The sequence below is a fragment of the Trifolium pratense genome, linkage group LG4 (genome assembly GCF_020283565.1).
Source record: "Trifolium pratense cultivar HEN17-A07 linkage group LG4, ARS_RC_1.1, whole genome shotgun sequence".
In the NCBI taxonomy this organism is placed as follows: domain Eukaryota; kingdom Viridiplantae; phylum Streptophyta; class Magnoliopsida; order Fabales; family Fabaceae; genus Trifolium; species Trifolium pratense.
The window spans coordinates 53342834-53487012 of record NC_060062.1 but is presented as its reverse complement, the minus strand read 5'-3'; the positions used below and the strand labels follow the sequence as shown (position 1 = coordinate 53487012).

At 31.8% G+C, this 144179-nt stretch overlaps 14 protein-coding genes across 15 annotated transcripts; 6 read left to right on the top strand and 8 right to left on the bottom strand.

Moving 5' to 3' along the window:
• Nucleotides 1-10491: 10491 nt before the first annotated feature.
• Nucleotides 10492-11209, bottom strand: LOC123922905. Its single transcript, XM_045975565.1, has 4 exons — nt 11006-11209; nt 10785-10886; nt 10636-10686; nt 10492-10518 (listed from the first exon to the last, which is right to left on the bottom strand). Exons 1-4 carry the CDS (start codon nt 11207-11209, stop codon nt 10492-10494), a joined length of 384 nt encoding a protein of 127 aa, XP_045831521.1.
• A 594-nt stretch (nt 11210-11803) lies between these two features.
• On the top strand, nt 11804-20963 carry LOC123922904. Its single transcript, XM_045975564.1, has 8 exons — nt 11804-11989; nt 12326-12412; nt 12526-12717; nt 12832-12996; nt 13141-13194; nt 13324-13470; nt 13759-14133; nt 20826-20963. The coding sequence occupies exons 1-8, from the start codon at nt 11804-11806 to the stop codon at nt 20961-20963; spliced, it is 1344 nt and encodes a 447-aa protein (XP_045831520.1).
• A 40-nt stretch (nt 20964-21003) lies between these two features.
• Nucleotides 21004-21531, top strand: LOC123922902 (protein FAR1-RELATED SEQUENCE 5-like). Its single transcript, XM_045975563.1, has one exon. It carries the CDS (start codon nt 21004-21006, stop codon nt 21529-21531), a length of 528 nt encoding a protein of 175 aa, XP_045831519.1.
• Nucleotides 21532-22886: 1355 nt separating this feature from the next.
• Nucleotides 22887-28440, top strand: LOC123924461 (heme-binding protein 2-like). Its single transcript, XM_045977360.1, has 2 exons — nt 22887-23223; nt 27399-28440. Exons 1-2 carry the CDS (start codon nt 23009-23011, stop codon nt 27817-27819), a joined length of 636 nt encoding a protein of 211 aa, XP_045833316.1. The 5' UTR covers nt 22887-23008; the 3' UTR covers nt 27820-28440.
• Nucleotides 28441-32205: 3765 nt separating this feature from the next.
• LOC123924460 (alpha-glucan water dikinase, chloroplastic) lies at nt 32206-48139 on the bottom strand. 2 transcript variants are annotated; one of them, XM_045977359.1, is made up of 34 exons: nt 47831-48139; nt 47439-47716; nt 46407-46448; nt 46197-46306; nt 45999-46077; nt 45797-45888; nt 45535-45688; nt 44503-44757; nt 44033-44392; nt 43823-43933; nt 43604-43702; nt 43375-43512; nt 43204-43292; nt 42772-42906; nt 42381-42543; nt 42191-42280; nt 41919-42104; nt 41430-41492; nt 41275-41337; nt 41115-41174; nt 40434-40586; nt 39761-39844; nt 39033-39209; nt 38851-38957; nt 38496-38709; nt 37146-37249; nt 36830-36968; nt 36538-36663; nt 35964-36074; nt 35257-35355; nt 34513-34686; nt 34300-34392; nt 33712-33827; nt 32206-32617 (listed from the first exon to the last, which is right to left on the bottom strand). In XM_045977359.1, the coding sequence occupies exons 2-34, from the start codon at nt 47688-47690 to the stop codon at nt 32413-32415; spliced, it is 4443 nt and encodes a 1480-aa protein (XP_045833315.1). In that variant the 5' UTR covers nt 47691-47716; nt 47831-48139; the 3' UTR covers nt 32206-32412. The 2 variants fall into 2 exon arrangements, with proteins under 2 accessions (XP_045833315.1, XP_045833314.1); XM_045977358.1 differs by having other exon boundaries at nt 46407-46460; nt 47831-47987.
• Nucleotides 48140-61805: 13666 nt separating this feature from the next.
• Nucleotides 61806-63950, top strand: LOC123924459 (H/ACA ribonucleoprotein complex subunit 3-like protein). The gene is made up of 4 exons (XM_045977356.1): nt 61806-61963; nt 62040-62137; nt 63095-63137; nt 63682-63950. Exons 2-4 carry the CDS (start codon nt 62084-62086, stop codon nt 63777-63779), a joined length of 195 nt encoding a protein of 64 aa, XP_045833312.1. The 5' UTR covers nt 61806-61963; nt 62040-62083; the 3' UTR covers nt 63780-63950.
• An 8986-nt stretch (nt 63951-72936) lies between these two features.
• LOC123924458 (40S ribosomal protein S10-3-like) lies at nt 72937-73859 on the bottom strand. The gene is made up of 4 exons (XM_045977355.1): nt 73807-73859; nt 73671-73719; nt 73314-73587; nt 72937-73221 (listed from the first exon to the last, which is right to left on the bottom strand). Exons 1-4 carry the CDS (start codon nt 73807-73809, stop codon nt 72966-72968), a joined length of 582 nt encoding a protein of 193 aa, XP_045833311.1. The 5' UTR covers nt 73810-73859; the 3' UTR covers nt 72937-72965.
• A 3598-nt stretch (nt 73860-77457) lies between these two features.
• Nucleotides 77458-81370, top strand: LOC123924457 (high affinity nitrate transporter 2.5). Its single transcript, XM_045977354.1, has 3 exons — nt 77458-78141; nt 78490-79135; nt 80875-81370. Exons 1-3 carry the CDS (start codon nt 77631-77633, stop codon nt 81251-81253), a joined length of 1536 nt encoding a protein of 511 aa, XP_045833310.1. The 5' UTR covers nt 77458-77630; the 3' UTR covers nt 81254-81370.
• A 5267-nt stretch (nt 81371-86637) lies between these two features.
• Nucleotides 86638-93098, bottom strand: LOC123922901. The gene is made up of 4 exons (XM_045975562.1): nt 93084-93098; nt 89892-90020; nt 87639-87642; nt 86638-86732 (listed from the first exon to the last, which is right to left on the bottom strand). The coding sequence occupies exons 1-4, from the start codon at nt 93096-93098 to the stop codon at nt 86638-86640; spliced, it is 243 nt and encodes an 80-aa protein (XP_045831518.1).
• On the bottom strand, nt 93038-95985 carry LOC123922900 (protein trichome birefringence-like 2). Its single transcript, XM_045975561.1, has 5 exons — nt 95183-95985; nt 94629-94821; nt 94337-94527; nt 93770-93928; nt 93038-93570 (listed from the first exon to the last, which is right to left on the bottom strand). Exons 1-5 carry the CDS (start codon nt 95983-95985, stop codon nt 93228-93230), a joined length of 1689 nt encoding a protein of 562 aa, XP_045831517.1. The 3' UTR covers nt 93038-93227.
• A 6042-nt stretch (nt 95986-102027) lies between these two features.
• LOC123922899 lies at nt 102028-103737 on the top strand. Its single transcript, XM_045975560.1, has one exon. It carries the CDS (start codon nt 102028-102030, stop codon nt 103735-103737), a length of 1710 nt encoding a protein of 569 aa, XP_045831516.1.
• Nucleotides 103738-110453: 6716 nt separating this feature from the next.
• LOC123924455 (F-box/kelch-repeat protein At1g23390-like) lies at nt 110454-111964 on the bottom strand. Its single transcript, XM_045977353.1, has one exon. The coding sequence runs from the start codon at nt 111668-111670 to the stop codon at nt 110525-110527; it is 1146 nt and encodes a 381-aa protein (XP_045833309.1). The 5' UTR covers nt 111671-111964; the 3' UTR covers nt 110454-110524.
• A 16611-nt stretch (nt 111965-128575) lies between these two features.
• LOC123924454 lies at nt 128576-133263 on the bottom strand. The gene is made up of 8 exons (XM_045977352.1): nt 132367-133263; nt 131879-131912; nt 131575-131748; nt 130986-131075; nt 130556-130621; nt 130242-130333; nt 130101-130148; nt 128576-129172 (listed from the first exon to the last, which is right to left on the bottom strand). Exons 1-8 carry the CDS (start codon nt 132723-132725, stop codon nt 129055-129057), a joined length of 981 nt encoding a protein of 326 aa, XP_045833308.1. The 5' UTR covers nt 132726-133263; the 3' UTR covers nt 128576-129054.
• A 296-nt stretch (nt 133264-133559) lies between these two features.
• LOC123924453 (CRS2-associated factor 2, chloroplastic) lies at nt 133560-139304 on the bottom strand. Its single transcript, XM_045977351.1, has 6 exons — nt 138583-139304; nt 138331-138458; nt 135949-136174; nt 135195-135322; nt 134866-135007; nt 133560-134125 (listed from the first exon to the last, which is right to left on the bottom strand). The coding sequence occupies exons 1-6, from the start codon at nt 139229-139231 to the stop codon at nt 133731-133733; spliced, it is 1668 nt and encodes a 555-aa protein (XP_045833307.1). The 5' UTR covers nt 139232-139304; the 3' UTR covers nt 133560-133730.
• Between the last annotated feature and the right edge of the window lie 4875 nt (nt 139305-144179).

Here is a 144179-nt window from a genome sequence, read left to right as displayed (position 1 = left end):
ATTTGCAAATGTATCTTTTACATAAATGTAATCACTAATCATGTCCCACAATAAATCAAAGTATGCATCAAATCTTTCAACTTAAATTTTCAACATTTTTTTAAGCAAATATTTTCTTTTTACAAGATTCAAATATTATAATATTATTATATATCCCGTAAAATATATGATTTTTTATTATTTAAGAACATCTGGTATTTTCTTTAAAAAAAACAACGGATAAATTTATATTATTTTTTATAATATTTATTATTATTATTATTATTGCATCCAACGAAGATTTTAATATTTCAATATTATTTATATTTCCATTTTTTTAATATCATTAGTTTGTAATGTTTAATATTTATTTACCTTTCAACCATTAATAGATATAATTATATATTATTTTATGTAAAAAAAACTTATAATTTTTAGTGTGTGTATATATATATATATATATTGACTTCAGAAGTAAGTCTTCATTGACTTACTCCGCTTAATAACTCGACATCGGCATTATATTTCTTCAATCCAACCATTGAATTCAAATATCTCATTGAGTAGGTCAACTTCACAAATTTTTTTAAAAATTCAAAACTGTTTGATACTTTTTTTTGACAACTTTACGATAAACTTTAAAAAAAAAACTGTTGAATTTCAATGGTCTGAATACATAACTACATATTTTGAATTTTTATAAAAATTTGTGGAGTTGATCTACTCAATAAGATCTTTGAATTCAACGGTTTGATTGGAGAAATATAATGGCGATATCGAGTTATTAAGCGGAGTAAGTCAATGAAGACTTACTCCTATAGTCAATGGATCCCTTGTCTATATCTATATATATAAATCCTAGATAGTTGTGGAATTGCCTATTTAAACCCTAATCCACAAACCAATGAAAACCTTTTATTTAGCCACATCATCCACTTACATCAATTTAATGTGGGGTACAATTTGTAATTATTATTATTATTATTATTATTATTATTATTATTATTATTATTATTATTATTATTATTGTTATTATTATTATTATTATTATTATTATTATTATTATCATTGTTGTTGTTGTTGTTTTGAGTTATTATTCATTTTAAATTTTTTTGTTCATTTTATTATTTTGTGTATTTTATTTTATTTTTTTTTTCAAAAAAGTTAATGTTTTTGCTAATAATATTTTGTCCAATCTTTGTAAATACAAGGAGTTGGTCGATTGTCAAGACTACTTTCTAATGTTAGTAAAAAAAATAGATAAAATAAAATTTATTAATGGTTGTTATGCCCTGTATGATTTTTTTCATATTCGATATTTGAGTATGAGTTAAGTTGGTTTATCTTTGCTCCAATAAGTTTCAAATTAATATAAATGTCAAATTCGATAATACAGTAGTTTTTTTGGTAAGAGATAATACAGTAGTTTTTATATGTTATCACACTTATAAAGTGTTCAACCTCCATTTTTCTAAGCAAGGTAAAATTTAAATCAAACTTGTGTCACATAAAAAAGATGCCATATCAAAAAGATGCAAAATTCACGCAAAAAGATAAACATATATACTTTCCATGTCTTTTATTCCTGATATTCAATCTAATCGGTGCGAAACGGTGGATTAATCGGTATGGTACCGTAAATTCATCATTTATACCGATGTTGGTGTTAGACAGGATTTCGTGCACTAAAACTTTTACGCAGTTTCATGCGGTTTTGGATCTCAGCCGTCCGATCATAAATGAATGATTTAGATTATAAACAATTGATTTTAGTAATATATAATTTGAACTGTCAGATTTTAATCTAACGGCCGAGATCGAAAACCGCGTGAAACTGCGTACAAAATGCACTGCAGCAAATCCAGATCCATACCAGAGTCATGAATCTAATCACTACTAGTCCACATCCGTGCGATGCACGGGTATTATACAGTATTTTATATTATAATGTTGAAAAATCATTCGTATAAATTGAAACAATAAGTATTATGAAATTATAATAATAATATCAACAACAACAAAATAATAATAATAATAATAATAATAATAATGTAAATATAAGATAGATATTAAAGATGTGTTTATACATTTCGAATGAATCCTATTGCATCTACCAAAATAAGTTGGTAATCCATAAATTGTCATGTCACTATGAAAACGGTTTGTGGTCATACTCATACATTGTGTTTAGATTAGTGGTTGCACAACTATCTAGGAATTTTATATATATATATATATATATATATATATATATATATATATACATCTAAAAAACTTATTTATACATCACATTTGAAGTTACTTTGATATCTTTTTCATTAACATTGATTAGCAATATCTTTAATTCAAATAAAATTTATTAATGGTTGTTATGCCCTGTATGATTTTTTTCATATTCGATATTTGAGTATGAGTTAAGTTGGTTTATCTTTGCTCCAATAAGTTTCAAATAAATATAAATGTCAAATTCGATAATACAGTAGTTTTTTTGGTAAGAGATAATGAAGTAGTTTATCCAACTCAGAATCCTCCAATGAGATTTATAATATAAACAAAAACTTATGTTTCAACATCGATTGTTTTCCATGGTCAATGATATATTGTCATATATAAATAAGTTTTTTAAATGTATAAACATTTATATATATAATTCCTAGATAGTTGTTCAACCACTAATCTAACCAGAGTGTATGAGTATGACCACAAACTGTTTTCATAGTGACATGACAATTTATGGATTACCAACTTATTTTGGTAGATGCAACAGGATCCATTGTAATCTTTTTGAAATGTATAAACGCATCTTTAATATCTATCTTTAATATCTATCTTATATTTACATCACTTTATTATTATTATTATTATTATTATTATTATTATTATTATTATTATTATTATTATTTTGTTGTTGTTGATGTTATTATTATAATTTTCTTAATACATATTGTTTCAATTTATACGAATGATTTTTCAACATTATAATATAAAATACCGCATAACACCCATGCATCGCACGGGTGTGGGACTAGTATATATATATATATATTGCCTATTTAAACCCTAATCCACAAACCAATGAAAACCTTTTATTTAGCCACATCATCCACTTACATCAATTTAATGTGGGGTACAATTTGTAATTATTATTATTATTATTATTATTATTATTATTATTATTATTATTATTATTATTATTGTTATTATTATTATTATTATTATTATTATTATTATTATTATTATTATTATTATTATTATCATTGTTGTTGTTGTTGTTTTGAGTTATTATTCATTTTAAATTTTTTTGTTCATTTTATTATTTTGTGTATTTTATTTTATTTTTTTTTCAAAAAAGTTAATGTTTTTGCTAATAATATTTTGTCCAATCTTTGTAAATACAAGGAGTTGGTCGATTGTCAAGACTACTTTCTAATGTTAGTAAAAAAAATAGATAAAATAAAATTTATTAATGGTTGTTATGCCCTGTATGATTTTTTTCATATTCGATATTTGAGTATGAGTTAAGTTGGTTTATCTTTGCTCCAATAAGTTTCAAATTAATATAAATGTCAAATTCGATAATACAGTAGTTTTTTTGGTAAGAGATAATACAGTAGTTTTTATATGTTATCACACTTATAAAGTGTTCAACCTCCATTTTTCTAAGCAAGGTAAAATTTAAATCAAACTTGTGTCACATAAAAAAGATGCCATATCAAAAAGATGCAAAATTCACGCAAAAAGATAAACATATATACTTTCCATGTCTTTTATTCCTGATATTCAATCTAATCGGTGCGAAACGGTGGATTAATCGGTATGGTACCGTAAATTCATCATTTATACCGATGTTGGTGTTAGACAGGATTTCGTGCACTAAAACTTTTACGCAGTTTCATGCGGTTTTGGATCTCAGCCGTCCGATCATAAATGAATGATTTAGATTATAAACAATTGATTTTAGTAATATATAATTTGAACTGTCAGATTTTAATCTAACGGCCGAGATCGAAAACCGCGTGAAACTGCGTACAAAATGCACTGCAGCAAATCCAGATCCATACCAGAGTCATGAATCTAATCACTACTAGTCCACATCCGTGCGATGCACGGGTATTATACAGTATTTTATATTATAATGTTGAAAAATCATTCGTATAAATTGAAACAATAAGTATTATGAAATTATAATAATAATATCAACAACAACAAAATAATAATAATAATAATAATAATAATAATAATAATGTAAATATAAGATAGATATTAAAGATGTGTTTATACATTTCGAATGAATCCTATTGCATCTACCAAAATAAGTTGGTAATCCATAAATTGTCATGTCACTATGAAAACGGTTTGTGGTCATACTCATACATTGTGTTTAGATTAGTGGTTGCACAACTATCTAGGAATTATATATATATATATATATATATATATATATATATATATATATATATATATATATATATATATATATATATATATATATATATATATATATATATATATATATATATATATACATCTAAAAAACTTATTTATACATCACATTTGAAGTTACTTTGATATCTTTTTCATTAACATTGATTAGCAATATCTTTAATTCAAATAAAATTTATTAATGGTTGTTATGCCCTGTATGATTTTTTTCATATTCGATATTTGAGTATGAGTTAAGTTGGTTTATCTTTGCTCCAATAAGTTTCAAATTAATATAAATGTCAAATTCGATAATACAGTAGTTTTTTTGGTAAGAGATAATGAAGTAGTTTATCCAACTCAGAATCCTCCAATGAGATTTATAATATAAACAAAAACTTATGTTTCAACATTGATTGTTTTCCATGGTCAATGATATATTGTCATATATAAATAAGTTTTTTAAATGTATAAACATTTATATATATAATTCCTAGATAGTTGTTCAACCACTAATCTAACCAGAGTGTATGAGTATGACCACAAACTGTTTTCATAGTGACATGACAATTTATGGATTACCAACTTATTTTGGTAGATGCAACAGGATCCATTGTAATCTTTTTGAAATGTATAAACGCATCTTTAATATCTATCTTTAATATCTATCTTATATTTACATCACTTTATTATTATTATTATTATTATTATTATTATTATTATTATTATGTTGTTGTTGATGTTATTATTATAATTTTCTTAATACATATTGTTTCAATTTATACGAATGATTTTTCAACATTATAATATAAAATACCGCATAACACCCATGCATCGCACGGGTGTGGGACTAGTATATATATATATATATATATATATATATATATATATATATATATATATATATATATATATATATATATATAAGCAATACTGTTAATTTTTAGTGTTTCATAATATTTTAGTGGGTTAAATACAACTAAATTAAATTTTTTGTATACATAAAAAAATTATGTTTTCATCTCTTTAAACTGTTTATGCATGCAGATAGAGTCATGGTGTTAAGTTGATGTGTATTTATGATAATTTTACAAATATGTATAGAGTATTATAAAAAGTTTGTCCAAAAATAAAGAGCACAATATTTGATTTTTAGGTCAAATGATTTTTTAGACAAAAGGAAAAGTATATTAAGTAAAAATAAAAAATACAGAGACCGGAGGACATTAAACCTGGCCTGGCAAAAACCTAAACGGGAATACAACGTGATCAAACAAACAAGGTAGAACAACCCTAATCAATCTAACAATACAAACAAATAAGATTTTTATGCAATATTATATAAGTTTTTCAAGGTAGTTTATGAGAAAATAGCTTATAAAAATACAATTTTTGTTGGTGAAAACTTATCAAAATAACATAAATTTTATTTATTTGAATAAGTTATTTTCATAAACTAAAAAATAAGCTAAATTCAATCGGGCCCATAATAACAAATAGGTTCAATTAACATGATGATTATTTGTCTTGTTGGTAAGTTATATGTGTTGTTAACGTATAGTCTTATATGTGTTGTTAACGTATAGTCTGGGTTCTAATTCTAATCCATCATGGGCCAAATTTTATTTTACTATTTTTTTGAAAAAAAAAATTGTCTACAAAAGTATGATCGTTTGGTCTAGTGGTGAGGAGTTTGAGTTGTACATTTGAGGTCATAGTTCGCTTTTCAGCTCAATTGTAAGCAAAAAAAAAAGTAGTACCTGTTACAAAAAAATAGGTTTGTTTGTATTAACTTATTTTTTAGCTTATAAAAAATGACTTATGCAAATAAATAATTGTTAAATCTCAACTAACTGAACTAACAATACTTAAAAATTCATCATGGACCAAATTTTATTTTGCTTTTTATTTTTGAGCTTATAAAAAACATTTTATACAAATAATAAACTTTTATATTAGTTTATTAGTTGCTCCAAAAAAATATTAATTTATAACTTCTACCTAGCGAAAATTGTATTTTCATAAGCTATTGTTTTCATAAATTCTTTGACAAACTTATGAATAATACATAAGAGCTTATTTATTTGTCTAAGCTTAAAACTAAGTCAATTCAACTACGCATAAATTTTATCCTTATTAAATCATATTTAACCCTACTAACCTACTAATTTCAAAAATCATAACTCTCAACTAATTAGATTAGCTATGGCTCAAGAAACCTAGTTCATATGAAATAAGTCTCAACTAATTTTCTCAATTGTGACCATGGGAATCAATCCATCTCATTCAGTTTGTTCAACTTGACCTAATTAGAATAATAAACACTTAAGAAGTTGAATTTCAACAATCTAACGGTTCAATATCATATTGTTAGACTAATAACTAATGCTCAAGAAACCTTAAATTATGAAAGGATTGCTAAGTCACATCCACCTAGCCAGATTGAAAGGGACTAAGGAGATCATGTATTCTCAATCTGACTATTCAACTTGACCAAATTGGAATGAGAAACACTTAAGAATTCAAATTTTGACAATCAACAAATAGTTAAACCTCAACTAGTTAGATTAACTATGACTTAAGAAACCTAGTTTATATGAAATTATTGTTAAGTCTCAACTAATAATGTCGATTGTGACTCAAGAAATAAAAATTTATAGATCAAACACTTCAACTTGAAACATAGTTCATATGTAAACCTAGCTAATTATACTTACTTTCATTAATGAATTCAAATTTTCCCAATCAAGTCGTTCAATATCACCTAATTGGACTAACAATAACTTATGAATTTAAATTTCGACATTCAAGCATGTCTAGAACAATATTTACAAAACTTTAGTATTTTCCAAAATGAGATGAATAAAATATGAATTTTCTAGATCAAAATATCAAGATAATAGTAACGAATGTTCTGACCTAAAAATCATATTTTGAGATCCTTATTTTTTGACAAACTTTTTATAACGCTCTATACATATTTGCAAAATCATCATAAATACACATCAACTTAACAACATGACTAAAATTACATGCGAAAAATTAAATTTAGTAATTTTGCAGAGGCAAAAAGCTTATTTAACCCTATCAAATATTACCAATCACTAAAAAATAACAGAATTACAATAAAATATTTAAACATATTAAAAATTATAAGTTTTTTTTACAAGAAAATAATTGTATTTAATAATTATATGTATTAATTGTTAAACAGTAAATAAATATTAAACTTTATACACTACTAATATTAAAAAAATTGAAAGGAAATAATAATAAAAAAAAGTTATTAAAATCATACGTTTTTTTTAAAGAAAAAATATCAAATGTTGTTAAAAATACTAAAATCATATTATTTTATAGGATATTAAATAATATTTTTTTAAAGGAATATTAAATAATATTAAAATATTTGAATCTTGTTAAAAAAAATTAAAATCTAGATCGAAAGATTTGATGCATGCTTTGATTTATTGTGGGACATGATTAGTGATTACATTTATGTGAAGGATGCATTTGCAAATATTAAAAAATAGGATTTAATATAGAAAGCATAATAAAGAAACAAAATCTGCATTAAATATTTGTCACTTGTTAACCACTTCAGCGAGGGAAATGATAAAGTGCACGACATAATTTGTCGTCTAAATTGCACGACAAAGTGTTTTCTACTATTTTATTTGTCTATTTTATTTGATTTGAATTAAAATTATTCTTTCTAGTTTAGTTCTGCTACAAATTAATCCTAGCTCATGATTTATTTTGCTAATGCTTTTGAAATATGATACGTGTACTTCTCACAGTTAAAGAGTTGGCTATTTAATCTTTATTACATTAAGAAAACTTTGCTTTGGACAGCTAATGACAGTGACGGTGAGATGTTTAGATTAGCCTTATTTATTTTTACTATTTAGTTTCTTCCTTTTTTTTTTAATCAGATAAACTAGCATGATGTTTGTGCATGTCGTGCAAGGTCGTGCAATGAGCGTGTCGTGCCGTATAGCACCGCTCCCTCAGCGATGTACCGGTACACATCCACATAATATGTGTACCGAAGAATTCACTTAAAAAAGATGCATATATTAGGAATATGCAAGTTGCAGTTAAAGCTAAAAACATTTGGATTGATCAGCCAGATCCAATATATAGATCGGAGAAACAATGTTATGGTATAAGAGGATTTTATGGTAAAGAATGGGGGGATTATATGTTCTATGGGGGACCTGGCAGCAACAGTTGTTCTTAAGTAGAGCTGTCAAAAATAAACCGGATTGATAGAACTATTCAATGCTATATCGAATAATAAATACTATAAAGGTTGAAAAAAATTGGAAACATAAATACTTTTTGTTATTTTATGATTGGAGTAATTTAGTCTTATGCTCCATTTAAATTTTTATTTCTTTGTTGTGTTTAACAATTTTAGAATAATTTTTGGTGCAAACAATGCCGCTCCTTAAGCAAAATAAAAAAAAAAAAATGACGCTCCTATGTTACATTAACATTTCATGCATTTGGAGATTAATAAAGTTTCTGTTTCCGTGAGCTTAACTCAGTTGTCAGAAAAATTACACTATATGTCGCTCCTTTAAGGTGGATTTTCTATCTACCATGTTATTTGAAAAAAAAAAAAGTTTCTCTTTGCCATTTCAAAAAAAAAAAATAGTTTACATTTTTTTTCTTAGAACTTCACCATTTCTTCCTATGATGGTCACAATTGTTCCCATAGCTATGACAACAACTTTGAGTGTATAGTTAAAACTCCATATTATTTCTTTTTTAAAAAAAAATAAAACTCCATATTATTTCTAGAATGTAATATTGGATAACTGTAGAATTTATAACACTATAATTTTTTTTCATAAACTAAGACAAGTAAACTTTTTATTTTCAAAACAAGGTACAAAACAAAAATGTACAAATGAAATCCTCAAAAGGAAAATCTACACTACATTTTTTATATATATTCTACAATTTTCTATAGAATCTTTACTTTTCATACTTGCAAATCGTAAGTACAGAATAAAAACGATTACTAAACAATTACCAAATAATAATCAAATTAATGGTTTATAGGTTGAATACCGTTAATTTTTATGGATCTTAATAACATATCAAATGATTTTCAAAAAATTTCAAAATTTTTTTAGATGTATCTATGTGATATAAACTTTCAATCCAATGGTGAATTTTGTAAAATTCGTATTCGTTATAATATAAATTCCTACTTATGCACCATACACAACTTGAAGGACTTCTTCATGTTAGACTTACCTAAATTATATATTTGGTCTCTTAACTTATATTATGATTTCATTTTGATCCCTTAAATATTTTTTGTTTCAATATGGTCCACTAACTATTATTTCGTCTGTCATACTAGTCTTTTCCGTCAAATTTAAGCAAAACTTTGTTATCTTTGCCTACATGGCATTAGTTTGGGTGATTAGGATTTGGATTTCTCTAAATCTCATATTATTCCTCATTCTTCTCCAAATTAGGTTTCTAAGGTTCATCTTTAGTCCTCTTAATTGATCATCTTCTTCTTCCTCTTAACTCTAACGTTCATCTTCTTCCTCTCAATTCTCCAAATTAGATACACAACACAACCTTCCATTGTAGCCAGCCACCATTTTCCATTGTATTCTCTCCCCTTTCTAGCCGCACTTGGGCCGTAGCTAGCAGATCCATCTCATCAAACATAACCACACTGTGTAATATATAGGTTATTGGTGCTGATTTTTTTTTTTCGCGTTTTAACAATATTTGACATTAATCCATCGATCTTCTTAGAAATAACTATGATTTTGTTTGGGGTTTGATATATACATATATTAGATCCAAAACCTTGATATGTGATTTTGCGTTTGTGGTTTTCATTTTTGAAACCATTAAAGAGTTGTGGTTGTTTATTGTGCTTGTTATTATTATCAACCTTGTAGTTGGTACTGTTATTAAACTTAGGATGAATGATTTTTTAACCCATACAAAATTAGCGAATTTTTATATGTTAATTATATTTAATCTTTATGAGTTCTAGAAGAATTTAACATTAGAGCATTCTCGAAGGATTGCTTAAATACTCTATTTTGTTTATAAAGATAAATTGTGATATAGTTCCTGCGAAGATAAAAGAAAATCTTAATAAACATCCTTAAAGGATTGGTGAAAGAATGATACTTTGAAGATCATTTATAGGAACATTTTAACATGTGTGATACTAGTTATAAAATATACAACAAGGTTTGAAGAATGCTCATAAGCTGATTTACTTCTGCTACACTTGTCCTGCAAAACAAGAAACAATCATCCGCAAACAGAAGGTGAGACACCTCTGGGGCGCCACGACAAATTCTCGCTCCATGAACATCACCCCTCCTATCTACCTGGTGAATAAGAGAAGTCAAGCCCTCTGCTACCAGAATAAACAGATAAGGAGAAAAGGGTCTCCTTGTCGCAACCCACGACCCGGTATAATCGGTCAAACTCTGTCATAATTCATGAGTACCGAGTAATTGGCAGAGCTTACACACATCATTATCCAACGTATCCAAACGTCACCAAATCTCATTCTAGCCAGAACTCCATGGAGAAAACATCAGTCCACCTTATCATAAGCTTTGTTAATATCAATATTTAGTGCTAACTCACCTCTGCGCCCTGTAGTTTTTCTTTTCAAAGCATGAATCACTTCGATGGCAATAAGAGCATTATCAAGAATCGATCTACCTTCCACAAATGCTGACTGCTCCTGTGAAACACACTTATCGAGACAAATCTTCAACCTATTAGCAAGCACTTTAGATATCATCTTATAGAGGACGTTACAGAGAGATATAGGACGCAGGTCTTTCATAGACATCGGATTGTCACATTTAGGAATGAGACAAATTATATTTAATCTTGATGAGTTCTAGAAGAATTTAACATTAAAGCATTCTTAAAGGATTGCTTAAATACTCTATTTTGTTTATAAAGATAAATTGTGATATAGTTCCTGAAAAATTAGCGAAGATAAAAGGAAATCTTAATAAACATCCTTAAAGGATTGGTGAAAGAATGATACTCATTTTGAAGATCATTTATAGGAACATTTTAACCCGGGCGATACTAGTTAAAAAATATACAACAAGGTTTGACCAAAATATATTTTGCAGTAACATATTTGCTTAATTAATAAATGTATTTGACCAAAATGTATTTAACATATATTTCCTTAATTCTATATGTATTTTATTGGTAAGGCTTAATTGTATATGTATATATTAAGAATAACAATTAACAATAGTAGTGGTATAGTCATATTTATATTAGTGTGTGTAGTTTATTGGAAAAAAAGAAGTTTGTTTAGTTAAGGTAAGAATACAACACGATTGTGGACAAACACTCACAAAATCAAATTAACATGGACTTTTGCTTTCTAACCATTCTAGTTCTTGTTTCTTTGGTTTATCCAATAAACTCTTTAGAAACAAGCAAGCATCAATTGGTCAATCAAACATTTCAACAAGAGAAAGAATTTTACAAGATGAAGAAAATGATTGCAACCCATTTGCAACAAATCAATAAACCTGCTGTTAAAACAATTCAGGTAACTTATTGAATTTTTCAAAACATCATCAATATTTTGAATGACAGTATTTTATGATTAATATAATTTGAGTTTAATTAATCTAATTTCTTCATTATAAATTTTTGGTTTCGATAAAAAAAAATTAGTTTTTAAAATAAATGAATCTCAAGAGATATTTTGAGAAAACTAAATATAAAATTACCACCTAATTTTCACCCAAAAATAAAAATACCACCTAATTAAAGGTTGAGGATTTGAAATTCCTTTTATTATACTTTTATTATATCTTATAAATATGAATTATTTAGACTTGGAGCCTAACTTTTATTCTTGTGTTTTGTTCATTTTTTGCAGAGTCCCGATGGTGATATCATAGATTGTGTTTTGACTCATAAACAACTTGCTTTTGATCATCCTTTATTGAAAGGACAAAAACCATTGGTATTTTATTTGTTGTTAGTTCAACTAAGGAAAATTCAGAAATAATTTTGTAGGCTACGCTATTATATTTAAATTTTATAATTGAGAATTTTTATACATTTTTCTATATATAGGATCCTCCAAAAAGATCAAGAGGGCATAACCAAACGGATAATTTGGCTAACAACTTTCAATTGTGGAGCTTATCCGGAGAATCTTGTCCTGATGGAACAATTCCAGTTAGACGAGTAACGGAACAAGATTTATTAAGAGTTAGCTCTATTGATGAATTTGGAAAAAAAATAGTCAATGAATATAAACACCAAGTATGAATATCATTTTAAAGTGATCAATGAATTTCTTCATAGTTCATGTTAAAATTGTTGTTCGAATCCTTTTTTCTTTAATTGGTTCTTTGTTATTATTTATTTATTGTGCAGCATGCAGTTGCAGTAGTGGATGGGGGAGAATTCTATGGAGCAAAGGCCACCATAAACTTGTGGAACCCCCATATAGAAAGTCCAAATGAATTTAGTTTGGCTCAAATATGGATTGTCTCTGGTACATATGGAAAAGATATCAACACCATTGAAGCTGGATGGCAGGTTTTAATTTGTTTTTTTTTCGAAAAAATAATAATAACATTAAATAAGATAGATTACTCGAGTTTTGTTGTTTATATTAATGATTGGAGAGAGTTAATTTTGTATTTTAGTCGATCAAACTAAGTTCAAGTAATTTTTCTACAGATCTACCCGAAGGTCTACGGTGACTACCGCACTAGGTTTTTTATTTACTGGACAGTAAGTAAATTGATTAAAGCAAAAAGATGGAAATGTAACCAGGGTTATTTATTTGTAGTTCAAAGTTTATGATATTCACATTGCATAAATACTATATGGAATAGAAAATGATGACAATAATAATTTCAGGCTGATGCATATAAACATACTGGGTGCTACAATGTAAAATGTCCAGGCTTTGTTCAAATTAACAAAAATTTTGTAATTGGAGGTACACTTTCTCCAAATTCTAGATATAATGGAAAGCAAGTCAATATTAAATTATCAATAGTGAAGGTAACTAACTCCCTTCATTTCTTTCAAAAATATTTTTATAATTATTTCATTTTTTATTTTCCTTTTTTATTTTCCCAATTCTAATTATAAGAAAAAATTCACTCTTTATATAATCAAAGTTTAATGTATTCAGATTATAATATAGACTAGATACATCAAATTTTTAATTTATTTAAAAAGTAAATAGTTTTTTAATAATTAGAACCACAGGGAGTATATCACTATATTCACTACACCATTTATCATTTTTTTTTTTTTTTAATTTTCTCTTTCTATATTTTTTTAAAGTGTCAACAAACTGGAAATTGGTGGCTTGAACTTGGAAAAGGAAATTATCTTGGATATTGGCCATCTTCTATATTCACACACTTGAAGGATTCTGCAACTGAGATTCATTGGGGCGGAGAAATAGCGAATTCGAAGTACCCTAAGGCTACTTCCACTCAAATGGGTAGTGGACACTTTCCTAATGAAGGTTTTAAAAAAGCTGCATATTTTAGAAATCTTAAAGTTGTAGATGTTGATGAAAACGAGGCTCCAATGCCACAAATCACGTATTTACTAGAGAATACAGATTGTTATACTATAATGTCAAAAAATAGTCCTAAGTGGGGAGATTACTTTTATTATGGTGGACCCGGCAGGAATGGGAAGTGTCGTTTGGTGTGAAGAAAAGAAAGCGAGAGGAAAAAAAATTACACAAATTAATAAATGAAATTAGACTAAAGTTAGTCTAAGTTCATTTATTGGTTTGCGTAATTTTTTTTTAAAAAAATAATTTATTGGGGTGATTTATTCTTATGTTGAAATTAAAGTTTATATTTAAGTACCAAAAAAATTAAAGTTTATATTTGTTCAATTTTTTATTGCAAGTAATCAGTTAATGGTGTTGAGTCTTTGCAACTCTTTATATAGTAGATGGGTAGAGTGTCTTCACATTGATGTTGTGCTCGAACCATTCTATAATAATATTTTTTGTTTATCGAGAAAAAAATATCACCATGCCATTTCGATCGACTCTTTGTACCATAAAAAAGAATACAAGGTAAGTGGCGCGTTCAACAGCAGCTGTTTTTTTTTATACGAATAGGCAAGGTTTTTAACGGTTGTCATAAACCAAAAAATTGCTCTATTAGGTAACGGTTTTGCACCTTTCTGTAAAAGGTTCTCTTATATTGCAAAAGGCGACGACTTAATATTGATTCCTTTAAAATATTCTTTAAAATTGAAATATGCAAACAGTTTTTTAAAACTATTCCCTAAAAAGTATTTTTTTTTTCAAAATTGAAATACTGTATATCTTAAAAAATATTTCAAGCAAACCTATTTTATTATGATCATAGGGATAGGAATAACAAATTTAAATTGTTCCTAGATGGTTATTCGAAACAAAACTTAAATTGGTTATTCAAACCGTATATTCTAAAGAATATTAAATTGGTTATTCTTATCCCTATCCATAATAACGTATTTGTTTAGGGAACAATTTTAAAATTATTGCATATTTCAATTTTAAATAATACTTTTTAGAGAATACGTTTATAGAAAGGTACAAAACTGTTGCCTATTTTAAATAAAAATTGAAAAGAAAAAAATTTGTTGCTTAGACAACTCTTTTTAAAGCTTAAGACAACATTAAAAAGCGTTTCCTATTCAAATAACAAAAAAAAAATCAAAAGTTGTTGTTCAACGCAAACAAAAGTAAGGCATTTTAAATTTTTATTTTTATTTTTAAAGAAAGGATAGTTTGGAATTTTTTTTTGTTTTTGTCAAGGGCAATTAAAAATCACATTTAGACTTATACTTGCAAAGTACTCAACACATTGAAAATATCATGATATCTGAAATAATCCATACCCATTAATTTTTTGCCAAAGAGATAAATTTAACTAGTGAGACCAAATCATCTGAATACATATGAAGTCTGTTCTGGACTGGGCCAAAAGCTGGCCCAATTACCCTTCTGCCCGACATTTGGGGCACAACCCATCAAGGGGAGACATCCCCGACACGTCAGCCAATGACGTGTCCTCCACGACATAATGGATAGGCATCACGTTAAACATGTGTTCATCTATCCACGCACGTTTGACCCGTTCAGCCACGCCTTCGTCAAGGAGTTTATCCATTACCCGTGAATAGTGGAACGGTTCCAACCAAGATAGAGGCGAATAACCGCCTCCCCTACGATACAGGGACTATCTTGGCAGTTGAGCCTATTGGGCCGGTTATTCCAGCCCAATAGACCAACATTTGGCCCAGCGCCGGGGCAACTATATAAGCTCTCCTATACTGGAGAGCCAGGTATTCTATTCTATTCACTCTCTCTCTTACTTGTATCTCTCTCATTCTCTTGCTGACTTAAGCATCGGAGTGCCTGCAGGTACAAACCCCCTCCGGTGGACGAACTGCTCAACGGACCAGCCATCTTCATTCTGATCAACAGGTTAGATCAAAGTCCAAATCCATTTTAACCTTAAAACCGCAAATTAATAACTTTTATTGCTCGCAGGCAAGAAATGCCAGGTTATAATGAGATTGTCTGCCTATGACTAATTGATGTGTTGTTTTTTTTTTAACAAGCCAAAATGAGATAGATATATTAAAAAAATAAGAATCTTCTCAGCACAAGACGTGTCATGGGAGACTAAGAAAGGTTATAAGAAACTCAAAATACAAAATCCATAAAGAAAATACACAAGGCTCAAACACAGCATAGGACTAGCTAGACCACCAGCTACGACAGTTTAAAGCTAAAGAACTACTTGTCGCTTTCAACCACCTATAGGTAAACATCTTGATCTTGTCCAACATGTGATGTAAAGAATTTGTTGAGCCTCTGAACAATCTGTGTTTTCTTTCGATCCACACAACCCACACGCAAGCAAGCCATATGAGTTGCATAAAGGAACGTCGTGCTCGAAGACCACCTGCTAAAATAGTAAACTGAACGAAATGATCCGAGAGAGTCTGAGCAGTCACCAAAAAAGAGTCGATCCAAGAACTAACAAGAGACCAAATGGGACCAAAAGTGTTGTAGGAGAGGAACAAATACTGAGCCAATTCGACTGCTCCATAGCCAGAAACACAATAATGAGCTGCTGGTGATAAATTGATGTACTTGTTGTATCTTCGAATAAATAAACTCGTCATTTGTATCTTGCTCCTACTCTTGAACTTAAAGGATGAGGCTTTGAGAGCGTTTGACTTATCCTTGTACTACTCGTTGTGTTTTTCTTTCTATACTCTTTTCTCATGCTTATCCGGGCTAAGTATAACATGATCAAGTGGTTCATGTGGTGCACCATGCATAAGTCTCGGATAACATTATAACGAATACGAATTTTACAAAATCCACCGTTTGATTGAAAGATTATATCATATAGATCATTCGTAGAATTTTTTTGAAAAATTGAAAATTATTTGATATGTTATTGTGACCTATCAAAATTAACGGTATTTAATGAAACTCATAAACCGTTAATTTTGATGGATCTCAATAAAATATCAAATGATTTTCAATTTTTCTAAAAATTTCTATGGATGATATTTATATATGATATAATCTTTCAATCCAACGGTCGATTTTGTAAAATTTGTATTCGTTATAATGTTATTCGAGACTTGTGCATGATGCACCACATGAACACTTGTTCATGATAGAAAAAGCCGCTTTTCCAAAGCAATGAGTTGTTGATGTTCCTCAAGTTTTCCAAAGAGGGTAGTGATGTTTAGAGTGGTAAGATCATTAGATTCCTTTATGGCCGTGACCTTAGGTTGTCATTCCCTACAGAGACACCTCAAAATTTTGTTAGAAGATACTCCCACTTTTTCATGTCTCAAATTATAAGCAAAAATAAATCAACTTTTATCATTTTCAAGATAGACTTTTACTTAACTTACTATCTCTCTCTTCTTTTCCCCATAATCAATAACCAATAAAACTCTTTTTATATCTTTCGATGAAACTTATTTCAACAAAAACACAAAAAGTCATCCTTGAAATTATCATATTTTACTTTTCTTAATAAGTGTGAAAATATTTTTTTTTCTTATATTTTACTTGTTCGGTAAATACTTGTGATTTGTGGGGATGAAGCAATTGTAATATTGATTTAGGGTTTGAATAGGGAAAGATATTAGGTTCCTCAATCTCATCTTGTTTAGTTGAAAGAGAATGTTGGCCCATTAGGTGGTTCCTCAATTGTAATATAAATGTTGGCATGTTTGTGCGTGATAGGCTTTGAGGTGGTTCCTAGTTTTTTGGTTTTTCTGCTCTTTAGCAGCTGTATAGTTCCCTGCTTTGCAGTTGTGTTTTGTTGCCTCCCTTGCATCTCTTGTGCTTGGGTGTGCTGTGCATCATATGTTGCCCGGGTGCGGATACGGTACCAGTATTCGGTACGGGTATCGGTACGAGGTACGTCATTTTTTTAAAAATTAAGGTACGGGTACGTCTCTATAATTTCTTTTAAATATAATTATATATATTAAATAATAGAATTGTATCGTTAAAAAAAATAATTAAACATAAAAAAAATCACACCACACTTTAAAAGTAATTTAAATTGTTCGAAATATCAAAATATGAAATTAAAAAGCAATTAGCTCAAAAAGAGTTAATGATTTCCCTCTCCATCATCACTAAAAAGAGCGACCTCAAGTTAGGTTCACCGCGAGAAAGACTAGCAATTTCAAGAATATCAATTATATATTAAATAAATTTCATTCATCTATACGAATATCCCATATTTTTGTTGCACTTTCATTATAAGTATTACTATTTCTCTTTCTCGAGAGAAGACGAAGATTGCTATGAATAAAAACTAGATAGTTGATACTTTGTTATTGTTTTTTAGTAGTAGTTACTACTTTTATATTATAAACAAATAAAAAACTTAAATCTTCCTATAAAAAAAATACTAATAAAAGAAAAAAAGGGGAAGAAATTTTTTATTTTTTTTTTATTGGTGTACCACGCACGTACCACAGGTGTACCACACGCGTACCCATTGCAAAAAACAAAAAAAAACTAGTTACGGCGTCAGTGCGTACTGGGGGAATACCATACGCGTACCCGGTACCGGTACTCTGTCCAAAATGGAGTACCCATGCAACATAGAAAAAAGAATGTTGGCCCATAGGTAAAATTATTGATGTCGCACCTAATAATCAGTCTCCACATCGGTCTCTATAGTCTCTTAGCGACCGAATTAGTTTTTGACTTTGAGCTCAAAATTTTGGTCTCTAATTCGGTCTCTAATAGCGACCGAAATAACAGTCGCTAATAATCGGTATCTAATTCGGTCTCTATAATTTCGTAGAGACCAATTTAGCGACCTATTTATTTTTAGCTTTGAATTTCGAAATTTCGGTCTCTATAGCGACCAACTTATTTCGGTCGCTAAATCAGTCTCTAAAAGCGAGTTTTCTAGTAGTGATCAGTATGATTAAGGATGATCAGAAGTTGTATTTAGTCGATGAAACGCATTAACCAATCCTATTTTGGCTCTTTTACAGCTATGTAATAAAGGAGTTCAGTTATGCTCCATTACACTATCCTCCATTACCTTTCCAGTACCTTTCTCAGATCATGACACGTGGATAAAAACTAATCAATGGTCCAGATTTAAAATGTAATGAAAAGGAAAAAATATAAAAATAATAAAAACGCGTAAACTGTGTAAACTTCCTTTTCCACTGTTCATCTTCTTCTTCACAACTCGCCGCCGTCAAATCTCTTTCCGTCCCAACGCCGTCGCCGTCCCATCTCATTATCAGTACCAACACACTTGCTCACTTGATTGAAATTGAGGATTGTTTGTTGTAATCAATTTTAGGATGTAATTTTAGGGATGGGTGGCTAGATTGTAATCAATTTTGAGTTTCTATGTTTGAAGAAATTATAATTTTTTGTAACTTTGTTCCCTCACAGTTTTGCGCTTGTCTTCTAAGTGTATATTGTTGTTGTTCATTGATATGTAGCTATAAGTGTATTATCGGTGAAAGAATTAGTTAAGGGGCTTTTGTGTATGTTGGAGAAGGCTTTCGTTTTGTTGTTGGCTGTTTGTTTGCTTGTATTTGTTTTTTTTTTTTGGCGTTATGAGTGAGTGGTGGTGCTGATTGGTGTGATGAAGGTTACAGTACCGGTACGGCGGAGTTGCAGTGACAGAGAGAGTAGAGCTGTAGCAGGAAGAAGAGAGAAAGTTGTTTCTTTTATTTTATTTTTATTATTATTATTAAACAAATAATCTGGACCATTAGATTCTTTTTTGCCACATGGCAAACATCTATAAAGGTACTGGAAAGGTAATGGAGGATATAGTAATGGAGCATATCTGAACTCGTAATAAAGTGCCTTCTTGACTTCTTGTATTGTGCTGTAATTTAGAAATAAGCTCAATGTTATATTGTTAATGTTATATGGTAAATGCCCTATGCAGTTAAAATCCATCTTAGTAATTACGATCAAATAATTTTTAAGATTAAGACAACTTTCATGACAGCATATATAATTGTTGATGCTAATAGAGAACTCCCTAAAAGAATAAAATTGGTTAATTTAATTCACATTATGAGTTGTTAGAGTGCTAAAGTTTTCAATTCATTATCATTAAGAATAAAAATAGTAAAGACTCATCTTCTATATTCTATTGTTATTATAGTAGTAATGGATTTTGTTGCCGAAGCTCGGTGTGGTTAAGTGGTTTTGAGATTTAATGGAGCATTGATTTTTTTTAAGTAAGTTCGGTGCATTCGTGTAGCTTCAACATGATGATTCATCTTGGATATGATTGTGTTGATATTTTGAAACCGAAGACATGAGTTTGATGGATACATAGCTATGAGTGGGAGTCTAGAGAAAGTGCATTGTTCATTTTGGTTAAGTGGATTTTCTTTTCTAGTGTATTCTTTGTTATTTTGTATTTTGGTGCAAGTCTTTTGTTCTTCTTTAGGTGTGTCTTTAGATTTATTGTAGTGGCCATATGTTGTTAAACATTGGCCTTGCATTTCATATTTTTGTTGATGTTATGTATTGAAATAATTTGTATGGTTTTTTGTCCAACTTTGACCACGTGATTGGGAGGGCGCTTTACAACCCTTCATAGAAGGTGTGTAGAGTTGTCTCACTATGATGCTGGGTTTGGACGTATTTAATAAAATTTATACTTATCGAAAAAAAAACGTATGTATATATTTGTTTTTTTGTGTAAGGTGATTTTAATTTATTAACTATGTAGATATTACAATTTAAGTATATAGTGATGTCTTGTTTAAAAAAAAAAGTATATAGTGATAATTAAAAAATGCTTAGTACTATTTAGATATTAATTTTTTTTTCTTTGTGTACTTTGTAGATGGACAACTCTGATAAATTTTCAGATGTTAATTTTGATGAGAATGGAGATATAGAACATTCTGCTTCTGAAGAAGAAAGTGAAAGTATAGAGTCTATAGACCACAATGTATCTCATGATAGCATTGAGAAATTTTGATTCCGTTGTAATAGATGGTAGGTTTGTTAGGATTAATACCATGACGGTGGACGATATCGAGGGTCTTGATTTTAGTAGGGAAAAAGACGCTTATGGTTTCTATGTAAAGTATGCAAAATGCAATGGTTTCGTTGTTAGGAAAGATGTTGTGGTAAGAAATGTTAGTGGAATGATTATAACGCGGAGGTTTTTGTGCAACAGGGCGGGAGAAAGAGGCCAAAAACACTTGACTAGGGTTGACTGGAAAAGAGATCATAGAGTTGTCACCCGGATTAATTGTGAAGCCCACCTTCGTATACATTATAATGAAGAGAGATTGAGATGGGTAGTGACTTCTTTTGAAGTGTCCCATAACCATGAACTAATCTCATCTACACATATTCATTTATTTCTTGCCTACCGTGGAATGACTGATGCTGACAAAGCTCAGATTGACAGCCTACATTCAACCGGTATGCAAACATGTCATAGAATGGGTCACATGGTGGCAAACAAGGGTGGATATGAAGTTGTTGGTTTTATAAAAAAATATTTGTATAACTATTTTGGGAAAAAAAACAATCGTTGATATTAAAGATAGTGATGTCGTTGCTTCTTTAAGCTATCTATGTGGGAAAGCGGGCAGTGGCGTCCCTGAGTTTTCGGGGGCTCTGTGCGAAATATGAAAGTGGGCCTTTAATAAAAAAAAAACGTAACTTTTTTTTTAAAAAAAATCATCATCGATTTAAATTGCAAATAACATAAAATTATAATCATTCTTGTAATAACATAAAAAAGATCCATAGTCTAACAATAACAACATTGGTATGCTACTATAGTTTCAGCATTAGTGGAAATTAAAAGAAAATCAGTAGCAAAATTAACACTATTAGTAATTATACTGCATAACTACAGTACGGCTATTGGTAATTAACTAATTATATGGGAACACTATTGGTATCATTACTAGAATAGCAAAATTAACTTTGGGAGAAAAAGAATGATGGGAATTGGGAATTGAGAAACACAATTAAAATAGCAAAATTGTGATTTTACATTGCAAATTTTAGAAACCCTAACTTGTAAAATTTAGTTTTTACCTTTGAGAATAGAAGGAAGGAGGTTAAGTGGTTAACCGACGCCTGGTGATGGTGGCAGGAGGCAGGTCGACGCCGGCCTGGTGGTGAATTAATGGAGGCAGATCGTAGGTTCTGAAAGTGAAAGAACTTGCGAACGCAGAACGCAGAAAGAAGGCAAAAACACATAACGCAAAAAGCTGGCTTCTTCTATTGCTGCTTTTTTTTTTTTGTTAGGAAAACATTGTTGGGTTGGGCCTTTACAACAGTTTCTAACATACATAATTAATTTTTACACCCCCTAACTTACTAATACTACTACCCTATAAAATTTTTTTTGAGGCCCTCGATTTTAAGAGACCTTGTGCCACGGCCCATGTCGCACATGGGCCTAGGCCGCCCCTGAAAGCGGGTTTGGATCATATGTTATATGCAAAATATACCATCGGTAGTGATGAAAAATTGAAGTGTTTGTTTTGGACAGATGGACGGAGTCGAAATGACTTTTTGTGATTTGGCGATGTTATTGCGTTTGACGCCACATATAAGAAAAACAAATACAATTTTCCCTTGGTAATATTTTTTGGCTGCAACAACCATTCACAAACGATTATTCGGATGTGTTATATAAACACAAAAAGGTCGGACAAAAATATGACATCGTATTTTCTCCACTCACAACACAAATATTGAGCCGTGCAATAAATATTAAGAAAAAAAACAAAAAAATATAGTTTTGTCGTATTTTTATTAAAAAATTGTGTTTAAATAACATTTTCCATTATTTATTATTACTTTTTGTCCAAGTGTTATACTTATATTATTGAAGATATGGAAAATGAGAAAAGCATTCACTTGAAACCAGGAACCCACTAACTATTGTCTGTGCATGCTACATATAAAGAGTGCTGTACAGAGTGCAAATTAGCTCAACTGAAATTTAGAAGGATCATAATAATCAAGAAAACATTAAGGCAAATTAAGGTGAAAATGGAAACAACATTCATGTGCTTTCTTTATTATTTATTCATAGCAATTTTTCACTTCTTTGGCAATTCAGTGTATGCTATTGAATCACCAAAGTATATAGTGTTACAAACAGAATTAGATTTTGAGATCAGACTCTTCAATGAATCATCATGGATCTCTGCTACATCTTCCGGAACTAATTCCTTCGAGCAATCCACCAAAACAGGATTTCACAGGTTTTATTTTATATATATTTCTCATTTTGGTTGATAATATATGAATATAAGATCAAATTAAATGTGTTATTAGATAGTTCTCATTTTTCAAACACCACTGCATAGCAATTACATGGCATCTTTATTATGGTCTGACTGCATATATATGTTGCTATAGTCTTAAGTTGATAATAAATGGTAAAAAAAATATAAATAAAATTGAATAGTGGTAAAAGAAAAATACTATATATCCAGCAATTTTATTTTTATTTTTCTTTACAATCTCTCAAGTTATTCTAAAACTCAAAAATGAATTAACTTGCAAATAACTTTTTTTTATACTAGTACGAATTTGTGCAAGACTAGAATTTAAATTCTCTGCATTCAAAAATCATGTATTCACATATACGGTAGGTGGTAATGATATAATAGACCTCAAATAATATAGAGCAAATATATAGGTGAATGTAGGAAACTCATTTGACTTGTTCTTAGAGTATGCTCCTCTCAAGATTTCAGGTTCGATTTACTCTAGTGTTAATTTCGATAGGTTAGTCCATACAAAAACTCTGGCTTTAAATCCCTTACTTGAGATGGGTTAAGTCGGGAAAGGAAGTGCATATTTTCACTGAAGAGGAACGTAATTGACACTTTTAGATCGAGATATTGGACTCAAGTAATTACTGAACACTTATCGAATTTTATATATATATATAGGCTTAATTAGTTAAATGGTCCCTTAAAAACATTTTAGGTTTCATAATGGTCCCTTAAAGAAAAAAAGGTTCGGATTGGTCCCTTAAAGATATCTCTGTTAATCAAATTGGTCCCTTCCGTTAATTTTTAACCCCAAAATTATAAGGTGGACCAACATTGTAATGGTCCACCATAGACCTCATTAAGTTTTTAATTTTAACCGTTTGATATTTTTGTCTAAATAAAAACCATTGAATCTTATAGGTCTATTGTACTCAATGATGAAGCATCAACACCTAATTTTGTTTTCCTTTTCTTCATCTTTTTCATTCATTTGTTCTTGACGTTCTTCATTATCTTCATGATACAAATCCAAAAAAAAAAAAAAAAACCCAGAAAAAAGTTCATCCTCTCAAACCCATTCCTTTAGCTTTCAAGATCTAATTTTATTAAACTCTTATTAAAGAGATCGAAAATAATACAAAGGGCATATGATGCAGATTACTCTTAATTTGTATGTTTTTTAATTTTTTTTTTTTTGGATTGAGGTGTGTTTCTTGGATTTGTTTGGAGATCTGAATTTTTTTGATGAGATGTCCATGAAGAACATCAAGAACAAATAAGTGAAGATGATGAAGAAAAGGGAAAAAAATAGGTGTTGATGATTTATCATTAGATACATAGATCTACAAAATTCAATGGTTCTTATTTAGGCAAAAATATCCAATGGTTCTCATTAAGTCAAATAACTTTTGGTGTTAAAAAAGTTAACGGAAGGGACCAATTTGATTAACGTAAATGTCTTTAAGGGACCAATTCGAACCTTTTTTTCTTTAAGGGACCATTGTAAAACCTAAAATGTCTTTAAGAGACCATTTAACTAATTAAACCATATATATATATATATATAGGGGTTTTTTAACTTAGACCCTAGTTAGGTCTAAGTTAGCAAGGTGCACCTTTTCAATTGGACCAAAATACCATTCTTTTAATTTTTGAAAGAATAGAGCAACAGGGGCATTTCTGTAATTTTACATAAAAAAAAATAATGACACGCGCCCCCACCTTCTTAAAAATTAATAGACGTGGATCCAGTGTCGCGCGCGTACGGAAGGACCATGGTTACAGACCGTTGATTTCCATCAGACAGCCAAGATGTGATCTCATTAAGGCTGTCTGATTGATCAGACAGCCCAGATCATCCTACCATCCTGTCTGCGCCACACTAGATTATAAGCTGGAGAGAGAAAATTTTACTTTTGAAAAAGGCAGCCACGTGTCAGCATATGACTGGGTCTGCCTGATTTTTTCCATTTTATGCTTTAAACTCGATTATTTCGTCGTAAATTAATTTTTTATTTTTTAATTTTTATACCAAAATTCATAATTTTTTTTTCTCTACAAACAGAGACTTGGTTTGTTTGATTTGGACACCGAAAAAAAAAACGCAATTTTTCACTACTTTAAACTCGATTATTTCGTCGTAAATTATTTATTTTTTTTTTTTTTTATACCAAAATTCATAATTTTTTTTTCCTACAAATAGAGATTTGGTTCGTTCGATTTGGACACCGAAAAAAAAAACGCAATTTTTCACTACCTTAATCTCATTTTATTGTTTACTAAATACGTTACGTGTGTGTTCTAAACTCAACCAACCCACTGAAACCATTATACCAGGAAAATAGTAGATAATATTCTGGAACTTTTGGTATATTTTATGAAATTTTTGGAGACCTGAAACTATTTTTAGTTAATTAAATGAGATAAAACGATAATTAAAAACTAATGTTTGCTTCTGAAACCATTTATCTGGTACAATGGTTTCAGAGAGTTGTAATCTGAAACCATTTTGCTGGTAGAATGGTTTCAGTAAGTTGATTATTAGTTATTTGCTTCTGAAACCATTTAGCTTGTAGAATGGTTGCACATAGTTGTATTCTGAAACCATTTTACTGGTAGAATGGTTTCAGTGAGTAATTTATTAATTGTGTTTGCTTCTGAAACCATTTATCTGGTACAATGGTTTCAGAGAGTTGTAATCTGAAACCATTTTGCTGGTAGAATGGTTTCAGTAAGTAGATTATTAGTTATTTGCTTCTGAAACCATTTACCTTGTAGAATGGTTGCACATAGTTGTATTCTGAAACCATTTTACTGGTAGAATGGTTTCAGTGAGTAATTATTTAATTGTGTTTGCTTCTGAAACCATTTATCTGGTAGAATGGTTTCAGAGAGTTGTAAACTGAAACCATTTTGCTGGTAAAATGGTTTCAGTAAGTTGATTATTAGTTATTTGATGAGATTAAGGTAGTGAAAAATTGAGTTTTTTGTTTCTGTGTCCAAATCAAACGAACCAAGTCTCTATTTGAAGAGAAAAAAAAATTATGAATTTTGGTATAAAAAATAAAAAATAAAAAATTAATTTACGACGAAATAATCGAGTTTAAAGTAGTGAAAAATTGTGTTTTTTTTTCGGTGTCCAAATCAAACAAACCAAGTCTCTATTTGTAGAGAAAAAAAAATTATGAATTTTGGTATAAAAATTAAAAAATAAAAAATTAATTTACGACGAAATAATCGAGTTTAAAGTATAAAATGGAAAAAAATAGGCGAGCCACCAGGAAGTGACACGTGTCCTGGGGGTGGGAAAAGAAATGGGGGTGCGTGTGAAATAGAGGAAAATTACAGAAGTGCCCCTTTTGCTTTATTGTTTCAAAAATTAAAAAAATGGATATTTTTGTCCAACTCAAAAGGTGCACCTTGCTAATTTAGACCCAACTGGGTCTAAATTAGCAGCCCCCATATATATATATATATATATATATATATATATATATATATATATATATGTTTTCTCTCGCACTCTCTTCTCAATGTGTGGTTGACATTTCATTAGAGGGGAATCAAGTCACTTACACCATATTGTTAGTTTTTTATTCTATTTAATTGTATGGATACAAAACAAAGGTAATATTAAAATTTAAAACACCTTTTTTAAGTGAGTGCGTGTGTTATGTTGAGGTTTCACAGCTTACACCCAAGAGGACTCACATAAAACTGAAATCAATAACTTTCATGGTCATATGATTTTTTTGTTTTTACCAACAGTTTAATCTGGTGTAAGGTCAGTTCTTACATCAAGTGATTTCATGGTCATATGATTATACAGACACATTCATATAATTTTTTGATGATTTATGCAAAAATAAAATAAAAAATTAAAATTTTATGAGTGTGACTAAGAAAATGATACTTGGTCACATAACCATATAAAAATCATTCATAATTTAATTACAGCAGATAACTTATAGCATAAAAGTTTGTATGACTAAAAATAATTGTTTGACAGCATTTTTTTACTAGTGACATTTTAAAAAAAATTAAATTCAAATATTACTTTAAGTGATATTAATTTAATATACTACTTCTAAAATATTTTCATAAATATCTGCATAGCAAAAAAAATCTCTTATTAATAATCATACTTCGATCTGCAGGTTGTACCAATATATTCGTGGTGCAAATTTAAATTCTTCCAAACTAGCAATCACTGCTCCAATCTTAACAAGGATACCTTCAACAATATCTTCAGAGGTAAGCTATAGTGTAAGAATGTATGTATCACCTCACTTTCAAGGGAAACCTCCACAGTCAAATCCTGAGTTGAAGTTGCAACTTGAGAAATGGAAAACTCAATGCATAGCAGTTAGGAAATTCAATGGATATGCTAAGGATGATAACATTAATAAAGAATTTGAAGCTCTTGTTAGCAGCTTAAACAAACACTTGGATGGAACTTCAACAATGATGCAAGATACAAGCTCATATACTATTGCTCAATACAATGCTTCCTTTCGTAACACCGAACGCGTAAATGAAGTGTGGATAAATGTTTCAGGATTCAGAACTGATTGCTGAGGGTAGTCTATCTAGCTTCTCAGCATAACAGCATGTTGTTTCAGTGATATTATGCTTGAAGTGTGTCTTGTTTCAGTTTTTCATTATCAGTTCAATGTAAGATAATGCTCCTAGCTATTCGAGGGTGTACACTGCAGGGGTAAACTTTGTGTAAGGTTTAAAATTGCGGTTGCGGTCACGAATGCAGTTGTTGTGATTGCAGTCATTGCAGTTGCTGCAATGTAATGTGGTTGTTGCAGCGTGAAATCATTTAAAATGATTTCACAAACTATATAAAATGACACCACTATGTCGCTACACTATTTACCCATCATTGCATAGTCTTAATTTATTCCATAAGCACTAATTTGAATGTGCTTAAAATACACGGTCGAGAGATTGTTAAAGTCAGATTTTTCATTAGATTTGACACAAATTAGAATTTGAAGTTTATAAGTTTAATTACTATTTTGATCCCTTAACTAGTTTTCAGGTTTCATTTTGGTCCCTTAATTAATAAACGTTACGATTTGGTCCCTTAACTTTATCTTTGTTTGCCAAAATGGTCCTTCGATCAGTTTTTTTTTGCAAAAAATGTGTGTGTGAGAGAGAAAGAGAGAGGGGAATAGGAAAGGTATTGAGAGAGAAAGAGATTGAAATCTCTCTCTCTCATTCTGCAACACTAGAAACCAATTGTTGAAGAAGCAGATCTGAAGGCGAATCGAACTAAAAGAGAATCGAATAAAGTTCTTTGCTGCATTCAAGTTTGATTTCATTTTCATTTGCTGCATTAGGGTTGTTGGGAAATCGTTTCATAAAACACTTTTATAAACGCAGCGGATTTTTAAAATTAAAATTTCCCATCAACGGATTCTTGTGAATGAGCATGATCAGGTCTAGAATATTACCTTTGAAGAACAAATGTGTGGCCGCCTTTCTTGATCACAAGCACCGCACTTGCAGCACCTCCACTTAGTCCACACGAACAGGAACCTTCGATCTCACAGTGCTAGCTGTTCTTGGATGAAGGCTGAGGGAATTTTGTGCGGTTTAGGGTTTAGAGAAATTCGGAATTTCTCTAAATTCAGTTAGGGTTTGTCAAAACGTAACTATTGTACTTCATAAGGCTCTATTTATAGAGTTTCTTATGAGGTCTTTAGTTTACACGAAATTGGGCTTCTCAAGCCCAATAACCGTTTGTCACTAACTACACCCCCACAATAAGTCTTACTTATTTTTCCCTTTCTTAACTGTCCTTATGTGTGTGACCCTGTAGGTTCTTATGACGTTGGCAATAATATTAATCGTAATATTATAAACAGTGAGCGGTATCTAGCAACACATCACTGTTACCCAAGTCACAGGAATGTCACGTGATCTGACTAACCTTTCCGTGATAAATATCTTGTGCATAATTACCCTTTTGCCCTCATGTCTATATTGAACACAAGGCATAGTATGTCATCCTTGTCTAGTTCAATATTGGGCCCATAGACATATCTCCCGTTATGTAGGAGGGACAAATTCCATCTAGGTCACTCATGTCCCTCAGCATGATTCGTGGGATACCCATCAACCAACTTTATAATTATCCAGTTACGGATAACGTTTGAATGGCAACAAGGTATTACACTCCTGCATCTAGGGTACATAGTGGTTTCAGGTCGAAGGGTGGAATACACCTTTTATCACTATGAGAAAACTTATGACATTTCATAACACTCTATGTAGTATTCTCATGGTGGGTCAATCCGATATAAAGTTACCCTTAACATTTATATCTATGTGAAGACTTGATAACTCATTATCCATGATCAGTGAGATATGATCATCAGTCTACCAACATAATAGTCTTTATGCTTTAACGTTATCCCATTTCACAATAAAGCTTGACTATGGATATGTTTAAGAATAGTGTTCTTATATTCAATGGAATCTCACGATTAAGTCATACTTAACGTTCCATAAGTGAACTGACTATTCTAGGGACTTTATCATTTTAACATATATAAAATTAATAAAGAAAAGCCTTTTATTTGATAAGTAAATTATTCAATACATTTATTATGCAATTATAAATAATTGGCCTCTAGGGCTTACACCAACAAGGGTTTGCTTTCTTCAAGTCGTTTAATTAGTTAAGGCTGGATATTTATTTTGGATTTCGAATAGGGTTTGTTTTTCCTTGTTGGGTTTGGATTTGGATTTTTATTCTTCTTGGATTTCGTTTATGGTTTGTCTTCTTCTATTTAGTTTAAGGTTTTACTATTTGAAAGAACTTGTTAGTGTTTGCGGTTTTACTATTTGAAAGAACTTGTTAGTTTAAGGTTTTTCCCACCTCTCCATCAAATAAAGTATGATCTTTCAAATAGGCAAAAGATTCAGAAAACTTGTTAGTGTTTATTTGATGGAGAGGTGGGAAAAACTAGGCAAAAGATTCAGAAATATAATGATAGTATCTTGGTAAACATTAAAAGGAAATTTGATAGAGAGAGTCAACATTCACCAACAACTTGCTTGACTGGCATTAAACATTATTTGTATTGGTCCCTAATTATGTTGATTTCATTTTGGTCCCTTGTTTGTGTTAATCTGATTAGGCATGCAAGTGAAGATAATTTTGAAGTTAGGCACATTTCTTCCACCGGTGACAAGTTTAGTGTCAGGGAATGCTCATATGTAGTAAATGGATGTTGACAGGCTTACCTTTCTGTCATGCCATTGCTTGTATGAGAGACAGGGACATTGATCCATATCAGTACGTACCTGAGACCTGAGTACCATAGAAAGGAAACATATGAAGCTTGCTAGAATGTTGAACCAAAATGGACCTGAGTACGTCTCTAATTTTTTAGTTTTGATGATAACAATATATTGTGAGAATAATTTGATACTCTCTCTCTCTCACACACACAGGTACACTCTCTCTCTCATAACCAACAATTCATGTTCATTGATTTCTAAATTCAGATTAGATTGATCACCAACAACACAATTACATTGTCACCGTTAACACAATTACTTCAAACACATTTGAACCCAAATTGCTCAGCCACTGGACAAAAGCAGTGTAACTAACCCTAGATTTAAACCAAAACAAACAAATGCAAACACCATTGACATCTTCAACCATTTCCTTGTACTAGCTAAATCATTCTTCAACTTCAATTTTTTCTTCTTTTGCCTCTCAATTTTCAAATCTCTTTCATCAACAATATCATCATCAAACCACTTAAAAAAACTACACCCTTTATCATTGCAATTTCTATAGTTTCTACATCCCCAGAATTTTTTCCCAAAATTCAAGCTTGTAATGTCAGTTACTGTGTGAAGGACAAGTTCTTCACATAGACATTCTCTCTTTGCTTGTCTTCTCAAAACAGCACCCACAGATTCAAACGAATGAACATGTTCTTCAGCTGTGTTGTTACTCCTGCGTTGCACTGAACGACCTTGGCTCCTTGAATTCTGGGGAGCGCTCGACATGTTGATGATTCTGGACAGCAAACAAAAAGTTCAGAAGAACTGACATGGGGGATCCAGAGAGATGAAGACGAAATGGCTACTTGAACCCTAATTTTATTCCCAAATCACAAACATCTAATTTTATATAAGCATCAATCTGATTCCTGGCATGTAATACGTCCAGTGCCACATAGATTCCGTCAACACCACCTGTCAGGAACAACGTTTTATGCACACAAAAAAGCTGACGGAAGGACCCTTTTGAAAAACGGAGATAAAGTTAAGGGACCAAATTGCTGATGTGTCAGGTCACTTAAGTGACTCAACTGCCACATCGACTTCTTTTGCCACCTAATATTTAAAAAAAATATGAATGGAAGGAAAATCTTATTAATCATCACCATCTCTTCCTAATTAATCAACACCGTTCCCTCCTACGTCTCTTCATTTTCATCCAAAGCAGATCTGTTCTAGCATCAATTTGGGCAAAATCCTTGAAATTGAAAGACATACAACTTCTTGTGAAAATTGCACTTGTCACATTGCTCAAACCTGGATAATGTCTATTATTTATGTAATTTTAGTCTATCATCCATTTTTTATTTTTTATTGAAAAACCTCCATTGAACTATATTAAAATGTATGCTGCCATTTCCTTTACTTTGCAATCTAATGGTCTAAAAATTTGCAGAAAAGTGAATGGACATTTTTTTTCTAAAAACCATTAAAATTTGTACATAAATCTTTGGAAAGGAGATGCAATTTTGCAACTTGTTTTATGATTATGTATTGGTAGTTTGTGCAAGGATGAAGATAGACACGTTGACTTGGTAAAATTTGACCTTTTGCAATAGGCGGTAAAGATAGGGGCCAAAAATGCTATTTTGAAAATTATGGGGCCAAAATCGCAAATTTGTGAAACTTAGGGGGTTAAAAATGCAATTTAGCCAAAAATAAATGATTATGTATTTACATTATTCTATAGTTGCACATTATTCCTTATTTTCATGTATATATAGTTACATTAAAAGTACAAACCAAAGCTCTCAATTTCGCAAGAAGCTACTCGCGTTTTATTTGAAATGTCGTATACTATATGGTGATGAACGTAGTTGAGATGTGAGGCTTATCTGTTATGAGTCTAGAGACCTACACTTGTGGTCTGGTCTGGACAACATAGACTTTTCCATCCTTGATGACACCTTCAATGTCCTGAGGAGTGCCATACAACTCTTCAATTGCATGTCCTGCACGGGCAATGCTTGACATGATTGACTGGCGAAAACTGCCATCAATCATCAGTTTATCTGATGAGTAATCTAGCACCACTTTATCCTCTTCATCCATTGGCACACTGTTCACAAGGAAAACTCAGTTAACCAGTACAGATAGCATGATATAGAATTGCAAAACGCCTATTTCAAAGGGTTCACAGAACAAATTAATCTCTAAGTGTACACAATTTATCGACAAACTGAAACTTTATACATAAACTGACAACTGCTGGTGAGACTATGAGCTCTCATGAATAGAGTTTATTTATAATTGTTAAGTTTAATCCGAATGTATGTAGTACTATATTTCTTTTTTACTAATATGTAATAATATCTTATAATACCATTTTTGTTTTTTCAAATATCTTAAAAAACTAGCCGAAGAAGGGACAGTTCCCACTCCAACCTCCGAACCAACAATATCTAACACCAGGATCCTCGCATAGAAGAAAGACCGCTGGCCATGGAGTGTTTGTTGGAGGGTATTCAAAAGAACATTACTGTGAATCCAAAGGTTTAGTAGGAAGACTGTCATCTTGGTGCTGAAGCTTGCATCTCAGAACCAAGGCTGTTGTATTGGTCCCGGTGCTAGCTCGGCACCATGTTGGGGGTAACTATTCAGACATTTCCTAAGGGTCCGCAAAAAGGGGCCAGAACATAAGGTGGTAGACAATTTAGATTATACTAAGCCCAAAGCAAGGTCAGCTAGTGGTGCCTATCTACAGTACCAAACAGAAGGATTGGTCCCCTCTACAACACACTACCTAGGTAACAGTTCCCCCAGAGGGACCTCGTCCAAGACACGTCGGAAGGATTTGTCCCAACCCCGTCCTTTATAAGGAGAAGAAAACACCATCAATATATGGACATTTTGCTGGACAACACTGTTAAGCAAAGGACAAGTTATGCTGCGCACATTCATGTCAATTTGTTAGGAATGTGATGTCAGCGTGTTTGATATAATTTACCTCAATTTCATTTTTATTACTAGGGTATAGAGTTGCCAAAAGCCACTTCATTAAACATAAAGATGCCCATTGATGAATAGATGCCAAAGTAAAGAGTTACCCAAAGCCATTTCATTAATATAAATTAAACATGTGGTTACATTAGTTCATCAAATTCCATTAGTTCTACAAAAGATGCTCATCGAAGAATATATGTCAAATTTTACCTGTCATAAAGACCAGCACCAGCATAACCTTCAAGATCTTCACCATTGGAATCAGACCGGAAAATTATTGACCGTCTTATAAATAGCCCAATAGGTTTGCTAGGATAACCCAAGACCTAAAGAAGCCCAGAACCATCAGTAAAATAATGGAAAATTATAAGAGCTGATGCAGTACTGGTGAAGGTAATTCAATACATTCACTATGGTGTTATAGACTAACCATACTTGTTAGGATATCTGAAAATATTTCACCACATCATTAATCTATTTCTATCATAAAATATATTAGAGTATCTTCTATTATCCCTTAAAAATATTTTATGTATTTCTTTATTTTCATGATATGTTTTCCTTATTTGATAGGGACTAAGAAACTATTTTAAGTATAGATAAGGATGAATAACATCCAAAATAATTCCAAAATGTCATGTGCATTACTTTCAACAAAATGTTATTATTCTCAGTGTTGTTTTCGTCCCTCTTGTCCAGATAAACTGACTATGTAATTTCAAAAATAATCATTACAAGAATGATAACAAGCACGAAGCATAAACGACACTGGGAAAAAAAATGCTACAACAAAATCACCTGAGGAGAGTTCAAATCATGTTTTTTGCAGATAAAACTCAAAGCACGGCCAGGATAAGCTCCAACCAGTGTTTCACCTAGTCCCTTTACAACCTATATCAAAAGAGAATCACACAATGTCTCTTCTTATTGCCATAATCTCTTCAAATGGTGAATATGTTTCTTCAAATTTGTTGAAGCATAGGCAAAGAATCATGAAATTATTAATTATACCTCTGTATATATTTCTGAAGAGTCTCCAGAGGTTGGATTGGTTGTGTGGATGACAAAAGCATAGTCAGCATTAATCACTTCCTGTACAAGGACGGACATGGAAAGATAATCGTGGTCCAGTTTTACTTTTCTTGTGCTGAAGTACGCTCTTTCATTCCACTTTGAGCCCCACACCTTTTTGTCAGTCAAGAAAATCAATTACAGAGATCCATGAGCACTAAAAAAAGATTACCATAATACCACAAAGATTTTGATTTCACTAAAATTTGAAATAAGATGTCCCAGTGTAACAACTTTGGAAAATTTAAGAACATCAATGAGGAATGAGAAAAATCAGTGGAGAGTAGTAAATTGTACATAAAACTGCATGGCAAAGGAAAACCATTGCCACAAACTTCATTTAATTTTTTTTAACCCATTCCATGTGTCATATTAAGGATCAATACATTCTTGATTGTCACGAATCCAGGAAAGTTATGTAAACATTAGTTCAGGGAAATGAAGTCTGAAGAACGAGTGATTTCCATAACACGTTATTTATGCAAAGAATATTTAATATGAAAGAAAACTTGTAAAGATAAGCCTCCATTAACACCTCATTAATTTTTTTGAAATTTATGTTGACCATGTTGAAAAAGTAAGAGAAGTGGAATGTGGCCCAAATATACAAGAAAAGAAACTTTTTATTTGTGAGCATGATATATAAACAGGCATCAAAATATAGTATATGGAAAGAAGTCTCACTTTTTTTATAGCCTTCCATGCCTGTCCCCAGCGTTGTTCACCTTCATCACCCGGCCAAGGCATCCCAGAACCCTTCATTGTAGTTTTCAATTCCTCTACCTGAAATAATCAATTCATTGGTGTCATCTGTAAGACTATACACCATTTTAAATAGTAACCTAAAAACACTAGACTGCATATCAACCTTTGGCAATCCAGCATGAGGAGAAAATAAAAACAAAACAAAACTCATTTCCCTCCACACCTCTCCTTTATATATTCCCTTCCCTCCATTTCCCTCTTCTCATTTGCCGAGATCATCTATTCAAATCAAATTTTCAATATATTCATTTAGAGTAAGGCCATTTTCAATTTTTGTTGGTGATTACTTCCTGAGTTTCTTCGAACATCTCTCACTATGTACAGCTAGGAGTCACCATAATTTTTTTATAAGGATCTCCATAATTTTTTGTTTGTTAACATTTAGGAGGAGGCTGTCTTCCTGTTTTCTAGGTATGGATTAGTGTACAGCTGTTTTGATAATTCCCTATTTATACTATCATCTCATACTCAAGCAATCAAGGAAAATAAAATATTTTTCTGCAATTTCATATGCAACTACAATAATCAAAGATAGAACTATGAATGTCATGTCATGCCATTATTTTTATTTTTTTTTGGGTAAAGATGTCATGCCAATATTAAGCCTAAGATTAAAAAGAACATACCAACTTGGGTGGTGCATTCAACTCTAAAACTGTTTCACGAATCTCCTTGAGGGCACTGAAGTCTCCTTCAGTTAACTTCTTTTTCAAAATATTGACCTTCTCAGCCACAACCTGTTGGTTAATATGCTGTCCAATATTATTAAACTACAGGAGAGATTTATATAAAGCAAATGAAAAATAAAGAACTAGATGCCGCCCATACATCTAAATAATCTTTGAAATTCAATCCTAAGGCTAACAGACTTTAATGTTATCCTTTGCCAGAAGTAGGTTCTTGACCAGAACCTTATCTTAATACTCCCTGACTACAACACTCATAAAGCAACTTCCAGAAGGCAGGGAACCCCATTTTTCGAGATATATTACAAAAAGTTCACTCATCACAAACTCTGACTATTGGATTATTACCTAAGTTTGTATTGTATTCAAATCTATGCTCCAATGAAGAGTTACTAATACAATACAGCCAGAATCAGGAAGCTGATTTATTATGCAAGATAACCACAGAATACGAGCTGCAAAGCTTATTATGCAAGATAATAACATGTAGAAAATAAGAGATAATAAGCAGAACCTGATTTGACTTATCAGAGAGAACATGTTCAAAAACTCCAAATGGTATGGCAACCGAGGTAGGTATTCCTACCCAAGAAGGCACCTTTCCTTTCAAGTAAGAGATATTACGAGATTTAGCTCCAACCTGGGAAAACACAACCTTACAAAAGTTATACTTAAGGAAGACAGAACTAGAACAGTGACAGAGTCATAACATAACAAGTGTTTGGCCTAATAAAGGCTAGATGGACAGACGCAAGTCAATACAACTATAACTGCTTAAATTTAGCGACACATTTATAAAATCTAACCATTTCACCAGTGAATTCTTCAGATGAGATAGCATATCTACCACTGAACTGCTTTCTGACCAAAGATAAAGTTGGAACAGAACCATCTTCTTTCAGGTCGGTTGATTTGTCATCAATATCCTCACCCTCCTTGACCTCACTGTAAGAACCCCCACAATTAAGAAAAATGGTGCTAAAATGGTAACTAAAGTGCAATTTAGGTTGTTCACCGGGATGTAAAGTGAATGTTTTAATAAAAAGGCATTCAACCATCACAGAAAAGGATATGGGTACATAAAATATAAACTGATAGACCGAAGCTAATCATAAATGTTACCTGTAAACTACCTCAGCAGACGTAGGCTTTAAGCGCAGGAGCTTTCCTTTATTTGATTGGAGGTCAGCAAAGATATCGGGATCAAAACATGTCGCAAAACACACCTGGAAATCTTGAAACCTTAGTATTTCCAAACAGTACATAGTAAATCTGATTAGAAATAAATATCTAATCAATTATCATACAACTCAGCCTTTATTCCACTAGATGGGTTCAACTACATGAATCAGTCAACGCCAGAGTGTCCTAACCATATCATATCATTTACCATGCTAAGAAATAATTATATTACTATTTATCATGCTCGTAAAATTTTACATTGATAAAAAGATTCTTTGAACTCTAATGATAGACCACCAAGCATAGATTGTCTTTATGAACTTAATTAATAAAATATGACCTATATGGTAATTTGTTGAATGCTCAATATGATAATTATTTTATAATGTATTTGTTAGATTAATAATAATGCATTCAATAAAAGGGTAGTTGGATGATGCAGGTTTGTCAAGTATTACAAGTTACAACATTGTCAATTGGTCGAGTTTTAATTTAAACATTATATATATCACTTCACAGAATTTCACTGTAAGGGTATTGAATATAATGACAATCAAATTGCGAATCAGCCTAAATTGAAGCAAACATATTTTTAACACAACAGTAAATAATTTTGTTTAAAAGTTATAAGGTCTATGTGATTTGCAAAAGAACAATTACTGGACAGAACAGTATTGAACGATCTTTGAATGTACTGGAGAATTTTTGTCATGTGCGATATTTGGTGAACAATGGATACAGCACAAACAAAATAATGTGAAAATTACTACAATAACCTTTATGGTATATACAATATACATGTATAAAATATATAAATTATTTTATATAGTATATTATGTGAGAGAGAGAGAGGAGAGGAGAGGGGGAGAGAATATGTAATAATTAGGTAAGAATATTTTTTATCTTGGTGATAGTTTATCCATCGACAAAAATTTGTACCATGGTTTAGTAAGGTACAAAATTTTGAATTTTTGCTCATTCCTTCAGCCCTTTATTGTCCATTCCCATGGTCAAATTTCAAACCAAACACGAGACATATTTTTGTCATGTCCAGTACCTCATTTTATTGCAAATCAAACACACCCATAGTTTTTCATGAAGTGCATTAGTTTACAGTTTGCCCATATACTACAATATGTCATTATATTTGAGGAGTGAAAGTGAGATTGCCTTTTTTGAATAAACATCACTGATAAAACACAAAAATAAACATGAAAAACATAGGCCCATTATTCAACAGTAGTAGCTTTAAATATATGCAAAAAATACAAGTTATTCGAAGCAGGATACCTTGCTATTTCTTGCTCGCACAGATACATGAGAAAGGACATCTGGCATATCAGGTGTCAAGACAGCAACTGTACCATCTGGAATTTCCTCTTCTCCCTTCACGCTCTTGGCTATCAAAATTGTAGGTCGCTCATATGATTTGTTTTGAACAGCTAGCAACTCATCCACGACCTCAACATATCCAACAGTTTCAATTGGGCTAATAACCTGCCAACTGTTCCAGGCAACTAGAATTACGTCAGAAAGTCATCAATATCAAAACAACCAAAAAATGAACGACGTCATAGTTTAAGTGAGCTATATTATATTGAAGATGAAATCATGGACTCAAGTTGAAAAGCGTGATTAACCCCACCTTCCAAGATTAGCAGTCTTTCGGAGTACAGGATCTAGTCGATTTACAAGAGTAGACAAAGAAGCTGCAGATCCAGCACGGATAATTTCTTCAGTAAATATTTCCACCTGCAAGAGGAGATTTTCAGTTGAGAAACAAGAGCACAAAGACAGAAGAGTTAAATAAACTAAAAATACACATACAGCCCAATTTTCCACGCCAAGTAATGATCCAAGATATTCAGCCGATGGCTGAAGAATTTTCTGGTATGACTCTGCCTTATTTGTGAGTGCAAGGCGTGTTCTGTCAAGGACTGACTTTGCATACAATGCCCACTGAGTGTCTTTACCTTTACACATGCTTAAGGCAAGATTCCATCCCTTTAAAAGGAAAAAAATAAAATATTAGATTGTGGTTTTTATTTAGCTAGACAGATAGACCACAAACATCTACAGCAGCTTAGACATTACTTCCATTTAGCAATTGTATTTTAGTATTATCATGAGCCATTCACAATCAGTTTAGAGAGGTTTGATTTTGCTCAAACCAATTTCAAATTAATATGGAACAAGCATTAATAAAACTCTCACACCATTTGGTATTATTTTAAATAATTATAAACAGTGACTGACCAAGATAAAAAAAATTGCACATAATGAACAACTGAAAATAATACAGGTCATGGCTCTGTCCAGAATCAACCTGACAAGATATCATGGATTTAAATTTTATGGTAATAACAGGAATCCTACTTGTCCACCGTTAAGTAAACTCAGCTTGCATTTAAGACAAAACACTATTAAAGAAATGCACAACACAACTCTTTGCTGTTAGTGAAGTGAATCCTGTTTCAGATGAGAAACCAGACTGACTGTCTTGAAATAATGATATGACCGGTGAGTATAAAATAAAAATGAACATATCACTATACCTTCAAACAGTAGATGAGATCTTCATTGTCGTCTGATGAAAGTGCAAGGTTTTCAAGTACCAAGCAGATAAAGTACATTATTTTCTGCATAGTCCGCACATCAGAATATCAAGAGTCATGTCATTGCATATTTAAGTTCTATAAAAATACTCTTTTCCAAGAAAAAAGTTCTATAAAATTACTGATTTAAAAATTATATATATAGGGGAGGGATCAAATTACACCGGTGTAACATTTGAGTAATGTTACACCGCTCAATAACACTTCAATGAATACAAATTTTACAAAATCCACAGTTGGATTGAAAGTTTATATCATATAGATCATTCATGTTCAATTCTATAAAAATCTAAAATCATTTGATATGTTATTGAGATTGATCAAGCTTAACGGTATTCAATAAAAACACATAAAGCGTTAATCTTGATCGATCTCAATAACATATCAAACGATTTTAGATTTTTGTCAAATTGAACATGGATGATCTAAATGATATAAACTTTCAATCCAACGGTGGATTTTGTAAAATTTGTATTCGTTGAAGCGTTATTGAGCGGTGTAACATTACTCAAATGTTACACCGGTGTAATTTGATCCCTCCCCATATAATATATATACAACATAAAAAATAACAGTGAGCAACATTTATTAGACCCTCAAAACAAGGAATCACCTCAGGTCCAGCATTATTTAATTCCTCATATGCCCTTTCTACTGCTGTTCTAACCGTAGAATCAAGGGCAATATCCAAAAATAAAAGATCTTTCAGGCGACTTTGGGACTTATTGAGTAATGGTCGTAGATCCTGACGAGCCTCTAGCAAACCCTATTGAAAACAATCATGCATACATATCAATAGCGGAAGTGTAAGTTATATATACAAACTGTTATGATTTATCTAGAAACACCTCTGAATATCTTGGTTATATCTTATCAGAATGAGAATATATTTATTTTTTTACAAAGAATGAGGTGGAATGGATTGATAACTACAGTCTACATAGAAGATATTAAAGAGAAGCTAGATAACTACAGTCTACATAGAAGATATTAAAGAGAAGCTAGATAACTACAATCTATAGTCCTTCTGGGCATCAGTTGGAAGATGTGTTAACAAAGAGATTACCAACATAACATTTCAACCAACTTATTGCAAACTGTGAATGATAGATATTCATTCGCCAGTTTGAGGGGGAATGTTGTCGATAACCTATATTAGTAATAATTGTAGTCGGCCCATTAATTGAGCTCATTAGGTTTAGAGTAGTCTATTTAAACGAATTAATGCATGTACTCTCTTTACTACTTTGAAATATATCAGAAATATTTACTACAATATTAAAGCCGCATATACCTCAAGCAGAGGTTCAACATTCTTTTCTTCAACATGTTCCATGACAAACTGAGCTAATTCCTGATTGAGACAGATCAGAGAAATAATTGTTATAGTTCAGGAGGTACTATAACAGTTTCACAAAAAAAATAAAAAATCATTCAAAGTAAGATGACATTACAGTAAAACCAGATGGCAAACCAGGCACTGGATTTATCTGCACCCCAACCATGAAGCCCTGACCCTGAAGAATAATAGAGTATAAATTCATGGAATGGTCTCTACAAATATAAGAAAAACTGTCCTCGGCAAAAGAAGTCTTAACAATCTTGTTACCTCAGATTTGTAGCCTAAGCAGTTTGTAATAGCTGATTCAAGATCTGCACCTGAATGAACTGCCTGCATATTATATAATCAAACCAAAATCATCATATGACAAAACGTAATTGACAAGTAGGCCAAATATGTTAAGAGTACTGGTAGTCAACAAGGATTAATATGTTTTCTTACAAGACCACAAAAAAAAGGGAACGAAAGAATAAACAACTATTCAAATAATCTGTTGCAGTAGTGGGTGCCTACAGAATGCAAGATAGTAACCCAATGAAACTTGCCCATCCCCCTTGCAGCTTATCATTAACATATCTATTGTGATGATATTCCAATGTATATGTACCCAGTTTGGAAAAACACTAAGAAACATAACAAAAAATAAAAATATTGAATAGAAGCCAAGAACATTTTCAACAAATGCAAAATCACTAGCTGGAAAAGAAGAATAAGAAAGCAAAATAGAACTCAACTTAAGCCACAAATGAATCTAACCTTCAATGTCCTCATGTAGTGTCCCAGATCTCGCAAAAGACCTTCCTTCTGATCTCTACTAAAATTGGGTTCGTTACGGATGGCACGGTCATAACTCAGAAGACGTTCTTTTGTTATTCCATTGTCATTCAATGTTTTCCAATAAACAGAAATATCAAAGTCGCTACTTATATAATCAATTAGTGCCTGGGGAGATTTTTACCAAATTATCAGAGGTGATGAGGACAAGGAAACTATAAGTATTACCAAGAGATCAGCAACCAGCATATTACCTGACAGATTACAACATCATCAGGACTAGTATTATTGTGTAACTTTTGGTGCCATTCCTCCATCATTCCACCCTTGCAATGATTTTTACTCTACAAACCAAACAGAATTTTTATTTGTAATTTAAGATCAATGTAGAGAGGAGAGAAATATGCAGAACTCTAAGCAAAAGTAGATAAAAATCATATCTACCTGGATGACAAGGATTTCGTCTCGAATACGCTGTCCCACATCACCTTCACCTCCACGACCAACAGTAGAAAGGATCATCCTCACAACTTCCCTGTACTGTGGATAACTTGCATAAACATTCTGGAGCAACTCTGTAAGCCTATCCTGGGCTTTACTTATCTCACTGTTCCAATCAGTAACCGATGCTTATGATCAGAGATTAAGCAGACATAAAGATATATTATAACAAATGAATTAGCCTGTTAACAAAAGAAAGGCAATAAACTAGCTAAATCTGAAGCAGAAAAAATTGTTTGTAATCATAAATCATAATTTATATTTTCCAGAAGGCTTAAAAAAATTAATGTCTGGAGTGCATAAACAAGGGGATACTAAACATTTATAGGTTTACCGTGGCTTCACGTTGTAATTTTTGTTCCATATGAGCTGTCTCGTAGCCATAAATCTCATCCACACCAAAATACCCGCAAGACCCAATTGACCACCATTTTTGGCCTGATCTATCAAATCCGCTGCAATATTAAATCTGCAAAACACAGATGTATAAGTGACATGCAAAGATTCTACTGAACAAAGTAACATCCTAATAAATATTTTGGTGAATACATTGAACCAATATTGGCTACCTCAGATCCAAGAAATATTATATTGGTGAACTCACAGCATCCAGTCAAGGAATAAAAGATGCCAATATTGATGAACTCGTACATAGATTAAGTTCAACGATAAACAAGTTACCTATAAATAACAGTCTAAGACTGTAGTAACAAGACATGAAATTATTATTCAATTACTTTCTTCAACTTTTTGAGGGGTTACTTACCTATGCATAAAGGACTTTTGTGCCTCACTTTCCACTTCTGCTATTTTATCCAGCAAGGACTTAGCTGTACCTTTGCCATCACCAACATCCTTCAATGGAAAAATAGTATTGTAAATCGATCAATATATGTTGATTTAGAGGAACCACTGATACAATTCCACGAAGTGTAACCTTTTGTATCTGCTTCTTCCCACCAAATTCAATAGAAAAATCTGATCCGTTGTTCTTTAACCACTGTCCGTCTGATAGAATGACAAAAGTTAATCCTCCAAATGTTTCATCATTGACCTCTATATCTAAAGACTGGACCTGAAAATTGTATTGATATTATCCGATTTTAAACTCAGATCTCAAAGAGCTAAGAGATTAGAAAACAACTTCAGATTGTTATTGTAGAAACCTCAGAAGAAGGATCAGATGAAGAACCGGCTTTAAAAGGTGTTTCTACAGCCTTATCCATAATAACAGACCCAGGGGGTATAGAACCTGCCGGTGGTTCCTAAGATTGACATTACATTCCATGTAAATAAAAACCCAAATGAGATAGACATCCAACAGATACATCAATTTACACATTAAAAGTGTTCTGTCAATTCTAGAGTTAACAATATACACTCACCAACCACTCTCCAGGTGTTGTTCTAGATAAGGCCCAGTGAAGTGTAACAGGTATTTTGTAGTCTGTAGCCAGGTGAACCTTTATCTTACCACCATCTTTGGTAATGAGGACCTTAAAGAATGAAATAATTAAAATTAGGATCATAAACAAAAGCACACCTGCTTAAAAAGAGATGAAAAACACAACAGCAAGTTGATGAAAGTGTCTCACCAATAGATCATTATTAGCAAGCTTGTATATTTTTCTATTCAAAACACTACCCGTATCAAATTCCTCCCTTGCCTTGGCATATCTTTCAATTACTGTCAAAGTCTTTGGAGCATCTATAGATTGTTGGTATGCATCTACAATTTGTTGGTCTATGTTTTCAGCGGCATTTTTGTTGATAAGCTGCGTCAGATCTCTCTTTTTCCGTTGTATTCGTTCAGAGCGAAAGTATTTTTGGGTTTTCAATTGCTTGGAAACTTTGGTTTGTATCTCTCCTTTGGTAATCTTCTTTTGTATCTCATCCACAGAGGCACCCTTCTCAAGCTCAGCTTGCAACTCTTTTCTTGCTTCCTCAAATTCAATCTAAGTCAATTAAGGAAAGAGAGCAAAAAGGCCCGATAAGATAAAATAAACATTATAAAGTTGAAACTCTAAGTAATTAATGTTCAGCAGAAAGGATTTTATAAGGTTACAAGTTGTTGTTCTGGAGAATAATTAGGCTTCCCAGATTTTTCCCAGCGTATAAAAGCTTGAATCTGTACAAGTTCCTCAGGGATGGTCTTTGTTTTTGAAGCAGAAGGCTTATTTACTTCAGCAGCATTAGCTTTGTTAGGCTCCTTTACTTCACCCTCGCTAGCTTTATTAGTCAACCTTGCACGAATGTCTTGTATAGAAGTACCCCTAGATACTTCCTCCAGTAATTCACGTCGAGCCGCTTCATATTCCTCCTAAAAAAGGAAAACCTTATAAAAATAATGCATTGAAAGACAAAATGCATTAGTTCTGACTTAAAAATTGAAACGTATCTAGATAACACTTTGTAGAATTCTAAATCCCAAGTTCCAAAACTACATGATGATAGGACTCGATAAAAGACACGAGAATGACATAACTATCCTTCTGCCCACGTTTCCTTTTATAAAATCTGTCATAACTATCACATGAGAATGACAGTAATGTGATAAAAGACATTTCCCAGATTATGTTGCATTATCTACAGAACTACATGGACTACACAGTACTGATTGTGAACCCATAAAAAATAAGGACTATTATCACTATTATTAGTATTACTAATATTTCATGGAAACTAAACATAGAAACTAGAGAGTGGGGCTTAAAACCCATTATTTATAAAGGATCCTAGAATAATTTTAAATGAGGACCAGGACCATGAAAAAATAAAGACATGGACCAGGAAGGGGTTATGGCAATTTAACTAGAGCATATACATAATCATAACATTAATAGTAGATTGCAGAGACTAATCTTTTTAAGAGGTTGTTAAGATGTGTATAATCAAGGATGTGTACTCTGGATAGATCAAAGGAACAGATATGTTCTCTATAGACAAAGCATCAAAACAATGTAGCAATGAAATTGGAAAGTGAAACAAACCAAATAGGAAACCATGAAAATCATAAAAGTAATCAGCTGAAAGAAACTTTGTATGAAGCAAAACCTAGCAGCTAAATGCAAGACATGAACACTACTTGATTACTGACCTTCTCTTGCTCTGGGTTGTATGACTGCTTACCCTTTCGTTCCCACCTAATATATGCTTGAATTTGTACAAGGTCTTCAGGAACTGAAACTTGCTGAACTAGCTTATCTTTTACTGGTAACTTGATGTGAAAGTTGTCGCCATGGTTTTTATACCTTTACTTCGAAAAAGCAAACAAAGAAGCAAATAACTATATTCAATTTCACAATAACATTGAAGGTTAAATATAGGGTAAAAAAGAGACTGGATTATGATAACCACACCACTTATTCTGAGCTTCGTCAATTATAAGGAACTCGATGGCTTGTGCGGCAGGATCGTCAATTTCTATCCTAAGTAAGGATCCTGACCCAGACTAATAAGAGAAAAATAAAAGAACAATTAATCAAACAATAAGCAAATAAATATTTGAACCAGGCTAGTCAGTTTAAGAAACATTTTTTTTCATTTCTAGTTGGAACTTACTTTAACAAAAGGAGTTCTGAGAGCTCTATTCTTATAAACTTGAGTTCCATCTGGGTGACGAGAAGGAAGTACCCACTTCCTGGAAACAGTAAAAAAAGGTAGAAGATATCCTTCAAGGAACAAGATATATTGCAATACAAACACATTAAACACAAGAGGAATATCGAAATAACTTAAAAACTCTGATACTGAGCATACCCTTGACTTTGACATATAATTCCCCAATGTAAAACAAAAGGGCCACTAGTATTTGAAAGCTGAACATCTACTTGTGTTGCGGCTCCTGATCCTGAAGAACCAACACTGACCTACTCCGTCACATCAAAGCAACCATTAGCTAATGTATTCTTAAAATGCATATTTATTTTTTATACAAATATAATTTAATTCATCAGGTCAATTGAATACCTGCAATTCAATATTTCCATCGAGGTTGAACTTCTCCGAAAGCTGCTCCAGGCCCCAAAAAACAGACAAACAAAGATATTCATTGAATCATTGATTAAAATTCACACAATATGCCGCATTTAAAGTTATGAAGCTATTGAATAAAACATAGTCACAAATTAACATACATCAAAATAACTAGTAGATATACAAGCAACTAATGATGATTACTGTATATTTTAACAATGCCAATAGTAAATATGTGAATGAAAATGCTTAAAAAGCATTTACATTTTTACAATTCAATTAAAATACTAAAACACTCACCTTAGGACATTTTAACAAAGTTGCATTCAAGGTTACCAGAAGAGAACAAAAATAGTAATCACATTCAAAGACACCAAACGATGTGTTTGGATTCCACTAAAATGAAATACTCCCTCCGGTCACTATTACAAGCAAAAATGTACTTTTTAGGTTCATTGAATAACTGATGTATCTAGTCTATATATTAGATCAAATACGTCAGTTATTTAATGAATCAAGAAAAGTGAATTTTTGCTTATAATACGGACAAGAGAGAATAATAATAATAATAATAATAATAATAATAATAATAATAATAATAATAATAATAATAATAAATAATAATAATAATAATAATAATAATAATAATAATAATAATAATAATAATAATAATAAATCATTTTCATTCTTGAATATGTGAGGCTCTATCGTTATAATTTCTTAATTTATCAAAATTACAAATCCTCGAATGTGTCTTTTGTTAGTCAATTTAGTCTTCCAATGTGTAATTTCTCGGTTAGTTTGATCATCGGGTGTATCTTGTGTCAGTCTGTTTAGTCCATAAGATTACTAGCTAACGTTTATATAATAATAATTTCAATACATTCAAAGACTACAATTACAAGTCTCACACATTTAAGACTAAGTTCCTATTTATTTCATTACCATAAATAGTAACAACAACCGTATTCAAAGAAATAAAAACGATGCAACAACAATCAAAACGTTTCACTGCTAAGAGCATACCTGAGAACCTGCATTCGAAGTTAACACAGCGCGCGGAATAGCTTGATTCCTTCCCATAACAACTTTCCGTTTTCTAACAAACAACTTATTCCCGCGAAAATTTGTAGAAAGCAAAAGCTTCTTTTCTTTATCAACACTCTGCGATTGGAATAAAGTATTGGCAGTACCTCCACGAGAATTAAGCTTACTTTGATGCTCAGCAACCGATTGCGTTTGACAAAGCAAAGTTTGATGAAAGATGCTGTGACTCATCTTTGTCGATCCACTCACACTTTCTTCTGCAACAATTCAAAACTCAAAATAAGAATCATCAAAATTGCGATGCAAAATTGAAGAAATTAATGATTGATTATGTGAAGAAATTAGTTGAAAACAGTGAGAAATGAATGAACCTTTGATGAATCGGTGAAGTGTGAGTGCGAGATTGAATCTCGCGAGAATTGGAGTTGAAAATGGAAATGGAAATGGAAATATCTACGTTGCTTTGAAGTGTGTGAGAGTGTATGATAGCGGTTGATTTGGTAGTCATCATTTGTGGAAGGTAAAGGACACGTGGCGAGATGGAATTGGAGGAGGGTTTTGTAAAAGAGGTAGTCACGTGCGGAATCGCATGGAGACACGGATATTGAGACAAGGCCGTGGGGTCCGTGAGAGGAGATATATACTTTCTTTCTTTTTCCTTCACTGTCCATGCTATTACCATTTTATTTCTAATATCCTCTGCAACATTTTAAGCAAATTTCAAAATTTTAGGTTCATGGCCACTTCTAACATGAAAGAGAATATCTCCATAACGAATATAAATTTTATAGAATTTATTGTTGGATTGAAACTTTATATCATATAGATTATTCATATAAATTTTTTAAAAAATTGAACATTATTTGATGTGTTATTGAGACCGACCAAAATTAACGGTATTCAGTAAAAATTCATAAACCGTTAATCTTGATGAGTCTCAATAACATATCAAATGATGTTCAATTTTTCTAAAAATTATATGAATGATCTATATGATATAAAGTTTCAATCAAATGATGAATTTTATAAAATTTGTTTTCGTTATCGAGATATTGACAAGTGGTGCACCATGCATCATTTGTCTCGCTCTTTCATTTTAGCCAAAACCTTATATACTAACTATACGATGAATTTAGAAAGATGAAAGTATAATTCACTCAGCCACCACCACACTCTTAGGGTCCTTTTGGTTCTATAGAAACAAAGTGGAAGGAAAGAAAATTACGCAAACCAATGCATGAACTTGGACTAAAGTTAATCTATAAATTCATACATTAGCTTGCGTAATTTTATTTCCTCACACTTTCTTTTCATATCATGCATTGGTTTGCGTAATTTTCTTTCCTTCCACTTTCTTTCCATAGAACCAAACGGACCATTAGCGATCATAATTTCTCTTTTGCTTTTTTCTTGATTTGTCCATTAGAGATAGGTGATTTTTTTATCAATTATGATCCGAAATCAACCCTCTTGATTACTTTTTATTTCTTTTTCAATTTAATAAGTGATTTACACATAATTATAGATTTGATTTGAGTTTTTTCTTTGTGATTTATTCGTATGAAGTTGGTTTATTTCCTTCTTAGTGCGGAGTTGTTTATTATTCCGTCTTCGTACGGTGTTTGTCTCGTGTTTGTCTCGTTTTTATACGGTATTTGTTTTGTTTAAATTTGTAGATTTATTTCAATCCAAATTCAGTGCAGATTCAATGATTTTATAGTTGTCAATGTTGCGGATCTGGAGGCATGACTATTCCGGATACTTGAATTTTATTATATCAATTGTTGGTTTTGTTATATTTGTTGACATTGAGTCGTTTTATGTTATTAACTCGGATGTTGTGAGCTTATTCACAAATTCATCATTTTTAATTTTTAGCAAATTCGAATATATTTAATAATTTCGATTGATGTGCTTTGCCGATTTGAATGAATTAATTATGGGTATTGTTGGTTTTTGGTAAAGAAAAAATGACATTTTTGGACATAACTTATGAATGCCTAATCTTTTTTTTCCTTCTTAAATAAAATAAAAATATAAAAAAAAAAAAAAAAAAAAAAAAAAAAAAAAAAAGCCTAGTCCATTGACTATGTCGGCAATATGAAGTTATTTATTAACCCTTTTTCTTTTGTTCTCCACGTTTATCAGTTCACATAGTGCCATTTTTGTAATTTCAGTGATTCTACGGTCACTTTTGGTAAACTCAACAGATCGCTTTTCAAGATTCCGAGTATACGGTGGATCTAAGTTGCGCTTTGTAGATATTTCATGAAATATATTTCGGTTTGTGGCAGAGAGATATGATATTTATTTCAGCGGATTTTAGGGGGACACCATGATAACTCTCTCACTAACGTGTTTTGTGGTTTAGATTGAATGTGTACATGATATTATGGTTTACAGTCAGTATTATATTATTTTTTATTTATTTTTTTTGCAAAAAAATTCCCGATTTTTTTGGAAAAAAGTTTTCGGGAAAAAATTTTTGACTTTTATTTTTCGAAACAGGGTATGCTCAGATCAAAATTAACGGTTTATTAAATAACGTAAATCTTGATGGGTCTCAATAATATATCAAATGATTTTCAAAAAATTTTAAAAAAATTATGGATGATCTATACGATATAAACTTTCAATCCAACAGTAAATTTCATAAAATTCATATTCGGTAGATTACTTGTCCACGGTGAACCCCTTGTGCATTAGCCTTATTTCATTCATTTCTGTTTATGATTAACACATCTACGGTTTTCAATTAGGTTGGTGGTTGGGCATAGAAAAGAAAACAAATTGAGTTCGTGTTCTTTTTGTTTTCACTATTAATATGCATCTATTGAGTTGTCTAATGTCATTTGACGGTTAGTTCTTTTGATGTTTTTGAGAAGATAAATATAAATATTTTGGGCAAAGTCTAAATGCAAAAGTGGAGAAAGTTCTCTACGTGCACAAGTTAGTAATTATACTATAATAAATACGAATTTTACAAAATCTACCGTTGGATTAAAAATTTATATCATATAGATCATCCATAAAAATTTTGGAAAAAAAATTGAAAATCATTTGATATGTGATTGAGACTTATCAAGATTAACTGTTTATGCTTTTTTATTGCTTACAGTTAATATTAATGGGTCTAAATGACATATCAAATGATTTTCAATTTTTTTCAAATTTTTTATGGATAATCTATATGATATAAACTTTCAATCAAACTATGAATTTTATAAAATTCATATTCGTTATAATATAATTACTAACTTATGCACCGCGAAGTTCTCCACTTATTCATGTCAGACAAAACCAATACTTTGAACTTAAATTTAATGTCAATTTGATTCAGGAAAAAAAAAAAGTTAGTGTCTATTCTATTTTGGGCTAGATCATAATATTTTTTTGGTGGTGTGACTCAATCATCATCTATTCACCTTAAAAAAAATTTAGTATTCATCCTATGGTTCATAGAAAAAGGAAATTTGGTATTTCAGAGTTGGATCGCGATGTAAGTAAAGTCTGGTAAAAAATTATTCCTATCAATAATCGAATTCGGATTCTCTCGAACAATTCGTTCCAAAAAATCTATTAACCACTTAAATCAAATATCTTACTTTATCCACAATTCATTTAGTTCAAAAAATTATCAGAGAACATTTAGATGTTTTTAAATAGTAGTGTAAATTTTTTTAGCTACACATTTGGTCCCTACATTTATTTTAGGTTTCAATTTGGTCCCTTACGTTTAAAAAGTATCAATTTGGTCTCTTACATTTATTTTAGGTTTCAAGTTAGTCCTTTCCGTTAGTTTTGTCACTAACACCGTTTGAACAGTACACGTGTCAGCGTGTCCAAGTGCCACGTGTCAGTCCACATATGCAAATTGGTTGCCACATGTGACAAAATTGATGGAAAGGACTAACTTGAAACTTAAAATAAACGTAAGGGACCAAATTGATACTTTTTAAACGTAAAGGACCAAATTGAAACCTAAAATAAACGTAAGGGACCAAATGTATAGTTAAGCCTAGAACTAATATAAATGTATATATTGGACCTTTTTTTTTGTCAAGTAGCCTAATGCCTAAAATTTTTACCTTTAAGATTTTTTGTCAAGTGGGATGGCCGAGATTCGAACTCCGTCCCCCTACATATATAATGTATTGTCTCTGCTAACTGAGATAAGCTCACGGAACATCTTGGACATTTTCTTCTCTATGTTTCTTACCGTAATTATATTGGACATTTTCTTATTAATATAATATAACTTTATTTTTTTACTAAAAAACAAAAATATTTGTTGAGTATACCTTGAAATCTCAAGATCAGAAAAAATTGTTAGTGTGAACTTTGTCTTCTGCGCTAGGCGCAACGCGCAGGGTTGTTTCATTCTTTCAGAGTTCGCCTCTGCCTCTTGCGCTAGGCGCAGAGCGGCCTGCGCTAGGCATAGGGCGCACACAAGAGATTATTTTGTGGAAAAATTAGTTTTCCGAAGGATATCTGAAATGAAACATGAATTCTATTATATTTTAAAGCATATTTGTTTTTGTTATTTAGAATTGAAGATAAACGTCTTTGGAATCTCGTTGTAACAAAACTCATTGATATATTGGAATAAAGGGCTGAGTAGGTCATTGTTCGACCGAACTAGGTAAACAATTATCGCATATTTTCCTTTATTGTTTTTATTGTTTATTATTATTATTATTATTATTATTATTCTTGTTGTTGTTGTTGTTGTTGTTGTTGTCTGCTTGATATTAGTTGTTGTTCTTTTGCTCCACACAATACAAATCAAGTATTTTTCATTGGTGTGATTTTAATCGAGTTCACAACAATATTTATTCATTCAAATTGGTAGAGTACATCAATAAAAACCATATTTAAGTTTGCTAAAAATAAAAAATGATGAATCTGCGAACAAACTCACAACATCCGAGTTAATAACATCAAATGACATACGATTGATAGGATAAAATTCAAGTGTCCAGAATAGTTATGCTTTTGAATCTGCAACGTTGACGATGCTAAAATTATTGAATCTGCACTGAATTTGGATACAAGCAAATCTGCAAATCTGAACAAAACAAACACCATATTAAAAATTAAAACAAGGTCAACTCTAGGGGTGCTCGCGGTTCGGTTTGGATCGGTTTTGAGGCAAAAACTCATCCGATCCAAAAACAAACTTATTTGCGGTTCGGTTCGGTTTTGGATGACAAACAAAAAAATTCCAATCCGATCCAATTTTATGCGGTTTAATTTGGATTGATTTTTGGACATCCAAATTATAAAATGTAAATTTTTTTATTAAATATTAATATTATAAAAAATACTATAAAATAATAGTTTGACTTTTTTGACAAAATAAATATTTAGTTTGATGTAAGAAATAACATATAATATATTAAATTTGACTTTTTTTGTATCCTTAACTAGTGCCCCGGGGCACTAGTTAGCATGACCCAAAATATAAAACAACACAGAACAATTATTTTCTTTTGATTTGGACAAAACAGATCAAGTTAATGGGTGGAGAAATAATACAAAATGTGTGATGAAAATTAAATTTGAGGCTAAAAATAAAACCGTATGTAAGACATAAATTCGAGAAAGATTTATGTACCCAAAAAAAAAAAAAAAAATTCGAGAAAGATTTTGCAAACTTTTTTTGAGGTGAACAAGCTCATATGGGGTCAGTTGTTCCTCAAAAAAGTCCAAAAGATATCATAGGCATACATAGATTTTTCCACTTACACAGGGGCGTCTCCGAGTTTTAAGAGGCTCTGTGCAAAATATAAAAGTGGTCCCTTAATAAATAAAAAATAAAAAAATTATCGATTTAAATTACATATAATATAAAAAAAAACATTCTTGTAAACATATAAATTATCAATATTAAACCTTACATTAAATTAAACTAGAACTTTGACCCATGCGGTGCATGGGTCTAATTAGGTGTAATATGTTACAATAAAAAATAAAATACAAAAATTCTAAGAGCATTTTCAATAAGAGTAGTATAGGGAATTTCATGGACTAATTATTCTATATTTGTTTATGTGCTTATTTTATATTTTATATATTTTTTAAATAATTTTTGAACCCCATCGTTTTGTTTACTTATTAAAAAAAAATTGCTGATAACTAAAGGTTAAAAAATTGATGATAATTAAAGGTTAAAAAAAAAATTAAAGACGTAATCAAGAACATAAACTTAAGTAGACATCCATAAATAAATAAAAATTGTGATTAATTCCGCCGTTCAAATTTATTGAAAACAGGTTTAACATATTAGGATTCCTAAATTCTTTCATAATTGAAGCACATATTTTAGCGGTTGAAAGATTTTATTGTAAATAAGAGATGCATGTTCGATGACAAATCTGTATATTTTTAATATAAAGCTGCAATAAAAAGAAAGAGAGAATGATGGGAAAAAAATTTGGTTTAGGGTTAGCTTATGTTAGCAAGCTTATAATATAAGAGATTATCGGTTTTTAATTGTTTAAATTGTGCAATGAAAATTGATGGTGCTTAATTGTCGTATGAAATCTTTCCTATGAAAGTTGATAGAGCTTAACACTTTGTGGACATAATTTAAATCACAATTGGTCTGCTAGTACATATTATATCAATTGATCATCGGTTAATATTAAATCTGCAATATTAAAAACAAAATAATGAATGTGATTAGTGACATGACTATGGTTGTGTTTGGTTGTATTGCAAAAAAAAATTGATTTAGTAGAATTGAGTTTGATAATAACTTTCCAAATTACACGTGATAATAACTTTCCAAATCTCACATGATAATTATTCTCTAAATTTAAGACATAAAAATATTTTGTGATGAATAATATAGTCAACAATAATTTTGATATGATATACTTTTAAAATTGATGGTGCTTATCAATTATTGCACATAATTTTAATCACAATTGGTATACTTGCCATAATGGTTGGAAATATTGCTTTGCATTGAAGGGTTGCGGGTTCGAATCCTAGTCAAGACAAAATTGTATTATTTTTTAATAAAAATTGCAAGATAAAATGGAGGGAAAACAGGGAAAACAAATTAGGGTTTAGAGTTTGCTTGTGTATACAAGCTTATAATATAAAAGATGGAACAAGAAATACAAAATAATTATCTTTGAATATAACGTCAAAAAGGAACATCATAATCTAAGATTAAATTTTATGCAAAGATTAAAATGGACTAGAACTATATTTACGAGTATAGATAACTAATATATTGATACTCATGATATTTATGAACATTAACAATATATAACTATTATTTTAGGGCCTAAAAATTAATCTATTAATATAATCTGATATTTTATAGGTATAAATAATATATAAATAATATTATAGGACCTCAAAATTTTGAGTTGAGGCCCTCAAAATTTTGAGGCCCTATGCCGTCGCACACCTCGCACATGCATGCGAGCCTCCTCTTACTTACAATAAAGACATTTTTGGTCGACATAAGGAAAAACTAAGGACAAAGCAAGGTATCAAAGATATATGGAAAGAGATGGAAAGAGGATTTGATGCAGCTATTGCGTCGATGCACTAATTGCTTCTGACCATCTAATTAAAAATAATGATTAAAATTAAATTTTATAGAAAATTATCCAAATTAATTAACTAAATCAGAACCGTTTGATTTTTTTTTTGTGCGATTGAGATCGTCTACTTCGTGAAACAGTTACAACAGATGATTCAGAAAAAAATGGTTATTATTACGTGAAATTCAGTTATAAATTAACTATGTCTTGTATTATACATAGTGACAAGTATCATGTGACTGATAATCGAAATGGTAGAAGCCTCGCACAAAGCATGCCATTTACTTTGGCGTTTACGTAGATATAGATGATAATTTGACCCATACCCATAGGGTACCCGCAAAAATTACCCATAACGGGTATGTGTATGGGTACCTAGGTACCCATAGGGTATGGAGACAGGGGCAAAAGTTGTTACCCACGCGGTATGGGGATGAGTACAGATATTTTTTCAATCCACACCACGGGTATGAGGATGGGTACTATAGTACCCTACCCATACCCTACCCATTGCCATCCCTATACGTAGAGGATATCTCCCGACTCGATATCGATTGTTACAAAGGTGAGTGAAGTGTATGTTTACTATCATGAGCTTCACATGTTCTTTAACTGTACAGTAGCTCGTGACAATTGGTTTGCAGTTGGTCTTTCTTTGATTTTACATAACAACACGTACCACTACTATGGATCATATTTTCGCTTTGTGCAACAATAAGAATAGTGACGTACGGTTGGAAGAGTGACTATATTACTCTGGTGCATTTGGTACAATCGTAATGATAAAATTTGGAATGACAATGTCCAGATGCCGAGCCAAATCGGAAGACAAGTCCTTAATGCAGTACTTAGTTCATAAAGTACAACGCAACAATGTAATTATGGCTACAAAACCAGGTATGTTACGGTGGGAAAAACCAGCTCCAAAATGGGTAAAATGCAACGTTGATGTTGCTTTTGTTATTGGCTCCGGGAAGACCTCGCTGAGATTGTGTTTTCGTGATAGTAATGGTCAGTTCATGATTAGTATGACACAATACAACAATTTGTGATTTCAACTTTAGAGGGAGAAGCATGAGGTTTACTTTTAAGCTATGAAAAAAGCATAGAAGATTAAATTGAGTTTGTTATGAATATTATTAGTGGATGTCCTGGCCCATGTAATTGGCCCAATATTTTTACCTATATATAGATACTATGTATCACTATATTGTAACCCTAATCCTAATGGTGAATAACATACACTATTCTTTTCTATCTTCTTCATCTATACTATTGTTCTTATTTACATTAGTTTATAACACGTTATCAGCACGAGCTTACCAACTGAGGTACGCAATTCTTATTCTATTTTTATGAAATCACAAGTAGTTTTTATTTTTGATTATTATATGATTATGAATCGTTTGAACCTTGTATACTTATAAAGATCAAATAATAATAATTAAAATTAAATAAATAAGCATCATTTCTTTATGTATTTAATTGATTCAATGTTGTTTACGCTTCGTGATATCCGACATTTGTATGGTGAAGCATAACACTTTGATCATTAATATTACATAAAATGTTGATCAATTATTTATTTATTTATAATATGTATTTTGGATGTTTGATATTGTTTGAGTTTCGTGACCGACAATAGTATGGTGAAGCATCATTATGCTTCGTGACCGACACCTGTATGGTGAAACATCGACACTTTGATCATCCAAAAGAACATAAACATATTTAAGAATTCATAATCTTGGTTCCTGAAGAACCTAGAAAGTTAATACATGAATTCCCGAAGAATTCATAATCTTGGTTCCTAAAGAACCTATTCTTAGTTCCTGAAGAACTTATACATTTAATACATGAATTCCCGAAGAATTCATAATCTTAGTTCCCGAAGAACTTAGAAAACAATTAATTTTGTTCTTGAAGAACTTACGAAATATCACCATTTATCACCATGCATCCCTAATGGATTGCACATCAAAATACTTTTATGTGTTATATAGTTCCTGAAGAACTAATAAAATAACTTCTTTTTTCTCTTCAATGAATTCTAGATGAATTCAATATTCCTACATCCTTGAAGGATTGTAAATTGATAGTGATTTATTATATAGTTCCTGAAGAACTCAATGGATAAAATTGTAAAATTCAATTGCTAAGTAAATTTCACAGAAAGCATGTAGCATGAATCGCACCGTTTGTTTTTACGGCCTGCAGTAATATAACCTTAAAAACAAGGTCAATGGCCGTATTGATTTTTCCGTTAAAAATTCTAAATTAAGACAAATCTTCATATTTAATACTATTTCCAAATATAACATTGAATGCCTTTTATTTATAAATTATAAATTAAGACAAATCTTCATATTGATTTTTCATATGTCATTCATATGTTAATTTGGTCAATCAATCTCATTGAAAACAATTGAATGCCTTTTATTTCTTTCTTTTATTGTTTTCAATTTATTACATTATCTGTTAAGGAAGTATTATGATTGATTCATTTGAAATTAAATGATTTGTTTTGAAAATAAAATTAGTTGATTTGACAAATTTTCAAATATCAATTGAAATATCATATCGTTTAATTTCTTTTGTGATTTCTATTAGCCAAATTTTTGTAATTGTGATACTACCTATTACTTTTGAGATTTTTGCAAGATGAAATCAACTTGACCTTTTAAATCATGAATTAAGGTATTATTTATTTACATTATTTTTGACAATTGTGATGTTTCCTGTTACTTTCATATACTAAGTTTGAATGTTACTAAAATAAAAGATATGCATGACTTAATACTTTATTCATTTTATTTTATATGATAACTTTGTACTATGTGTTATTATGAATTAATTCTGCTACTACAATGCTTAAGGTATGAATTGTGTCTTATTAAGAAAATATTTTTCTTCCATAATAAATCAATTTAATTGATATTTTTTTTCTTTTGGAAATAAAATTATAATTCATACCTTAATCATATCTTTTTTCTTTTGGAAATAAATTTAATTATAATTTATACCCGGAATATTTTTTTTATATTCAATTCAAGAATTCAAGAATATTTGTTAGATATTAATATCATATCCTTGGTTTATGGGATTTGAATTTATTTTGTGAAATTTTTAAATATTTGGTGTTGATTGAATGTGAGAATTGAGAATCATATATAATTTTAAACTATATAATCTGACAATTTGAGCCTAAAATATTATATGAGAAACTCTCTTTTACTTTAAAAGTTGTAACACTAATGTTAATTATTTTGTTAAAGTGTTCTATTTGGAAATTTATTTTAGGCTCAATTTTGTTAGTTATTACACCAAATGTTATTTATATGAATATTTGTAAATATTTTGTAAATTTTATATTGTCTTGTTATTTGAATACTCACTTGCAAACTGTTACTGAAATTATTATTTTGAGGAACTATAAAGACAATTGAGTATTAAATTATCCTTACATTGATTTATTATAAGAGTTTTTTTTATTATTATATATTGGTTTGCCGTTGATTTGTGGCTATTTAAGATGACTTGTAAAGTCATCAAAATTTATTGACTCCATTTGTAAGGAAGAATTCGAGTGGCAACCTGAAGTTTGCTTGGAGCTCATTTATATAAATGTACCAATGATTGGTAAAGGCACTCACTCGCTAATATGATGAAACGTTTTTAAACGGACATAAATGACAATAGTAACAATTCAGCCCAATAATAAGGGAGATGTTGATTTGCAGACCAATTGATTGCATAAGTATAATCTTCTTGTCATTCATATATGAATATCAATATGGAAACAAGAAATGAAGAGATGTTGAATATCTCTATATATTACTAATTTACTACACATATTTTGGATAAATTAAGTGTAATGAAAAAGTTATAAACCAGAAGTTTATAATGCACTTTTATATATAATAGTGCAATTGAAGTACAAATTATTGTAAACCAGAAGTTTACAAATTATATTAAATTTATTGTTGGCAATACCGGTTGGGTCATCCCGGATTTATTATGATGCGGAAAAAAAAACTATAAATATATATTGAAGGGCCCGAAGTTCCTTCATTATAATAATTTTTATTGGTTACTAATTCCCAAAAGAAATTGATAATTTGAGAATCTGGACCATTTAGACATTTTGTGACTTGAATTGATGCATCAACTAAATTGGTCACATGCATATTTACTCACAACCAGAAGTTTGTGAGATTATTTTCTCAAATAGTTTTGCTAAGATCTCATTTTCTAAATTCTTAGAAAATATGTGATAAGTATCGTATGTCAATTGAAATTACTATGAAACATCCGGTAGTATGTTCATACAAAAAAATGGACTTAAGATCCATTCTTTAGACGTCTAAAGTTAATTACATGACTGATACTTATGAGATCATAACTTCTAATTTATACTTTGGGAACATTCAAACATGTATATTGAGATACTAATTCGCATCAAGCCAACTAGTTATTATAAAGTTCTCCCCTAATTTACAATTTGAACTTTGTTTATAAACATGATTCCCATATAAGCATTTTTGGATGTGTTGTGTATGTGCAATTGCTCCAATAGAATGCATTTAAACGGTTCTTAAAGAATATTGGGAAAATGTATTTGATATGAATCTCCATCTATTATAAATCACCTTGAGCCAAAAAAAATTGGAGAATTATTTACAGCCATGTAGGCTGATTTTCAAGTGATGAATTAATTTTCCCAATATTAGGGGGAGAATAAGCAGCTAAAAAATATGAACCAGAAGTTCAAATGAATCACTTGAAATAAATTAATGTTATTATCTCACATTGATCCTCATAGTTTGAATCAAATGTTCAAAAGATAAATCATTTGCAAAATTTATGAAATCAACTATTAGCTGCTAATGCTCCGATCAAAATGGATGTCCCTGATGGACAGTCTTATATTGCAAATTAATTTTAACCACCCTGAAGCGTGGTAGATCAGTCGGTTCCAATGAAAAAAAAAATTCCTCAAATAAGAAAAGGAGCTAAAAAGAAAGATGACCCAAGTGAGGATATGAAACTGTCAAAAGAGTATTTGACATAATTGAGTTATAAGTTCCAGAAGAACTTCTCAGGTACCTGAAATTTATGATAATAAAGAGATCTTGACGAATTATGTCATGAATGAAAATTATGTCATGAATGGAATATGATGGAACCGAAAGGAAGTCAACGTTGACGATATTTTATATATAATATGGCGCTATTTGTGAAAGGAGTTAATGAGGATCATGAAATAAATTCTATTGAGAATTATAGACAATGATTGTCTAAATGAAAACGCAATTGCTATGTAATTAAAGTCACTTTGCAAATTGAAGATTTTTGGACCAGCAGTCCATACACCTGAAGATGTAAAACATGATGAGATACGAATTAATTTTCTTATGAATAGAAAATGTTGCAATACAAACATTAAAAGCTTGATTTTTTTATTCAAGCATATTGGTAAAAGTTTGCTATTGATTGTGAAGAGAAATATTCACCTGAACTGAAATCAAAATTCTTCTCTTACTTGATTAAGGTTGTTAACACATGGAAGATTCAATTTATTTGAAAAATGTGTTACGCTATGTTTATATGTCACTTGTTAGCGTGGATTATATAAAACTCCATGAAGAATTTAATTTCCACGAGACATACATTTCAAACTATCGAAGAGATGACTTAATGAAATGAATAAGTCACTTTGGAAATGAATTTGTTATATGATGACATAAACTCTCGAAGAGTTCTTGAAATCTATTGATTAAAGAAAAGTTTGAAATGAAATATATTTGATATTAACAAATATAATTTATTGTCACTTGATGTGAACAAAGATCATTTCATGTCCCAGGAAAATGATCACTTACTTGAATTGGTCTTGAAGGACCATATTTTAGTTCAATTGAGAACACTATTGCATTTTGCTAATTATGTATGTGATGATATCAATAAACTCAAAGATATTGGAGCAAAGTCAAGTATATAATTTGTATCTTAGAGATACAACAATATCATCCGATTATGTGGAAGTTTTAACACTACATTCAGAAAGTTCAGAGTGTGGTTTTGTTGAAGTTTGTGATTCTACACATACAAGAAATTTGAAGAAGATAATACTGCATCAACAGCTAATTCAGGGAAGATTATATTAAAGAAGAAGAATCAAGTCTTTCTACAAAGTCATCATCAAGTAAAGCTTCTGATCAACTATATTGAAGATTAATTGCTCTTATTCGTCTCATATATAATTGTCTTCATGAGGGGAGATATAATTGTGTTCTGCACTCTTTTTCCCTTAACCATGGTTTTGTCCCATTGGGTTTTCCTGGTAAGGTTTTTAATGAGGCAGTTCAAACACAAAGGATGTTGTACTCTTTTTCCTTCACTAGAATTTTTTTCCCACCGGGTTTTTTCTAGTAAAGGTTTTAATGAAGCATATCCTCGATGGACATCCAAGGGGGAGTGTTATGAATATTATTAGTGGATGTCCTGGCCCATGTAATTGGCCCAATATTTTTACCTATATATAGATACTATGTATCACTATATTGTAACCCTAATCCTAATGGTGAATAACATACACTATTCTTTTCTCTCTTCTTCATCTATACTATTGTTCTTATTTACATTAGTTTATAACAGAGTTCAATTTGAAAGTAAAAGCAAACACACTGTTTTTTAATGGCCGAGATTGATTTAACTATGAAAACAGATTTTTTAATCTAAGCCGTCCGAATGTCCGATCCAAATTTAACGGATGAGATTAAAAACTGCATATAACTGTGTGAATATGCAACTGTAGGAAATCCTGGTCCCTATTCTAGGGTTTAAGATTCTAGATTTCAAGACTCAAAAAGATCAGTCGAAGTTCAAAGAAGCATTATTTCCGTATTGCTGTTTGAAAGAAAGATAGCATTTTCACCGGTGAGTCACAGAACCTTTCAATTCATTTTGTTATTGTAGCCGAATTTTCCTAACATAATTATAATTTCCATTGCAGGGTTTTAGGGTTCATAATCTTATTTGAGTCATATTTCAGCAACAATGTATCTTCAGTTTTACATAAATGATAATGGTGATAAAGTTTACACTACCAAGGTAATGGATCTTCATTGAACTAAACATCATGTTATGTTTTTCTTCATTTAAAGATTAAGTTTTCATTTGTAATAGCCATATGCTAGTTCATGAGAGATTATGACATGTTCAAAGAGCTTATTTACACATGCTAATAAGCGAAAATGTGATTAAGGCCCTGTTTGGTTAAATAATTTATTTGCAGCTTAAACACTTATGCATTACCCATTTCTATAGCAAAAGATAAAATAAAGTTAATTTTTTTTTGTTTGTATAGCTATAAGATTGTTTTCATAAGCTATCTTGGAGAAATTATGAAAATAAGCTGAAAACAACTTATAAACATAAACATGTCATAAGCTGTTTTCATATGTTCTCCCAAACAACCTTACACAACTTATGTCAGTAGATAAACTGAAACTAGTCAATCCAAACAGGCCTTAGGTGTAGTTTTAAAGTTGGCTTATGTACTGATATGTTGCATTATATTTTAAATTGTTAATTTATTGTAATAACTTATGTAGCATCATACACTTTAAATTCAAGGCGTGTTTGATTTCTAGGACATATTTGGCATCTAACACCGGCACATGTAATTACATTCAATTACTTACATTTTATGAAATTATTACCAGTGTTTACCTGTTAGTGTTGTGTTCGGTGCCCATTTCTTTTTCCTATCTTCATAGATAAATCGCAACCATATTCATATTTAGTGTGGTTTCAGAGTCTGCATTTGTTTTTGTTCTTCCCATTTTGTTTTAGCTACTGCTTTATGATCACATTCTGTCCCAAGAAAATTGAAAAGAAAATGCTTTATCATTACTGTTTTGGAATTCCATTGTATATTTTTTTCTTGTATAGATAAGATATAGGGAAATAATTCATAGATATATCGATATATTAGTAGACAAAAAAGATTTAGAAGTTTAGGTGTCACTAATTATGTTACTGATGCTTATAATACTTTGTTTTCAGAAGGAATCACCACTGGGTTTGGCAACAGAGTCGGCTCACCCAGGTAAATTCAGGAAAATGAAGTGTTATGTATAAGTATAACCTTGTTTTCTGACTTTTCCAAACATACACTTAGTATATCTTGAAAAGGAATTGGGTTGTCCCATAACAAGTTGTGCTTTTGTCTAAGCAATTGTGAGTGAAGTTGCCCTGTTTCACTAACAGCTTACTGGTTTAGTTTTGAGTGCTCGTGTTAACTTGCATGCGAAAGGAACCAACTAATTGTACATAGAGCAAGAGAATAGGCTCTATCAATTGGAATTAAACACTTTAATGTATTTGACATAGTTCTAAATTGTGGTCGGCAACTACAATTGTAGCCACCTTGACTACATTTTTCATAATATAAAAGTTTGCAGCGTAACCACAAACACAATCGTAATTTCGAATTTGGTCTATTTGCACAATAGTTTTAAAATTCATCAAGTGATATCTATGGTTACAGATAGTTACTATTCAAATGCATCAAGTGTTTTTTTCTATTAGCACCTTTACTTCACTGATTTTGGGTCATTTATATGCCTACATTATTTTTGGTTTATATGCAGCACGCTTTTCACCTGACGATAAATTCTCAAGACAAAGGATTCTTCTGAAGAAGCGGTTCGGTCTTTTGCCAACTCAGAAGCCACCTAGGAAGTACTGAGATAATTCTACTTCATCTTTTGGAGATTGTTTCATTTGGTATTTATATTTATGCTTTCCTTCTTCCTTGCTTTATTTTTGTTCCTTGATGACATGTATGAAAATTATGTAATGGTGCAAATATTGGTAATGGGTTAAATGACTAGACACAAACACTTGGAATTGAATTTTACCATTACTTTGTTGTCATAGTTTAGTCAAGTCAAGTCAATTAGCCACTTAGCATAGGGAGGAATTTTTCACACCCGTAATATCACTCTGGAGTTTAGAGGTATATATTTGAAAATTTTTAACATTTACATCGTCTAGAAGTACACTTTCGAACAAAATATACACCCAGAAGTGCATTTTCGAAAATATGAGTTTTTAGAAATGTGGGGCGAAAAAAGTTGCTCCATTGGCACTTAGAATATATATACAGTATATTACAATGACTTCAGCCATTCAATTGCTGTTAAAATGATCAAAAGTAAGAATTCAAATTAAAATGTGTTATAATGTGTTTGCCTCATCACTTAGATAGAAGTCAACGAAAGTGGAATATTTTCATCATGAAGCTTGTTATGAACAAAACATGATTACTCCTTCCGGCCCTTAATATAAGAAAATGTTTACTTTTTTTTTTATCACAAAAAATGTTTAATTTTAAATTCATAGAATGATTGATATATTTCATATTTGATCTAGAAAATGGACTAGATACATCGATCATTCCATAAATTTAAAAAACAATTTTCTTTTATATTAAAAACTGAAGAGAGTACTGGTAAAGAATATGTTAGGAGTGCGTTATTTGGATATGATGTATGTCTAAATACATTGTGATATCATTTCTTTAATTCTTGAAAGTTTTAGTTGCTCTCAGTAAGTCACTACCCTTTTTTAATCTTTTTTTTTTTGACTCAAAATAGCAAGTCAATGCCTAGTGCTGATTTTCTTCTTCATCACACCTTTTATTCTAGTTGGTTTAACTGAGAATGCCACTTTCAATGGAGGCTAGCAATCATAAGTAGAATACACACAGTAAAATATAGCTTCTGGAAGATTTCAAAATGAATGATTTTTTTTAGAGGCAGAGTGATTTTATTTTTTACACAAATAGTATAGAAACAAACACATTTATACAATTATTAACCATTTGGACTTAACACCTCAAACAGGAAGATATCTTCCCCTGAATTGTTTAGACTTCCTCTGAATTATTTAGAATCCCCCCATCTCATTGGAAGGGACCTGGATCCCATGCAGTCAAAGCATGCTGCAGTCATGCAGTCACTGCAAGGGAGCCCTTAGATTTAATTTTGATCAAATAAATAATATATTTTAATAAATTTGGATGGCTAAGATTAATCTGCCGTCAAAAACTGACTGCAGGGAATCCATTTCCCATTGGGAAGATATCTTCTAACAGTGCATATTCTACTTGAAGATATCTTCCGGTATTGTAAAATTTTTCAAGTGTTAGTTTTACCGTGAATGTGAGTTATACGAATAGTCAAGATTGATTTAAGGTGTGAAAAATGGAAGTATGAAGGAGCAGTTCTGTTTATGATTAGCAACCTAGATTTTTATCATGTTCTACATTATATTAACCCTTTGTTTTCCAATGAAAAATGAATTTGATCTTTTTTTAATATAGAAAAAAGAATAACCCGTATCTTTATTAATTTTCAAATTTGTTGTATTCTTTTGGTGTTGTCTTCCTTGACGTCTCTCTGTTTCCTTCCATTTTGCCGTTTGATTCTCATAATAATACTCTCTTTAATCCAGCAGCCCATGATGATCTTCTATAATACAACCGTATTTAATTAGCTAATGTTGTTCTGTTATAATTTAAAAGGGAGGAAATGCTGAATAAGCAAGAAAACACTGAAATAATAAATTATAGCTAGTGACGTTCGTTAGAAAGTTACTTATGGATCGTTTCTCACAAACTTGATCAACCATTAACGAGTAATCCTAATGTGGGTGGATTTATTTTTTTTCTAAAATTTTTTTATTCTTACTAATTACTCATAAAACCTCATTATACTTTTTTTTTTTTTTTTAATAATAATCTCATTATACTCTTTATTACAAGCCAACTCAGCTCCTTATCTCAGTCACTAATCACTCATACTTGGTCTCTATCACATGTGATATTATTTTGGAAAAAACCATCCCTTCATTTCTCTTTGTCCTTGTCGATTCAAACTGGTGGTAAGGCAGGAGAATGCTGTTGAGAAAGATGGTCTAGATGATTTTCACAGCCACAGGAATCACACTGATGAAAAATTGCATGGGAAAGCCACTTCAGGTGCCTTTTTGGATACCATAAATTGGTCAATGCACAGTGAACTTGTTGCGGCTCTTTCTGATGAATCCAGTTACAGAGAAGAGGAAGAGATTGCAAACCAATCTCAAAATCAAAAGGAATTACAAAGTCTTGTACGGCTATGGTATATTGCACAGCTTGAGGCAATTACTTCCATTCTGGGGATGGAATTTAATTCATTGGTTATCAGTAGTAAAACCTTGCTCCATTTTGAATTAAGTTGTTACAAGATTGGGAGTGATGAGAAGCATCAGCTGACTTCTTCCGGACACAGTGGCAAAGCAGCTGAAATGTTATTTTTATTGACCTTTGGTGAAGAAGATCTGCATCATGGAAAACTTAATGCATATGAAGATTCACTTGGTGGCAGACTCAATAGCATCAACGTTGAGGATCTGAAGTTTTTTGAAAGAATGAAATTGGGTGATCCTGTTTCTATTCATTCTTTGGACGAGAGAGCCTCTGCAGACCACATTCGTTCAAATGTACCTTTACTTGGCTGGATGGAGAAAACTGCTTCTGATGTTATCAATAGTATGTTTTTTTCCCGGTGAAGTATTAGTATCCATTATTTTTCAGTTGGTTTGTTTCCGCCATATTTTTATTTTCAAAATAAAATTTAATCAAATACCCGCCATTGTATATATTAATAGTCACTTTAGTAAATGAAAAGATTTCATATTAAGTGTCATTTTAAGCAAGTGGTAAGGGTGTTGGTCCCCTCAAGCACGTGTTCACAGGTTCGATCCCCTACTCTACTCGTGTATGGAGAAAAGTCAGTTGGAAGGGGAGAACCCGCCTTGTGTGCCCAACAAGTTCCCCAACGAAGATTAGTCACTACTAAACAGTGGTGAAAACTTCGTACCTATATCATGGTAACCCAAATATTAAGTGTCATTTTAATTTTTCAAGACATAATTTTTTCTTCAGTATTTAAGATAACAATTGTTCTGTTTACAATATTTCCCTAGATACTTCACACTTTCCCATAAGCTAGAGTATGTGTATAAACAATGAACCTGTGGTAAATAAAGCACTGTATTGGTTTTCATATTTTCTAAATTTTTTAACAATAATGATGTGGGTCGTGTGAATACAAGTAATGTCTTCTCACCTGTTGAGGTTGAGATGCATATTATTATATTTAGGAAAGAAGTTGATTCATGCTACCCGTTTTGTCTGGTTAACTTCTTTGTTACTTAAATAGGCACTTATATGCCATTCGCGTGATTTGCACGAAATTTTTAGTCGTACCATTTAGCACTATTGATTACGAAATAGGCTTTATACGTTCCCATTCACACAAAAAAAAAATTAATTAATTGATTTAAATATCTTTATTAAAGAATATAACACTAATAATTTTCTTTTAAAATAATATTATGTATTTTGTTTTAAGTATTATTTGAGTAATTTGATTTAATGAAATTTGGTTTAAAATTCTATGATGAAATTTGGTTTAATTAATTCAAATATATTTATTGAAGATTTGTTTTTTTTTTTGTAATGACTGGTTAGAGAAGATTCAATTGAATGCCACATAAACAACCTATCTAATTGAAGTTTTTTTTTCTTTCTTTCAATAGGTTAGATAAGATTCAATTGAATATGCCACCTAAGCAATTCTATCGAGAATGCCCGAAAACTCCGTGGAAATTTCGTAATATATATAATAGAGATTTGAAAAATATTTCTCAGATTCTCTATAAAATATTACTTCTATTATTAGATATATATTTGAATGCTTATCAAAAAAAAAAAATGTATATATTTGAATATTTTTTAACATAATCCTTTTACAATATTTTCTTTATGAATATGGCAAGATGTTTGTCAAAAATATATATAATATGGTAAGACAATTAAGCAGGCACTAGGCAAGACAAAACAACACAAGTAGAATTCTTGTTTTGGAAGAGACCTCGTCATTCTGAAAAAGAAATAATAAGTTCGTCAAATATGACCTCAAAGGTTGAACAAAGAGTTGGTAGTGGTGAATTGAAATTGACATATAGTTTGAATGTGAGTACACATGATTTAAGTGTTTGTTTTGCATGTAAAAGTAACATACATGGTACAACCATATACATGTACAGGTACGAGCTACTTATTGATTTCTATTTGGTTAGAACTATTATATTCTTTGAGCGATTTATTTGTTGATTGCAATTGTTATTTGTTCCTTCTCTTTATTCTTATTTGAATTCGCAACATCCTACAATTTTATTTTTCGCAATTCCTTCTAGGCACCTTTTAATTTGATTATTATGAACTCTTTTTTTTTTTGGTGAATTAATTATTATGAACTTTATTACCCAATTCTAGTCGATGTTTTTTAATTTAGTGATTACATTATCTAATGAATGTACAGTAAAAGTTCAATTCTTATTTTACACTGGCGTGAGTTCAATTTACATTATTTTATTTACGAAGGTGAGTGAATATTATGTTGTTGATGACTTGATGTGAAAACAAATAACCAACACATGACCTAATAATTTAGTTAAAATTTGATGCCTAAGTTTTGAATTTTTTGTGCTTCATTTGATAAAAGTATAATATTTTCAAATAATTAGAGGTTCAATTGCTAAAAATATAATGTAAAATAATTAGAGCTCAATTCAAGGACTAAATTTTTAACCTTAGAATCTAATTCCAAAATATTTAAAACCCCCTTCTAATTTATTTTTTAATGTTTTTTTCTTTTTCAGGAGCAATGGTTACTGCACAGAGCGATGTCGTAAACGACAAATTATCTATGATGAGAACATGGAAATAGAGAAATCTATGAAGAGCTCAATTATCTCAACCTAATATACGTCTCAAAATTCTCAAATCGCCACCGCAAAAAATCCATCTTACCTTGCTAACATCTAATAATCCCTATGTTACCTTATCAAATATGTTTTATGAATGATCCCTTAATCATGCTTCATCAACTCTATTAGTTTTGCATTTTTTTTTATTTTATATTAGGAAGGAATACTATTATTGTTTATTTAGCAAAAAAGGTATTAGACTATATATTTTCCAATGGAACTTTAATTTCAGTATTTGCGTATAGTATATTTATTTATTTAATTTTTGGTTGTATAACTAGAAAATAATAATTTTTTTTCTTTCACGTTTGGTTAGTATCGTTGTGAGTCTTTTATATCTTGTGACGTTTGGTCAGTAACTGGTGACTACAAATTCTACTTGTGATGATTGAAGGTTCGAATTCCGTTCTCTATATATATAATACAATATTCCGTTCTCTACATATATTACTTGTGTCAACTGATCTAAGCTCACAGAACATTTTTTAGAACTTATTACTAGGCAAAAAGCAACATAAATAAGAAAAAGGGCAATCAGAACATGGTGATAAAAGATAATATTGAAGTTCATAATTAACAGAATCATTGTAACTAACTTAACACATAGAGATCAACTGTCACTCTGTAAGGGATAAGGTTCTTTCCGGAGAAATAATAACTGATTTTGTGGGTTCAAATGATCAATTGGCTAATATATTTACTAAGTCTCTTAGCGGACCTCGGGTTGAATCTATTATTTATATGTTTAGGAGTTTCTCTCTCATAGTTTTATTCCTATGTGGCACCATTTCATTGATCCATGTCTTATGTGGCATTCTAATATTTCTCCAATTCCTATGTGGCTAACTATGAAGGCCTTTGCAATTTCTCTAATACATGATGATATCATTTTACTTAGAATCTTTGGCTAATTTGGAAATTCAATCATTTCTCAATTATTGTTTATAAATCGTATTTAATGCACCTATTAAAAATAATTTTAAAAGGAAATAACTCAAATTCAAATATAAATAATTATATCTCATTAATATATATATAATACATAATATTATACATGAATTTTTTTTTTGTTAAAGTATTATATATGAAATTTTATATATACCAAACAATGGAGTTTTTTTACGTAATATTTTTTTTTATATATCCCACAAGAGTTTTTTTTATAGAAATTGCTCAATCAGGTTTTATGAACAAATGTCTATATATTAATATTTTGATACAATTGAAATTTTACGTATGGAAACTTTTGATTATTGACCAACTCATTTTTGGAATATATATTGATTAAATTAAATCAATGCTGAAATGGATGGAAATTTCAAAAATTAAGGACAAAAAATCTACTATAGTTTCTATATATACGGGTCAACATGTAAGAGTGAGGGTCATTGAGTGTCTCAGCGCTCCTTCTCTATTTTCTCTTCTCTTCTCACCTTCACTACTTTTTTTTTTTTTTGAGAGAATCACTACTTTTTTTTCTATCTATTGCTATTGTTGGTTTTTTTTTTTTAAATAAAAAATCTATTGCTATTGTTGGTTATTTCTTATTTATTTGTTCAATATAATTTTTGTTGCTCTCAAGTGGAATGAAATCTAAATTTTATTTGTTTTTCTTTGCAGGTATTTTGTTTACTTGTGTTAGGCTACAATAAGAGGATTCAACATAAAAAAGAGAAATCATTTTCTTCTCTAAAGTCAATAATATTTTGTAAACTTTTTTTTTTTTGTAGAAATTGTAAACTTCTTTTTAAGAAGCCAAAATATTATTCATCTATCTTTGTAACTTTTATTTACTATTTGGATTCTTGCAGAGACTGATGAAAATGACTACGAGGGATAAATAACATCTGGATTGGGAACAGATGAGTGGATAAAATATTCAAGTTTAATTCTACAATCAGAAAATTGTACTAATTTTGAGTTATAAATCTTTATTTCCAGGTCCATATACGGAAGAACAACATTGTTTGTTATTCAAATTAGGATTAAGTATTATTAATTGATGTTAGAGTTTTAAGTATTTATTTATATTTTTTATATTTTATTGTCATTTTTTTTAATCATATGTTTACTTATTAAAAAAGAATTGTTGTTCATATTACTTTTTATTGGATTTAAATCATGCTTATAAATGTTTTTTTTACTATTATTTATAAATAAATGTTGTACTCTATTTTTTTACTCATTATTTTTTTATTTGTCTAATTTTTCATGTGATATTTAACAAATACACTGATAAAATAATAGAAACTCCTCGAATGACTATACTATAGAATGAATTGGAAAAATGTGGAATTGAGAAATTGATATGCTTAAAAAAAATTATTCTTAAACTTCATACTTATCAAGTAGAGAAAAAGGTGTCATTGTCTGAAATATAAAAGGAATGAAGTAATTGACTTCATAGATTATTTTTCTATTTCATTTTATTATTCTATTAATTATGGTTTACCTTAACGTGATTTTTCTAATAAAAAAAATACATAGTGATTTGTATCAAACAAAATATTAAAATATGGGGGTATTGATAAAAAAAATAACCTACATGGAGGTATTAAGCAAAAAATAACTTACACGGGGTGAGACATAAATTTGTAGATTTTATTATATAAAAAATACGATATCAATTGAAAGCAGAGAAAGTAACAATGATTTTATATATATAAAAAAAGAATTAAAAGCAATAATATCATGTATTACTTTATTTTTATTCTCCATACATCACTGTAAAATAAACAAATAAAAATAAAAACAAATAGATACATTTTTTAAAATTTGCACAAATGAGATATGCTTAAAAAAATTATATAATTTTTTTTTTGTGTCAAGCAAATGACAAACAATTCTACTGTTCATTACTTTTAAATAAATAATATTAAAATCGTCCCATTTTGCTTCTCAAATGTGAAATTTTTTCACACGGGGACATGAGATAAAATACTCCTGAAGAAAACAAATGTTTAAAGGAGAGAGATGACGATTAAGAACAAATATATTAATCGTTAGATTAGTTTTTGCATAATGACATTTTTTTTTATGAAAATAAAAGAACAAATATATGAACAGATGAGTTGGGAACGGGGAGTGGAGTATCACTCTCCATTATGCCATTTCTCCTTAAAATCTCCAAAATTTGGATCTTTTATCATATTTAAATAAACTATTACATTAAATATAAAATTAATTTTACAAATAATTAAAAAAATCACAATATTAAAATTTTAATAATCCATATTTTTCATGTGTGAAAAAAAATGATCTATATTTTTCATAGAACATTAACCCGGGCGATAACACGGGTAAGTTATACTAGTATATTTGTAATAAGCTTGATGCATATGACATGTATGCTCCAGCTTGAGGAGGCTAGTTATAATTAAGAAAATATTTATAGATTCTTTGACTATACAACTTCCTAGATTAGTTGTTAATATTCCTAGACTCTATAACTTCAATGTATTTCATTTCATTGTATCTTCATAAATATAAATTTTGACACACAGAAATTTACAGAAAATTACAAAATGAAACAATTATGTAATAAGATCAATGTAGTCAGGTTCTCGCACCGGGTCTTAGGTTCTTAAGATCCTAAGAGCTCGTGAAGGCTAAGCGAGCATAGAACCCATGCAGGTTCCTTTTCTTGACCTGTCTGTAGTCAGGTTCTCGCACTGGGTCATAGGTTCTTACGATCCTAGAGGGTTTTTGACCTGAGCTCTAGACGGCGCTGTTGCCGTCGTGAACCTCGTCGGCGGTTGGTGTATGTTTGTTCTCACTCCTTTCTCATTTTCGTTCACTCCTCTCTCACTTTCAACCATCTCTTTCCCTCAAACCTCTGTCTTCACTGAAACCTTCTGAACTCATCTCTTTCACTCTCAAGTTTCAGCCCTCTGTTTTCATTTTGTTTTTTTTAACCCTATTGTTGCTTCTTATAACCCTTTGTTATGAACTTACGAACATTTGGAATGATGTCTATAAAATATTAATTAATAAAGTTTATTTTGTTCATGTATTATATTTTTTTATGTTTATGTCTATATGTATATACGTGAAGTTACAATTTTACCCTTGAGTAGGATCTTACGAATCGAGCTACGATCCCGATCTTACGATTCTCAACCAGCCTACCGATCCTACGTAGGATCTCGAACCTGACTACATTGAATAAGATTACCCCGAAAGAAGGTCTATAGTCGGCTGGAGCTCCACCCTTTTCTCCACCAAACTCACCACCAGGTCCTCTAGGACCTCCACGATAACCATCATGGTCACCACCAAATCTCCTTTGTCCCTCGAATCTAGGTGGACCCCTATTCAAAAACAACATTTCATTCAAATTCAAACAACACAATAAAAACATTAACAGAAAAATTTCAAAAACACAAACAACATTGATGGATACCTAGGGCGATCACCGCCGAATGGCCTTGCAAAAACTGGCTTAGCCTGTTTCTTCAAAGTAGCTGGCACAATCTCAGATGGAAGATTGAGGTAAGTCCTAAGGAACTCAATTCCATCATTGGTAAGAAACCAGTAATAGTGCATCCAAGCAAAAGTTTCCCTGACATATTCCCTTGATTTGAAGCTCTGCATGAGCTTAATCACTTGCAGATTTGGTACATCAATATCTGGATGCTTTGCAAGATTGTAATCCTTCTTTGCATAACAAACTCCCTCTAAACAACAACTTAATCAATTCAATTAAACAAACAAAGCAAAATAAAATCATAACAAAATGAAACCCTAACCATTAACATACCTTGGAAGAGGTATTTGGAGATCTCTCTACGATTTTTCTCGGAAATGATCTGATAAGATAAATAAACAAATAAGCATATATAAGTTGATTCAAAGTTAAATTTTCAATCTATGTTTGAAATGGAATTGAGAAGTACCATGGTTACAAGTTGTGTGTGTGGATGAGGAGGCGCGGCGAAAAAATTCACTTCTTCGGTGACGGTTGGTGCTGCAACCCTAATGTACTGTCGAATTGTGTTTTATGATGACGATGACGATCGTGGTAATCACGGGCCTATTCGGCCTTTCTTTCTGGGCCTATTCATGGCCCAATTATTAATTTAAGTTGGATTTTTCTCTAGCCTGTTTAAGTTTTTATTTATTTAATATTTTGATGATTGTTCTTCGGCCTCTAAATTAACCAGAATACCCTCCTCCTATGTCCCCGGGAGCAGGGGCGGACCCAGACACAAATAACTGGTGGCTAAAAATTTAGGCACTACTCGAAAAAAAATTCATTGATAATTCAGTTGAACAATAAACAATATATGAGATTTACTAATACAACATGTATCTCCAAAAAAAGAACAACAAATCAACGAACTATAAAATTTCTTAAAAAAAAAAAACATAAAAAAAAACCACAAAATTTCTATTCGAATAAAAAAAAGACTATAATTATTAAATCATGCATATCACTATTTTTATTTCAATTTTACTCGTATTATCTCACATCAAAAAATTAAATATTAATTATGTCATTTCATATTTATATTCCAGTTGAATTGGTAATTTTACCCAATACTACAAACTCAATTAGTTATTCACATTTTTTTGCCAAACAAAGTTAAAATTAATTGTTATAAAATTAAACTATATATAGCTTAAAATAATACTTTACATATAATGAAAGACTGGAAATCATCAATAATAGACTAGAAACTAATATTTGCACTAATACTTAAACTAATATATATACGAGGGACTTATGGTCATCAATAATAAACTCTAAACTAATATTTACATTAATATTTGTACGAATATATATACAAAATGACCTAAAATTATTTATAAAATATTTATTTATTTATTTTTTTTAGTAAAAAATTGGGCTAGGCTGGTGTGGCTATAGCCACACCAAGCCTTGAAGTGGTCCGCCCATGCCCGGGAGATATCTTCTTGTAGTGTAAATTTAATCGAAAGATATCTCTCAGTAGTATAATTTTATCGAAAAATATCTTTTGATAATCTGTTTTTTAGTGTGAACAATTCAGGAGGCAAACAACAATCATCCAATATTTTTGTTATGGTGAAAAATAATGTTACTCAATACCTTTTTTGTAGTGAAGTCAACTCATTTGATATAACATTCATATTTCAAAGTCAGAATTTATTATTATAAAAAATTTAAAATTGTATTAAAATATGAAGCCGTTCGATTTTGATCGGACGACTAATTTTTTTTAGCATAGTTTGACTGCACAGTAGCGAATGCATTGAGATGAATCAAAATTAATGAATTCAATAAAAGCTCATAAGTGTCATGACATGATATAATTGCAATTTTAATTATACAGTATAGCAGAAATAATAAATGTTTATTCAATTATGAAGAAAGAGAATCTCATACTATGTCAACTTAATTAACTACATGCACAAACCGAATCATACCAAGTCAACAAATGCGATTCCCGCCATTCCAAAAAAAAAAAAAAATTAATCCCAGATTCTGAATAACAAATTGAATGAATGTAACCATATACAGTACTGCTATCTAAAAAACAAGCAAACAATATAGCAATCGTGTATTACGCTAAGAAAATAAAGTTAAACAATACTAGAAGAAAAGTAATTTGTTACGTTAAAGAATACATTTTTTTAGAAGAAACAAAATGCGCAATAGAGCTTGCATGGGTTTGTAATGATCCCCCGATTAGCTAACCCTGCTCTCGCGTTGCCAATTTTGCTAATATCGACCCCCAACCAAATATGCCTACCTTAATTGGTACATCATTCAACCACATCCTTTCGAAAGTCGAAATAACCACGGGTTCTATAATGGTGTGATATACATTATTTTGAATAAATCGTGTGATTTATAGCTCATAACAACCAATGCAATTTTTTCTTAAAAAAAAAATGCAATTTGGATGAATAACTAAGATATTGAGCTCAAGTACGTTAATGAGCTCCAATTAGAACGAATTGTTCGGGAGAACCTGATTTCAATTCCTAGCGAGAATAATTCTTAATCAAACTTTACTTACTTTATGGCCGAACTATGAATTATCGAGACCTCCTTTATTAGGAACCGGAGAATTAACATCATAATGATATTTGGATGGACGAATCCAAAGAAAAGTTTAACCTCAAAGTTTATTATAATTGATTTTCTTTGTAGAAATTATTCTGATTAACTTAAAACCGAGATTTTTATTCTAATTAAAACACATATTTACATAACTATATTTAAACATAAATAATTTAAACTCACATCTATCTAAAATTAATTTTTACTGCGTTAAATCCAAATAAAGATCGACACTCAACTTGTTAGCAAAACTCTTTCAAAGTCAATGAATGCATGTTAATCAATAGATCCACAACAAGAAGTCAACAATCCACAGTTGAACATTTGGTTCATTCCAAACAAGTCCCTACTTTTGTTGGAGTTGAAATTGAACACCATTAATTCTTTCCACACCAAAAACAAACTTAAAAATAATGAGACTCGGTGTGAGGGAGTGTGTTTTACCTTCTAAATGTACCTTTCTTCCAATGAAAAGTCATCAATTAAACACACTATTCTCCAAGTCTCAAGTTTATAAACCAATACATTTATGAATTTTTAGCAACATGCCAACTTGAAAGTACAAATAGCTATTTTCTTATCTTATTATACTTAGCTATCTTCATAGTTGTGTAACTCTTTATTATACGCCTCTATAGAATATTCTAGTTAGTATCTTAATACACAATCATAGGAAATAAATAATTAAGTGTGATAACCTCGTAGAAGCCGGCACTCAGCATGATATTTATTAATACTAAGATAAGATATTATTTTAATGTGTTACATATATTTTTTTGGATTTCATAATCGAGTGAGAATCTTATTTGAAGAATCTTAAAAGAGAGTTTTATAAAATATTTTTTTTAATATTGTGAAAGTACAAATGTAGGACAAAGAATATGGATGTTGTGAGAGATGATATTTAAGCCTATCACTAATGTTATTTAAATACATTTCTAATAAAAATTCAACAAAAATACACTTTTAATTTTTTAAATATTTTTTGTATGTTTCGATAACCATGCTATGAGTAAAGAGAATAAAATATCGTATTTTTGTCTAGCATGTTGATATAACATTGCTCTTAAGCCTATTATTGTGAAAACTCCTATCAAATTAAAATTTGAATGAGTATGATAAAATTGAGTTGATAAAAATGGAGTCGCCTAAAATTTTAAATGGGATTTCTTAAAAATATACAATTAAATATGCTCTTCATAGTTGGTATTAGGATTTTTAAAAATGATCCGAGATGAAACATATTAATAATGATTAACCTTTATATAACGGATTTGGGTTTCCCACGGTTACATCAGGGTGCTGTAACTGATCTAGGAAGTCCGATCTTTTATCGGTAACTGAGATTATTTTGCTTTATAAAACTGTATTTTAAATCTGAATAGTCCAATCTTAAATCAACGATCATGATTAATCATAACATGAAACTACGTCATCATTTGACAGCGGTGAATCCAAATCCCTTATAAGTACATCAAACTAACGTGCTAAAATTCTCATTCACTTTTGAGCTAAAAGTCAAACAAAGTAGTTGGCTTTGTGCTCAAAAAAAACATTATAGAAAACTTGATGTCAAATACACATTAAAAGGTCATACTCATACACAATATCTCAACCCAAATCCAATACAATATTTTCATAGCCCTGCCCTGTCCAATCCAACACACAATCATGAATCTAGAGCTCCCAACACCATCAACCAATGAACCTCCCCAACAAAAATTCTCTCTTCCAGTTGATTCAGAAAACAAATCAACAGTCTTCAAAATACACTCAATAGCCAAACCTCACATGCTAGCATTCCATCTATCATGGTTCTCATTCTTTGCATGTTTTGTTTCAAGTTTTGCAGCAGCACCACTTGTTCCTATAATCCGCGACAACCTTAATCTAACAGCAACAGACATAGGAAATGCCGGTGTTGCATCTGTTTCTGGTGCTGTTTTTGCAAGAATTGCAATGGGAACAGCTTGTGATTTAGTTGGACCTCGTCTTGCTTCGGCTTCTCTTATTCTCTTAACTTCACCGGCTGTTTATTGTACTTCAATTATCAATTCTGCTACTAGTTTTCTTCTTGTAAGGTTCTTCACTGGTTTTTCTATAGCCACTTTTGTTTCTACTCAGTTTTGGATGAGTTCTATGTTTTCTACTACTGTTGTTGGCAGAGCAAATGGTTTTTCAGGTATTTTTTTTAACTTAATTTCACTTTTGAACCACTAAAAATCTCGATTTTGCAGTTTTGGTCTCATATTTTTGTCAGCGATTTTGGCCTCTTATCCTTTTCTTCTTTGTAACTTGATAGTCCCTTCCTATTTTTCCCCGAATTTATATTTAAGTGAGATCATTTATTGACGTGAAACTAAGTTTTCATTAGCCAACGTGATTTTTTAAAATTATAAATGAAAACTCGAAAAATCAGTCTATGCACATGAGAGTAAATGTAAACTTGGGAGCTAAAAGTATATTTAAACTTTTTTTTTTTTAAATTTAATTTAATTATTTTTCTAAAAAAAATAAATATATTTTTCAGGTGGTTGGGGTAACCTTGGTGGAGGAGCTACACAACTCATCATGCCACTTGTATTTTCACTCATTCAAGATAATATTGGTTCAACAAAATTCACTGCATGGAGAATTGCATTTTTCATACCAGCTTTGTTACAATCTTTGACAGCATTTTCAATTTTAATATTTGGTCAAGATTTACCAGATGGAAATTTTCATGGTTTAAAAAAATCAGGTGAAAAAGCCAAAGATGAATTTTCAAAAGTACTTTATCATGGTGTGTTAAATTATAGAGGTTGGATTTTAGCTTTAACTTATGGTTATTGTTTTGGTGTGGAGTTGACCGTTGACAATATCATAGCTGAATATTTTTATGACAAGTTTAACCTTAAACTTCATACTGCTGGAATTATTGCTGCAAGTTTTGGTTTGGCTAATGCTTTTTCTAGACCTGGAGGAGGTTTAATTTCTGATTTAATGGCTAAGAGATTTGGAATGAGGGGTAGATTATGGTGTTTGTGGATTTGTCAAACTTTGGCTGGTGTTTTTTGTGTGATTTTGGGACTTGTTGGAAGTTTAAGTGTTTCTATTGTTGTTATGATTATATTCTCTGTTTTTGTTCAAGCTGCTTGTGGAATGACTTTTGGGATTGTTCCTTTTGTCTCAAGAAGGTATGTTTCTTCATTCTTTACATATTTCGCCTATGTTTGGTATCACAGTGGATATAGTCTATAGAATTATAGTAATGCATCGTGATTTGACAGAAGTTACACTCTATACCTTCGGGTAAGTCACGGTGATCACCATGATTTTGGTGTATCATAATAAATATAGGCATTTGGATCATTTAGTTTAGTGTGTGTTTTATTATACATAACAAAAATTGATTTTATGAAATTAATTCCACCTTTTGTAAAAAATAATAATAATTTCACCTAAAATGAGTTAAAGATGGAATGATTTACGTTAGAATATAATGTATTTATGTAAAATCAATTGTATAGGCAAAAATTCTAAATTCTAACTTAAAGTTAGAATTAAATTTTAGAGTTAAAATCAATTTTAGTCAAGAATATTTAATCAAACATGACAAAATAAATTCGACACTTATGAAAAATTAAAAGACTATGCATATTTTTGTCGCTTTGACTTAATGAATGAACATCAAATAATTGGGAAAAAGATTTTACTATTTCATTTTTATTAAAATAGATGGTAATTTGTCTCTTGAAATTATATAATACATGTCAAGCTACCATTCAAATATTCAATCAATATTTAGTTTATTTTAATCAATAGAAGTTTACCACTTTTAATAAAATATATTTTTCTAAACCTGCAAATTCAAAGTTCCCATTATATTGTCAAGGAGGACATGTCCACGATCAAAATGATATTAAGTATTAACCACTTTACAAGTTACAAAGTAGAAGAAAAAAAAATCCAAAAAATCAGCTAATGTAGGCCTGTTTACTTTTTAAAAATATTTTTTATTTTAATTTTTTTAAATTTGTGTTCATTTTACTTGTTAGCAAAGAAATAATAGATTTATGAAGCAAACAATTGTGTGTTTTTGTTTTTATTAAATCAATAGAAATATTAAAAAATTCATTAGTTTTTGAAATGCATTTCTCTATTAATAAGTTAAAATAACCATATATAATCAATCTAGCTAAAATGTCGATGAGAATTATCTAAATATAATTAATTTGATCACATTTAAGCTCTAAATTAGTACTTTTTATTTGTCATATTGACCAAATTTACTCTAATATTTTTCTTCTTTGATTTTTTTTTTTTGACAAAAACAAACTTAACTCATTTCGTTTATCAACTAGTGTTCAATACAAGGAGGAATCGAATGAAAAACAGTGCGACTAGCCCAAGATTACTATAATATTTACTCTAATATTTTTCTTCTTTGAAAATATTAGAACTATTTTCCCTACATAAAAGAATTTTTGTTTTTAAATCCACCATAAAGATTAACTATTAATTAAAATCTCTGTTTTCACCCACAAATGATTCCCAAATCCAAAGCTAATAATCTCTAATCCCTAATCCTAAAATGCTCCCTCTCCTAAATATGTGCAATGCATCATATATACTATCCTACTTAACCAAAACTTGTAAGATACTCAAGTTTCTTCACAATAAGCAAAGTAAGACTAAAAAGAGTAGACATCACCGTATAACATGTCATTAAATTTTTTATGAACACTCCGGTACACTGTTAAGATGGATAATTCTGAAATGTTCAAAAATTAATAAATATTATTTGTGAATCTATCAGAATTATCCACCTTAGCAATGTACCAATACATATCTAAATAAGATGTGTATCAAAGAATTCGCCTAAATTTTTATTCTTAATTCTAACAAAATTTACATTAAAATATGCAATTTTCAGGTCCTTAGGGGTTATATCAGGAATGGCAGGAGGAGGAGGAAACGTTGGAGCAGTAATAACCCAACTAATATTCTTCAAAGGATCAAGATTTTCAAAAGAAAGAGGAATAACACTAATGGGTGCAATGATCATAATATGCACATTACCATTATTCTTAATTTATTTTCCACAATGGGGTGGCATGTTATTTGGTCCATCATCATTTAAAAATGTTTCAGAAGAAGATTATTACTTGTCTGAATGGAACTCAAAAGAAAGAGAAAAAGGGTCTCATCATGGTAGCTTGAAATTTGCTGATAATAGTAGAAGTGAAAGAGGTGGAAAATTGAATATTTCAACTAGGCCTTCTGAAGATACTACACCACCACAAAATGTTTGATTTTTTTTTTTCTTTGTAATTTTGTGTATGTTTGTTTATAGCACAATAAAGTTTCAATGTCGTTGTTTCTTACATATTCACATGGTTTGATGGAGTTTGCGGTTTCTTCACTCTCAAGTAACATACTTTCACTCTCTCTTTTTTGTAATGTTGTTGATATAGCAAAATTTTAAACTTTGCATGAACAAGAAAATGTATATTCCTTTATTTATATTAAGAAAAGTATTCCCCTAATTACATGTGACAAAATTTGACATATCAAATTTTTTTTTTGGGTAAAATATATTTTCGGTCCCTACTTTTGTAGCGAGTTTTGATTTTCGTCTCTGTAAAATAAAATCACTTGTTTTTGCCCCTATAAAATTTGTTATTGTTTTTTTAGTCCCTAATGGGCAAAATTTAATTTTAACTATCAACTATCAGCTAAAAGCTAGCTTATCAGCTATCAGCTATCTTATAGTTTAATTTTACCAAATTATGTTGTCCCAAATTTCTAACCCAATTGATAGCATCAAGAAACATAGTTGTCTTCCCCCTAACAGTAGGCATTTCGACCATGCACCAACTAATATAGGCTACAATAAAATCCCTGTGACTGCATCACAAACATTAACCAATACTTGTGATTCGCCTCCCTATGAAAACCGGCATCGATATTACATTTAACCAATTGCTGAACAGGGGTATTCCGATTGACCAAGGGCTACACGACCAACCAATTGTCGAGATTCATTTGTACGTACCTTCAATACCACCTATCTGTCGCTAAATTGTCTGCTGCACAACAGCCCCCAAACCTGGGGCAACCCAGCTGACCTTATACCAATCTCACATTTAAAGAACACCCGTCAATCATCCTCTTCGGCCTTCATATAAAGCGGACAAGTTAGAGGACATTGAATACGTCGATTTTAAAATCACATACACATCGGTAAGCATCCCCAATAGATTTGACACAGAAGATGAAAAACCTATGGAAGAGTGCGAACTCCATAAACATTTACCAATTACAATCACCTAGAACTTGGAGTTTTTCCACCTTCACAATATTTCACATAAACATATTATAGCAAGGTTTACACACCATTGTAATCCTCATTCCACACTAGAAAATCATATTGATCAGGACCATGTAGTGGCACTCACCCATCAACCATCAATTGATTGACTCGCAATTGGAACACACTGCTAATAAATGCTCCATTTGCAACCAAGGGTCACTCGTTACATGCACATTTGATTTCGAACCATCAGCAATTCACATTCACCAGTCACCACCTACACCTTTTCACCAGAACTTGTTTACTGTTCCAAATGCTATGACATGAAAAACTAAGATTATAACCAACACTTGCATCAAGATTCAAGGATTAAAACCAGGATTTCCCAAAAAAAACATAGGGATATTGTTTCTTACATATTCACATTGTTTGATTGAGTTTGCAGTTTCTTCACTCTTAAGTAACATACTTTCATCCTTTTTATTTGCAATATATATATAGTAACATTACTTAATCACATTGTAGTAGTAAACTTGATATAGCAAAACTTAAAAATTTGTATGAACAAGAAAATGTATATATCTCGATTTTTATTAAAGAAAATCTCCAAAGATTCGTCCAAGAGTATATAAGATCCTGCTAGTTAAATTTATAAATAGAACTAAATTGGTGTTACATACATCACACAAAAATCATGCATCCACTAATTATCTTGTAATGGTTTTTAAACTTCATATTTTTAGTATACCTTTTTGAAAATATGTTGTTTCAGAAAAATTGGAAAACACAGAAACACAATTGTGAAACGTGCAACCACATCAGATTTGACAGACATAACCTATTGAACGAGTTGAAATTTTGATTTGTGAAGCATCACAATTCCATTCAACATTGATAAACAAAACCTACATACAAAAATCCCACACAATATGCCATTATAAATTTATAGCAGGTCTTCAATCCAAGAAAACTTTAGAAAACATTGATTGCTTGCTTGCACCAAAACTAAACTAAATAGTAAATACTAGCATATTTAAAATATATTGACAAATCAAAATTGATTCAGCGCAACTCCAAAGTGACTGGAACACATGCTTCTTCAATTTTGTTGAAGAGAGTTGGCATGAACTAAGATCTTGTAGCAGGAAATCATCAAGATGGATATCTTATGCTAATATCTACATTGGAAACCATCAAACATATATCAAAATTTAGCGGTTGCAAGAGATGGAACATACAAATTGTGATTATATCTATTATATAAAAAAAGCTGATATAGTTATCAAGACAAGATGGAAATTATGAATGGAGTGGACACTGGATTCAGATTGAAAATTCAGCAGAAGACATTATTATTGACTCAAAAACCAAGACAGTTAACTAAAAAGGGAAATAGGAGGAAAAAGTAAAGATTCCCAAATAGATTTTAAACAAGGAGTAGTCCCTTTAGAGTATAAATAAGAGAGTTTTGCATAACCACAACTTCTGTAAGATTAACCAACAAAAATGCCTCAAACTGCTCTAAAATGCTAGTCTTCCAAATCAAATTTCAAAAAGAGTACACAGAAAGAAAGAAAAAAAAAAGACTAAGTTACAATAAGTGCCATGAAATCTAGAAGCTTTTCCATCAATTTCAATAAGCATTTAAAGGTCATCATTCTTTTCAACCTTCTAAATCTTGAAAATTTCAACTATTGCAAAGTTAAAAATCCTAAATTAAACATTGTTTTAGGGGAAAGACTAGAATATTTTAGTTTAGTACAAAGGGCCAATCCCAATTAGGCATTGTTTTGAGAAAATAACTAGACAAATTTTTTTTGGATATATTGCAGTTATGGTTTACGTATATCCGCCACGATATAAAAATAGAAGGCACATAACTTTAATCGTAAGACAGATAAAAACAAGATAGTGAGGGTTTCCAGGATAGGATAGTAACAAGATAGGATATAAAACAGGATAAGGATAGGATAGGATAACAGCAAGATAACAGTTATACTCAGTTATCATATCCTATGTTTGGTGCACACAGGATAACAAACATAATGTTATTTTCGGATTTAAAAAACAGTTAAAAATTAATTTTTACAGCCACCGAAGAGATTACTGGGTTGAGTCGCGAACTAGGTCGCTTTCTTTAAGACGTTTCGTGGCACTGCCCAAAATTGTGCAAGCAGACTATCAACCACGCCGTCCCCAGGATAAAACAGTCCAGTTACAACTGTATACCGATATGCTACTGCACGGTAGAAATCGGTCAAAGAATACACCTTCTTGAATGGTACTACAATACCACTCGAATTGATGCTACGACATCAATCTATGATTCATCGGTGATTCAGTGGTACTACAATACCACTCAAATTGATGTTGCGACATCAATCTATGAATCAACGGTACTACGATACCACATGTGGTACTACAATACCACATGTATTGATGATACTACAATATCAATCAATATAATGACAATAAGGCCATTCCAATATGGTACTAAAACCATTCTCAAATCAAAGGGATAATGATACTAAGATCATTCTTTATTTGAAGGAACTAGTGATACTTTGATCACTCTCAAACCAATTAACACTAATAATAATATTATTAGTATCATATATAATACATAGAATAAACATTGTTTTTCTATAAAACAATTACGAATGCAAATCTTTCTAATAAAGAAAATAAAGAAACAATATAAACTATATTTTCATTAATCCAAAGTCATATAGAGGACAGATTATGAACTATAAACAAATAGAAAATTATATTCAACTTATATAATATCAAGTTATTCAATTTCCTCTATATATGATTCATCGACCCACCGCCAAGTTAGACTTATATAATGAATTATCACAACAAATAACAATATAAATTAATAACTTCAAGCTATCACCAATCTAAGTATATACTATACATATTCCTAACCAATTAAACAGATTAAGAATTTAGCTTCAAAGTAATGAACATGATCATTTATCAATGGCCAACATATCTAATAATAATAGTCATATAAGCATAATTCTTATAATAACAAAGTTGTGTTACCTGATCATGTTCTTAAGACATAATGGCACTAGATGCCTCGTCAACGAATTGGATGTTTAATCCTCTGAATCTACCAAATGGTTTTAGCAAGGGAAATCAATACAATTGAGTATATGAGAATGCTAAGCTGATTATAATGGTGGCTTAGCAACTGGTTTTTTTTCTTTCTTGTTAGCAATTAGCAACCCAATTCAAAAAATAGATTAAATTATATCTCTATACTTGGCAGCAACCAATACACCATATATTCCGTAGCCATGCTTGTATCTCATTTTCTATATATTTCAAGGAATCTACTCCTTCTTCAATGATATATTGGTATCGACTAAAAAAAGAACATTGAAAACTATGGTAGGTAGTCTTAGTGTAGCCATAAAATAGAGTTATTCTCCCATCAACTTAACCGTTACAAATTAATGGAAAATAAATCACAATAAATCAAATAAATAATTGTGAGACTTAATAAATTTATTTCCTCAAAATACACACTAGTATGTTCCAGTACCCGATATGAGACTCAATTTTATTTTCAATTCACACACCAATGTGAATTTTGTTCCAACACATGATAACTATTATATTTTGTTTTTAATACAAACTTGCTCATAATAATATGATAAGATATATAACATATTTAATTGACAAAATTACTCTTGTAAAACAATTATTATTTTTTAAAAATTATTTTGTAATACTTTGAATTTTATAAATAAAAAATATAAATAAGTAATCAAATAACTTTATATAATTTAAAATAAAAATCATGAGAAAATAATCAAGTTTAATTTTTTATATGAATCATGATCAAATAAATAACTCAATAATATATACATGTTAGATAAGTCAAATAAATATATGATATATCTCATACGTAAATAATAAAACTACTATTGCAAAAGAATTATATTTAATTTTTAAAATTTAAATTAATATCCCTATTTGTCAATTTTTTAATAATCATTTTACTTTAAAATATTGTAATTTTAGTAAAATTTTGATTTTTTAGAATATATAAATTACAAAATTATCCATGTGAGAAAATCACATATATATATTTAAAAATTAATTATTTTATTATTTATATTTTATTAATTTTATTTTATGTATTTTAAAATATATTTTATCAAATAAATCAGTAATTTTTTTTTCTTCTTATCCTATCCTGCTGGTAACCCAGCTCAAATTCAGGATAAAAATTATAACTAGAGAGACAGGATATGATAAGCTTCAGGATTAACTTATCATATCCTGCTGTATCATCAAACACTGGATTGCGGCAGAATATGATACAATTATCCTATCCTGTCTCTTATCCTGTGCATCAAACGGGCCCTAAGGAGATCCATCTAGGTCAAATTTAAGTTGGCATTTGACAGAGCCCTTTGATATATTTGTTAATCTTTTGATAGAATGGTACTTGTTTGTTCCTTATTGTTGTGAATTCGTCTTAAAAGTCACACCAATAAAAGAACTTGATGTGTGGAGCAATAGAACGGCAACCAATGATTATGCGGAATAAGCAATAATAATAACCGATAAACAAGATAAAGGAGAAGAAAGAACACGATAATTTGTTTACCCAGTTCGGTCCAATAATGACCTAGTCTGGGGGAGAGAGCAGCCCCTCCGTTCCACTATATCAAACGAGTAACTTTACAAAGAAATTTCCAATTTGGTTACAAGAATTAATCCTAATTCTACCCAAATCCCGAATCTCTTCCCGTGGCCAAGAGACTCAATTTGATAAGTGTTTCCAAGGTGTACCACAAAGATAGTTCTCCCACCCTAGAGTTATACCAAGAGAAAACTTTATTTCCTCTCTAAAACCCTAGCCCTTGTGTGGTGGCAAACCCTAATCCTTGCCTCTACATTGTTGCTCCCTTTCTCTCTCTCTGTTTTTCTATGAATAAAACACTCCCTATTTATAGAAACATAATATGCCAAAAATTAGTAACAAATCTGTTTTAAAATAAAACAAATCCAAGTCAAAGTATCTTCCAAGAAAATATATTTTTTTCCCAAAAAATCTTCAAAACATCAAAGATGCAAAAAGATTCAACAAAGATTTTTCTGACTTCTTGTAACTGAGATTTCAAGGCATATCCAACAATTCTCCACCTTGCCTTTAAATCGATGGTGATCCCATATCAACCACCGTGCTGCTCTCTCCATCTTGAATCTTCTATTCAAGATCACCGGATTGTACCTCCCTCTTCATCCTCGGAATGCCTTCCGCTCTCATGAAGATCCTGCATCCCACTACCATAGGATTTTAGGTAGCCCCACAAGATTCACCGCACCCTCTTCAGACTCCGAAGTGGTCAACTCCGTACCTCCCTGAAGAAACGCTTGTTCCCCACTATCATCGGCATTTTAGATAGCTCAACAAGCTCCACCATCCCTCTTCAGCCCCCGGATTGTGCCTTTTCCGTCCTCCTGAAGAATCGCTTGCCTATGACTATCCATGGATTTTTGCGATAGCCCTACAAGCCTTCACCACTCTTCGACCCCGGAATGCCTTCCGTACTCTCGAAGTTTTGCTTGGCTCCAAACCAACCTTGGAATTTTAGGTGGTTTCACAAGCTGCAACATCAAACTCTCCTTGTATCCAACTACCTCCAGCAGTCTCACAAGTTACCAAGTCTGATCACCTGTTGCTTTCAATTGCCTCCATGAAGATCCTCTCAAGGTCTTGCACTTCTTCAGCCACAATTGAAACATAATCCACAAGGTCTCCATGGTCATCCCCTTTGGTTCAACAATACCACTCTCTTCCCTATCTCCGATTAGATAGCCAAGAGCTAATGTTGACTGTCTACCACTATTGGAAGACTCCACCTCAAACCGAGTTTCCACCAAAGTATACCCACCATGATCTCCACCTTGTAAAACGCAAGGCCTATTCAACTCCTCTGAAACATACTTCAAGCTATTGTTAGTCTCCAACAATTCCAGTTCAGTTCAACACCTAGTAAACCTTGTTCACTAGTCCAACTAAACTCATGTCACTAACAGGTCCACCCGAAGTCCCACAACTCAACCACATTATGAGAGTCACCACTAGTTATAGATGCATGACCAACTATCTTTGCATCTAAGTTCAGAAACATACCTCACATCGTGTAAAGAAACTCACGATTGTCAAACTTCGTAAGACAAACTGAACCCATACCTTGAACCTTCAAGCTTTCCGTCTTCAAGATGAACAACTCCACACCTTCAACTAACTCTAGAGTCTCAAAGTATTCATTCTTTGAACACATGTGATAGGAGCATCAAAAGTCCATGACCCAAATACTCCACCGGTTCTCAACTTCCACTAGCACCTCTACAAAATAATAAAGTTGTTTAAGAAGTAACCCAAGTATTCTTAGCACCGCCTCTCCAGGCTGATGTTGAGTATTATTACCACCGCCTCTCCAGGCCGACCTTCTTCGCGATCTCCATTAACCTTTTATCTTCGAGGCACCGGATAACAACACTCCATGTTTTATCCATCATCCCGAACATTAAAATTGCTTCCATCTTCACTTTCCACAATTCCAAATTGCTTTTGGAAAGTCCCTCGATATCCGACTTAAAACCCATGGTGCTCACTTCAAATTGTTCCGATTGCCCCACGGTGGGCGCCAATTGTTGTGAATTCGTCTTAAAAGTCACACCAATAAAAGAACTTGATGTGTGGAGCAATAGAACGACAACCAATGATTATGCGGAATAAGCAATAATAATAACCGATAAACAAGATAAAGGAGAAGAAAGAACACGATAATTTGTTTACCCAGTTCGGTCCAATAATGACCTAGTCTGGGGGAGAGAGCAGCCCCTCCGTTCCACTATATCAAACGAGTAACTTTACAAAGAAATTTCCAATTGGGTTACAAGAATTAATCCTAATTCTACCCAAATCCCGAATCTCTTCCCGTGGCCAAGAGACTCAATTTGATAAGTGTTTCCCAAGGTGTACCACAAAGATAGTTCTCCCACCCTAGAGTTATACCAAGAGAAAACTTTATTTCCTCTCTAAAACCCTAGCCCTTGTGTGGTGGCAAACCCTAATCCTTGCCTCTACATTGTTGCTCCCTTTCTCTCTCTCTGTTTTTCTATGAATAAAGCACTCCCTATTTATAGAAACATAATATGCCAAAAATTAGTAACAAATCTGTTTTAAAATAAAACAAATCTAAGTCAAAGTATCTTCCAAGAAAATATATTTTTTTCCCAAAAAATCTTCAAAACATCAAAGATGCAAAAAGATTCAACAAAGATTTTTCTGACTTCTTGTGACTGAGATTTCAAGGCATATCCAAAACTTATGTCCATTGAAATATCAACAAAAATAAGCTCATCTTCAAATCCATGATATCCTTCTATGTGAATATAGGTCGGTGGGATTTGAGACATTTAGCAATTGGTGTTTGTTGAGTGTGGCTCCCATGTTCTTAAAGGTGATGTGATGGTTCCTCCTACCAGCAACATGGGACAAGATAACTCAAAAACATGTGTTTATAGAATAATACATACATATGTGTACATAGACACACACAACAAAGATTGAATGAATTAAACTTGAGAGTTCAACAAACCTTGTTGCTCAGGATTATGAGAACCCGAAGAATACGACATTTCTCAAGCACGTTGATAAGAAGATTCGAGTTGAAACACGGAAGAATGAACTTCAGATGATGTAAATTACGAAATTCTGGATAATCATTCTAACTACACAAATTCAACACAACTTTAGGGTAAGTTTTGCCATGTGTCAATCACACAATGCAGCAGAAGAAATCCTAGCTGGACAAAATGACAAAAACTTTGCTTCTTTTGGCCACCGGTTTGAATTTCTTTTCCCTCCCAACAGTCCAATCCGTTTCGGCCCAAACAACCCCGGTCTGTTTTGTTTTAAAAAAATATTAAAAGCAATTAAACAGATGAATGGATGACCCGTCGTTTTCATTGTTCTGCGTTGCAGAAGTTCTCTTCTACTTTTGGCTAACAAACTTGAAACCGTTTTTTTACCAAAATATATCAATTACTTATCGGTGCAACATCTTCTTCTCACTCTGTCTTGGCTAGAGAAATTTCAATTCTAACCCTTACCTCTATTCAAATCCTTCTCCAATTTCTCCAAAATTGAAAAATATACCTAAAGGGAGAAAAAAAATCAATTAGGTGGCTCTAGTGTTGGTCAGTGTCAAAGGAGATTTCAAATAAATAGGGTTGGGAATAGGCCAGGCGGCCTACAGGGGCCTTCGGCCTGGCCTATATAAGCCTGGCCTGGCCTGGCCTGGTTATTAAAAATGCCAGGCTTAGGCTTTGAAAACGGCCTGTTTACATAAATAGGCCAGGCTTAGGCTTCTAAAAAGGCTTACGAAGCCTGATAGGCCGGCCTGTTTATAATAATTATTATTTATATAATATTATTATTTATATCTTATAAAAAAAATATTATTTATATAAATATTATTAGCTTTTAATTATTGCGACTTTTCGTAATCGTATTTGTTATTTGATTAGTTTTTAATTATTGTGTTAATTATATTATTAGCTTTTTCTTAATGTTGTAGAAATTATAAAAATTTAAATGTGAACTTTTTAAGGCCTGTTTAGCCTATTTAAAAAAACTATATAGAGAAGTTTTAATGTAACACAGGCTTTTAAACAGGCTACAAGGCCAGGCCAGGCTTTTAAAAGGCTCAGGCCAGGCCAAAAAAAATATCATTTGATAGGCCACATGTCAGGCTTAGGCCTGAAAAAAAATCGTAGGCCAGGCTCAGGCCTGTCAAGGCCTGGCCTGGCCTGGCCTGTCCCAACCCTACAAATAAATAAAGATTGGGTAATTAGGTTAGTGTTAAGATTGTCAAATAAAATCCAACAAGGATTTGATACTTTAATTATTTTATTGGATACCGTATTTTTTATTTTAAAAAAATAATATATTCATTTATCTAAATTGATAGAGTATATATTAGATACAAACACAAATTACCAACAATGAATTGATAGAGTCTTGGTCCCCTTAATTATGTGGTCAGAGGTTCGACTTTTGGTTCATGCATATGAAAAAAATTCGGTTGGAAGAAGAAAATTCATCTTGTGTGCCCCACAACTTCCCGACGAAGATTAATAATGACCTAATACACATATTCACCAAAACGAGAAATCAAAAAACACTGCACTGAGGTGGTAAGAAATCAAGAAAAGTCGATTAAAACATATATATTCTACGCGAAAACCACTTATTTATGTTAAATGAGAGAAAAAAAGTCAGAAAATGACTCAAAACTACCCTTTTCTGATGATAAAAAAAACAAAAAAAAAAAAGAAAAGAGAGGAGAAACATAATGAGAAGAGGCAGCTTATCTCATTACTTTGCAACTTTTTATTATGGTTTGGAAGAAAAATAATTATGTATTTGGATAATGAATAGTTGAAACACTGCTTAGTTCACAACACCTATTTAAAGCAATGATCAGAAGTTAACTTCTCCACTAGTATTTTCCATAGACCAATTTTGGAAAAACTATACTACAACTTTTTTTCTCTATATATCAAATCTGAAATCTTGTAGCTAGCTAGAGATGGGTCTTTGTTGGCAAAAATCAATTCATGGTTCTTAAAAGAAAAATGGAGAAATTGAGTGAAAGGGTCCTCACAATGACCCTTCACACTCTCCACCTTCAAGATATTGCATAAGCTTAACCATTGACTTTCTCTGATCAGTAATCACATGGAGAATATGGAGAATCATAAGAAGCTAGTTATTAAAGGAGAATTAATTAGTGCATGTTTAGATTTACAGCGAGTTTGGCATATCATGGTGTCACAATGATTTCATCAAACTTACTGTGGTCTAGGAAGAGAAACTTTGGCTATAGCTTGGTAAACCGGCAAGTCACAAAAAGGCGATGGACCGTATTAGAGGTCCTTATAGCTATATGTTTGTAAGTTTGTATGTATGATTCTGTTATAGTTCTTCTTGGAGTACAATATATATTGTAATAAACAAAGATGTTTGTTCCTTTGACAAATTACCAACTTGTGATGTTTCTTCCTATGTGTTTATGTTTTCTATGTTATGTTGGATTCAGATTCCATGTATTATATGCGTGATGTTGTCATTGATTTTGATCGTCTGAACTCAAATCAATAGTGTTAATTATATAAAGATGATTTGATAAAGGTATAATTTTACGCCTACTAATCCCAACTCAATGACCCAGTAACTATGAATCCGAGCTGTTGTGCGGCCTTAATTTAAGGCCGCAAGTAATGTATTTTTCTTATAGTGCTTACAAACAATAAAAGAAATAGAATAATGTTATAGTTCCTTAAAAGTTTAGGATTGTACATATTATGCACAAGTTGATTATATGATTTCAAGATCAGATATGTTAAATTTTTTAGTACAGCTCAAAGTAAATAAAGTAATGCAAATCTTAAGTAGATGAATATAGAACTTGTATACAATTTTGTAACTTTTTTTTCTTCCTTTTGTTGAGATTAAGAGACAACATTTTCTATTACAAACAAAACCCCTCAAGAAAATGACTCCAACAAGATCAAACTCTCACACACCACACATGTATACTTTTACAATACAATCCAATGGATCACTGGAAAAAATTGTCATTCTAATCAAACTATAATAACTCATGACTCCTTTAAGATGGATATTCAAATAGAAAACATATATAGAAAATGCATGAAGAATCAGAAACTGGTTGTGGATTGTTCGAAAGGAATTTAGCTCAGATCTATGCAGCACCGACACAAACATGAACATCAGACATGACACAAACACGAATACGCCGACACCAGTAATAATTTGAGAAGATGGAATAATTGAATTTAACCAATGTGTCGGTGTCTTGTTGGACATCAACCTCGCCTTCAGTAAGTAATGTCGGTGCTACATAGGCTCAGATTTTCCAAGCTCCCTTTCCATATTTTAAAAGCGAAACATATAACAATTCATTCCAAGTATCTGGTACACCGGGCAAGCACCAATGGCTGCAATCTTCATATAGAGAAGACAAGTTCTGCTTCATCGATGTCTTATAATCTTTACGGTACACAGAAGGATGTCCATCTTTTCTATAGTCTGTAAGTCTACTTATGTTCATATATACCACTTTGGTTTTCATATTTTGGATGACATGATCTAGCGCACGCATTTTTGAAGGATACTTTTGTAAGTAAGTTTCATTGTATATTGGCTCAGTTTCTTTGTGGCACTGTCCTCCTGAATTCCATTGTCCACCCCTACAAGGAATTAGAATTTATACATTAAGGTATATACCGAATGGATATGAATGAGGATATTGGACAGTTAGAATGTAAAATTTCGATACATAAAATTCCAGTTAGTACTTCAGCTAATTCTATAGTCCAAGATAGCAAAGAAACAAAATCAAGTCCGTATGCAGTTGTATCATGGAAGCTATGAAAGAGAGAACAATACCAGAAATGAGTAACCGAGTACCCTCGGAAGAAAACTTGTGTATGATTGGCATTAACTTTTCGGTCAACCCATTTAGCCCAAGTCGTTAAAGCCCTCATATAAGCATCCAAAGCTTTGAGTCTTGGATGCACATGGTTTCCTTCTTGATAATAATCTTCTCTGTAACAATATCAGAAACCTTAACTCGATATGCTGATTACGAGCGGAATATTAAAGAATATAAATAAAGAAGGCAAGAAGGCAAGTGAGATTAATATTGCTAGATTCATAAAGAATATAATAGCTATATTGATATTTATCGATTCTAAGGCAATGGTTTTAATTATCTCGATTCTAAGTAGGTAGACACTCGATCGTAGAAGTGCGGGTGTAGCTCTCGGAAAGACTAATTCATTGCATGGTAGAAAAGTAGGAAAGTCACTACTATGTTTCCGGAGACATGTGTGCAACATTGGCCGAATTCAATGTTTAACCGTTGTGTTCTTTTGAGTTTATCTTCTTACTTTAGAACCGGATATTCTATTCTAACGTTATCATCGAAAATATCAACTGAAGAAATGAACTCACCCTTTTGACGTTTTTTCGTGTGTCCACCAATGTCCGGTATTGAAGACTATAATATTCGCATCCTGATACCTTGTGGTTGTGTGATCCATCAAATCCAATCTTAATGTCTCAAATGAACCATTTTTGCCTTTGAAAGTTGATTCTCTAACAAGGAATGGCGAGGCAACAAAATCCACCGAACAATTATAATCCTGAAAAAACAAACCAAAATAAATTCTATTTTAAGATACCATTACAAGATTCTCGCACGCTTGACAAAATATTAGTATAGATTGAAAAACAGGAACCTTGCCTCGAATCTAAAAGCATATACACCTTTCTTTTTAAATTCTCTTTTCCCCGAAATTTCGAAAACTCGATTCTTGTTTCGGACACTTTGTTGAAGGATACAAACAAGGGACTCCCACATGTTCCTATTCAATGAATCTCCGACAAAAACCAACCTCTGCCCGCGTAACCTCTCCAGAAAATCAGTTGCATTCAAACTGATAGGTATCACATAACAGTAACATCAATAATTGTCTTCAAACCAAAATTTAGTCTAAAATACAAAACTTGCAATACCAATGCAACAATATTCAACTATATCATTTGTCACATTCTTATTCCAATTTCACATATTTGCAATAAAAATAAATAAAAAAACTCAAACCCTCTTGCACATTATTTGTCATAAATTTATAATAAATTTCAAATCTTTGGCTACTAACAAGTTTTGATCTCTTCTTTTTTAGTTTATAATGGAACTGAGGATCGAACCTAGGATCTCTAGCATTTGGCTATAAAAATAAATAAATAATAACATTTCATAGTTGCTAATAAAAAAACATTTAATCATATCCATACCTTGGAATGTCACATTTATTTGGCTTCCACTTCCATTTAACATATTCAAGATCAAGCCTCCCATTAAGGTAACAATTAAAATCTCTATCAATGAAGGGACAAGAACCTAAAGGATAATATGGCTTTGAATCATCTCTTACCCACTTTCCATCAAAGATATCACACTTTTCATATAAACCATCGTTCATTTTCTCCATTTGGTCATCACTATGAGTGAGTAAAGTTACATTTTTATCCCTAACCAAATCTCCTTCATTCCCTACCTCAATACTACTAGTATTTGCATTGTATAAAACATCATTAGTCACATTGTTATTCACATTACTCACATTTTTTTTATCATTAGGAATCGAACTCGGTATTCGAGAGTTTACAACACTGACACACTCTGTGCACCAACCACTTGCGCTAGACCCCGCCGGTGATACATTCCTCACATTATTAGGACTAAAACTATGTGTTCCTACTCCAACACTTGACACATTAACTTCACTAATTCTATTACCTACAACAACACTTCCTTCATCAATTCTCTTAAGAGAGTTCTCATAATCATTATTCTGAGGAAAACAAGAGTGATTAGTACTATTAACAGAAAAGGGGTATGAAACAAATGAAGAATTTATGTTAGAACTGTTGTCAACTGAAAGAAAGACTGAATTTTTAGGAACCTTGAGGGAATTACTAAGAAAGAAAAGAGAACATAAAAGGAAAGAAGCTCCAATACATAAGCTAAAACCAGAAAAAACTTTTCTTCTATGTGATAGAAATGGTTCTGAGAATGAGAATCTATTTGAATCCATTGTGAAAAAGTACATGCATGTAAATTTGAGGTTGAGTAGTAGAAGGAATCATGTGTGTTTCTTCAAGGTTCAGAGTACATTGTCCTTATTGAAGAAAGGTTAACATAGTTGTATAGTGTGACAACTGTTTCATTACAATGTCAAACAATTACACATGTGTTGCCAAAGTTAACCTCTTAAATTCCGTCAATAAATAAAAAGACAACTTCTAAAATAGTAAATGGTCCTTAAATTTAAGCATAATTACACTTTTTATATTATTTTTATAAAAAGGATAATGTTAAACGGTGTTTTGGGGCGACGATTAAAAAAACAAAAATGATAATATAATAATGATAATATACTTTATCCGATCACTATTATCAATAAATTTAACTTTTTTGATACAATAAAACGATGCCAGCCGTCAATTTAAATCGTATGGCTGAGAACTATAACTGTGTCACACAGTTATAATAGGAAATTCATTTCCTAATAAGTAGCTCAACGAATTTAGGAGAGACTCTAAGCTATACGCTATATTTTAATTTTAATCATAAAATTGAATCATTAATTTTACAAATAACTTATTATAAAAAACATAAAATTTACTAAACACTTCAATTAGCTTATTATAACCATCAATCATCAACTATACATTATAAATTAACTTATTTATCATCTGTTATTTTTATCAAACAGAACTAAGTCGAACACCTTCATTAATGAACCCTATAATCTTAACCCTAATTTATTAAATATTAAAATTTGAATCGAATAGTACAATTATGTATTCAAATTTTTGTAGTGTTTGTCATTTTATCTAATAAAGAAAAAAAAGTTTAGAAATTGCAGAATTATATTTTTTAATTTATGAATAAGAATTTTGTCAAAAAAAAATTATGAATAAGAATAATAAAAAAATATAAATCAACCATTAATAATAAAATGATCAAAGTAGTAAGAATTTTGAACCTCTTAAATAAATGGTGAGAGGTTTAACTTATGCTTAATGGATATAAAAATCAATCAGCTTATAGAAAAATAAATGTATATATGTGTAAAATAACAGTGTATATAAATTAAAATCAAAATGAATGACGGATAAAAATTTCATAGTTATATCTTGGTAATAAAAACAAAAACAAAAATAGAAATTAAAATTGCATTTTAAATTATTTTTTAATAATCAATAAATAAAGTTTTTTTTGTTACAATGAGTCAAGAATCGAACCAAGACCTCTTGCATACTACCCAAACCCATCACCACTAGACCAAACCTAGTAACTTATAAATAACGAATTAAGGATGGCAACGGGCGTCCATGGGTGCGGGTTTGACACTTACCAAACCCACACCCGAAATCATCACCCAAACCCAAACCCAAAGGTTATTCGGGTGGCAAAACAACACCCACGCCCACACCCATTGGGTTCGGGTTTTTTCCACTCAAACCCAAACCCGCAGCACATTTGAAAATAATTTGCAAATTTAAGAAATTAAATTCCAACATAGACTTTGAATTAAATTACAACTAAAATTAAGGTCTTCCAAGGAAATTCACACATAGACTTTCAAGAAATTAAATTACAACTAAAATTTAAGGTCTTCCAAGGAAATTGAAGGAGATTATGAGGGTAATTAGGTAATTATAAAATATTTCGGGTGGGTGTATGGGTTTCGGGTGTGGGTTTGACTGATACCAAACTCACACCAATATTATCGGGTGTCACCCGAACCCAAATTCAAACCCAGTCAAATCGGGTTTCGTCCGTTGACTTGAGTTTGGATTCGGGTGGGTATCTCGGGTTTGCGTTTTTTTTCATCCCTATAACGAATTTGATGGGTAGCTTTTGAAGTAATGAAAGTGAAACGTGGCGAATAAGAAGAGTACGAAACTTTATGTCAGTGATGTTGTTGCAAACGGCGAACATGCGGTGGTGTTGTTCCTCGGCGTGTACCAGTGTAGTGTAGCACCGCCACTCTTCCCAGTTGATGAAGGACACGCGTAACTTGTAATACATGCTGCGTAGGGCACTTTTTCTGTGAACTTGATGAATTTCAGAACACAGGAGCACGCTGTTCTTGAAATGCAGTAAAATATTGCCTATTGGAGTTATTACCTTGCGTTGATGGATCCTGTTTGGTTTGTTAACCATAGAGTTTGAATTCGAATTCAAATTCGAAATTAGAGTAAAAATACTAGTACTAGTAGGGTGTGTTTGTTTCAAGGTATGAAATTGCATTTCTTGGAATGATATTCCTAGGAATATTATTTCCAGGAATAACATTCCTACTCATGTGTTTGGTTAAAATTTAGATTTCATGGGAATGTTTTTAAAACTTGAAACAAACATAGCAATGTTACATTCCAGATCTCATATTCCCAGAAATAACATTACAAACCTTGAAACAAACACACCCGTAGTTTTTTAACTCATTCTAAAATAACTTTTTGTCTTCATGGATTTTCTAATAAAATGGTATTTGATATTTCCAATTTCTAATAAAATAAGTATTAAATATTACCCCCGTCAAAATTATAACACCCTGTTTAACAAAAATGTATTATTCATTTAATTTATTTTTATCGTATTTTTTTAATAATACATAAATATAAATATTAGCATATAAGATCTTGTTAAATTTGTTTTGATGAGTATTTTCAAAATATTAAATTTTTATAATTTTTACTAATAAACAATTAAAAATATTAATGATTAAAATTTTGCATTGACGTACATATGCAATAGTCAAACAAGATCTTATAATTAGGGATGAAGGTAATAATAGTTAATAGTCGCACTTTTAAAATGATATTTGACTATGTAACCCAAAAAAAAAAAAAATTTTACTACGTGCAACTTAAATTGTGTGATAACATTGTCAAGTGACATTTAACACTTCGCATTAACACATTTAATAGTGTTACAAAACAAATGTCAATAGGGGATCAAATGAAAAACGTTTAGCAAAGACATAGACTAATTTGAAATATTGAAAGAGTCATTGAATGTGTTGTAATATTTTATACTCCATCCGGTCTTATCTATAATGACCACATTGAGAAAAACACACATATTAAAAAGGCTTATTTTTTTATTAAAAATTCTATAATGTTATGTGTTATTCCAAAATTAACCTTGAGAGTGTGTTTGTTTAATTAATGCATAACATTGAAATAAGTTGCATTTTATACAATTTAATAAGGGTATATAAGTTTAGTAAAAAAATAAGGGTATACAAGTGATTATCTATTTAATAAATAATAAATTTAAAGAGTGTTTCTTACAAAAAAGGACAAAAAAAAAATTCCAAAGTGTTTCTTATATATAGCACCGGAGGGAGTATATGGCAAATGCTAAATAGTGCCCCAGGGGCACTAGTTAAGAATTCAAATGTAGAAAGTTAGTCTTGAATATTGTGTAGTAAACACATGAAAAGTCTAAATTTTGATTTTTTTCAATGCATAACTTCTCTTTTATTTCTTCTTTTAATTTCTTAACTAGTGCCCGCACTAGTTAACACCCTTTAAATATAATACTCTACGGTATTATATCTTGCACATGCGCCCCGTGAATATTTCAGTTGATGGCTTCTCTTTAGGCCCCCCATGATTCTTTTCCCCCCTTGGATTTTACTTTTTTGCACTTCAATAAAAATTCCGGTTTCTATGAATCGAAATTATTTTTGCCTTGAAAAAAAATTCGGTTTCTGTTAATCGGATTTTTCCTGAATCTGAACTAGAAAAAACTTCGACTTATGCAAACCGAAGTTTTTATCAAGGATAAAATTAAATTTTTTAGAGTATAAAAGAAACATGAAGGGCCTAAAAGAGAAGCCACCATTTCAGTTCACCTTATCCAAGTATTTTTCACCTAGGCCCATTGTAATCTCACCTCATCTGACACAGGAGCAGCCCAATTAGCCCAACTTCACACAGCAACTACTGAAGGCATCTTGCTTTTTCTTCTTTTTATTTATTTATTTATTTTTTGAGAATAATTTTTTATAAATCATTATTATTATTATTATTATTATTATTATTATTATTATTATTATTATTATTATTATATTCTTTCTCGCCAAAATATACAAAAAAAAAAAATTGAAATAGACTAAATCCTACATATAAATTTAGATCCAAGTTTAGATGTATATAATAGATTCACAAAGAGCATTAAAAGAACAAGAAGGATGTCATCCACATAAAGCAGAATATGCCATTTTCCTGATGATAAGTAAATAATGAGTGATAAAAAATATTGAAATAACTCATAGCAACAGAGTTATTAAATCGTTGGTACCGGTGGTGAGGTGTTTGTTTAAGTCCATATAGAGAGACTTTTTAAGAAGGTACACATAGTCAGGGTTTTGAGGATGGAGAAAACCGAAGGTTGGTGCATGCACATTTTCATCAAATTAAACATGTAAAAATATTTGTTTGACATCTAATTGACGGAGACACCATGATATTGATAAAGCAACACTGAGTATCGTGCGAATCGTAACCGATTTGACTACATGGCTGCAAGTTTCACCATAATTTACACCAATTTGGGGATTTGCACCATTACCTACAAGATGAGTTATGTACCTCTCGAATGAGCTGTCAGATTTCTTCTTATGCCTGAAAATTCATAGGTTCGGAGATTGATAATTGCAAACAAACGTAACTGGTGTTATCCCATATTTTAGCTTGAGCTAAAACATGTTTTCATCTCTAATTCCAAAGACATTCATTACTAAAAAGTTTGTTAAATGGCTTTAAATAGTGTCAGGTTTTAAATGTCTTCAAAAACAAGAGAGTTTAACTCTCTTATCATTTAATGAAGGTGAAGGGTAATGTCTTTAAGAATAAAAGAATTCTGATGGAAAATATTCTTTAGATAGCTTCATATGAGTCTGCAAGTCATGAAGAGTCGCTGCTTTTCAAGTAGAAGATTAATTCGATTGAGTTTAATAAATCGGAACACTCAAGATTGTGGACTTAGAGTATTTTCCATCCTTCAAATATGATTCGACTTCGACAGTTGCAACGGTTCAAGGCCTTAGTTCATTTCAAATGCAAAAGGACGTGTGGCTGAAGTTTAGTAGTTTAACGTTAAGGTAGACGTTATGTATTTTTCTATAAATAGGAGTCTGTATAGTCGAAGTAGGGGTCACAATTCATTTACACAAATTCTCAAACACTCAAAGTACCCATGTTAAAGCGAGAAACGAGTTACTCGAGAAAGATGTATGAATCAGTGAACCATCTTATTTTCTTTGTAACTTTTACATTCTAAATGCAAATTTACTTTCCATAAGTCTTTATTTTCTAAAGCATTTACAAATTCTGCATTTTATTGGTTCTCTCGTTCGAGTGAACTTACTTTTGTTCGCATTTAATTTATGTTTCAGAAACCAAACATATTGTTCTTTTGCAAAATAAGGATGTCTTTAATGATGAACATTCAAACTTCTTTTTCCATGCATGAACAATTGTCCCGAGATTTACTAGTTGATCTCTCAAGTAATTAATTTAAACTAGCGGTTGTTTACCAAAAATCAGTGTAAACAAATTGGCACGCCCAGTGGGACGGGTTGTTTTGTGCATTTTATATTCTTAAAAGAAGTTTGTTTTCTAAGAATCCTGTTCGAATACTAAAGCAGTTTGGTATTCAAAGTTATATGTTTTGATTTTGTATGCATTTGAGAAGTGGGAAGTCTTTACCCAATTTAACTAGTGTTAAATCTCGATAAAAAATGGTTCGACCACCAAATAACAATCAAAACAATAATAACAATGTTCCAAATCCTGAGGGACAGCCAACGCAAGCGTCGAATAGTAACGCTACAATCATGGCTCAAGGCTCTGGAACATCTGGTTCGAGCGCCCCCTCAGTCAGTTTTGGGAATATAGGGGTAACGATACCTTCGACAAGTTCGACTCTGTCTGGGTCAATAACTTCGTCAATATCACACAATGTGGGGAATAGTCAACCTGGTTATGAAGATCTAAGAAGCCCCATTTAATCATTTCTGTTGAATCAACCAGGATTAGGTATGCCAACATCTTTAATGGCAGGTTTACATAATTCTAATCCTAACCCTGTGGGGAGTACCATGCCTTCCCCAGCAGCCTCTGTTGTGGGAAATAGAACCAGAGACATTGGCCTGCAAAATCTGACAAATGTAACCATGATGTCCGTTCGACAACAGATGGACGAAAGTAACCATGAAATGGTTAATACCTTAACTTCACAATTAGGGACTATCCTAAATCCTTTAATTAATAACACAAATAACAACTATCAGTTGTTAGCCCATCAGATGGGGCGAATCGCAGATTTCTTTGGCACACCTGCAATGCCTAACCAAAACCTTCAACCCATTCGAAATCAAGCGCACGTTCAAAATCAGGGTTTCCCCAATGAGGATGAAGTTCCTAATAATCGAGCGCCACAAGTGGTGCAAGAGGAACCACCGGTCCAAGTGGTGAACCAAGTTCAAGATCCTGGGATAGTTTTGGTTAATAGAAATCAGAACGCTGACGAAGTAGTTAGAAATGTGCAAAGAAACAATTTTGCACAACAATATAATTTGGCAAATCTAGTCGAAACGATATTGACCCAAAATGGTTTCAATGTTGGCTTGCACAGGCCCAATTTCGTTTCCCCTTTGTCTGAGTATGTGCTGCAGACTGAATTGCCAAGGGGATGGAAAATTCCCAAATTCACAAAGTTTGCTGGGGATACAACTGAATCAACGGTGGAGCATGTGGCAAGATTTTTTGCTGAAGCAGGAAACTTGGCAGAAAATGAAAATTTAAGATTGAAATATTTCCCAAATTCCCTTACAAAGAATGCTTTCACTTGGTTCACAACACTTCCCCCTCGTTCGATTCATCATTGGGCTCAATTGGAAAGGGTTTTCCATGAACAATTCTACATGGGCCAATCTAAGATTAGTCTGAAGGAATTGGCCAGTGTTAGGAGAAAAACGCCAGAGTCCATAGATGATTACTTGAATAGATTCAGGTTACTCAAGGCTAGATGCTTTACCCAAGTGCCTGAACATGAGTTAGTCGAAATGGCTGCTGGAGGCCTAGATTATTCGATTCGAAAGAAATTAGATACACAACATCTAAGAGACATGGAACAGTTAGCAGATAGAGTGAGACAGGTCGAACGCCTTAAGGCTGAAAAGGCTAGATCATCAAAGTTTCAAAAGAGGGAAAAAATTGCTTATGTCGAAACATTAGATGATGATGAGGAATATGTGATAAATTACGAAGACATAGAGGATAATGAAATCAATGTGGCCGAACTAAAGCCTGGCCCTCCTTATGTCTGTAAATTATTAAAACCTTCGAATGAGAAAAATCCTGTCGAACCAAAAAATGATAAATTTGTTGCTAAGACATATTCATTTGACATAACTAAATGTGATGAAATATTTGATTTATTGGTTACTGATGGCCAAATTGTTGTTCCAAAGGGACTAAAAGTGCCTCCCCTTGAGCAACAAAAGAAAAGAGGTTTTTGTAAATTTCATAATTTTTTGGGTTATAAAACCTCACAATGTGTTCTTTTCAGGGATCTGGTTCAGAAAGCTTTGAAAGATGGAAGGCTGAAGTTTGGAGAGAAGTCCAAACAACAGATGAAAATTGATGAAGATCCATTACAGATATCAGATGCTTCCTATGTGGAACCGGTCGAATGCTTAATGATCGATGCCATGGACCTGTCAGGAGGCGCACAGTTAGTTTCTATTCCAGAAGATGAATAATACGAGAAGATGAAAGTGGTATACCCTGGGGCTGAAGAGGAACTGATTGATTTTCTGCAAAGGTGTAAGCTTAACAAGTCTGAAGTTATGCTTTGCCCAAGGTGCAGTGCTGTATTCGATAAGAAGGCTACTGAGGGCCTTAACAAGTTTATACCATTCAGAAGAAACAAAGAGAATTGACCAAAGTCAAGGCCAATGAAAAGACAAAATATGGCGCATGCCAAACCAATATATCAAAGGTTGGGCAACTCAAGTACTTTTGTGCCATCCAACAACTCACCAATGAACAAATGGGTTCATGGTCATGTTCCAAACTTTGTCAGAAATTCTGTTGACAAGGGAAGTTCGAGTAAGAGCCATTCGAGTCAGCCTGGAGATTCGAAGAAGTATGCTTACAGGAACAACTATATGGGAAAAAATCCCATGACAAGAACACAATGGCGTAGACATCAACGCCAACAGAAACTCTCACTTCAGGAGACTCAGAAGACAGAAAACAATAAAGGAAAACAGGTGGTCGGAGAGCCCAGAAGGCCTCTGAAAGAAATATTGTCTCAACCATTGGCTGATCAAAATGTTGATGACAAGATCGAAGAGGAAAACTTGGAGGATGAGGATCTTCTTGATTCAGATCCTGAATTTGATGTGCTGGTGAATGTTGTTTCTATTCTGCCTACTGAGTATGACGTATGGTCAGAAGTAACTGAAGGGGAGGATGAGTTCGATGAAAGTGAATTGGCTTTACATAAGCCAATGTGTTATTATGTTATGAATAATGGCTGTTTAGAGGAACAGATGGCCAATTTTGAGAGGCCAACTGAGGGAATGAAGAATCATTTGAAACCCCTCTTTATTCAGGCCAAAGTAAACAATGTGGGGGTCAACAAAGTGCTGATTGATGGAGGAGCAGCAGTAAATCTGATGCCAGAGTTCATGATTACCAAGATTGGTAAGTTTTCTACTGACTTGCACCCTCACAACATCGTTCTTTCGAATTACGAAGGTGAGACTGGTTTCTCACTGGGGGCAATTCAAGTCGATGTAGCGGTTGGCAGCACTGTCAGGCCAACTTTGTTTTTGGTTGTGGCATCGAAGGCCAATTACAATCTGCTTCTAGGAAGGGAGTGGATACATGGTGTAGGAGCAGTGCCTTCGACTCTCCATCAGAGGGTGAGTATTTGGAGAGAAGATGGTGTAGTAGAAAATATCGAAGCCGATCAAAGTTATTTTAGGGCTGAAACACACCATATAACCAAGCATTCATTTGATAAGAAATTGGCGAATATCTCGCCATGTACTGAACAGGGATATGCCTATGCCCCTGCTGATAGTGTCTACCATTCTGTCAAATTAGATCCAACTCATGGATTCATTTGGGAGAGAGAGGAGATAGATGATGGTCCATATGTGGATGAAGGCAAATTCCGCCCAACTGGGTGGGACTTTGAAGAATACCACGATGACTAAGCCCAATGCTTGGGCCAAGATTTCGGCTTATATGGCCGAAAACAAAATAAACATGGCTTTGGAAGCCACTATGCTGAAAGAAAATATGGCTGTCGAAGCCAATAGTTGTGAAAATGGCAAAACATTGCCAATTATCCAAAAGTTGGACTGCATCTATGATGAAGAACCATTGGGATTTGAAAAGGATCTTTCGAATTCTAGTCAAAAGATGCAAGCCCAAGACCCTTTGGAGGAAATAGATATTGGAGATGGCTCGATCAAAAGGCCAACGTACATAAGTGCCAATATCCCAAAGGACTTGCGTGATAAACTGGTCGAACTCCTTAAAGAGTTCAAAGATTGTTTTGCTTGGGATTACAATGAAATGCCAGGTTTAAACAGAAATTTGGTCGAACATAGATTACCTATTCGACCAGACAAGAAACCAGTTAAGCAATCACCAAGAAGGTTTGCACCAGAAATCCTGTCTAAAATCAAAGAGGAGATTGAAAGGCTGCTGAGAAGCAAGTTCATCAGGACTGCCAGGTACGTCGAATGGTTAGCAAATATAGTTCCCGTCATTAAGAAAAATGGTTCTCTTAGGATATGTATAGATTTTAGGGACTTAAATAATGCTACCCCCAAAGATGAATATTCCATGCCTGTGGCAGAAATGCTAATAGATTCAGCAGCAGACTTTGAGTACCTTAGTATGCTAGATGGATATTCTGGGTATAATCAAATTTTTATTGCTGAAGAAGATGTGGCAAAAACAGCTTTTCGATGCCCAGGGGCCTTAGGAACCTATGAATGGGTCGTAATGCCGTTTGGATTGAAAAATGCTGGTGCCACATACCAAAGAGCAATGAACTCAATTTTCCATGATTTTATAGATACTTTTATGCAAGTATATATTGATGATATTATTGTTAAGTCATCATCACAAAATGATCATTTGGTTTGTCTAAGAAAGTCATTCGAAAGAATGAGGAAATATGGATTAAAAATGAATCCATTAAAATGTGCTTTTTGTGTACATGCAGGAGATTTCCTTGGATTTGTGGTGCATAAAAAAGGCATTGAGATAAACCAAAATAAGACAAAGGCTATTTTGGAGACTAAGCCTCCAACAAACAAAAAGCAGCTTCAATCCTTGTTGGGAAAAATCAACTTTCTGAGGAGATTCATTTCGAATCTAAGTGGTAAAGCTCAAGCTTTTTCACCATTGCTTCGACTCAAGAAAGAAGACGTTTTCACTTGGGGGCAGGATCAACAAGAAGCATTCGATGAAATAAAGAAATACTTGTCTAATCCTCCAACTCTTATGCCTCCAATTAGATACAAGTTTATGAAGTTGTATATTTCAGCATCTAATATAACATTAGGTAGTATGTTAGCCCAGGAGGACGAAAATGGTGAAGAAAAAGCCATATATTATTTAAGTAGAGTCCTTAATGATGTTGAAACTCGATATAGTAGTATTGAAAAGCTTTGTCTTTGTTTGTATTTTTCTTGTATGAAATTGAAGCATTATATAAAGCCTATTGATGTCTATGTTTATTCTCATTATGATGTTATTAAGCATATGCTGTTAAAACCAATTTTGCATAGTCAAATTGGTAGATGGGCTTTAGCTCTTTCTGAGTATTCACTTTCATACAAACCTTTGAAAGCAATTAAAGGCCAAATAGTGGCTGACTTTATTGTTGATCATTCAGCAATTGAATCACCCCAAAACTATGTTGCTGCAGAGCCATGGATTTTATACTTCGACGGATCTAAGCATCAACATGGAACAGGAATTGGTGTCCTAATAATTTCCCCACAAAAAATTCCTACCAAGTTTAAATATAAAATCAATGGTATTTGTTCAAATAATGAGGCTGAATATGAGGCTTTGATAGCAGGTTTGGAAATACTATTGAGCCTGGGGCAACAGACATTAAAATAAGAGGTGATTCAGAATTAGTTTTGAAGCAACTGACAAGAGAATACAAATGTATTAAAGAACATTTGATTCGTTATTTTGTCATAGCAAATGCGTTACTAAAACGTTTCGATTCGATTGACACCGAACACGTTCCTCGAATAGAGAATCAGGAAGCAAATGATTTAGCACAGATTGCTTCTGGATACAAGGTGTCCAAAGAGAAATTAGAACAATTAGTGGAGGTGGTATATATGACAAAGTACTTTAAAAATGCCATTTTCTTATTTCATTCGAATCATTCAAATCGAAACAGGCATTTTTGGGGGCAATTTGTTATCCCATATTTTAGCTTGAGCTAAAACATGTTTTCATCTCTAATTCCAAAGACATTCATTACTAAAAAGTTTGTTAAATGGCTTTAAATAGTGCCAGGTTTTAAATGTCTTCAAAAACAAGAGAGTTTAACTCTCTTATCATTTAATGAAGGTGAAGGGTAATGTCTTTAAGAATAAAAGAATTCTGATGGAAAGTATTCTTTAGATAGCTTCATATGAGTCTGCAAGTCATGAAGAGTCGTTGCTTTTCAAGTAGAAGATTAATTCGATTGAGTTTAATAAATCGGAACACTCAAGATTGTGGACTTAGAGTATTTTCCATCCTTCAAATATGATTCGACTTCGACAGTTGCAACGGTTCAAGGCCTTGGTTCATTTCAAATGCAAAAGGACGCGTGGCTGAAGTTTAGTAGTTTAACGTTAAGGTAGACGTTATGTATTTTTCTATAAATAGGAGTCTGTATAGTCGAAGTAGGGGTCACAATTCATTTACACAAATTCTCAAACACTCAAAGTACCCATGTTAAAGCGAGAAACGAGTTACTCGAGAAAGATGTATGAATCAGTGAACCATCTTATTTTCTTTGTAACTTTTACATTCTAAATGCAAATTTACTTTCCATAAGTCTTTATTTTCTAAAGCATTTACAAATTCTGCATTTTATTGGTTCTCTCGTTCGAGTGAACTTACTTTTGTTCGCATTTAATTTATGTTTCAGAAACCAAACATATTGTTCTTTTGCAAAATAAGGATGTCTTTAATGATGAACATTCAAACTTCTTTTTCCATGCATGAACAATTGTCCCGAGATTTACTAGTTGATCTCTCAAGTAATTAATTTAAACTAGCGGTTGTTTACCAAAAATCAGTGTAAACAACTGGATGACCTCAACAAAATGAAACTATTTTGATTGGTTGGAAACAAGCCCGAGAATGTTGGCAAAACTCAACTATGAGTACGCGAAAAAGAAAAAACCCAATTAACCTTTCAGGATGTGGTGGCCTTCTCCGCGATAGCAATTGGACCTATTTGAACAGTTATGCTCGTAAGATAGGTTCATGTGACGCGCTCCATGTAGAGATGTGAGACATGTATATTGGTATGGATATGACTTGGAGTCATGAGATCATACACCTTCATGTGGAAAGTACTCAAAAGTTTTAGTTGAAATAGTAACAGAAAACTGTAACGTTAAAGAAAATGTTCTTACTTTAATTTAATTTGGCGCATATGCAACCTAATGAGCATAGATTGACAAGTCTATATCAACCACACTTGGTGTAAAAGAAACATATCAATAGATTGACTAGCTAACTTTAATCTATCTCTAGACTTTTTTGATTTATATGTTATAAAGACTACTTCTATAGAGCTTCAATGTCTCATTTTTAATGACATCTCTGATACTTGCATGTTTCATAATGTTAATTTAGTTGCTTAGTTTTACTTTCTTTCTTGGACCTGTGTACAAAAAAACATAATCAATTTTTTACTTATTTACTTATGTGAGTGAGACGTACACTACCCCTTGCTAATTTAAAAGTATTTATCCAATAATCAATAAGGACAATACACATATGTAGATTTATATGTGATACACAAATCCAACTTTTATCTAACTTTTACTTCATATATGCATGTGACTTAAATGATCAAAAGGGTTGTCGGGTAAATATCCTCAAATGGTCAAAATGTATTGTAGAAAAAATTACTGTATTTATTTATTTAAATTGATTTAATTAAATATAAGTTTTTTTTTTCATGCTAATTAATGTCTAGTCGGATATGTTACATAAGCACGATAAGTTGATAACATGTACATAAATGAAAAATGTCCACAACATTAATTACTCTCTCCCCGTTTCAATTTATAAGAGAAAAAAAATGAACGTTTATTTGTCCTAAATTATAATCAAATAAAATCAATATTCTTTGTCCCAAATTACATTTAATTTATGGAGAATGTTAACTTGTGCCCTTAAGGCACATGTTAAAGAAACAAAAATAGAAATTATTAAATGTTAATTTGTGCATTTTGACTTTTGAAGCATTAAATTTCTTGTATCATTAAATGATGAATTTCTATTTTGGTATATCTTAACATGTGCCCTGGGCACATGTTAACAAGACCCTTAATTTATTTCTCTTCTTCTATTTAATTTATATTTGAATATTTTAAAATTAACGGAACAACATTTGCTTATATCACATTATTTTATCTAGATAAGTCCTTGTATTTTCTTGTTAACTATTTTAATCTTTAGATTTTTTTTGTTCTCACTCAGAAAATAAGTTTTGCTTTCGTGAAAGTTGAGTGGTAGTGGTCCATTAATATTTTGCTGTCATTATTGTTCTTGTATTTATATCATTAATCCATTCACCTTACAATAAAATTACCGGTCATAAGAACACATATTAAAGTATTTTAATATAAAAATTATGTATTTAATAATGTAAAAAAGTTATGCTTGAAAAATTAAAACACACAAATTTTAAAAAATAATTTTTATATTTATTTCTTTAACATTTTCTAATATTATATGACCAATATAATAACAAGTACACGAGGCTGAGGCCTGTCTCTGCTTACAAGGATCATAAAGTCCATTAATGAGGTAGATGAGTAGCAAACATAAATATCATATCATCAGCTTATCCACATTTATATTGTTGATCACTACAATATTGCTTATATGTATCCTTATCCATAACCATTCCCATCACGTATCTCTCATATTGTGATAATAACAATGGAGAATAAATATGATGATGGTTGAGTTTAACAAAAGGAGTTAAACTCTCACAATATAATGTTTAAATTACATTCGAAAAACTATCTTGAATATGGTTGAGTTTAACAAAAAGGAGTTAAACTCTCACAATATAATAATCATAATTAATGTTTAAATTACATTTGAAAGACTATTTTATTCAACATATATGTCTTGAATAAATTACTTTTAATATATGAAACCTATGAGAGAAAAATGTGAAAAAATAAAATACACATGAAAAATGAATCTTTCTTATTATTTGGTGAAAATTACTTCATCTCGCTTTTGATCTCTTTAATTTTATTGTTTCAATACAAATTTACAATCGCGCAAGGCCGCGCTCTTCAAATCCTCCAATCCCACATCACCACCACATAACACCATTCTTCTCAACCGCATTTCGTCATTCACCACCGCATTCCTCACACTCCACCACTCACACCCTCCTCTCTTCAACACCTCACAAACCACCATCTCCTCTGGTTCCGATGCATTATAAACATACACAAAATTTCCTGTCGAAACCAACTCAATCGAATTCAACAACTCACTCCCACTCTCACCTCTCAGTTTTACAACCATATCTTCCGGCATCACACCTAATTCCACCATTCCCAATCCTAACTCCAATTCCTCTTTTATTTCCCAAACTTTCACTCCTTTCACATTTTCCTCGCCACCTACTATTCCCACCACCACCACCAAACGGTTCTGCACCGTTCCCATTGTGTAGTAGAATACACTCTCCTCCCCTCCTCGCAGATCATATGGTCCTTGCCACATCATTGTTTTACAATTGAACGAGTACATTATGCCAGTATTTTTCGCCATTAAGTACAAAAACTCTCCAATAACGACAACAGAGAGCCATGTCAGTGTTGTTGTGTCCTTCATCATCTCAGGCATTGACTGACATTGGATCCATTTGTGAGACTCCATATCATACATCTCCACTGCTAAAGGATCATCCTCGAAATCACACGCACCACCAGCAACCACGATGTGGTTTCCCGCGCGTGCAACGATGGGATCAACGCGCCAAACACGCGGTGATGATGTGTGGTGCCACATGAGGTGGAGCGGGTCCACAGAGAAGGAGAATTCAGTGGGAGAGATCGTGTAGAGGAGTGTGGAGTGTGATGATCGAAGAGCGGACGTGTGTTTGACTTGTGGCGCGTGAATTTCGATCCACGATAGCGTGCGTGGGTCGTACGCGTAAGTTGTGGTCATGTGAGGAGCACGGGGGTTTTGAGTGTGAACCATGAGCCATGGCTTCACCGGGTTGATGTGGCGGAGGGACCTCGACACGGCACCGCTCCATTCTTTTGACACGTAACTGGCAGGCACCAAGTAAATTAGTGGCACGTGCGAGAGTGTGGCTTCTAAGATGTCTCCATGGATGGGATCTTCTAGTTCTTTTTCCTGATCAACTTTCTTTGTTGCCATCAAGGATTGTTATGTTGTGTTTCTTTCTATTTTTAAACACTTTGCTTTTACAGTTTTACTACAAGTATAAGTAGGGAAGTCCTATAATTAAGTAGCACAGAATTTAAGTAGAATGCGTAATAATGAGTAGGAATGGCTGCATCTTAAGGGATCTATATATAGGAAAGATAGCAAATTGGAAACTATATATCAATAGGAAGGAAGGATAGCCCATGCTGAAAATGAAAGTTTTTCTCACATACATATTGAATGACACATGTCCTCTTATTTATTGCTGCCCACAAGTTTATAAATAAACTCAGTTATTTTATAGAAAGAAACAGTTGAGATCTATATATGTGAGTTAAATTCCAACAACATATACGGGAAAAACCTATAAATCTAATGCCTTAAAGTTTTGGATGAAAGTATAATATCAAAGTTACTTGTGTGATTGTTTAATGTCCAATGTGTCGATCCAATCCAATGAGCCTCTCCCACAGCTCAATAGTGATATCAAAAACCGATTGATGTGGAGCAATAAGTGACTGATAATGGATTGTGGACACATAGAAACTTACACTTGAGGAGAGATGTTGAAATTTATCAAGTGTGAGTTGTGTCTCATATAAAGTGAGGACACATAAACTCAATATCTCTAGATTTTGGGTGAAAGTCTGATGTCAAAGTCACTTGTGTAATTGCTTAATGTCCAATGTATTAATCCAACTCTTGACCCAACGGAAACTTATTTAATATCATCTTGTCACAAGCTTTAAAAAATAACATGTTAAATAAGGAAAAGAATTTCCTGTGGTTACATAAGGATCATTTAATCATAATCGTGTGAACGTATCATTTTCAATAATACTGTAAATTAGTTAATTTGATCTTCTTATCTAATAATCAATAACTGGAATATTACAAAATTGTATGAAACTGTGTATTTTATTTATATAGGCAATCTTATTCCGTCAAAAATTAAAATAGTATCTTTTGTAACTGTTTCAACAATTGTAAAAAAAAAAAAAGGTTTGCATTATTTATAGTCTCTCTTTTATAATACTCTCATTTATAATAATTAATTATTTTGTTCACAAACCTTATCTCAAAAAAGAAAAATAGTTTGAGCGTTCAAATTTAAATTCTGTATAAAATAAATATTATTCGAAAAAACTTTTCTAATCTTAAAGGGACCTTTCCAATTAAGGGTGTGTTTGGTAAGTCCAATAAACTAGCTTATAGTTTATTGGACTAGCTTATAAGCTTGTTTGAAAAAAATAAAAGTGTTTGGTAAAAAGCTTTTCTCACGAGCTTATAACTTTTTTTGAGATGATATTTCAAGTAGCGTTTGAGCTTATAGCTTATAGCTTTTTATAGTTTTTTCCATTTTTAACCTTTAATTTAATTTTATTATTTTTTATAAAATAAAAAACTACTCACTAAAACAAAAACTACTCACTACATATAAATATCCTTTTATGTCTTTTTATATTTATCAATCATTTAAAAAGCTAATTTTACCAAAATTTTAATTTCAATCAGCTAGCTTTTCAGCTATCAGTTATAAGCTAACTTTTCAGTTATCAGCTAACTTATCAGCTATAAGCTAACTTATAACTTAATTTTACCAAATAGAGCCTAAGAGACCATCCAACGAAATGAGAACACAAGAGGACATATTAATAGTGCTGTTACTATCTTGATAAATCACTAGGGACCCCGAGACTTTATAAACCACAAACCCGTTGAAATTATAAAATAGTTTTTTTTCATTATTTTATTATTATTTGTTTAAAGAAATTATAAAAATAGGTAGCACAAGTGATTATCATCCAAACCCCATAAACTCTTCTCACTCAAGAACTTTTCTCACTTTCTTAACCTACAAATCTCATAAACTCTTCAACTCAAAAAATATTTTCTTTAAAAGACAATTTTTGAAAAAAAAAAACGTATACTATCATTTTGAAGAACTCTTGTAATCTCTTCAACACATGATTTTTAATAAAATCTTACAATAACATAAGAAAAACATTAAATTGATTTCTACTTCAAAAATAATTTTATCTTTATATAAGAGTTTGAGCAAATTCACCGTAAAGAGAATCACACACGGGTGGTGGCGTGGTGCAGGTGCTACACCATTAATGGTAGAAAAATCACCATTTCATAGAATATAGTGTTCGTGATGTTATCTAATATTAGACAAATAATTGAAATAGTTCACATGAAGAAATAAAAGTAAAAAAAAAAAATAGAAGGAAATAGATAATTTTTTCTTTATGATAAATTTGATTTATTTTTCCTATTTTTATCATAAAACTTGGGGTTTGTATTGCGGGATAATGTAAGAAATTAGGGTATCATAATATAGTTTTGTTAGTTTTCTTTTGAAAAAAGATTTTGTTTGGTTGAAGAAGGTGAAAAAGAGTTCTCCAATGGTGGTGGTGGCAAGGTAGAAATGAAGAATTGGAGAATGAGTTTTCACATTTATGAATTTTAAATTTGGTCACTGGGAAATTTGTTTTTCATCCATGTAATTTGAACAAATTTTGGTTTTCGTTCTTGTAATTTGAACAGATTTTGTTTTTTGTCCTCAATACATGCCAGGTCGGTGCATCTTGAACATGTGGTAGGGACCTAGTCAATAGATTATGGTCATGTCAGCATTTTTGTGTGACATGGTCAAATTAAGAACTAAAATGAAAGGAATCTGAATTTACAAGGGCAGATTGAAAGTTATTTTTATGAATCAAAATTCAAATTCCCTAACATTATATGGACTAAAAACACATTTTACCCATAAATATATCACTCGTTCGTTACGAGATATTAGAGAAAATATATATTTTGAACATAGGGCTTTAAGGACTACCCATTTTTAATCTTTTAAAACGAGTTTGTTTCTTCTTTGAGGTATTCTTTAAAAATCTTAAAATGTAAGTTTTTATAAAAATATGTGTAATCAATGCATTGAAATTATTGAAATGTTTAACTTTTAGATAAGAAAAATGTTAAATAATGTCTTCGGAGCACTGGTTAAGCATAACAATAAAGAAAATTTATTTTTAATTTTGTGCATTTAATACTTTAAAAATAAATAAAAATTATCTTCGCAATATTAATTTTCCATTAATTTTTTTTAATATGTTAATAATTGTCCCAAAACATTATTTTTAGCATGATCCTTTAGTTAAATAATTCCTTTAGATGAAGTCCTTAATTAAAGTGTGTCCTGAAATATTTCAAAATATTTGTTAGTTAGACTCTGCATTAATAACTCAGTTGGTAAGAAATATTACATTTTATATATGTAGGTGTTGGAGTTCGAACTTCAAACCGCAAACACTCCACTTATCTATTTTAATGGTGCAATTACTAGCCACTTTTTTGTGGTCCGAAAATTGACAAAGAAAAAAAATGATTGGAACTGGCTGGAGTCATAAATAAACGCCATTTTCACATCTTGCTTTCGATTAGTTGGCATTGAGTCAACAGATCAAGACTCGTACGTAGTGTGAGTGATAATGGCCAATGGGGTGGTTCTTACAAAAACAAAAAACAAGTCACTTTGATTTTCACTCATCTACCAAAATCTATGGATTAAAAATCATTTGATGCGATTCCGTGAATTTAGTTCAGTTGGTAGGAATATCACATTATATGTTGAGGAGTTGAGTTTGAATCTTGGACAATTCATTTTTTTTAAACATCTCGGACAATTCATTTATTCACCTTTAAGGTGAATTTTCTAACTACTATAGATTATTTAACAAAAAAAATTATCATGGTTGCAAATTATGAATTTGATGCTCTATCTTTTGTAAATCATATAAATCAATGTGTACACACAAATATATGTATTTAACTTCTCCTGTATATTAGTGGTGCTCCATTTTCATCCATCAAACTTTCATATCTTTTCTGTATACAAAAATTGCATATTTCAGTTTCATACTTAAAAATCTTCACCCAACCATATTGATGATGATGTTGCCGTCGATTTCCTGATTAAAATATACCCTGACCCTTTTAAAATTAGTCCATTTTAAATATGTTGGGCAAGACCCAACCTTTCAATATTATGTATTTAAAATATACACTGACCCTTTTAAAATACTCCATTTTTTAATGTTGGGCAAAACCCAACCTTTCAATATCATGGATTTAATCCTTCAAAAAACAAATATCACGGATTTAAATATACACCGACCCTTTTAAAAATAAAAAAAATAAAAAATAGTCTATTTTTAATGTTGGGAAATACCAACCTTTCAATATCATGGATTTAAGTGAGACACCAACATTTAGCACCAAGGTCAATTCTGGCTATTTAAAGGTTTTGGAGTGTTAAAGATGGATCATTAATAAAAAAAATATGTAAAAGGTTCAAAAAGAATAATTTTCAATATAAATTATAGTAATATCAATAAAAAAAAAGTTATTCTTGTATTAGTAAAAAAAAAAGTTATTCTTGTAGTTGTAATTGTAGGATATTTTATCTGTTAATTTATTTTAAAGTTAATTTATAAAAATTTATTATTCATTACTTGCATGTTTTCTTTCTTTCATATTGTAACGGTTTTACTTTTATGATAATCATGATAATCCTAATAACTAGGATTTATTGGTTGGCAAGTGACAATAAGAGGTATTGATGGCCTTTTCGCAAGTGTACGAAGGATGTCAAGTAGTACAATTAAGAGTTATCGTCCTCAGGGATTGGATGAATTCGTATCGCGAATATCGTATTTTAACACACAATTTTTAAACATGATTGGGGGTGAATTTTCAGAAGGATTTACTATTTCTTAGTTTCAAGGTTTTTGGAACGATTGAGAGTTTTCGGATCGAACTAATTCACAAGCTATACGCGGAATCACACACAATAGAATCGGTTAATCTATTCAATGATAAATCGATTGTAAGTGGATTCAATCTCTTGCAATCCACTTCTCTCAATCAATCACAATTCCTTAATCTCTTAAGTGAATTGTGATTCATTGAGGATTTGAAATACATGATTCAATTAATATAATCAAGAACATTCAATCTCTTAAACATACATTGATTACTCAGAAATCTCAATTCTACAATTAAGCCATATTCTCACATGCATTCAATTGATCAAATCATTTGTGTAATCAGCTACAAGACACAAAAGCATTAAAAACATAAGAAGTTCTGAATTGAATACACTAAACCGATTACAATTGAGTACGAATTCGCGCGAGAGCTTGATCCTTAGTCTTCACCTCCAACTCCCAATCTTGGTGCTTAGTGTGCCATAATCTTGCACTTGATCACCAATTGGCTTTCATCTTCCATGATCTTCATCATCCTCAGCTAAAAGAGTAGAGGAAAGTACGAGATGGAGCTTGACTCTCAATTCCGGATCCAAAAGTCCAACCTGAACAGGAAAACAGAACAGGTATTTATAATAAGCGCAGCTGCGCCAGGCGCAGACCTCTGCGCCCAGGAGCAAAGAGGCAGTTACAGCTGCGCTGTGGCGCAGGCCTCTTGCGCTGTGGCGCAGGCCTCTTGCGCTGTGGCGCAGCTTCCAGATCAAGAATTCATCTCCAGGTGTTCATCATGCGCTATGCGCAACTCTTCTGCGCCGTGGCGCAGCTCACAGAGTTTGGATTTTCCTAAACAAGGCTCAGTTGCGCCATGCGCAGCTATCCTGCGCTTTGGCGCAGGTTCTAGTGGAATTCACCATCAAGAAAGTCCAACAATGCGCCATGCGCAGCCTAGTGGCGCCATGGCGCAACTCACAAATACAAGGGCTCTTAATTAAGCTCACAATTGCGCCATGCGCAGCCTCCAGGGGAAAAGAGTCTAACACTGAGGCAGCATTGCGCCATGCGTAACCTCCTGCGCCCTGGCGCGGGAAAAACTCAGATTTTCCCCTGTTTTGCTTGCGCAACACTCAATCTATTATTCGGCTATATTTTGATCATTCTACTCAACTTCTTTACATTATTTCCTAAAAATCACCTTAAAAATGCTCAGATAACATGTCATGATGATGATTCATCAGGTATCCTAGAATTCCTATTATATTAAGGCACACGACAAAGGGTTGAGGGATATAGAGTGAATAAGGGAAGCATGCTACTTCAATATCAATAATATAAAATTCAGTTTCCTTGAGCATCCAAAAGTAGTTCTATGAGGCATTGTTAATTCACGTGCAATGCTAGCAAGAAGTGTGTGTTGTATCCTGGAGGGTATTAGCTATGAGACCAACTGCACCGGGTAACTTACCTATGGTGGTGAAATACTCTTAAGCCCGGTGCATTGCACGCCTTAGTCATCAAATCGATAAGTTTTTCTTGTTCTATATTTTTATTTTATTATGTATCATATATATTTGTACCAATATTTCTTTAATTTATATTAATGAAATAATTCTATGTCATATTTTTCCAACAATCTTAAGAATTTATCTTTATTGAATGTTATTTTTGTTTGTGACCTAGATCAGATATCATTTTCACAATTCAATTTTGATGAAAGTGTCGAAATTAATGTCGCACGACTCTGTATATAGCGGATGCTGCATTGCAGAGAATTGAGGTGTCTTATAGAAAATATTAGCAATGGCAATCTGCACTTAACACAATTGTGGAATAGCATCATAGAATTTATTCACCCAGGTTCTATCTATTTCATTTTACTTAAATTCCATTGTTAAAAACATATGATTTATCTGTGTTAATTACAAACTAGATGTAGTTGGGCCACTATTTATGTTTGTTATGATTAACCACTTTGAGGATTATATAGGCTGGTGTTAATTTGATTGTGGCATGAATTATAAAATGAGTGTTGAGAATACAGTATGCGTATGATGTTTTTATAAATATATTGTTGTGCCTATTTAATTTGTCTCATTGATATCATTCGTGTAAACTAGTTTCAATATTGGTTTGCTCACAATAATTAATTGAATGAGATGTGTATAATTGAGAGAAGAGTTTTAAAAACTGAAATTTCTTTGAATATAAATATGTGTCGTTCAATTTGATATTAAAGTTTTGTATATCTTTAATTTTTATGGTACTTGGTGGTTCGTTGTTTATATTGTCCGCTAACTATTATTCAAGTGATGCAGTGATATTTGTTGCCACTGAAGCATGAAAACTTGTAGAGTTGAAAGCAAATTGAGGAGATGTCTTATTGACAAATTTCATGACATTGAGGTATTCGTAGAGATACCTATATGCTATGTGATAGAAAAGTTGTCGCTTAGAAATATTCTAAGTAGACCTGAACATGATTGTGATCGTGAAATATTTTGAGATACCATAAAGTATAATATGGTATATTGGAATTATCCATTGTATTAAAAATATACAATGATGTTTGTGAGAAAATATATCTCTATATACGGAATTATAAATTGTGCTTATTGTGGGGCACTGTCACTTGAAATCATTCAAGTAGACCTGAATAAAACTCACATATGTTATCAAATGTGGGGGTGTTGTCGCTTGATAGTCTTTCAAGTAGACATGTATAACAAATCAAATCTTGAGTTTTATTCTCTCATTTGTGGAGACGTTGTCGCTTAGAAAAATTTATATAAGCAGAACTGATGAAATATATTATGAAAATCAGTTTGACAATATATGAGATATTGCTTAATGTGATGAGTCATTGTATTAAAATAAAACAATGATGTTAATCGGATAAGAGCCGAAGAGAATAAAATTAGTCAGTGAATTCAATTGTTCTAAGTGAGAATGTTGTCGCTTAGTTAACTAAGCAAAGATGTAAAGTTTTATCGCGGAGAACAAGTTATTGTTATAGACTTGAATAAATATATGAGATTGATTGACTTAGAGACGTCTTAGTCAATATTATACTTGATGAAAGAAAATTATGTCTTCATCATTTGTGTAGAGTACGTACTGAAAAAGCCCCTGGGAAGAAATAATTTTGTGACACATTGAGAGGAATTGGACTTAAGTCATTTGAAATCAACAAGTGATAGGAACCCAACCTTTGTGATTGAAGATCCCATGAATAAGGTTCATATGGGTAAGAACAAGTTACTTGTTAGATCTGCTAGCACCAAAAATTAGCTAATTAATTTTTGTCTTGGTCATTTTCCTATGGTGTGAGTGAGAAAGTACTAGACACTGCATTATTGAGAGGGTAAGCAATAAAGCTTTTAATGAATTTCATATCCCTTATGGGTGGTGTATGATTTGCAGCATACACTTGATGAAATCACCTATGTGAGTGTCAAGTGGGGCCGCTTATATGAGATCTTGGCAAAATCTCTAGAGCACTCATGAAAGAATTCAGGCACGCGCACGGCCTATTCGCGCACCACAGCGTCAACAGCAAGAATGTGGGGTGTAATGCGATTGGTAGACCACTAACATATACCAAGTTTCATTAGTTCATATATCTTGCTACACCAATGTTACTGTGTGTTAAGTACTATCAGTCTAGGACTGGTTCATATAGCTTGCTACACCAGTTTGATGCATTACATCAATGATGTTAATCCAGGAAATGTTTTTGAGTATTCTTTTATATACTTTAAAATAAATTATGGGGGATTGTTAGATATTTTATAGAATAATTTATTTTAAAGTTAATTATTGTATAGTGATTAAATTAATTAATTTTTTATCAAGTCATAACATAGTACACGTTTTTGTTTTAATGCCTATTTACTTGGTTTTTAATCTTAATTACTAGGATTGGAGGTTTTGCTGGGTACTATTATTAATTGGAACATGAGTATATTATGTAAAAGAATAGAAGATGGTGGTACGTGAGAGGAAAAATCATGAGAATGAGATGTGAGTAAAATATAAGTGATTAGAGCAATACTCTTAAGAAAATTTCTTCCTTTTCACATATAATTGAGTTATTTTCCTGGATTACATCACCGGTGTCTAATAAATATCTTGTTAGTTCTGTCACCTCGGATATGATTCATATCCGGGAAGGACCTGTTGAATCCTGGGGGATTTGCGCTTAATGAGGCGGATAAATCCTTAAGGACAGTGCGATCAGCACGCCTCAGGTATTGTATTACGGTTGAGTATTTTGCAGGTCGTTCATGGTTTGTGCAATCGCGATGAAATTACTTTACAGTTGCCGACATCAATCACCGCAATAACAAGATAAGTTTATATGAATTTTATTTCAATTTATTCTCTATAATTCTTGTTGAGTTATTTAAATTTATATGTGATTTATTATTGTGAATAGATCCAAATTTTCCAACAGTAATAACTAATATATATATATATATATATATATATATATATATATATATATATATATATATATATATATATATATATATATATATATATATATATAAAGTTGTTCTTCTCTTCTTTGTTCATATGTACGTGTTCATCTTTTTTCTTCTTCTTTAGTGTTAAATATATATTTTTAGTGACGTTTTCTCTTCTGAATTTATTGATGCTGCTATTGAGGTTGTTCATAGTAAATATAAGAATCATTTTTGGCTTGAGTGTGATTCCAAGCTGGTGACTCTAGCTTTCAAGTCGCACCTAGCCATTTCTTAAAAGCTAAGAAATCGTTGAAATAATTGCTTGCATTTAGTGAGAAGTATGTATTTTGTTGTCTCTCACATCTATAGACAAGCTAATCAATTTAGGCATTGCCATTAATGGTAGCTTATAACTGATAATGATAGTTGCCTTATTATTTTTAGGACCTTGTTAGAAATCGGTTCGGTTTGTCTAATTTTCATTTTTCTTAACCTTGGGGAAGGTTTGTTTGTTTCCCCTCATTTGTATCTCTTTCTCTTTTTATACTAGCAGGACACCCATGCGTCCGCACGGGAGTCGCAGCGTTATCACTCCTCACTTGTTAACATAAAAATAGTAATTTATTGGGAAGTAGATTAAAAGATTAAAAAAAAATAGAAAGATATAATATTTGGTAAAAAAATAGAAAAAGAACAATGGTAAAATTATCACAAAAAAACATTATGTCTCCGTATTAATATTTGAATATAAATGATAATGAAGAAATTATGGAAAAATAGGTTAACTTATTAATATATTAGTAAAAACATAGGCCTCGTAAAAACCACCAAAAAATTAGGTCATTGTATTAAATATATGAGTATAAATATAATCCTTTTAAAATTATTAAAAAATAGGTAACCTTGTTAATATGTTAGTGAAAATATAGGTGTCACAAAAATCATCAAAATAATTAGGTCACCGTATTAAATATGAGTATAATCCGTAAAATTGTAAAACAAAATAGACAACTTTATTAATATATAAATAAAAGTATAAGCCCCGTAGAAATCACAAAAAAAAGTTTCCATATTAATATATGAGTATTTTATAGGTTCCGTAGATGTTATAAAAGAACCGACAAACGTATTAATATGAGTAAAAAACATAGGTCCCGCATAAACCGCACAAAAGATCACATTATCATATATTAATATATGAGTATAAATATAAGTTCACAAAAAATAGTTAAAAACTGTAAATTTTATTAATAAGAGTAAAAACATAGGCCTTGCATACGTGTATGATATAAACTGTTGTTGTTTTGTTTAGTACACCTTGTGTCAATCAGGACTCATTATTAATAATAAAATTCATTTTAGTTTGTTAAAAAAAAAAAACACAAGCACCGCATAAATCACACAAAAGATTATATCCTTCTGTTAATGCATGAGTATAAATATATGTCAAGAATGAGTATACTTATTAATATATTAATAAAAAATATATATGTCTTGTAAAAATGAACAAAATAATTAGGTCTTTGTATTAATATTTGATCTAGTATAACCCGCAAAATTATATAAAAAATAAACAACTTTATTAATATATGATTAAAATTATAAGTCTCGTAGAAATCACAAAAAAAAGGTTATCTTATTAATTCATGAGTATAAATATATATAGGTCCTACATAAATTATTAAAGAACATGAAATCTTATTAATAAGAGGAAAAACATATGCCACTTTTTGTTTTTTCATAGCCGCCTCACAACAACAACATAGTAAACCCTACTTTTGGCTTTTTATTCTTGTTCATCTTTCAAAGAGGGTGATTTTGGATCAATTTTGATTTGAAATCACCGCATTTTGATTGTTTTATATTTTTCTTATTTAAATAAGTGATTTCCACACATTCTTATGTTTCATTTGAGTTTTCTTTTGTTGTTCTTGTCTGATGTTGTTTTAATCCCGTCTTAGTGCAGAGTTTTTTGTCTTGAGTTCGCGTCTTGGTACGGTGTTCGGTTTAATTCCATTGTAGTACGATGTTTGTTTTGTTCAGATTTTCAGACTTGCTCTGATTCAGATTCAGTGCAGATTCACACGTACTCTACTTAGTTGAATAAATGAATATTGTTTGTTGTTAGTCTAAAAAAAAAAGGGAAAACATAGGTCCCGTAGAATTCACACGAAAGATTATGTCCCCATATTAATATATGACTATAACTCGTAAAATTATAAAAAAATAATAAACAATTTTACTAATATACGAGTAAAAATATAAGACCCGTAGATATATCCAAAAAAATTAGTTTCTCATATTAATATGAATATAACCCGTAGAATTATTAAAAAATTAAAAAAAATAGGCAACATAATATTTTAGTCAATTTTTTTTCTCCAATAATTTTCTTCCGCATAGAAAAATCTCATAAGAACGAAAGTCATATCTTTCTTGTTATATCTTTCTTGTGTGATTTGTTTATGGTTTTGTTTCTCTGACTCTTTGTAAACTTTTATAGTCTACCTCGGTACGTCTTGTGTTGGGGAGGTTGTCTATGTCAATATATCTCATTTTGGTTTGTTAAAAAAAATATTAGTCCTTATATCAACAACAAAAAATCTTTCAAAAAAAAAACATCTAAAAAATGTCATTTATTTTTCAACTATTTTCAACTTTGTATTTAAATTCTACTGTTTTTTTTTAAACTAAATGCATCATTCGCGCGCAATTGTAGAGAATAATCCTCTTGAGGTAACTGACAATTTTTATTGTTTTTGACTCACCATTTTTTTACGGAAGTTTTTCAGTTTTTCTCCCACCATATTCTTGTATTAAATTAATTAAATTTATTGAGTTGAACTACAAATTGAAAATTAACTTAATTAAATATTGGATTGAAGTCCATAAATCAAGTTGAGTGAATCTAAAATAACAAAACATAAACAATAAATGATAAAATTACACTAAAGAAAGGGTTGGACTCAAATAAAATATCATAAATAAATGGAAACAACACCATATACCTCTATATTGTAAAAAAAAAAAAAAAACATACATTTGTTGTCTTATTTGGTATAATGCACTTATGACGTTGAAATAAAGAATTTCATTGAATCTCTCTTTTTATTTGTACATGAATTTTACTCTCTTATTATAAAAAAGAAAAAAAAAAATATAAATACTTTCCCTTTTTTCTTTTAACTTAATTATATACTTGTTTTTCAAGATGATTGATTGATTATAACAAATAACATGAGATAAAAGATTTTTCTTTTTTGACAAAATAAAATGCGTAACATTAATGTTTGTTTCTGAAAATTTTGAAGAAGAAAAAAAGAAAATAACAGACAGTCAAAAAATGTATTTGGAAGTTAACAAAAAAGGTAGTGGGAAGTTTTTCTACTAACTTTTGAATAAAGTCACAAAATAATCCTGAATTGATTATGTGTCAAAAAATGAAAAAGGGGCAAATTGGTGATTTTCTATGCATTTTTTTTCTTATATAGTAGATAATGAGTTTAAATAGTCTAAGCTTAATACAATAAAAAAAGAAAAGAATATATTTCAATTTTGAATCGGAAATTATATGTACAACACATAAAAATTAAGAATGTTTAAAACCTCTCTTAGCTAGGGATGGCAACGGGCGCCCATGGTTGCGGGTTTGACACTTACCAAACTCACACCCGAAATCATCACCCAAACTCAAACTCAAAGGTTGTTCGGGTGGCAAAACAACACCCACGCCCACACTCATTGGGTTCGGATTTTTTCCACCCAAACCCAAAACCGCAGCACATTTGAAAATAATTTGCAAATTTATGAAATTAAATTCCAACATAGACTTTGAATTAAATTACAACTAAAATTAAGGTCTTCTAAGAAAATTCAAACATAGACTTTCAAGAAATTACAACATAGACTTTCAAGAAATTAAATTACAACTAAAATTAAGGTCTTCCAGGGAAATTGAGGGAGACTATGGGGGGTAATTAGGTAATTATAAAATATTTCGGGTGGGTGTATGAGTTTCGGGCGTGGGTTTAACTGATACCAAACCCACACCCATATTATCGGGTGTCACCCGAACCCAAACTCCAACCCAGTCAAATCGGATTTCGCCCGTTGACTTGGGTTTGGGTTCGGGTGGGTCTCTCGGGTTTGGGTTTTTTTTGTCATCTCTACTCTTAGTTGCAGTCATTGTCATAGTTGATAGGAAGATATTGCTTGATTAGTGAGCAATGTGAAAAAAATGTACATAGTAATGCTCTTTTTTATAGTATATATGTTGTTAAATGATATTGTTGTATTTTTGTTAAGAGATAAATGTGTCATTATATTCATTCGTCGGTCATAATTATTAATTTTATGGGAATTGCTATATGTTATTTATTTTTATTTTTTTGTAAGGTAAAGAAACGTTTTAAATTGAGTAATTAAATTGAATTTGTATAAAGTGAGGTAATTTGAATTTGGGTTACATATAAAAATTGGATTTTTAGATAAAAAAAAAAAATCGTGGAAGAACACATAAACTAAAGTTTTATGGTTACAATTGGGCATTTAACTCACATGGCTTAGTGATGAGCCATGAGTATTATTGTTGTGGATAAGACAAGGATATAAGCAAGCAAGCCATAACGGTAATGATAGTGAAAAATGTGGATAATATGATATGCTCTTATCTGTGTCTCATAATGGCATTTATCATTCTTCAATGCAAAGGGACCTCTACTACGTTAATGCATGCAGGTGTTAGTTGTTAGATTAGATGCTTCTTACTACAAAACATGTGTCTCTATATTGAACTTAATAGACTTGATGTTGGGGATGATTATTTTGTTTAAGCAAAAGAAAATATATTAAATAAAACGAAATTAATAAAGTTAGAGGATAAAAACTTGACCCAATCAAACAAAAGTGGAAGAATCAACCCTAAAAATGATTGAGACTCATGATTAGTTAGAATATTAAATTTGCGGTTCTAATCACAGATAACAGGATTTCGGAAAACATTTTTCAAAATGATTTTGGAAAACGTTTTTCAAAGCAATTTTGGATTCTGCGTACCAAAATATTTGAATTTTTGTAAAACATTTTATGAAATAGTTAACTTTTTGGAAAATCATATTTGAAACACTGAAATGTGAATGAAAAAAGATAGATCTAAAAACTACATTTTAGTCTATTTTATAAAATAGATTTCAAAAAAAAATAGTTTTGAGGGGCAAAATTGGAATTTTGAGGGGTCGGAAGAAACATTGGGGGTTTAAAGAGAAAAATTTTTGCTCTTATTAGTAGGAACGAAACAACAATTATGAAAATGAAATGATTTCTTATAAAAAAAACAGTCCACTTTGCTTAAGCTTATAGAACGATGATTGATATTGATCACCAAGAGGGAGTGTTGTAAATAAGTAGTGTAAACAAGAATTTTGTAATTTATTGCAAGGGAAGAGGCTTTTAAACCTTTTGAAAAGAGTTCAAATGTCATGCATTATAATGTCGTGATACCTAGGTCTAGGAGTGTAGTTTTTCAAAGATTGAGTTTTGCTATTCAAAAAGGATTAGCTACCCGTCTACTTTTTCCTCATGTGTAGTTATTTTATATATATATATATAGGGGTTTTCTAACTTAGACCCTAGTTAGGTCTAAGTTAGCAAGGTGCACCTTTTCAATTGGACCAAAATACCCATTCTTTTTAATTAATTAACCAAAATACCCATTAGTAGACGCAGATCCAGTGTCGCGCGCGTACCGAAGGACCATGGTTACAGACCGTTGATTTCCATCAGACAGCCAAGATCTGATCTCATCAAGACTGTCTGATCAATCAGACATCCCAGATTATCCTGATCCATCAGATTCCAGCGCCTACGCCACACTGGATTACAACCCGGAGAGAGAAAAATTTGCTTTTTAAAAGTAGGACACGTGTCATACAATGGTTGGCTGGGCGTGATTTTTGTTCATTTAATACTTTGAACTCAATTATTTCGTTGTAAATTAATTTTTTATTTTTTTATTTTTATACCAAAATTCATAATTTTTTTTTGCCTACAAATAGAGACTTGGTTCGTTTGATTTGGACACCGAAAAAAAAAACGCAATTTTTCACTACCTTAATCTCATTTTTTGTCTACTAAATATGTTACTTGTGTGTTGTAATTTAACACGCACCACTCAACCAACTCACTGAAACCATTATACCAGGAAAATAGTAGATAATATTCTGGAACTTTTGGTATATTTTATGAAATTTTTGGAGACCTGAAACTATTTTTAGTTAATTAAATGAGATAAAACTGTAATTAAAAACTAATGTTTGCTTCTGAAACCATTTTACTGGTAGAATGGTTGCACATAGTTGTATTTTGAAACCATTTTACTGGTAGAATGGTTTCAATGAGTAATTTATTAATTGTGTTTGCTTCTAAAACCATTTATTTGGTACAATGGTTTCAGAGAGTTGTAATCTGAAACCATTTTGCTGGTAGAATGGTTTCAGTAAGTTGATTATTAGTTATTTGCTTCTGAAACCATTTAACTTGTAGAATGGTTGCACATAGTTGTATTCTGAAACCATTTTACTGGTAGAATGGTTTCAGTGAGTAATTTATTAATTGTGTTTGCTTCTGAAACCATTTATCTGGTACAATGGTTTCAGAGAGTTGTAATCTGAAACCATTTTGCTGGTAGAATGGTTTCAGTGAGTTGATGTAAGGTAGTGAAAAATGAGATTAAGGTAGTGAAAAATTGGGTTTTTTTTTTCTGTGTCCAAATCAAACGAACCAAGTCTCTATTTGTAGAGAAAAAAAAATTATGAATTTTGGTATAAAAAAAATAAATAAAAAATTAATTTACAACGAAATAATTGAGTTCAAAGTATTAAATGGAAAAAAATCACGCCCAGCCAATCAGACAGCGACACGTGTCCTGCTTTTAAAAAGTAGATTCTTCTCTCTCCAGGGTGTAATCCAGTGTGGTGCACGCGTTGGAATCTGATGGATTCGGATGATCTGGGCTGTCTGATTGATCAGACAGTCTTGATGAGATCAGATCTTGGCTGTCTGATGGAAATCAACAGCCTGTAACCATGGTACTGCGGTACGCGCGCGACACTGGATCCGCGTCCATTGATGGTAATTTGGTTAATTAATTAAAAAGAATGGGTATTTTGGTCCAACTGAAAAGGTGCACCTTGCTAACTTAGACCCAACTGGGTCTAAGTTAGCAGCCCCCATATATATATATATATATATATATATATATAAGAAGAAAAAAAAAAAAAGGAAAGAGTTTTTGCAATGATTTGCACCAGTAGTATTTGGTCCATTAATCAAGCCCATTAGATTTAGAATAGGGCGTGTACTATTTTTACAACTTTGAAATACTTTAGAAAACTTTTCTTTTTCTTTTTTGTCAAGTAATTTAGTGATTAGAATTTTATCATAAGTGAAAAATCTTAAATTCAAACTCCGACACTTACATGTTTTAATGTCTTTACATTAACTGAATTATGCTCTCGGAAATACTTTTCTACAAACAGGTGAAGAGTTTGATTTCCTTCAAATAACATCTTAGAAGTGTCAAATTAAGTATTTATATCAATTTACCGATACTTTCTCATTAATTTTATTCTAAAATTATTTATAACAAAATTAGGGAATTAATATAACTAAACTTCATACATAAAATTGATTATGAATTTCTCGTACAAAGATAATTTGATACATATATACATAATAAACAAGAAACAAATTCCATACAACCGTCCGATCTAAACTAAGCTTGAGATTGTTTTTGTGTATGTGTATGAAGTATCATGACCTCAAATTAATGATCGAGATTGACTACTACATAATACTACTACATACTAAAGGGATTATTATAATGCGTCTTTTTCAAATCAATGGTCGAGATCGATAGGTCAAAATATTTGATATTAGGCTTACTTAATGCATTCTTCTAAAGGCTTGTAGTTCTGAAAGAGTTGAGGACATGCAACAAGAGACATGGAAAAGATGAATATGTGTACATAAGCTATAAGCTATACTCTAAATCTAAATTTCAAAATGCTTCTGTTACTTATGCTAGCTAAAGTATAAAACACTCATTCAAAGATATTGATATTTTTGGAATGTGTTATCAATGTACATTTCTAGATGATCCAGGAAATGATCTAGATAACAGAAAATGCTTCAACTTTACTATCAAAACAAATAAGCCGTAGCATGGGAAATGCATGAGAGCCACTACCAAGTACCTGAAAATCCAAAAGGTCAAGAGAAAAAATAATTAAGGTGATAAAACGAATTAATTACTTAGGATGGATTTGAATAAACAGATTAATAATTAAGTACTCATTCAACTAGAAAATGTGATTATACTATATTTTCATAAGAGTGTTGGTATTTCAAGTGTGAGTTGAATACTACATCAGATGAAAAAGTAGATGTTGAACACTTTGAGATGACTCACAAAACCTAATGCCTTAAGGTTTTGGATTAAGAGGTGGTGCACAACTCACTTATGTAGTTGTTCAAGGCCCAAAGTGATGATCCCCGGACCCTTCATGACCCATCAACGGTATCAGAGCCGATTGTTTGACAAATGGTTCGACCAGCTACTTGTATCAAAAGTCTTTCTGACAACAATGGTTAGGCGGCATGTCCCGTTGAGTGCCACAATGGCGGTGCACGTGTATGGATGAAAAAGTTTCCGTTTGAGAGGGGGTATGCCCATAAAGAATGGATGGACTCACACTAGAGGGAAAAATTGTTGGTATTTCAAGTATGAGTTGAATCCAACGTCAAATGGAAAAGTAGATGTTATATCCAACTCACTTATATAGTGTTGGTATTGAACACTAACACGTGTCCGACACCGGGACACTAGTAATCTAATTGCAAGTTACCGAGTTCAAATTCTCCCAAAGACAGTTGTAAAATGACCACTTTGAATAATAAATGATATATTAATTTGCTAAGATTAATCTCGACCAAAAATTTCAGTATACTTCATATAAATAAAATAAATAAGAATATGTTCACATATAAAGGATAACACATGTTAATCAGAAACTAAATTGATCTATAGTTTTGATGGCTCTGTTCTTTCAAAAGCTCATCAGTTGAAGCAATGAGAAGACAATTATTTGAGCAATGGTTACAAAGTGAAATTTGAGAACATACCATAAGGGTGCATGTGAATTTGATAAGTCAAGGAAAGGGTAAGGCCACCTGTTACAAATTAAGGTTATCAAATTATAAATGAAGAAAATCATTCATGTAAAATGTAGTATATATTTCATTAAAAAAAATGCTAATTTTTACCAAATTGAAACAAAAACATGGATTATCCACTGAATAATCACAAATGCAGCTGTCCACAAGATAAAATATGCGAATCGAAACACCGGAAATCTCTGCATGTTTAAGAATAAACATTTGTTAATTTAAAGTTTGGAAGTTTCCGTGAGCATAACTGAATTGCTAGGGATATTGCATTTTATATGCAGGGTCGAGGTTCGAACCCGGAATCTCCTACTTATTCACCTCAAGAGGCAAACTTCTAGCCATCAAGTTACTTGACAAAAAAAATAATTTAAAAATATATATCAACCATAAATTTCTAAAAAAGAACTCACCATGCAATTCAATGATGTATCACCAAGGAGGAAAACAACATTCATGGTGTGCATGCAAAAAATCAACTGCAAGAATGAAAATAGCAAATATTTTCAAATGAAAGAAAAGCATCTTATTAGCTGCAACATGGAAGACATGACCCTATAGTTCTGTATGTTGGGTATGATTTATAGTTATTGTCTTACCTGACTTTGTTATCAAAGTCGGAGACATAGGCTTAGCCGAACTTTGTATTTAAATACAGGGCGCCAGTCGGAGACATAGGCACAATTAGCCGAACTTTGTTATCAAATATTGTGCGTTCATTATTTATGTTTTTTTACATCTTTATTTATTTTTTTTAACCGGTTCGTTATCATGAATATCAAGTATGAGTTTCATACTAAAAGGATTAAATGAGGGACTAGAGACAATGTTGATGATACTTACAAAATCAAGACTGTAATGATTGGATGTTCTCACTGGATAAAGGATGAACCAGAATACAATGTCAGTGAGTATTACAGCACCTGCACAAGTCTATAAAGAAAATGAGAAAATTATTATATCAGTAAATTGTATCCTAAATTTGATGAAAAACAACTGAAACTTGTTAAACAAGTTACATACTTACAAACTTCATGTTCAAATGAGAATTTTAAATTTTAGTGTTCTAAAAAACAAGAGAGAACCGAAGTGAGACATTAGTTGATCTAATCAAGGTTTTTAGGCAGTTTTACGATTCTTGATATTGCCAAAAATAGAGGTCAAATGTGACTGATACAACCTCAATTTCCGTCACATTTCCGTTTTGGCAATATCAAAAACCGTGATTTCACTAACGGCCCAAATAGGGGTCGTAGATATTTATTTAAAACCCTGAAGATAATATCTTGCGAGATTGTTTGCCGCTCATTTGGGTTCAACAGGTTTGAAGGAGTAGCCTCTGCAATGCGTGTAGATGATACCTGGTTTACGCCAAAAAAAAAATATCTTGCAGATATTAACATACACCGAACGAATCTCTTGATTAAATTACCTGATAAATTATTTGAAAAATGTAACCCCATACACCAGCAATTTCTCTGGTATGGAATTCCTGATCAGGACTCTTAGGCAGTTCAGGAATATCTAAAGAAGCATCATTAATTGTTCTGTCACCAAATTCATTGTCTTTCAATAAACATCCATATATTGAAAAACAGGATCCAAGCTGAAAGTAAAATTTAGAACACAAGCACTTAGATAACATATGAACTGAAAATATTTTAAATAGATATATAACATTTTCATGCTAATTTATTTTTTACTATAATGTACAAGAGTAAAATTTAAAGTTTTACCCCAAAGTAAATTGTGACCAGAGTAAATGTCAATCTGTTAAACAGAAAGAAAACAAACCACAATATATTAGAATATTTATAAACAAGTGTTTATGTCGGTAGATAAATTCAAATTAGTCATTCCAAAGAGACGCTAAATGTCTAAAAAGTAATATAAAAATAATTATGAAACAAAAGTCTCTAATTGAGGAGCTAAAGGCAACAAAACAAGTAGTGAAATTTCAAAAACATATAAAAAGATATACAAAATATTTTTTAATTTAATACAAGTGGTAAGAGTCTTGACCCCTTAAGCATGTGGTTAGGGGTTTGATTTTTGGCTCATGCATATGGAGAAAACTCGGTTGGGAGGGGAGAACCCACCTTGTGTGCTCCACAGGTTTCCTGACTGAAATTAGTCATCGCTAACAGCAGTAAAAACTTCGTACCAATATTATGGTAAAAAAAAAAAACTATATTATTAAAATATGCATAATGTAATAACTTACTGAGTATAGTAGTAAAATATGCCAGTTCCTTCAGCAGCCACATTAGCAATGATCAAAGCCAAAAGAACAATAAAAGAAATTATTCTATAAATAAGAAGCCAAGATGGATCAATTCCTTCAAGACATGTATTCCAAGCTTCATCTTCATACAACAATCCATCTATTTCTTCATGATTTTCTCCCCTTTGTTTATTGAATCCTTCATACTTGAAAATTAAATAAGATCCTAGTGTCATTGAAATCAAAAGCCATAGTGCACAAATGAAGAATCTCACATTCAACCAATAACTTGTTGTAGTTGTATCTGTTGTCATTGTTGGTTGCCATGTATGGCTTGGTGACCATGTTATGAAACTCATGAGTAATGTATGATTATTCTTGATGCAATATTATCAACCCTTTTAATGATAATTAGACTATAATTCTCTACTCATTCAAAGAATGATGAAATTATTGAGATATTACAAAGATCACTTTAATGCCAAAATGTTGCAAATTGTATGAATTCTAATAGTAACAAAAAAAATGCATTTAGAAAATGTAGAAGAGTGATCACAACATAAATGCAACCAAACCATTCAAATGTAGGAGAAAATGAACCTAAAAAACTAAAAGCATAATAAGCTTGCTCATAAATTTTTTAAGCCAATGACACTTATATTCCTTGCTTGAGATGAACTTAGACAAAAGTACATAAAGTTTAACACTTCATTCAAATGAAATAAAAAATAAATAAATAAGATACTTCATTCACTAATGTTGAGAAGTAAAATTGAGAGACATGAAGTATAGATGCTTTGCTTGATTACAAGGAATTTGGTGATAGATAAAGGAATAAGATGCCTTTTGGATTTGTTGGGTGATCAGTGATCACTATTTCATCTTATTGGAAAGACATTTAACAGAAGAATGGAATATTCATAAATCATAACCATGATATGATATATAACTATTAACTAGACAATGGCACAAACAGAATACGCCTTTTTCTAACAATATATGGTCATTTATTATTTCTTATAATAATTTTCAATGTTGTTGTTTCTTTTCTTTTTTTGTATAATAATCACTTTCAATGTTCGGTTCTTACATGTATGTTGTCAATATTAATAATTACTTATTCATCTCATGTCACATTTGGATTATTCTTTTGTTTATTATCCGTTTGAAGTATCATAATTTTGCAAGTAATATAACAGATATTGCATCCCTCATGAAACCAAGGGACATAATATTTTTTGAGAAAAATGACCAATTAATTATATACAACTATTTTTTTTCATGATTAGTAATTTTACAATTTTAAGCTACTTTGCTAATTTACACAAGCTCTTCTCAAGTTATTATAGTTGTTTTTTTAAGTCTTAGTACTTATTTCTAAATTTGAGCTTATTAACAAGCAAATCAACTGGTAGCGTTCCGGGTTGAGCATAAGTATCCACTATATCATTAAACTCGTCGACGTCTCCATCGTCATTGTAGTAATCATCATTATCTTCATCATCATTGTTGCCATTATAATCATCAACATCCTCTACGCCGTCACTTGAAGAAGTAAATGCTGGATAGGAGTGTTCTGTGGCATGCGAAATACCCTCAAATTCTTCTACCTTCTCCAAGAGAGCATCAGGACCAAGATTAAATTCTTCTAGCAACAAAGCTTTGTTTGCCTCAATTGCACTCTTCCACAAAGATAACATTTTTGAGCTTGTTTTGACCATGTTGCTTATATCCTTTGATTGATTATCGCCAACCTTATCTGATTAACATTGTCAAATCATAATCATAATGTTACATATGAATAGGTCAAAGATATAACACAAAAACACAAACAAAACTATCATACATGATCAATCTATGACAATGGAGGGAATATATCAATTCGTCTCAAGGCTAATATTGCTTCCCTAGGAAAATCATTGTCGAAGAAATTTCGAGGAAACTCCATTTACTGCAACGCCGCATCCCATGCGAAAAACTTATTTTCCTCAATAATCCCCCCACAGTATCACTTTACATAACAAAATCTAATTTAGCCATTCTAAACTTCCAATTAGCTCAAGAAAATTCAAAAAACCTCAGTATGCATTTCTAGAATATATCTCCTGTTCTTGGTCACCGTTGAAATACATACGAAGAAAACTAAGAAATTGACTTTGTATTATCAGCTTGGGAAATTCATCAAACATGTCGTCATAAACCTCTAATCTGTTTTTAGCACAAACCATATCATTCCTAGAGATCAGATTGCTCACAATCACCTCATTTTAAACACAAAATACTACTATTATTTGTATCTTTCAATTTTACTTTTTTACTTTTCAGTTATTCTTTTCTCTTTTTGTAGATGCATTGAGAATTCTCATGCTAGTCTCTTAGTCTTCACCAATAATATTTCATAATATATACACATATATGTATGTATTCTGTAGGAGAAATCCATTCGGACAAGACTTTTAATAGAAAATGGTGCAACCAACTTTTTTCTCTAACACATACCTGTATTGTCCAAATTCCTTGTAATGCCAACTGCAGCAGGTGGAAAAACTGGAGCTTGTGGGTACTTTGATTTCCAGTCTCTGCCCCTCCAAATCAGTACTTTTTCATCATCAAAAGACAATAGCACACAAGGAACCAAATCCTGCCAAAGCAAGAAGATCAAATTGCATGCAACAGAATGCTTCTAAATAATGATCGCAGTAATACTTTAGTATACATACACAATGCATACTATACTATATTACAGTATAAAAATTATTTGGGTTTGACAAAAAGATGAAAGGAACAATGTATAATAAAGAAGACAAAGAAAACAAGTTATCTAGTACCTTAAGCTTGGCACCTAACTTCTTGTAATCACTAGGGTCCAATCCCTTGCAGTCAATCTTCACCAAATGGCTCCCTTCAAAAGCATCTCTGACATCCTTTACAAGTGATGTGTATACTCCATTTTTGCCTGCAACAAGACAAAAGTAAATGAGATGTTTAAATTAAGAAAAAGAAGGCACAACCAGTGTCTTAAATAAATGTGTAATTAGCCCAAAAGGAGAATGTAAAATCAACAATAACTTTAAACAGAAAAGAGTGCTTAATATGCAGGATAAATATGCAGATCAACAAAGAAATGCAAAACATAATAACAACCCAATTCTAATTGATTTTGATTATCTTTCCACCTAATATGATTTTGTATTCGATTCTTCTGCTGGTTTACTTGCATTGAATATTCTATTTTCAATATCATACTCAACTAACCAGGTGATGTTCCTTCTTGCCAATACCCTTAAAAAGTCAAAAGCATATCGTGTGGTCAAATTTTTTTATTTGGGCAATGATACTTGATACTTAAGTCTAATGACATGTAGATTTGCAAGACTTACAGTCTTACACAGCTATTAATTACACTAAATTGTAATTCATCCAACTTCCAACCGTTTTAAATACTACACCTAAAGATTTGAGTCTAAGGAAACTCTAGTCTCACCTTGCGACTGCAGTTACTCTATGCAAGTTGTCAAATTTCTTCATGCAGTGTGTTTGTCAAAATTAGAAAGAGAAATCTAAAAATTAATAGATAGTTACCTATTTTACATATGGGCAACAATCTTTTCCCTTTCATCCGTAACTCATCTGCTTCAGCTTTTGTTAATCCTTCTGGAGCATCTTGTATAAGTTTTGGATAAACAGGAGCAGCTGGCTTCCAGAGCATCACTGGATACTGCGGACGAGTACGGTAGTTGTAATTTCTGCCACGGAAAAGATAAACTACACCACCATCTCGATGTATTATTTTCCCCCCTGCTTTCTCCTGTCACGACATATAAGGATTTTACGTCAAAGCAAAAAAAGGTGATTATATGCAAGTTGCAACAATCAACTTTCATGCACGGTTCATAACAAACTTATTGATTTGGTCAATGCTGTGCAGTGATTGATTTGAGAAAAGTAAAAACTATCAAATAACCGATTATCCCAAAAGCATAAGCTGTTAGGATGGAGTCACATCAATGGTTTTATATTATTTCTAACACACCCCCTCACGCAAGAGCCCACTTGGGCTTGAAGCGTGGATAATGCATAGGCCCACCTACCATATGCTTAAATTCCACTTTTTAATTTGAAAGTGAGGGGAGCGGGGATCGAACTCTATACCACTTAGTCATAGAGCCTCTGATACCATGTCAAATAACCGATTATCCCAAAAGCTTAAGCTGTCAGGATAGTCACATCAATGAGTCTTTTTTTTTTTTTTTGAATGGCAACATCAGTGGAATCTATATCTGTTAGTAACTCAGAAAATGAGATGGGAACCCAGAAAGAAAGAAATACAGGATGGGAGTTGTACTATTGAGCTATGAATTCTAAAGTCTCTAAACATAAAATGTGGAATAGAATCCCCTCAAGGATTTTTCCTTCACAGTGGATCTTTCCTTTCCTTCACAGTCTGATTTCCTTATTTACCTAACTAATGAACTGACTGACTACCGGCTGTCCTTATTCAACCTTGATGAGATCATGAGACACCCTAATAATATATTCACTTTGAAGTTCCACCTTGCCCTTGACGGCTTGACGTGGGATTTGGGGATTCCCATTTTGTGAGACTTCCCGCTGATCATCTCCCAACCATTCCCTCCTTTTGGATCTTGATAATATCTCCATACTCAACAACTTGTTCATCTTCTGCAAAGATCATAATCCACATACTTTTTCAGGCAATGGGAATTTTTGTGTTCGGGGGACAAAATGGTTGTCATTTTCAAATCTGAACTCATGACTTCATGTGCATTCAAGGTTTGTGAATATTGTGTTATATTTACAAAGCCGACTTGGACTCTGCGTTAGGAAAAATGGTCAGAGTGAAAGATTGGTAAAGGCTGCCATGTATTGTGATGGGACTTGAAACTTGAAAGTCTAATAACCCATCTATTAGGAAGAAATATTTCAGAAGGGTGTAGGATGTAGAATTCTGTTAGGTAGTGACATAGGACAGTAATGTAGACTTTATATATTGAATTATGCAGAACAGCTATTACTAGTAATGTATTTCTAGTATGTTATGTAGATAGGGGGTTAGGAAGTAGTTATGGTGTCTATTTGTAGTTCTAGCAAAGTTCTACATCCTATGCTGTGCCCCCTTTAGGAGTATGCCTTCCAAATTGATGTTTATTATAATTAAACATATAATTTACAAAAACTATATAAAAGATGTTCTTCCGGAGTTGATGAACTCCTACCGATAATACACTCTGTCCAAAACTACCAAATACATATTGTAACTTCCTCTATGCCCCGTACTGATGTCATATACTACGAAAACATAAGTGCTATAAACTGTTCTGTATAATTAGATACAAAACTGTTCTACACAATTAAATACATGTCTTCTACATTGCTGTCTGATCAAATACACAACTGTCCTACATAGTTTTCCATCCTCATCACCTTCTTTAGTATACCTTCCAAATAGATGGCTTGTTGGACTTTCAAGTGACATCAGATAGTAGTTGTTGAGGATAATTTTGAAGATGTTAATCATTTCTATTTTATGGTATGGAGTGTTAGGCATGTTGAAAATGAAGGACAGTGTCTTGTTTGATTCAGGGTTGTTTGAGATTATAGGAATTGTGTACAGGATATTACTACAAGTAAATGATGCATGGCCAACTATACCAGGTCAAAATCCTTGTTCAAAAACGATCCAGTTTGTAAACTAGTACAAGATAAAAGCCACTCTATGTATGTGACTATCCAAGACAAGACTATATATAACATCATAAGTAAATCCACTAAAAAACAGTTTCACCACAAACTATACTAATTGACATAATATTATTTTTCATTTCAAGATTATAACCTGTTGTTCTTGTGCACAATCTATACATACCCAGCCAGGAATGATATTATGAAAATGTTGTTATATAATGTTGAGGAAGTAGACAGGATTGGGAATCAAATTCAAACCTCAATATGGCGGCAAACATTATCCATATCAACAGTGGGAACACCTTTACACCGAATTTTACAAACGCGGCGACGCTTCCAATGTGAATGTATCAACTCCAACATGTTATGCGTTAATCCGTCCCTTCCTAAACCACCAAATGAAAACCAAACATCATTAGCACAGTCCAATACTTCACCATTCATGGTATATTTAAAACCTTAACTACTAATAATTCAATCAAACAAAAGTAGCCATGAATTTGAACTCACCGAGATTAACCTGGCGATTATCAGACATCATAGGCTTAACAAGCATTTTGACCTCCCATTTCTTAAGAGGCTCACCAAGTATCTCCTTTCTACTCATTCCTTCTTCTGGAAACTTCCCAAGAGGAAAAGGACCCGGCATTTCAACTTTCTTAACACCTTTCATATCAGGAGGCGGAGGATTAAACGAATCAAAAAGCGGAATATTCTTCTTCGACTTCTTCAACGGAGCTTTACCAGTCCAAGGCCTCGGCATCGTCGGCGGTTCAAAAGGTAAAAACGCCGGTTCACGAATCGCTAACGGTTTCACTTTCGGTGTCTCCGAGTAACTGAACTGGAATTCGAAAGGTGCGCCGGGGAGAAGATAGGAAACGCCTGATTCACCGATTATTACGGAACGGTCGCCTTCGGAAGTGATGACTGTGGGGTTTTTAATGGGTTTGTAGTATTTGGATTTGTTGTGGTGTTTGAAGGCTGGGTTTGGTGGTGGTGGTGGTGGTGGTTTTTTAGGGGGAGGGTATTTGGGAATGGGAATAGGGGGACGAGGAGTGGCAGATGATGATGAGGAGGAGGTAGGGTTGTTGGGTGGAGGTAAGGATGAGAAGAGGTTGGACCTCCCCGGAAGGGAAGAAGATAATGCAACTATAACCATTGATCAATGTCTGGTTTTTTCAGTTACTCTCTCACCCACCACACTGGATAAGAACTGTTGGGCACCAAAATGCATAATTTTTTATTTATTTATTTATTTATTTAGAATCGGAATTGTTATGAATAATATGTAATGAATGTCTATTATTGTGTAGGTTTTCTTGTCCCCTAATTGTGTCCTATAAATAAGACTCATTTGTTACGATGTAAAGCACACTTGTGAATAGAATAATAACAATGGTCTAACAATGGTTTATTTCTTTCTCTTCTCTCTTTCTCTTCTCCTTCTATATTCTTGTTATTCTTTAGAAATAGTTCATAACACGTTATCAGCACGATAGTCTCTCCTCTTTCAAGAAAGGTATAACAACAATGGGAAGTGACAATTTTATTTTATATATGAATTTTTTTTTATTCTATTTTTTCAGATTATTTTGTTCTTCTCGTTTTTTTTTATATTGATTCACAAACCTACGATCCAGAAGTATCGTGGTGAAATTTTGAAATATGAATCCTGAAGATTCATAGTATGATGAAATTTTAAAATATGAATCCTGAAGATTCATAAGCATACGCTTCTAAAAGTACCGTAAAATATATTTTAAAATATGAATCCTGAAGATTCATAGATATAAGTAAAATGAACATCAATCCCTGAAGGATTGGATAAATAACTGATTTAATCTGTTATATAGTTCTTGAACAATTTAAAAACCAATTATACTCCACGAATTCTTGAAGAATTCATTATGGATACATCTATGAAGGATTGTACAATTAGATATATTATAATATAACGAAGAATATGGATTATTCTTATGAGGATTGCATAAAGGATTATTCTTACATTATAACGATATTATATAGTTCCTGAAGAACTTAAAAGAAAAATCAAATTATTTCTTAAGAATTCCAGAAGAATTCAATATACATATGCATCCCTAAAGGATAGTTTTACCAATTTTTATAAAATTTTGGCAATTTACAATTTTCAATGGATTTATTTATTTATTTCTATATTGTACAAAACATAAAAAATGTATATCATATGCCAATTTTGTTATCAATACGTTATATGCCAATTTATTTTTTATTTTTTCAATAAGTTACTAATTAATCTTATTCATAACATAGGTTACATTATAATTATTATTAAGTTACTATTTAATTTGCATTATAAATTTTCAGTACGTTACATTACATTAGTATTAATAAAAAATAATTGGAATTAATTTTTTTTATTTGACTATGTTTATTATGCTTATCTAAGTATTTGCTTAATTTTATTATTTGATGATAGTATATATCAATGATAAATGAATGAAAAATCATTCCCAGAAGTGAATGAAGTCCAACCCATTGATGTTACTCCATTCCCGGAAGTGAATGTAGCAACACACGATTACCATGGACAAAATTGTGGCCATCGTTGAGGTAATAATAATGACCGTGTTAATTTTAAAAGCTCGGCTTCTCGCTAGAATTGAAAGAAAAAAAAAGGAAAAGTGGACAAATTAGCAAAACTAATGAAAATATATATGTGATATTATAATTAAAGAAGAAAAAGGGAAAACCTTAATATTGAAGCATCTTTGAATGATTGCTCAAAGAATGAAATTTTCTTGAAGAAATTATGAAGATCATTGTGATCATTATATGAAGGTCACTTGTGATATTGTAACATCCCGGATTTTTGGGACATTAATTAATAAAATTTTAACCAAAACAGTTAACATTTTTATTTTTAAAAGAATAAAATAAACTTATATTACTAAATATGAAACATTAAAATCATAGATCTCTCGAAATTAATAATTAAGAATATAGTAATTACAAAATATTGAATTTATCTTCAACTCAAAATAAAATTCTACACCAAGACTCTTGACCTATTACTACCCAAAACATATCCTATTGCTGGTCATAACTCTGATACGCTTGTGAGAATCTCTCTCGGCAAGGCTAACACCAATGTCCACGAATCTTAGAGCCTCAACTACACGTCACTACGCTCTCGCTGCGCAACTCTGATTTACTGGATTAGTAACCTGGCCAAATTTATACATGAGGGTCGCTCCAAAACATAGGAAAACATCAATTAACCATGCATATATACATAGGGAAAACTCATAAATTACCAATAATAAAATAAGTAGTTGTCAATCACTTACCACACGACACCATAGTTACACTCTCTGATGTTTCACCAAATCCTAAAGATTAGTCTATACCATATTTTAATGCACCCTATATGATCCGGATATCACCGCTCCGCAGAGTAAATTGTCCCACCATTGGACAGTGTCCCACCATTGGACACAATACCCCACCATTGGGTATTAAGGTTCGGTACCCCACCATTGGGTATTATTCCAAACCACACCAAAAATGTATGAATTTCCTATCACCGCTAAGTTAGTCAACACCAAAAATTACTCACACCGAGTAACTAATCAAAACGATCTTATTCTAACTCCGGTTTAGAGATAAGATCTCCCTAATGACAACCCCACTCACCAACCAGATACACCATTGATAACTCTGTTAGAATACAGAATCACATATTTATTATTATTATTGTTGTTATTATTAGAATCACATATTATTAGCATGTAAATCAATGTATATTAACTTAGTGACAGCAAATCATGACTCATGTATGACTCATGTATTGATGTATATATTTTGCCAAGATGAATGAAATACACATGCATCAATATTATCTTATATGGTATCAGAGCCTCTCCACGATCCGTTGGGCCACCTGTTATCAGGTTTCCGCTATCGGGCCACCTACCGTTTATATCCACGCACCAAGCCCAATAGTGCTGGGCGTGAGGGGGTGTGTTAAGAGTCCCACATCGGTTGAGAGATGGCCTGACTAAGTGTTTATATACTAGAGGCAATCCTCACCTTACAAGCTGGATTTGTAAGGTTGAGTTAGGCCCAATACTCAATTTTAAGATCGCTGTGTTCAATCCTTTTTTTTTTCTTAACAATGGCCAACAAATCTGATAAACCCTTCCACCCTGCTCTTGCTGTCACAAATGTCAAAAACTTCATCTCCATCACTCTAGAGATGGAGAAGAGCCACTATCCCTCCTGGGCAGAGCTATTCAAAATCCATTGCCGCGCATACGAAGTCATCGATCACATTATCCCACCAGAACCTGCTGTCGAAACATCCAAAACAGCATCTGAAAAAGAAAAAGAGGTTGCCGAGAGTGATCCCAAACTCTGGTCACGCTTGCATGCGATTGTCCTTCAATGGATTTACGGTACGATCTCTACCGATCTTTTGCACACCATCTTGGAACCGAATTCCACTGCACAGCAAGCTTGGGAGCGATTGGAAAACATTTTTCAGGATAATAAGAATTCTCGGGCTGTGTACCTGGAAAACCAATTCGCTAACGTCAATATGAACGATTTTCCCAACATCTCGGCTTATTGCCAAGAAGTAAAAATGCTTGCCGACCAACTAGCCAGCGTTGGTTCACCAGTTTCAGAGCACAGACTCGTTCTTCAATTGATTGCAGGTCTCAATGAGAACTATGATGGTGTTGCGACACTCATTCAGCAGCATGATTCTTTGCCGCACTTTTACGAAGCACGGTCCAAGTTAATACTTGAAGAAACCCTCAAAACTAAACAAGCAGCAATCGCCGCAAACGCCGCAGGCACAGCCCTCCTCACCACCATCACTGATGCATCCAGTTATGGAAATAATTCCATCTCAGCAAATCACAGCAACACTGGACAGAAACGCAACCAAAATCGCAACAGTAATCGAGGAAAGAATGGCGGCAACAGAGGACGAGGTCGTGGAGGCAACAACCACGGCAGAGGATCGCAACATGGTGGACAACATCGTCCGTGGCAGCAACAACAAAATCCATGGCAGCAACAACAAAAACCATATCCATGGGCTTCTTACCCACCGTGGGAGTATTGGGGACAACATCCATGGGCTGCTCCTCCTTGTCCCTACCCCACCTCACCATGGGCTCGTCCACCTCCTACTCGTCAACCCGGGAATCCCAGCAATCGCCCACCACAGGCATACAGTGCCCAAGCACCAAATTATGCACCTACCGACATTGATACGGCGATGCAGAATATGTCCATCAATGTTCCCGATGACAATTGGTACATGGATACTGGCGCAACCTCACACATGACCTCATCTCATGGTACTCTCTCATCTTATTTTAATATGAGCACTAATAAAAATATTGTTGTTGGTAGTGGACAGGAAATTCCAATTCATGGTTACGGACAAACTTGTCTTTCCCCACCTCACCCACCTTTAACTCTAAACAATGTCATGCATGCCCCAAAACTCATTAAAAACTTAATCTCTGTGCGTCGTTTCACCATTGATAATAATGTATCTATTGAGTTTGACCCTTTTGGTTTTTCTGTGAAGGATATTCAGACAGGGATGCCACTAATGAGATGTAATAGCACCGGAGATCTATATCCTATCACCAAAACCACCGGACATCCTTCCACCTCTCCATCAACATTTGCAGCTATCTCTTCCGTCTTATGGCATGATCGTTTGGGACACCCGGGAGCACATGTTTTAAGTTTTCTTAGAAATAATAAGTTTATTGATTATAAACAATCTTCATGTCGTTCTATTTGTCAATCTTGCATTTTTGGGAAACATATTAAATTACCATTTTCGCTTTCCAAATCTCACACTACTAAGCCTTTTGATATAATACATAGTGATTTGTGGACATCACCAAATTTAAGTTCAGCAGGTCATAAGTATTATCTAGTTCTTTTGGATGATTACACTAATTTTTTGTGGACATTCCCGATTGGAAGAAAATCCCAAGTTTATTCCATTTTTTTGTCCTTTAGTGCTTTTATTCGAACCCAATTTGAACAAAACATTAAAAGTTTTCAGTGTGATAATGGAAAAGAATTTGATAACG

Excerpts from the sequence above, each read along its gene's own strand:
- LOC123924455 (XM_045977353.1), bottom strand. The coding sequence starts at position 111,670 with ATGGCAACAAAGAAAGTTGATCAGGAAAAAGAACTAGAAGATCCCATC.
- LOC123924461 (XM_045977360.1), top strand. The coding sequence starts at position 23,009 with ATGGAAACAACATTCATGTGCTTTCTTTATTATTTATTCATAGCAATT. Across the intron at positions 23,224-27,398 it reads ACCAAAACAGGATTTCACAG|GTTGTACCAATATATTCGTG; the intron begins GTTTTATTTTAT and ends TTCGATCTGCAG.
- LOC123924454 (XM_045977352.1), bottom strand. The coding sequence starts at position 132,725 with ATGAGTTTCATAACATGGTCACCAAGCCATACATGGCAACCAACAATG. Across the intron at positions 131,076-131,574 it reads TTTTTCAAATAATTTATCAG|ACTTGTGCAGGTGCTGTAAT; the intron begins GTAATTTAATCA and ends TTTTCTTTATAG. Across the intron at positions 130,334-130,555 it reads ATACATCATTGAATTGCATG|AGATTTCCGGTGTTTCGATT; the intron begins GTGAGTTCTTTT and ends TTAAACATGCAG.
- LOC123924460 (XM_045977358.1), bottom strand. The coding sequence starts at position 47,690 with ATGAGTCACAGCATCTTTCATCAAACTTTGCTTTGTCAAACGCAATCG. Across the intron at positions 42,105-42,190 it reads ATGATGTTGTAATCTGTCAG|GCACTAATTGATTATATAAG; the intron begins GTAATATGCTGG and ends AAATCTCCCCAG. Across the intron at positions 35,356-35,963 it reads TGAATGCACCACCCAAGTTG|GTAGAGGAATTGAAAACTAC; the intron begins GTATGTTCTTTT and ends TGATTATTTCAG.
- LOC123924458 (XM_045977355.1), bottom strand. Across the intron at positions 73,588-73,670 it reads CTCCAAATACCTCTTCCAAG|AGGGAGTTTGTTATGCAAAG; the intron begins GTATGTTAATGG and ends GTTGTTGTTTAG. Across the intron at positions 73,222-73,313 it reads TTCGGCGGTGATCGCCCTAG|GGGTCCACCTAGATTCGAGG; the intron begins GTATCCATCAAT and ends GTTTTTGAATAG.
- LOC123922904 (XM_045975564.1), top strand. The coding sequence starts at position 11,804 with ATGGACTTTTGCTTTCTAACCATTCTAGTTCTTGTTTCTTTGGTTTAT. Across the intron at positions 12,413-12,525 it reads TGAAAGGACAAAAACCATTG|GATCCTCCAAAAAGATCAAG; the intron begins GTATTTTATTTG and ends TTCTATATATAG. Across the intron at positions 13,195-13,323 it reads GGTTTTTTATTTACTGGACA|GCTGATGCATATAAACATAC; the intron begins GTAAGTAAATTG and ends TAATAATTTCAG.
- LOC123924457 (XM_045977354.1), top strand. The coding sequence starts at position 77,631 with ATGAATCTAGAGCTCCCAACACCATCAACCAATGAACCTCCCCAACAA. Across the intron at positions 78,142-78,489 it reads CAGAGCAAATGGTTTTTCAG|GTGGTTGGGGTAACCTTGGT; the intron begins GTATTTTTTTTA and ends TATATTTTTCAG. Across the intron at positions 79,136-80,874 it reads GTTCCTTTTGTCTCAAGAAG|GTCCTTAGGGGTTATATCAG; the intron begins GTATGTTTCTTC and ends TGCAATTTTCAG.
- LOC123922900 (XM_045975561.1), bottom strand. The coding sequence starts at position 95,985 with ATGGATTCAAATAGATTCTCATTCTCAGAACCATTTCTATCACATAGA. Across the intron at positions 94,822-95,182 it reads AATAAATGTGACATTCCAAG|TTTGAATGCAACTGATTTTC; the intron begins GTATGGATATGA and ends GATACCTATCAG. Across the intron at positions 93,571-93,769 it reads TACTCGGTTACTCATTTCTG|GGGTGGACAATGGAATTCAG; the intron begins GTATTGTTCTCT and ends AATTCCTTGTAG.
- LOC123922905 (XM_045975565.1), bottom strand. The coding sequence starts at position 11,209 with ATGATATCTAAAGTGCTTGCTAATAGGTTGAAGATTTGTCTCGATAAG. Across the intron at positions 10,887-11,005 it reads TTAACAAAGCTTATGATAAG|AGTTTGACCGATTATACCGG; the intron begins GTGGACTGATGT and ends GAATTATGACAG. Across the intron at positions 10,519-10,635 it reads AGCATTCTTCAAACCTTGTT|GAACTATATCACAATTTATC; the intron begins GTATATTTTATA and ends TTATCTTCGCAG.
- LOC123924453 (XM_045977351.1), bottom strand. The coding sequence starts at position 139,231 with ATGGTTATAGTTGCATTATCTTCTTCCCTTCCGGGGAGGTCCAACCTC. Across the intron at positions 135,323-135,948 it reads GTTGCCCATATGTAAAATAG|GCAAAAATGGAGTATACACA; the intron begins GTAACTATCTAT and ends GTCTTGTTGCAG. Across the intron at positions 134,126-134,865 it reads AAGGAATTTGGACAATACAG|ATAAGGTTGGCGATAATCAA; the intron begins GTATGTGTTAGA and ends AATGTTAATCAG.
- LOC123922902 (XM_045975563.1), top strand. The coding sequence starts at position 21,004 with ATGACGGTGGACGATATCGAGGGTCTTGATTTTAGTAGGGAAAAAGAC.
- LOC123924459 (XM_045977356.1), top strand. The coding sequence starts at position 62,084 with ATGTATCTTCAGTTTTACATAAATGATAATGGTGATAAAGTTTACACT. Across the intron at positions 62,138-63,094 it reads ATAAAGTTTACACTACCAAG|AAGGAATCACCACTGGGTTT; the intron begins GTAATGGATCTT and ends CTTTGTTTTCAG. Across the intron at positions 63,138-63,681 it reads AACAGAGTCGGCTCACCCAG|CACGCTTTTCACCTGACGAT; the intron begins GTAAATTCAGGA and ends GTTTATATGCAG.
- LOC123922899 (XM_045975560.1), top strand. The coding sequence starts at position 102,028 with ATGGCAGGTTTACATAATTCTAATCCTAACCCTGTGGGGAGTACCATG.